The sequence below is a fragment of the Drosophila elegans genome, unplaced genomic scaffold (assembly GCF_018152505.1).
Source record: "Drosophila elegans isolate 14027-0461.03 unplaced genomic scaffold, ASM1815250v1 contig_433, whole genome shotgun sequence".
Classification (NCBI taxonomy): domain Eukaryota; kingdom Metazoa; phylum Arthropoda; class Insecta; order Diptera; family Drosophilidae; genus Drosophila; species Drosophila elegans.
The window spans coordinates 854,893-981,677 of record NW_024545820.1 but is presented as its reverse complement, the minus strand read 5'-3'; the positions used below and the strand labels follow the sequence as shown (position 1 = coordinate 981,677).

The following is a 126,785-nucleotide window of genomic DNA, read 5'->3' as shown; positions in this document are numbered from 1 at the left end:
CCGGGAAAAAATACAATTTGACCTGTTTAAATTGTAAGGGTAAACTGTATTTGGACCTGAACCCGCACTATTTGGAAGAACTTAGGAAATAAATCAGCAATTTCAGAGTCAATAGACGCCCCAGTTGAGTTTAATCGTACTAAGGCGGAGTTATTTGATTGACATTTACAAAGTTATAAAATTGCTTCGGATTATTTAAAAATTCGGTTTTACATAGAATAGCATTGACTATTAAGAACATTAAAACCTGATCGAGCAACCACATATTTCGACAAATCAGATGGCTTTCCCGTCTTTTTGTATTTTTTGTAAGAGTTTATTTTTAAGTCTTTGAAACTCTTGTGTAACCCACGGAGGTCTGTGGATGTCTTGGATGAAGATTGTCAGGAACGCATTTATTAAAAAACGTGTTTAAAACAATTGAATAATTCAGTGGCACTTTCCATATCCATGCAGTTGTGTAAGTTTGTTGTTTGTTTGTATTCGGAAATCAAATAGTTTAGCTTTTAAAAAAAGCATTTCGTTTTAGTTTCACAAACTAAATGGGAATAGGTATCCATCAACAGAGACATGATCCGACAAAGGTGTGCAAACAAATGAGTAAGTAGGAGATGAACAAGATATCTATCAGATTAAAATCTCCCAAAGCAATCAAATGATCCCAGTCAGAAAGTAGAGACTTTATAGCAGACAAATTGTGTTCATAAAAACAGGTTACATAAACAGAAAAGGCATGTAAGAAAACTTTTACACTAAAAAATTATTTTTCATTGGGGTAATCAGTCTGAATTACTCCGATGTAAGACCTGAGTTACCAGCAATAAGCACGCCCCTCCCCTACGAGAAACGCATTCTCCGGATTCAGCGCAGTTTCTCTGTAGACTAGCCTAGGTAAGTTGTTAGAGCGATCTAATAAAAGACGTCTACATTTTCTGAGTTATAATTTCAAACTGTTTTTATTTCAATAAGATTCTTAGCAAGTAACATTGGTTTGATTCGTATTCTATTCTTATCTATGGCCTACGCAGAGACCGCATCTGTTTTGCCCTGAGCGGGAGAGCTATATTTTGACCACCGCACAAGTCCTTTGTGTAGTGTGGGAAGCATTTCAAATGATAATATTTAAAGGCTCAAGTGGCCTGCACTTACAGATTACAAGTGCTAACAACTGTTCCCTTGGATTTTAGGTAACAGATCGTAAGTTATGGCTCTGGCACCATTGACAAGTGATATGCATATTTGAAATCATTATCTTATTTCTAATAACCCACGGAGTGACTTGTTAATCCCTAAACTGAGAAAACATTCTTAAGTGCGATATGGGAGATCACAACTATCCTAATAGCAATTGTAGCTAAAACATTCTGTGACCGCTCACAGGAGGTCATTTTACAAGTGGCTGCTCCGTTCAGCTCATATACTTTTATGTATTCGTGTTCATGTGTGAACTTTCTGCCAAGGACCACCAAGATTAGGAGTGTAGTTTTTATTTTTAATATACATATTAAATACAAAATTTTACAATATGCAAACATTGTATTTATTTAACAATTACGCTTTAAATAATTAAGCATCTTGTAAACGGCCTCCAAAAGTTATGGCTTGCAATTGCCTGTTAATGCTACTCTTACGTATTGCATATATAATTAAAATTACAACGATCAACATACATATAATTAGAGAGGTATGACCAGATATATGATGTACACTTAATCCCTTCAATTCTATATGTGTTTCTTTTAAATTTGCTAATTCTTTTGATAGCCTATCAATTTCTGGACTATGGTTGGTTGAGTGGCTCTCAAATTGGCTCCAAAAAATTTTCGGTATATCCGTGATATCCGTGATATACGCTGATGATAACACATCTTGCCTCTCTGTTTTAATATCATATTGTGCTACTAGTATTTTATCGTCTGTGCGAGCTGTGCAATGCGACCTTAGAGATAAAATGCCTTCCTCTGGCAAATTGACCAATTCCAATTTTAAATGTTCGTATTGAATTCTTTGCCAAGTGCTTTTAGCTTCTAATTCAACCCAATGCGAGTTAGAATCTAATATTCGCTTATATACACAATTAGCTGGTCTACCTGGCTTGAGTGGTCTTAACTCACATGCCAAATCGTTGGCAATACTCCACGGCCAATATCTTTCACAAACTCTTCTTTGAGCCTGCCACTTTTGGCACTTATTCAAAGTGGTTTCCGTCATTAAATGATGTGAGTCAACTTCAAAATTGAACACTAAATATTCTGATTTTAAGTTAGCCGTTAGTAAATGCTCTTCTGACCAAACTGGAACTAGAATTACCCTATATAATTTGGATGGGTGTCTGCTAAATAATGGTATTTTGACATTTATAATCAATTTTTTGCCTACAAACAGACCCCTAGCTGTCAAAACCGTATAAACCTCTTTTAGTTCTGTTCCAGTTCATTTTCCTGGTAAAACTAATTTTTCAGATAGACTTTCCTTGATCTTAGATATTTCTCCTCTTAGCTGACTTGGCTTAAGAATATTAGTGTTAAACCGGCCTTTTTTTTTTTTTTTTTTTTTTTTTTTTTTTTTTTTTTTTTTTTTTTTTTTTTTTTTTTAATTTAATTTTTTTTTTTTTTTTTTTTTATAAAATTTTTTTTTTTTTTTTAAAATTTTTTTATTTTTTTTTTTTTTTTATTTTTTTTTTTTTTTTTTTTTTTTTTTTTTTTATTAATTTTTTTTTTATTTTTTTTTTTTTTTTTTTAAAAAATTTTTCGTTTTAACTTCTTTTAGCCTTTTTTTTTTTGCCTAGTTCATCAAGGCTGTGTCGGTTATCTAATATATTAGTTAAAAGATTGGTTATGATTTTTATATAAAAAAATCAAACTTTCCTTTATTGAGTTGGATTAAGAACTAACTTACTTAGATTAAACAATTGTTTTTATAGCTACGCGTCGCTCCATCGCTGCCGCCGTCTCTGCCGCTGTTGATGTTTCTGCTGACGTTCTTTCATATTATTGGTTGCTGCTCTTGGTCGCCGTCGCCGTTGGCCAAACTTAATTGTAATTGGCCAGTGCATTTTAATTATAGTTTTTGTTGTATGCACTAAGTTGAGTTCGATCAACTTTGGAAATTGGCTATTCTGCATTCCCACGATCGCTGACCAAAAGGTGCAAGCTAAGTTCGTTAGAACTTTATTGAGAGCATTGCTTTGCTGTTAGTTGTGCAATTAATGCTTTCTTCTTCGGTTTGGGAAACTCTATTATTGAGGGCATTGCTTTGCTGTTTGTTGTGCAATCAATGCTTACTCATTTCCTCTGTCTGAGAAATTGTATTATTTTGGGTGTTAACTCTTCCCTCCTTAAACGCGACTGTCCTCGGTCGCAACGTAGTAGAGTACAGGTCCGGAGTGCGTGGGCTTTTCTTGCGTTTCTGGCACAGAAACTGGTGTCCTTTCCGTTGACCTACGTCTTCGTAGGAGTTCCGTGATTGATCCTATTATAAGTAGTAGTAGGATGATGGCGGATCCGTAGCTAACGGAAGATTCTATGGTTGCCTTGCTTCTTAATTTTTCCAGCGCTTTTGTGTTGTTAATGTTGAGTTCCTTGACCATTTGTAGTGAGAGAACTTCCTCTAACTTAGTCTTTTCGCCCAATAGTTGGAATAACGGAGGTTCTGGTTCGACTACGTTGATTTCATTTGACTTGAAGATGGTTTCACCAATTGTTACCGTCGAATTACGATATTGTATTATGAAAGAGCCTTGCAGTTGTAGAAGTTTTTCATCTAGTGAGACTGGTCCATTGAAGTTGTTTAGCAGGATGGTGCCTGGTAGTATTTCTTCGAAATCCGGTATATGTTGATTGTTGATCATCTTACATTCTGGTTCTCGAAGGTTTAATAGAGCGTTTACGCAAGTATCATTGCTTAAGTCTAACAAATTTTCTGAATTACAAATTGTCTTATCATTATAGGATTCACAAGGTTTAATTATTGCCAATAATTGTCTCTTACATTCTAAAAAATTTTTCATATTTTATATCATTGATTATTTGGGCTTTTTTTTATTGCTTTAATTTTTAAAGTTCTACAATTATCTGATTCAATGGTTGGTAAGCTAATAATGTAAATAAGGTCGTTGCCATTTGTGGCTAACTTGATTCGAGCAAATTCCAATAATTCTTCTATGTTAAAAAATAAGTTATTTTCTTTTTTAAAAATTTCTTCCACTATTTTGGTTTCTGTGTTTGTAAGTACAAATGAATTTATTGTATTAGATTTGGCCCATGTAATTGCGTATATTATGTTAATTATTTCTTCTTTTATTAATTGAATTTTATACTTTAAAATATTTGCTTTCTGATTTATGATTTCTTCCGAGCTCTGGGTAATTTTCAATATTGCATTAGTAGCGTTAGTAAGTTGGTTTATTTTTTGATTAATTAATCTGTTAATTACTACTTGTCTATTGTTGTTTTCTAGCTGCTCATTTATCTTGTCTTCTAAGATCTGATAGTCGTGGTGATCTGGCGATCCCGCCAGCCATTTCCATGCAGTACCTATTGCTTCTATTGCCCTTTTTTGTCTTTTTTGAGTTTGGAGTATGCGTAAATCCGTTTGGATTTGTTTTAGTTCATAGGAAAGATATGGGTGTAATGGATGAGATGGGGTGAGTGAATGAAATGATTCTTCTAACTTCGCCAGAGTTTCTTCATAGCTTTGTAGGTTAAAGATGTGGATGATTTTAAATGTTCCGTCTTGTTTAGCCGCTAATCCGGTTTCGAGTGAGATGATTTGTGAATTGGAATAGTCGAGGACTGTAGTTATTCCCAAGCATGTTGGTAAAAATAATCTGAAAAATTATGTTCTTATATTATTTTTATGTATGATTTTTCCGGTTTGTGTTTTAATGGTGGTCGTTCTATTTTCCGCTACTTTCTCGGTTTTGTATCTAGGTGTAAGTTTAGTTCCTAATCTTTTATTTATTTTTACATGTACAGTTTCGCCTGGTTTAAAAAGTTTTGGTAATATTTTTCCTTGATTATGGTATTCGAGGTCGGCTGTTTGTTTATTTTTAATTTTATTTTTTATTTCTTCTCGTTTCTTTTCTATGTCTTCTGTTGAACTAGAGATTGTGCTTCTGAAAAATATGTCTATGGGTCTTTCTTTTGTTACAGAATGTATCGATTTATTATATTCTTGAACTGCTTTAAAGATTAAATCTTCAAATGATATGCTCCCGTTGTCTTTTTTGAGACACCGCATGATTTCAGATAGGGTTGAATGAAACCTTTCTATTTGTCCGTTACTTGTCGATGCGTACGGTGCGGTGGTGTGTAATGATATTTTGAGTTCATCTTCTAACATAAACTTTATTGCTGCTGAGCCAAATGATCGTTCGTTGTCCATTATTATCCATTTCGGCATACCGAAAGCAATTAACATTTCCCTCAACGGATTTTTAATATCTTCAGATGCTCTTGACTCTAAAATTTTTACTTGAACATATTTTGAAAACTTGTCAATTCCCGTTAAGACTCTATGTTTTTCGGTAATATAAATATCTATGTGAACTATTTCTCCTGGGTAATTAGGAATAGGGGTCGGTTGGATTTCTCCTTTTGGGGGGTGTCTATCGTATTTTGATTCTTTACAAGTTTGACAGGCTTGAACTATTGCTTGGATTTTCTTGGTAAGTTGTGGAAAGAAATAATTCTTCAAAATTTGTAATTTGTTCTCTTTTGCATCTCTATGGGCTCGTTTATGTTCGAGGATAATTATTTCGTTTTGTTGGGACTCCGAAGTTACGTCGTCTATTTCGTTTTGAGTAAACCTTACCTTGTATGATTTAAAATAGGTAGGGTAAATGTTTTGAATTTTTCCCATTACCTCTTCGGATGTAATGATTCCGTTTATAAGCTTCGGATCAAGTTTACTAGTTAAAATTGCAATAAGTTTTTCTTCCGTGTAAGATTTTTGTTTAATTATGTGTCTGTGGTATGTTGGGAATGGCATTTCGAAGCTATAGGATTCTGTATCGGCAGTCAGTAATAATAATTGGTTTTTAAATACGTTAATTGGAGCTTCTACTGAAAATATGAGGTTGTGTGACGAGCTTTCGTCGCTATTGGCTGATGCTGAGGAGCTGATTGAATTAATTTCTGCGGGGGCCCGGGACAACGCGTCTGCTACCACATTAGCTACTCCGGGCTTGTACCTGATCTCGTGGTTATACTCGCCAATGAGGTCTCTCCAGCGTTTAAGCTTAGCGTTATGGTTATTTACGCTATTCGAAAAACTCAAGGGTTGGTGATCCGTGTATATTACCACTTTTGAATACCCGTAAAGATAATGTCTTAAACTTTGGAGCGCCCAAACGATCGCGAGCATCTCTCTTTCGTTAGTTGCGTAGTTCTCTTCAGTCTTTGACAGGGTGCGTGAAATGAACGTTATTGGCCTATGATTTTGTTCCAATACTGCGCCTATTGCGTAACTTGAAGCGTCCGTAGTCAATTGAAATTCTTTTCCGAAATCTGGATAGGCAAGGGTAACCTCCCTGGAAACGAGAGTATTTTTAAGTTTCTCGAATGCTGTAATCGCATCTTTGCTCAAGTTGATAGCAGTTCTGCTTGACTTGGTCTTAGATATCCGGCCTTCTTCGCCTCTTAGAAGAATGGTTAGGGGTTTTGCTATTTTGGCGTAATCTTTTATGAACCGCCTATAATAACCTGTCATGCCCAAAAAGGAACGGAGATCTTTTAATGTTTTTGGGACTGGAAATTTTGTAATCGCTTTTATTTTATCTATGTTGGTTTTTACTCCATTTTCTGATATTGTGTACCCCAAGAAGTCTACTTCGTTTTTAAAAAAATGGCATTTCTCTATTTGAACCCTCATATTTGCGTTTTGTAGCGTTGAAAATACTCTTTCCAAGTTTTTGCCGTGCTCCACTTCGTTTTTGCTAAAGACTATAATATCATCAACGTATACATAGCAAATTTTCCCTATGTATTCTCTCAATATGTCGTCTAACGCTCTTTGAAAAATGGAAGGGGAATTTTTCAAACCGAATGGGAGTCTCGTAAATTCATATTTTCCGCCATTTACCGCGAATGCTGTTTTTTCTATGTCTGTATCTTTCAGTGGTATTTGATGAAAACCGCTCTTGAGATCTAATACCGAAAAATATTTGTTGTCCCCGAGCTGCGCAATAATTTCTCCAATTTCGGGTATGGGATACCGATCTGAGATAGTAACTTCATTAAGTTTCCTATAATCAATTACTAATCTGTACTTTTTTTCTTCGGACTGGCCGGACTTTTTCGGAACTACCCAGACTGGTGCATTATATGGTGATCTTGAAGGTCTTATAATACCATCTCTTAGCATCTCAGTTATTTGTTTTTCTACCTCTTGTTTGAGTGATATTGGGTATGGGTAATGTTTTCCGTAAACTGGAGAATCTGATGAAGTTCTGATCTCACCTACTACTTTAGTTGTGTATGCTAACTTTGAATCGGGATCTGCGAAGAGGATTTTGTGGCTTTGTACGAGGAGTTTTATTATTGATTTTTGTGACTCGGTCATATGGCTGACTTGCGGTCCAATTGTATTTACTGCTTGTGTCGCTAATTGATGAATTTTAATTTTGCGTTTATTTCCGAGAATTAATATATCATTTTTTACATCTATTATTGCTCCTAGTCTTTTCATTGTGTCATTGCCCAAGATACCATGAAAGGTTTTCAGGGTGTCTAGTAAAAAGAATTTCATGGGTGTATCCGAAATATTAGCGAGCTTAAGTATTGCGTGTTGTGTTATTTTATTGTTACCACCGACTGAACTAACTGAAAAAGTGTTCTCATTTGGCTTTGGATTTGGTACTAATTGATTTTGAATATAATTTTGATTAGAGCCCGTGTCGATTAAGAATTTTAGAATTTTTCCGTTCCCCGTGGTTACTTTAAAGTAAGGTAGTGAGGAACGATTTATTCTAAAAAATAAAGTTCTGACATATCTATGTATTCTTGTTGTTCGTTATCGCTTTGCCATACATATTCCTCCTGAAGTTCGTTAGAGTTATTTTCTTCTGCCAACTGATAATACTCTTGTTCTGAACTTGATGAAGCTTCATCTGAATTTTGCTGCGCGTTACTTCCTGTCTCTGGTTGAATATGGAACTGTCTTGGCATCTTATTATTATTTGGGGCATTAGCGGTGCTGAGAGGTCTTTTCCCTGCATAATCATTATTTGCTGGTTTGTTCATATAATTTATATGACGTGATCGAACTGACTGATCTACGTCCATAGGTACCGGTTTCGGTTGTGGTCGTGGCGGAGGTTTTGGTATGTTATAGGACGCTACTACACCGGATTGGTTTGTATAAGGTTGACTATAAGATTTGAATTGGTTAGTTTGAGTAATTAGGGGTTTTCCGGATTGGTTTGGGTTATGGTAGAGATGCGGATGGAAATTTTGTTTGACGGCTACCACCCGATATGGTTGTTGAGGTTTAGGTGGTAGCATGGGTGCCCTCCCTAAATACGGAGTTTTTGGTGTCTGGTTATTCCTAGCATTTTGATTCTCTAGCAGACTGCATAAATGTAGAGCGTGTCCTAAGTCATGTGGTTCTTTAATGGCCAGCAATTGTGCCAGGTTTCCATTAAGTCCTCTGACAAAAGTGTCTAAGGCTTTTTCCCTATACATGGCTGTCAGAGATTGTATAGTTTCTTGTGAGGCATCTAAGCTGCCAATTTGGTTCAGAATTAGTGATAATTGTTGATAGACTGCCTGATAATATTCATCTATAGTATTGTTACCTTGGTTAAGAGCATATAGTTGATATTCTAAGGTCTTTAAGTCGCGCTTGTCGGCGAAATGCGCTGTTAGGCATTTTGAAATAGCTGTCCAATCTAAGGGGGTATTATATGATTCTAATACTGCGTCCGCTTGACCAGTAATTTTGTTACGGATTGCTAAAAGAATTCCATAATATTTTGGTGAACCTATTCTGTTTTCATAGATTTTTAACACCCTCTCGACACTTTTCCTCCATGATGAATATTCACTTTTGTTTCCTGAAAAGTCTCTAAGTGTCCGAACAATGTCTGGTAATTTATCTAACTCACTAAGATTGTGCGTTAATTCTCTTTTAATCGTTTGGTCTGTATATTTGGAAAAATCTTTATTTGGATTAAGTATTTCCTTTACTAGTCTACTGAGATTTGTCTCTAAGATTGTTTTTATTTTCTCCTCAATGTCCCTCTCGGTCATGATTCGTGTGTTTATTTGTGTGGAACTGGCTGATGAGGGTCCGGTAAGGTTCGCGAGTCTGTCTGCCAAATCTTGTTCGGTCATTTTGGGTATGGATATATGAGCAGCGAAAAGTTTAATTTAATTTTTTTAATTTTAGTTATTCAGAATTCGGAAGTTGTCTTCTAAGAATTAGGGTGTGCGATTTTTTATTACCTCTGTAATTATTGTGTGGGAATTTTTATTTTCCCTATATTTTGGATTTTTTCTTTTTAACTTACTAAAATATGTCTTCTACACTTTATATTTGGGTAAAACTTTTTCTTCTTTGAATATTTTTCGATTAAATATTTTTTATGTTTTTGTTAATAAATTGCTTAAAACTATTCTTACAGTAGTAACATATCTCGGCGTGCTCTCGTGATGACAGGCTCGGCAGATTCCGTTTTATCCCACTCTGCAACGATCTCTCCTGAGTGTGAGTTTACTAAGGGGCCTTCTCTGTACCTTAATTCACGTTCCCTTCGAACGGATACTAAAGGGATCACGGCGATAAAATTTGGCCTGATTATTCCACCGGGTACAAGTCCTGTTTTTTTTTCAGGAGTGACAATTTGCGGCGTTTTTTAAACGGCACTTTTGCACTTCCGAATCTCGGTATTTTTGGTTTTTTACTTCTCACTGATTAGGCGGAGGTTTGAAACGAAACGTCAGAATTTTTTACTTTCTGAACTTCGCGAGACGCGGAACTTGTTATCCTTTCGCGGTTTTAATCAGGTCCCTGTTCGGGCGCCAGTTAAAAGATTGGTTATGATTTTTATATAAAAAAATCAAACTTTCCTTTATTGAGTTGGATTAAGAACTAACTTACTTAGATTAAACAATTGTTTTTATAGCTACGCGTCGCTCCATCGCTGCCGCCGTCTCTGCCGCTGTTGATGTTTCTGCTGACGTTCTTTCATATTATTGGTTGCTGCTCTTGGTCGCCGTCGCCGTTGGCCAAACTTAATTGTAATTGGCCAGTGCATTTTAATTATAGTTTTTGTTGTATGCACTAAGTTGAGTTCGATCAACTTTGGAAATTGGCTATTCTGCATTCCCACGATCGCTGACCAAAAGGTGCAAGCTAAGTTCGTTAGAACTTTATTGAGAGCACTGCTTTGCTGTTAGTTGTGCAATTAATGCTTTCTTCTTCGGTTTGGGAAACTCTATTATTGAGGGCATTGCTTTGCTGTTTGTTGTGCAATCAATGCTTACTCATTTCCTCTGTCTGAGAAATTGTATTATTTTGGGTGTTAACTTATTTCTCATATTTTACTCCATTTGAATCCTATCATCTTCATCCATTATTCCATAAACTCAAATGGAGCTCGTTTCTTTCTTTGACTGCTAAGAGCCATAAACAATTTATTGTTTTCTTCTAACTCCGTCAGTTGTTTTAATGTATTGTCTAGTACAAGTTTGCACTGATCATCGAAGCTATGAAGCTTCTCACATACCAATTTTGTTTTCTAGAGCACTTCCTTTTCTTATCATTTCACGACTAAATTCCAAGAGGAAGAGATCATTTCTACTTCGCCCATTAGATCCAATTATATTGCTGACGTTTTATTTATCGTTTCCACCTTATACTTAGGTGTATTTTCTAAGGAAGTTGCTGCATTAGACATCTGACAAAATATCATTAATATCAGCATGCTCATTATCAATCCCAACTTGGGTACCCTAGACCCACCCCTAGTTATCCTTTTTGGTTTGACTTCTTCATTATTTTCAGCAGCCTTTAAGTGGACAAATTTTGCTGATCGGTCGAGAAATGCATGCATCCTGCATCTTGACCTTTACTACCCGGACTTTCTCATCCTTACCTTTATGTACTTCTTCAATCTTTCCCAAAGACCATCTCGATGGATAACATCATTCATCCTTTATTAGAACTACTTGTCCCTTTTCTATATTAGGCATATTTTTTTCCATTTATACCTCTGTTGTAGTGTATTTAGGTAGTCCTCTTTCCATTTAATCCAAAAATCTCTTTTCATTTTTTGAATTAATTTCCACCTATCTATTCCCTATTTTTTCATTCATATTTATGGGCTCAATCGCATCCAGCGGCGGTCGTCCTATCAGAAAGTGTCCAGGTGTTAGAACTATTGTCCTCTATATCATTATCTGATAAATATAGGTGGCGTGAATTCAAAACTCCTTCTATTTGGCATAACAATGTCGACATCTCTTCGTATGTCAGACTACCATCACCAATAACCCGTTTTAGATGGTATTTCATAGATTTTACGCCGGCCTCCCAGATAACTCCAAATTGAGGTCCTGCCGGGGGAATAATATGCCACTCAATTCCCTCTTTCCCGAGTTTAGATGCAACCGCGGAATTTTCTTTTATTGCTTTCGCCAACTCTTCGTCCAACTTCCTTGCTGCGCCTACAAAATTTGTTCCATTGTTGTTGTTGTTGTTCTTCCGATAAACCTTTTGAGTGCCGCTAGGCATCAGACGTTAAATCGCTTACTACTTCCAAATGTGTTGCCATGCACACAAATACTGCTATATACCCTTTATACGTTTTCTGACCTCTATTTTTGGAACATCTAATATAATAAAAAAATAATTATATAATAATATAACAAAAATGGATACGACATGGTTACCCAATATTTGGGTAAATTTTCCATTACTTGTTGTGCGGTGATTTGACGATATCTTGCACATTTGATATTTGATTTAATTTTTTCTTTAAAGCATTTCTCAATCCAAAAATCCAATATTTTCATTGAATGTATGTTCTCATTGAATTTATTCCACCATGTAAGGTCTGATTATGAGCATTTTCTATAATTAATGCAGAAATGTGCCCTTTATCGAGAATAATTGGATGTTTTACTTTGAGTTTGGCATTGCAATTTTGCAATCTCCCGCCTACCCTGATAATTTTATCCTGATCAAGAAATGGATGCAGGCTTAGAATTTTTGAAATGATTTTTATTTCTTTATTATTATATAAACTGTGGAGCTCTGCACTAAATTGATATTTCTGCTCCTTTTTTGTTATTATTTGTTCCGCATATTTTACCTCCTTAGCCGTTAAATAAGACGAATAAGTTGAATTTTTGGTTTTAATATTAATAAACCGAACTATGTAGCAAATTATCCTTTTATCTTGTGCATGCATGAATATTTTCCCAATAAATTATGGATAATATCTTCCTCAGAAGTTAAAACTGCATGAACACTTGTTTCTTCTGCTGCAATTGATTTAGTCTGCCAATTTTCTTTTGATTCTTTTAACCAATTTGGCCCATTCCACCGAAGTCCAAAATTTATTAATTCACCAAACCCGTGCAATTCAAAGCAATAACCGAACTCAATTTGCTTTGAATCAATTTGATAATTCCTGATCCCAGCTATTTTCAGAAATCCAAAGTTTTTGCACAAATAGCTTCCCTGTAATGGTTACTGGGGCCAACCATCCTAATGGGTCGTAAATTTTCGATAGTATGGAAAGAACTGTACGCTTTTTTTTTTTAATTCCTAAGTTAACGTTAAATCTAAAATTGTCTTTTTGGGGTTCCCATTGAAGTCCCAATGTTTTGACAAACTTATTTTCTTTAATAGTTATTAACTTGTTATCACCTGTATCCTCTACAACTTTTAATATTTCTGGTTTGTTAGAAATCCATTTCCATAAATTCAGGTTAACTTTATTAAACTCGCTGGAAATCTGCTCTATAATATTAATGGCGTTTTCCACTGAATTGGCTCCTGTCATGAGATCATCCATGTAGAAGTCATTTCTAATTATATTACCAATTTAATTATTTTTACACTTATCTGCTATATCTACCAGAACTCTAGTAGCCAAATATGGAGCAGATGCAGTCCCATAGGTTACTGTTTTAATTTATAGGACTTTATCTAATCTTCAGGAGAATCCCACCCACATTATGCCATTAAGACTTTTGTTGTTAGTAATTAATTTTGTAGTTACGACTTGGTGAGGTAGGTAATATTTTGCCTCCTTGTTCGACTCAACCATTTGTCCAAAATCAATATATTCTTTCATAAATGATTTATAGACATCTCTAAGTTTCTCATTCCGCTGGAATTTATTACTTCAATAGTAGTTGCAACTATTGAGTGAGTACCCTTAGACTTAGTACACCCAGAAGCAATCCATCCGAAATGTGTATTTTGACCTAACAGGTCATTAATTTTTACCTCCAATTATTACATCAACTCGTCCTGGCTTATTAAAGTCCGGCTCAGCCAATGAAAAATTTTTCCATTTAGATTTATCTACATTTATTTCTCTAATAGGAAGAGCTTTCATTAATTTTGGCAATATTATTGCCTCGGTGGTCAATGGCTTTTTCATATGAGGGGATTTTATTATCATTTTTATTTTATATTTGGATATGTATCCTTCAGAAGATATCCCACTAATCTCAGTTTTAGATTTTATTTTTGGCAGCTTTAGAATTTGCGCTGCCTCTTCTGAGCACTATCATGCTTGGGATTCACTATCAATCAGCGCTCTCAAGCTTTCATCGCCATTGGCAGATTTTACTTCGATTCTTGCTGTTGCAAGCAATGCTTGAGTTGCCGTCACACAAGTGTTGACTTTTTCCCTTTTTTGCGTATTTAAGTGCAGCATTGTGTGATGGGTTTTATTACAAAGCCAACACAAATATTCGCTTGTACATTTTTTCCCGTTATGATGTTTTAAACATCTTGTGCATAATTGCACCTTATTTACGATATCCAATCGCTCTGCGGGATTCATCCTTTTAAATTTGTGGCATTGGGTTACGGTGTGTCCCATCATTTTGCAGATTGGGCACCGTTCACTCCAATTTGAAAAACTATTTGGCCTTGGAAAGCTATAATTATTATGAGTACCGGAAGACTTTCTGATAGGCTATTCTTCCTTCGAGCAAGTCGAACACAGCCGCTGCTCCAAAAAATCCATAACAACCGATAATTTCTGAATGTCTTTTGTTTTTTTTTTATGTGACTCTCGTACAGTTGAAGAGTTTGGGTATCAAATTTGTTGAGCACCATATGAGCAAATATCACATCAACTTCGTCGGACAGATTGGCCTTCAGTTTTAGGATGTGTACCGCTTCATTAATGGTGTCGATGAAATTTTTTATCTGCCTGACAGAATCAATATCTGATTTCAGATAATTAAATTTTAAAGAGATATTAAGATCCTCCCTTGTATGTATTAACTCCACATACAATTCTTAAAAGAGGTCCCACTGTTTGGCGTCACCGTCAAATGTGGGCATCTCAATTGTTGGTAGGCTTGGCAAATTTTCTATTTTACCAACCACCTCCAAATTACTTGCAACTTTTCCCTTAATTTGTTCATCGATTTCAGTTGAAATATTTTGAATATCGAATTCCACCTCGCTAAGGGTTAAATCAAATTCTACACTACAAGCCCCAATTTTCTTTTTAATCTCTGAAATGCTTTGTCAGAGGAAATTAATCTTATTTTTTCGTATTCTCAGAGTTCTTTATCATAAGAATGTTTCGTTTAAATATTCTTAATTTGTTGTGCTGTTCGTTGATGTCGTCGCTTCTGTTGTCGTTGCTGTAGGTGCTGCTGTTATCGTGGCCGCTGCTGTATAAGCTGCTGCTTGTAGTTGTAGCTGCTGTCGGTGCTGACCCAGTCGGAAGTTAGAGAACGCATTCCAATAAAAAAAGCTTTTTTCATACATGCTTTGCAAGCGAAAAAGAATGTAACAAGCTATAAAGAAGCATTTTTTATGCATTCTAAAGAGTTTTTGTGAAATCGTCCCTTCTACTACAATGCATAAAAAAGCCTTCTTTTGCAATGTAAAAAAAAAACTGAAACCCGAGCGATGCCGATCGTCCGATATTTTTGAGATCGTGTTTTTCACCGAAAACCTCGCTTACCAAAGAACGCAAAAAGAAGTCTTGTTTTTGAATGGACAAAAAAATGGGAAACAAATGTAATCTATTTTTCTTAATGAACAGCAGCGACGTAAATATATTCACTTTTTATCTTTATAAACAATATCTGAACGCTTTGTTATGTTTGGGGTATATGACTTGTTAAACTTTTCCTAAATCTAATTCTGTAAGAAATATTAATATTTAACTTTATTAATAATAATATTTAATATATTTTATATTGTATTAGAAAATTATTAATTTAAAGCAGTTTTTTATATATTTTAATTTTAGGTAATAATATATACAAGATTACATGATTCCTTTTTAAAGCGTTTTGAATTATTATTTTACATTTGCCGGCGCTATAGTTTCCTCCGCCACTGTATACACAAGGAGTAACCGAACAAAACGGTACTCTAAAAAGCAAACGACAAGAACAAAAGGGAAAAGGCAAGAAAGCGCGCGGCCTTTTTCGTTTCTTTTGCATTTCTCGCCACTTGCATTTTGATTTTCAATTGAAATAGCTGGTGTTTGATTTGATTTGTGATTTGTGAAATTTATATATTCTTTGCGGTTTTAATTTTCAGGTAAGTATAGTGTTGATATAAACAAACTATAAAGGAGTTCCAATACTGTTCATAAAATAACATGAACCAAACACTAGATTAATTAAAACAATATGTGATGTGTACCTGTGCCAAAAAAACATTAAATTTATAAACACTTATTAACAATCTTATATACAGTGTACGGTCAAAACAAATTGTTCCTAAAACTGTGTGTGGCTGTTAATCAAATAACTAAAAATAATTATTTATTTGAGCGTACACTGCAATAAGACTTGAGTTTTATTTAATAATAAATACATATCCATAAATTCTGTTAATTTAATTAATGCGTTTTAAATATTATTTTCGTTTAGTTCCAGAAGAACTAGTTCAAAACAAAAGGTAATTTATATATATTTCATAAATTTAAATTTTGTGTTTTTTGAACTCGTTTCGTTTATTTCTGTGCTCTCTTTTTTCTCTCTTCCTTTTACTTCTACCTAGGGTGGACTTACATATACATAAAAGTTGTGTTTTATTAGGGTGGACCTAAGAACACAAATTAAGTGAACAAAAATTTAAGAAAAATAAACATAAATTTAAATAAATAAACATTACATAAATAAAAAAATTTAATAACTTAATTGAAAAAAATATTATACAAAACAAACATAAATAATATAATTTAAAATGAGGGGAATGTCGCGGTCAAATATTCATCGCTTAACGAAAAAACAAAAGGAAGAGCTTCAGCAATCGGCTGCTAGAGCTCTTACTTTTGATACAGAAAATAATTCTGGAAATGAATGCCTATGTGAACCCGAATCGGATAAAAGTGCATCAAACTATTCTTATGAGTATGATACCTATGAATCTCCGTGAAAAATTATTAGAACGGTACCATAATAATAATGTTACTAGAGTTCATATTGATGCACTTTTAAAAACTTTTGAATTCGGAAAATCAAGATCTTCAATAAGATATTAAGTCCAAGTTTGATAATGGAGCTTAATTATGGCGGTACTAGGGACAGGGAAGGTTTTGCGTCCTACATTCATTTAAATGGAACATTATTCGGTAAGTGTTTTACAAACTTACAATCATATTTTAATAAAATTACATATTTCCTTCTCATTATTATATTTTATATTATATTTTCTCATTATTATATTTTCAGAGTCACAAAGAAAGGACGGTTACCGCTTCACCGACCATATTAAAGACCTTCGACTGGCCTTCTCTAGGGCCAAAAATAAAACTTACAAGGCTAAAAGTTTGGCCAAAAAGATGAGAGAGGACGAAAACGGCCAGGAGTAATACAATAAGTTTTAAAGCATGTTTATATTAAAAAAATTAAATAAATAAAAATTGGAATTGAAAAAAGAAACGGTTCCCAATAGCTTTTTTGGGAAGGATAATATTTGCATTCTTGGGTAAGACAATTAGAAGGCTAGTTTTGGAATCATACTTAATGTGTTCTTGGGGAAGGGATCAATATTCATTCTTTAGATGTGTTACGCAATGCTTGCTTTGGAAGCTATCCGGGAGAGTTCCCGAGGAACGTTTCTATGTTCATTCCAACAGTGCGCTGTAGAATGCTTCCTTCGTAAAGTACAAATGGAAGGGAAACCCGAGCGTTTCCGAAGTTGAAACTACCTTCCAATGGAACGCATTAAGACTCGTTCTTAGATCGGTTCTAAAAGAAGGCTTGCTTTTTGTCCCGTCTCGAACAAAAAGGAAAGGAAGCTTTCAGGGATCTGGAATGCGTTTTTCGCATGCAAAGGAAGCGTAAAAGAACGCATCCTGGAAGCGAGTTTTTTCCGACTGGGGATGCTTGTAGTTGCGGCGGCTGTAGATGCTGTTGCTTGTAGTTGCTGGTGCCGTAGACGTTGTTGTAGACGTTGTTGTAGACGCTGATCTTGGTAGTTGCGCCTCTGTAGATTCTGTAGACACTGCTGATTTAAGTTGCTGGTGCTTTTAATTTTTAGCGAGTTCACCACCAAAAAAAAAAAATTGTTGGGATTTTAATTTGTTGTTTGTTTTTGTTCTTGTGTTAACGATTATTTAATGCACTGTTTTTTTTTTACGTATCGCACACTAAGTTTTCCGTTCACAAAAACCGTATAAGGTGATGTTAAAGGCCTCAAGCACGCCTTACCACGATTAAACAAAATGGGTAATATAACAACCTTTAGCTTTATTTCAAGACTCTAAGGTGCTCTTTATTAAAAACAAAAAGATTCTTTTGTATCTTTTTGCTTGATGTATTATTCTCTGTTCCTTACCACGGGTGGGGGGCAACAAGAGATATTTTATTTTGCTACCTTTAGAATTTAAGGAGCTGGTTTATTACTCTGAGTCTCTTACCACTGGTGGGGGGAAACTGCAGAGTGTCTCGAAGGACCAAAAATGTTAGAGCGATCTAATAAAAGACGTCTACATTTGCTGAGTTATAATTTCAAACTGTTTTTATTTCAATAAGATTCTTAGCAAGTAACATTGGTGTGATTCGTATTCTATTCTTATCTATGGCCTACGCAGAGACCGCATCTGTTTTGTCCTGAGCGGGAGAGGTATATTTTGACCACCGCACAAGACCTTTGTGTAGTGTGGGAAACATTTCAAGTGATAATATTTAGAGGCTCAAGTGCCCTGCACTTACAGATTACAAGTGCTAACAACTGTTCCCTTGGATTTTAGGTAACAGATCGTAAGTTATGGCTCTGGCTCCATTGACAAGTGATATGCATATTTGAAATCATTATCTTATTTCTAATAACCCACGGAGTGACTTGTTAGTCCCTAAACTGAGAAATCATTCTTATGTGCGATAAGGGAGATCACAACTACCCAGCTCATATACTTTTATGTATTCGTGTTCACGTGTGAACATATGTAAGTTCATGTTATTTTTGATAGGCTACAAACCAAGAAGTGTTTAGTTTTTTGGAACAATCGGAGGCCGGATATTATATCTTGGTCTTTTAGGAACGTATTCATTTATTGTTAGTACATCATCAGACCAAAAACTTTTATTATTTAGAACATTAAAAGCTTCTGGGGGAACACATATTTTAAAAGAGGAAATCTTGTTTGGGTATGGGTATTTTTCTTGTGGGTAAGTCGAGAAACAAACATTTGCTTCCTATGACGAACAACAGAAAGTTTCTTTTACCACCACCAAAACCTTGAACACTTCAGAGTACGCAGTACTATTAGGAACAGCTGGCTTTAAAGCTGCCTGTAAAGCTTTTGATCCACCGGGCTACTCTACAACTTCTCCAGTGACAGAGTCTGATGAGCTAGGTGCAGGTAAAGACTCATTGCAAGTATTAATAAAGAAGCACCCGTTTTAATGGACTCGCTTACTTACCACGATGAACCCTTCAGTGAGTTGTTTTAATTCTCAAAAATAAATTCTTAAAACCGTCACGAGACTGCCTCATTAAGCCAATCATCTCAAGTTCCATTTCCCAGCACGACTCACATGACCACTTGAGCTTAGACTGCAGGTCAATGTAATACCTAACTAATGTAATAACAAATCCTGCACATTTTGCATGCAACATTGTATTGCAGAGCCATGAGAAGATAAATATATCTTTTGATGTAGATGAAAGCTGGCAACCTTTCTTGGAAGAGGTAGCAGACATAATTATTAAATATTTGTTTCAATTTATAGTAAGTACAGAAGCGATAATGTAAATTGTTATGAAAAAAAATATAATAATAATACCTCAGTCAATTCGACACTGCGATCAAATGAAAACACAAAAATTATAAACACAAAAACACAACATTAAAAGAAACGTGTGTAAATGCAAAAGAAGGAGAGCGCGAGATAAAATCTTTTCTATCGACTGAGCGTGGCTTGTGAAACACGAACACTGAAACACTTATTGGGCGCATCGCCACGCTTTTTCAGTACAGCATTAGCCACTGTCTGCTACGATTATTTTTAAGGCGGTATTTTCATATCTCACGGCTATAACACAAAACACAAAAACGCAGAACCCGCAATGACGGAGTTCACGACCACAATCATGGTAGTGGGTGGCATCTCAGCGGTAGATGAAAAGCCCGCTCGAAAGCCATTCGGCTTATCAAACCTCAGCATGTGCTGGCCGAAGTCGAAGCCACAGGGCGCTATCAATGAGACCAGACCCAGCCAACAATATAATGCCTCCGCTCGTCAAGCGATCCCAAAGGAGTTTCCAGCATTCGATGGCAGCCCCAAGCTTGGCCATTATTTTACAGCAGTTTCCAAACTAGCACAGCCGGCTACACCAACGCGGAGAACCTCATGCGGCTACAGTCAAGCCTAAGAGGCAGGGCCAGAGGTCTAGTACAACGTAAATTACTATTACCAGCGATGGTTCCCGAAATCAGATAGTGCCTTAAAATATGTTTCGGTCGGCCAGAGCGTGTATTTTATCAATGCTTGACAAAGCATTCCCTCCAAAGGATAAACTGGAACCTCTGATAGAATACGCTCTCTGCGTAAGAAACATATATTCAACGATGGAAGTCTGCGAGCTAGTTCCCCACATGAACAACCCAATCCTTGTGCAGGAAATCGTGAAAAAGCTTCCATCGCAGCTAACATTGCAATGGGCTATGCACCCAAAGGAAACCACAGCGCCAGTGGTAAAGGTTTTCAGAAAATGGATGTACACAATCACCGAAGCAGCTAGTCAACTATCATCCCCACTTTACTTAGAGCGCAGCGAGCGCCTAAATTACCATTCGGCAAGTGCGGAACCACCTCTCGTTACAGGGAAGTGCGTAATATACGACTCGGGAGACCAAAAAATCCAAATCTGTCCAGACTTCTCCGCTATGAACACGGCGGAAAGGTGGGACGTTTCCCGCAACATTCACTTGTGCCCCAACTGCCTCAACAAGCACCGACGCCAGTGCTTGTCAAGAAGGACGAAGAGCAACCTCACCAGGTCGAAAATCCGCGCCAGCAAAGAGCACGCGATCTGGAAAGCGGTCTCGTCCACGCCCATCGACATGCGGAACAAACTAAACTCCATCTCGTACCAATCAAAATAGATTATAAAACTACTCAAATAAATACCTTTGCTTAGACGAAGGATCATTAGTAACGCTGATCTAAGAAAATATTTTTCAGCAGCTCCACTCTGCTTGGTGGACTGACAATACAACTTGTGTCGAAGAAACCTCTAGGACAGCGACGTTACTTGTCTCTAACACGCAGAACGGATCTAAATTTAGACTGAGAAATGTTCGCAGCGTCAAAAGTTTAAATTTTACCGATGCAGTCTACCAACATGGAGGAGCTCGCCATAAAACTCCCTTATCTTAATGGACTACCAATAGCCTCTTATGCCAACGTGCGGCCATCTATAACTGTGATTAAGCCGTGCCACTTAGAATACGGGAGGTATTCGCTGGGCTGGACGTTGCAAATCCCTCCGCGCAAGAGCCCTCCCGCAGAATGATACGTTAATATCCATCAGTGTTGGTCCTACGAAGCCGACACTGCCTTACGACGCTGCACGTACCCGCGCCCTACTCATTATGAACTCGACATCTATATTAAAGAAGGGCAGATTTGAATTCGGACTGCTGTGAATGAGCGAGAACACAGCGCTTCCAGATAGTTACCCGAACGCCTTAGGCGACTAATGCGCCTTCAGCGGAAATTCCTTAGAGAACCAGAACTAAAGATTCAAACTCAAAAAGAGATCGAAAACCTCATTCGGAATAAATATGCACGTAAGCTAAATGCAGCCGAGATATTAGAAGAGCAAGGGGAATGGTATTCACCTTTATCACTACAAACCCGAACAAACCTATTAGGGTTCGTCTAGTTTGGGACGCAGCGGCACAGTCAGAGGGATAATCCCTGAACGATTTCATATACAGCGATCCCGATCTCTTAAACCCATTGGTAGATCTACTGATCTCATTTCGCACCGGGAAGGTTGCGATCTGCGTAGACTTAGCGGAGATGTTACACCAAATTCGAGATGCCCACGGTCAGCGCTTCATTTGGTACGACAACGATGACAAGTTACAACATCCGAGCGTCTACGCGATGGGAGCATCGCACACTTTATACGGGACAGAAACGCTGACAGGTTCCCACAGCAATACCCTGCCGCCACACAAGCAGTGAAGAATTACCATTACGTCGACGACTTCATCTACAGCGGCAACAACGATAAGGAGGTATCAGATCTCGTCACACAAGTTCGTCATATTCACGCCGCCGGAGGGTTCTACATTCGCAGCTGGGCTTAGAACTCGAAGATTGTGCTTATCGAATTAGGCGGGGTTCATAGTCGAAATCACCACAGCCGAGAAGGTCAAGAACGGACGACCTAGCGTTTATCTATAAACTCTCCCGTCTCCGTTTATCTTAGCCATCTAGCAGCCAAAACTAAGGTTGCCCTTAGAATTGCAAGCATCAGTTACTTGTGCGAAATTTAGCCGGCAATACTACTGGACGGATTCCAAACCAGTCCTCAAATGGATGCGAATGGACCCGTGCAAGTTCCAGCAGTACCAAGTAGAAGGTTAAGCTCACAAATGTCAACCAATGAAATTGGGTAAACCCTGCTGACATCGCAACTAAGAGATCAAGTTTCCCTTCCATGCAAAGATGGTTCGATGGCCCGGAGTTCCTTCTTCAGGAGCAGTCACTGTGGCCCACCTGTAACGACCTGGGAGTCCCAACCAACATCGAAGTAAAACAGGTGCTTTTCATTGCTACTTCGCCACTGGACACCATTGTGAACGCGGAATACTTTTCCGACTGGCAAAGGCTCTATCGAGCGAAGGCAAATATTACTTCCATTAAATAACACACCTCATTGTCGATTGGTATCATCGTCAGATGCATCACACCTTGCACGAGGCATGCTTCAATAGGATCCGTGCCATTTATTATGTACCACGCTTACGCTTACCAACGCTTCAGAAATCATAATACCTTCCCAAAGCTCAAATGGCTCAACTTTAAATTGGTAGAGTCGCCGCTTATCAACCTACGTAGGAATCGATTACTTTGGGCCGATTTCCGTAACTGTTGGCAGAAAAAGCGAGAAGCGATGGGGAGAAATTTTCACCTAACTCACAGTTAGAGCAGTGCATCTGAAGATAGCCCACGCCCTCGACACCTCGCCTGCGTTATGTGTATCCGCAACTTCTTCAACCGTCGCGGGTTACCTAGATAAATACTCACGGACAACGGCACCAACTTCAGAGCGACCGGGAAGGTGATCTGCGAGGTGCTTTAAAGGTTAGCTTTAACGAAGTGTAGTGATCGTTCGACACAATAAAATAGAACTTTAGCCCGCCAGCCGCGCCCCACATGGGGAGAGCATGAAAGCGCCTTATACGCCCAGCAATGAAGTTCACTACAGCGACTTTACAAAGCGCGCTTTGGAAGAACGAATACATAATAAACTCAAGGCCCTTACATTTGTACCGCTGGACATCAACGATGACACAGCCATCACACCCAACCATTTGCTGCTGGGATCAGCAAGCGGACATAAGCCCATCTTCGACAACAATCTCTCGGTTCGATGTGCGTGGCAATCGACCCAGCTATACTGGAAACGGTGCCTGATCCGACTTTGCTCGCCGAGGAAAATGGTTCGCCAAACAGCCACCCCTTACGACTGGCATCGTCGTCCTCATAGTGGACGAGAACTTACCACGAAACACATGGCCGAAAGGAATAGTCACCGAAAAAGACTCGCATCGCCCACGCGAATCCAGTACAGCATTATTTTCATATCTAACGGCTATATGTAGCGCCATACAGCCAGCAGTAATATATTCATATAATGAAGTGCTACGTAAAAGTCGAGGACAGGGTGGCGCTGGCCTCAACAGCTTCCTTCGGATGGACTCTGTGAACAGGATATTAGTCTTAGATGGTGGATTAATGATCCTAGCCGAACGTTCCTTGCCGATATTTATACAATATTTATCCGTGTAGCAAAATTAACAAATGCGCCTTTTCTGCCGCAGCAGATGAGGTACATGTGCTTGACAGACCTGGGAAAAATCGATACATTTCGGTGTTGCTGTTAGTGTGCTGTACATAAGCTGTCTTGTTTGTTTACTCTATTTAGGCCTATCAGCTGCTTTTGCATTAGCGAGTGCCTGAGTGTTTATCGGACTAAATAAAAACTATCAGCGCAATAGAAATCGATTTTGATTGAAACGCGTAGAAGAAGGAGATTTGTGAGTCTGGGATCTTAGCGCTCCCTAGGCAGCAATTTGTACACAGGTATTATATAAACGTTCGGATAAATTTCTTATCCATTATTCCATAGCACTTAAACAAATAACAGTAGGAAAAAGTAGCTATAAAAAAGTTTAAGTTGAAAGACACCTGTAAAAATTCCAAGCCGTTCCACTTGGATGGGCCCAGTACGATTGGGCTAACACAGAAGAGGTATGAATAGTCTGTTATTTTGTTAATGGCCTAATCCCACATATGGTCCGTAAGGTTTGCCGTGCCAAATTCCTTGAAGGTGGAACTTACGTTCCTTGAAAGACACCCGTCAAAATTCGAAGCCGTTCCAATTGGATGGGCTCAGTACGATTGGTCTATTACAGAAGAGGTATGAATAGTCCGTTATTTTGTTGATGGCCTTGTCCCATAGATGGTCCTTAATGTTTTGCCGTGCCAAAATTTACCCGGTTATTCCTTAGAGTTGGACTTGTTCCTAACCATACGTTTCTAGCCGATGTTTTTTCGGTGCAACACTAAGGTCTTTGCGCGCATAAATTTTAATTCATATGGCGGCAATCTTTGTTTCCGTAAGCCAGATAACAATTTAACAACTAATCCATAGTATTAAAATAAAAACAGGACCGAAAAAAATTCTTCTAAATGATTTTGATAGAGTGAAATGCCCCCCTTAAAAACTTCTGCACTCTGACTTTTGATGGGTAGTGGATGGTTGAAGGTGGATGGTGAAAGGTGGTCGGTGGCTCTGTGGGAACACCAGTCCACCAACCATCAAATGTCCTAACCGTTTCGCTTCGATAGGCCCTGTGGGACTGGTCTGGAACTGAATCCGTCAATTGGACCTGGGTTTTCAGTATATTAATTACAGTCATGGTGTGCAACGCAGTAAAGGAGACGTTTTTGAACCGTCTGTCCGTCCGTCCTTCTGTTTCACTTTCAGCTTCTCCGCAAACTTGTCTGTCCGTTTTAGAGCTGTTTGAGAAATAAATATTTCCCAAAAGTTATCTTTCCATTTCAGCAAGAACAAAATCACGAACGGATAATAACGGTCCATATTGGACAAGTAAATAATAAAGCTGCCATAGGAATAATCAGAACAATATTTATACAAAATTATTGCTTGGTTGTGCAAATGTTTGCTCCCCGTATGATATTTGATAAAATGTTCAAGTGCTCAAATTTATAAAAATCGGAAATAAAACATATAGGTGCTATTTAAGCAATTTAGTTAATATAAAAAGAATTATTTTTGTGTAGAGCTGCAAGGATGTATAAGCATAGCCTAGCTGAAGTGTTTTTCTTCTTCTCTTAAGTAATGAATGATACGAAGTTGATGCGAATTAGAAGAGAATGTCGTTGATGTGCCTTTTGGTTCATCATACAAATGATGCGCACCCTGTTTGAAAAGACTATTAAACAGAATCTTCAACTGAAGCGCTATCGTTTGTTATCAAAACAAAACATTATTGCTTCGCAGCCCTCGTTTTTGGTATATCGATTAACACAGCTCTAGTCATGGATGCGTCCCACAAATTTCTACCGAAGTTTAATGTAGATTTTCGATTTTTGTAAAGCTTCTGTCTTATTTATTCTTCATTTTATCTTCACAATTTGGGTTACAAAGCGATTGGCCTAGCTAATTATTGGTAAGGCGTTCTAGAAGCTGAAACATGGCTTCCGAATCTGAATTTGAGAAAACCTTGGTAGTAAACATTGGAAATTTTGAGAAGATCCAAAATATTCTAAATGACAAAGAGAAGTACAAGGAGATACTTGAAAACAGCGAGAATTTTAACACTCGTCTGTGCATTGAACGGAGACTTCGCATGCCATTCCTGGACCCCCAGACTGGGGTGGCACAGACACATTGTTCACTCTTTATGAAAAAAAAACAGCGTATGCCTGGATTCCGACATGGCCAAATATACACATATCCATCGTCCCGCTGGCGCAAGCCCAAGCGTCAGTATCTACTTAACCCGAACCAGAGCTACCGAGCATTTCAGTACCGCGAAAATCATCTTCAACACTCCCACCATCAACAGCACCCACATCACCATCACTCTTCTGTCGTTGCTGTAACCCGAGACCTCCATCTTGCGGAGAGCGCAGGTAAGCAAAAACACGAAAAGCATTTAAAACTAGATTTCTCATGGAGTTCCTCCAAAGTTAAAATTACCAACAGCAATCATTTCCCGATTGAAATTGTTAAAACAATTTCAGCACTGAAGTAAATACTTCAAAAATTCTCCACGACAAAGTTGCTATTGGATCCGAAAACACCAACCTTACGATTTTTGTTTAAATCCTTAATTTTAAGAGGTGGGCACGTTTTTTTTCGGAAAAGGCTGCTTTAAATCCTTCGGCAAATGATTTTTTTTAATTAATTAATTCTTAAAAAGTTTTTACCACTTCTTAAAAATGACTTTTTTCGACAAAAATGAAGAAAGCCCATGTTTGCCCACCTCCTAAAATTTAAGAAATAAAAAAAAATCGTTTGCCCACCTCTTAAAAATTATTTTTTTTTAACAAAAATCATCTGCCGACGGCTTTTAACCAGCCTTTTCCGAAAAAAAGGTATAAAATCATATTTTTAAGGGGTAGACAAAATTTTTTTTCCAAAAAATCTATTTTTAATGGGTGGGCAAACGACTTTTGTAAAAAAAATGGGTAAAAAATAATGAAACCTTAAAAGTTTCATATTTTCTAAAGTTTTTACTTTTTCAAAACTACTTAAGTAAAAAAAGAAAATCCAATTTCCAATCATTTGTTAATGAAATCTCAGAAAGCCCAAACATCTGGAACAGTATTAACAAGAAAGAAAGCAAACTTCGGCAAGCCGAAGTTCATATACCCTTGCAGCTATTGCAAGAATTAAACATTTTTGAAAACATTAAAATTATGATTTACTTGCGTATATGTTTAAAAACATTGAAGCTATGATGATTTGCAGCTCAATTATTTGATAGCTATTTTATATATTTTTATTATTTCTATGGGAGCTATACGATACAGACGTCCGATTTTGATAAAATTTAAACCATAATTCTGAAATATTTAACCATTGCTATATGTATAAGAACTAAACAAAAAATTAAAAAACAGAAAAGTTATATTTTTTTTTCATTTATTTTCCGATTGTTCCTATGGGAGCTATATGATATAGTCGTCCGACTTTGATGAAATTCAAACCGTAAATCGGAAATATTTAACCATTATTAAATGTCGAAGAACTAAACAAAAAATTAAAAAACAGCAAAGTTATAATTTTTTTCATTTATTTTTCCTATTGTCCCTATGGGAGCTATATGCTATAGTCGTCCGATTCGGCTCGTTCCGACTTATATACTACCTGCAATAGAAAGACAACTTTTGGGAAAGTTTCATGCAGATAGCTTTAAAACTGAGAGACTAGTTTGCGTATAAACGGACGGACAGACGGACATGGCAAGATCGACTCTACTAGTGATGCTGATCAAGAATATATATACTTTATAGGGTCGGAGATGTCTCCTTCACTGCGTTGCAAACTTCAGACTGAAATTATAATACCCTCTGCAAGGGTATAAAAATTGTATCTTTAAACAAATAAAACTAACTACTATAGCAGTCTCTCCCAACCCATACAGGCATAAGCTTTTTCATGTTCGAAGACTTTTTGAATTAGCTGACTTATTTCTCCTGCAAATAAATCCTAACTATTTCAACCTATTAATAATGCTTGGGTGTCAGGCCAACTACCAGAAAGCTGGAGAGAGATAAACGTGTTACCAATTCCAAAAAAAAATGCAGACTCATAAATTATTGGTAACTATAGGACAATATGTATACCTTTTGCATTTAGAAAACACATCCAAATCTATGTGCATAAATGATTTAATAGACAAAGTGCAAGTCCTAAAAGCAGAAGGATTTCTGGTAGTAGCAGACTGTGTCGATATAGGAGTCTTAAAGACCAAGCTCCAAAATCTTAACTTCAATTAACACCATGTTGCCTGGTTAATTGACTTCCTTCCGAATCGACGAAAACTGCGAAATGTTTCAATATGCAGACGACTTCTTTCTGATTTGCTTCGATGCAACCTTCTTAGGAGCAAGGAATATACTTTTTGAAGAAATAACACAGTTTGAATTAGAGTGTAGCGAGCTAAACTTATCCTTTAATCTAGCTAAGTGCAGCGTTAATTTAATTTGCGCAAACAACTGCTTCAAGTTCTATAAAGAGGATTTCAATCAGAGATGTAGACCAAATCAAATATCTAGGACGAATAGTACGCTAATAATTCTCTAAGCGCACACATCAAAAATGCAATCTTATCAGCAAACAAAAAATGTGCATTTTAAAATTTCTTAGTGGACAGGGCTTCTTCTTTACAAAGCGTTTGCCAGAAGTAGGCTAGAATATGCATGTTCTTAATTTAGCAAAATGTCAAAAACATCTATGGACAAAATAAAAGTACACACAAATTTCAGTCTTAGACGCGTACTCGGCCGGTACCGATTTTATACAGAATTTGTTTTCAAACGGCAAAAGAATTGATAAAAGATTTTACCCACGTGTTGCCAAGGATACACTTGTATTAATACTAGTTGGGCCAAGTCGTATAAACACTTTAAACATATCCTAGATCAAGTTTATACCTGCGATTACCTGTCCATAATAGTAAAATTAGGGTAGACCTTGAATTCTTTAAGGGAACAGCCAAAAAGAAAAGTGATGAATACAGTTATTATCTTAAAAATAATTAAGGAAAAAATGAGATCTCTTAGGAATAGGGATTTTGACATCATATTCACAGACGGATCAGTAACAGATTGCTATTTAAGCGCAGCGTTTTCAGTACATAGCTTAAATTTCACAGCCAGTTTCTATACGAAGAAGATTTTATCGTCTCTATCAGGCGAACTGTTAGCATCATAAACTGATTAATGAGTGGTTACGTTTTTGATAATTTTAATTTAAAAAAATACACGTAGTAAACAATAACATATGTGACAGTTGCACAGTTTGATAACGCATAGAACATCATATTCAGCTGTTCCAAATACAGCTCTGGACTGGAAACCCAGTTGTACCCAAGACTGGAAAAATACCACGACATTTACCATTTCTTCAAATACGAACCAGCAAACTCATACCAAATTACAAATTACTTTAAAAAAATGTAAATAATCATTTGTACAATCGACCGGTAACCAAATAAATAGCTTGGCGATTTCCATGTATGCGAGGACGGCCAAATAAGTCTATGGCACTTATGGCAGCAACAAAAACAAAAAAATAATCAAAAACGAGCTTAGTCTAGTTGTAGTGGTTTAAATTACTCAGGTCTAAGCTAAAAAAAAGGTTTTAAACTGCAAAACTTCATTTACAGTTAAAAACCCTTTTATTACTATGGACAACACTAATGTAGGCTATTATATATAGCCGTAGAAGTGAAAATCTGCTGTGGTGGTCCGATCGTAACGAGTAATACACCAATCGAAAGAAATGAATAAGGATTGCATACCAAGAATTTAGGAAAATTAATTGGTTCCGGAAAAAGGTCGGTGAAAGTGACATACTAAATATTTACATATAAACATACATCATACAAAATATCTGATATCCAATTTTGTTACGCAAAATGAATAAGCATTTGACTAAATAAATAAAGTTTTTAAATGTTATTTTATAGAAAAAATATTCCTAAAGTTCTTGCACGAAATAAGCTGTGACATCGAAATTGTTTTTTTAATGTAAGCCGATATTTATTGGAAATCCGAGTTTTAACGCAGTAAGTGCCTTAAGATATTTAAAAATATAACAAAGCTGCGTTAAAACATGTTTGATATCTCGAATAGTTTATCAGATAAACTTCTTTAAAGTTTAGTTGTACCTCTGCACGAAATAAGCTGCGAGCCACTGTATATACTACCTGCAATAGAAAGACAACTTGTGGGAAAGATTCATGCAGGTAGCTTTAAAACTAAAAATCTTGCTAGATCGATTCTGATGCGTTCCAAACTTTTGACTGAAATTAAGGTTATAAATAAGGGTCGATTTTTGTTTCGTCCTGGATAAGTTGATAAGTGTTTTTATACCCTTGCAGAGGGTATTATAATTTCAGTCAGAAGTTTGCAACGCAGTGAAGGAGACATCTCCGACCCTATAAAGTATATATATTCTTGATCAACATCATTATGCGAGTCGATCTAGCCATGACCGTCTGTCCGTCCGTTTCTACGCAAACTAGTCTCTCAGTTTTAAAGCTATCTGAATGAAACCTTTCCAAAAGTTGTCTTTCTATTGTAGGTAGTATATAAGTCGGAACGAGCCGGATCGGACGACTATATCATATAGCTCCCATAGGAACAATCGCAAAACAAATACAAAAAAAATTATAACTTTGCTGTTTTTTAATTTTTCTATTAGTTCTTCGACATATAGTAATAGTTAACTATTTCAGAATTACGGTTTAAATTTCATCAAAATCGGACAACTATATTATATAGCTCCCATAGGAACAATCGGAAAAAAATATTAAAAAAATTATAACTTTGCTGTTTTTAAATTTTTCTATTAGTTCTTCGACATATAGTAATGGTTAAATATTTCTGAATTACGGTTTAAATTTAATCAAAATCGGACGAGTATATCATATAGCTCCCATAGGAATAATAAAAATATATAAAATAACTATATAATAATTGAGCTGCAAATCATCATAATTTTAATGTTTTAAAAAATATTTAATTTTTGCAATAGCTGCAAGGGTATATGAACTTCCTTTTGCCGAAGTTTGCTTCCTTTCTTGTTTTTAAATAACGCCAAAACAAATGTTAACTTTGTAATAATTATTTTGATATAGCTGATTGGTGTTTTAAAGTAGCTTACAATTGTGGCTGAAAATTCATTCTGCAAAACGCTATACAGCATATGCAAAAATTGTTTTGGCTCTTAAATAGCTGATTGGTATATCAAAATAACTTTCAATTTACATTTGTAGTAGCTAATGCAAGGGACACTTTAATGGTTGTAATGGGAAAAGGTATTTCTTTGAGAATAACTTTAATCAATCTTTTAAGTTCTTTTAACTTTGACAAAAATTGGAAATTGGATCTCAGAGACTGCAAGTACTTTTCACAGCAAGTCAAACTCTAATTGGGGGGTCCTCTGGCTTAGTTCGCGTTTATATAATATAGTGAATTAAAAATTTTGAGTAAAGCAACATTTATAACGTTGATTTATTTTAAGCGGCTTAAATTTCTGGTTCACGTCATTAACATTAGTAGTCAAAGGCAAAAATAAAAATGTGCTAAAATATATATAAAATAAATCTATTAAAGCAATAGATTTTTAGAATTAGGTTAATTTTAAAATGTTCACTCTAAAGCTCAAAAATCGAAACTCTTTTATGACCAAGCTATTCGGCGGTATGTATATATTATTTCTATATCTATCGGCACGCCGAAAGTCAAGCATTTTAAATGTTTTTATTATAATCATAAATTCAAGTCAAACATACTCAGTGACGTCGATTTAAGCAGTCTAATGCCTTGTTTTCCACAACAAATGAAGATTTCTTTCGACTTAATGGCTTGACGCGTTGACAATCAAAATGGAACGACATTCAAAAACTCGCATTAATTTTAGTAACGCCTACGGATTATTGACAAATACCTATATGACTCGTTTTACATCTAATTAAGTCTAAGACTTACAATAATTCTTAAGTACTGTGTTTTAAACAAACCTGTTTGAACAAAGATTAGGTGCCAACTGGAAAGATTTGGAAGAAAAAAAAATGCAAAAATTTGAGACACTCTATAATAAAATATCAAATTTTACAAAAACTGGTTTATCTTGTTCATTCGCAGTAATAAATAAAAGAAAAAAAAGCTTTTCCCTACCATTAACAAATCATTGATCAATAGATTTGACTTCATTTTTGTTCAAATGTCGTATTTTTATACCCGTTACTCGAATATTGTAATCGTTGCAAATTATATAATGGGAAGAAGGAAGCGTTTCCGACCGTTTAAAGTATATACATTCTTGATCAGGATCAAGAACCGAGTCGATCTAGCCATGTCCATCTGTATGAACGTTGAGATCTAGGAAACTATAACAGCTAGAGATTTGGGATTTGAAATGTAGATTCTGGTATTTCTTACGCAGCGCAACACTAATCGCGAAACACTAAACACACTGTGACATGTAAGACCGTTGCTGTCGGTATCGGTAGGCACAAACATTTCTAAACTCAAGCTATTATTTTAGAAGTTCTAGGGTTATGAAGTCATCTGCCATCATAGTTCCCGTGCCGGCCCTTTGCCGCTGCTCTGCCGGTAATCTATGCAGTTCGACAGATGGTGCCACCTAAACTTATATTGCTTTATAGGGGGAAAATTTAGTTTGAAGTTATATATATCGCGACTTGCAACTCATAGGAACATGTCATACTTTTGATTGACGAATTTTACAAACTTTTACGCCTGTAATCCAACAAAGTCGTACCGTTTTTCTAACTTTTGGCTTGTGAAACATCGGATGAGTCAACTGCGTTGCGTTGGGACATTGCCTCTGCTAGAAATATTATAATGCAGCTAAAGAATGAAGCAGTAGCCTTGTGATGTTGGTATTTGTTTTAACCGCTTCACAAAACTAAAAACTAAAAAATAAAATGCCGTCAGTACATAGTTCAAAACAAAAGATTCTTTTCAATCTTCTTCTTTTCAATCTTTTAAGAAAAAAAAAAAACTATTAAATCGAAAAACTTATTTTGTACTACAAAACTTAATGGTTTGTGCTGGCTAAGATGCGAGCCCATCCATTTTTGCATTGAGAGCGGCGCGTCTGTCTGAAATATTGCAGCTATACCTACTTAAAATGTCCTCTGACTCAGTAGAGCAAGCTGGGATGCACAAATAGAAGAGAAAACTCCTTCAAAAATTCTGAAAATGTAATACTATTTTGTATTAATAACACGAAAACTTGTGAACGCAGTAGTTCGAGGCGATTTTAATTGCGAAACTTGTGAAAACTATGTCGAAAGCGCGACGAAAAGGAGTGGCTACGATGACGTTCGATGGATCACTAACTTATGCTACGGTGGCGAGAGACGGGACGAATTCGCAAGAGCGAACAGACGAAAGCTTTATTGGCTCCCGCTCTCGCCCTACAACTAGTGATTTAAATACAAGCGCTGAGTGCGCAAATAAATTCCATCGATCCTTATAAAAAGAAATTGATGTTGTCCCGAAACCAAAAGAATCGATAGTATCAGATTTTTTTTTTGCAGCACAATATATATAAAGCCTATTAATTTTGTTAAAGCGCTTTATGTACAAAAAATTAAGCATGCAAGAAGCTACATATATATGTAGCCGTTAAAATAAAGCTATTCCCTTCTGTTTTTAAAATTGTATAACTCTTCTAATTTTGTGCCGTGACTCTTACAAGTAATCTGACAGGCTATGAGCCCAGATCCATTCGCGAAAAACATGTTTAACCATTTACATTACAGAAGGCGATTACGGGGATAAAAATTGCGACTTGATAAACATAATTAAAAAAACTAAAGATGAGATAAATACAACAAAAACATGGTTGTGTGCAGGTCAACACAACATACACACTTTTCAAGACCAACGACAACATAAGAGTGGTGGCCGTCGTCCAATTTATTGCAACTTGATTTTCTGATTGTTCCTATGGGAGCTATATGATATAGTTGTACTTTTAAAAAAATTTTAGCTCTAAAATTGGGAGGCAGACGGCCGGGTATGACAAGATCACCTCCCAATATGGCTGATCAATAATATATATTTTATAGGGTTGAAAACGCCTCCTTCGTTGCGTTGATAACTTGTGGTTTAAATTATAAAGGGTGCGGTCGAGAGTACGGTGTAAACAACTATCAGCATTTTCACCAGTGACTTAATGTACTACAATAATTATGGCAGAACCAGCGAGCTATTCCTCCAACAATACGTGTCTATAGCATACCTGAAGGGAGATCTAATTGAATAAGTCTAGATTAATCCGATGAAACGATTAAAGCTTCGCAATAAACGTGTCTTGAAGTTAAAAAAATTCTTGTACGGACTCAAACAATCTTGTTGAATGTGGCATCTGAAGCTAGACGAGTTTTTGCAACAAAAAGACTCCACAGCGTGAGCAAGCGAGCCCTGCTTTTATAAAGGCGCAATAATAGATTATGTTGATGAACTTATGATCGGCAATTCAAACCTTGGTAAGTTGAACGAGATAGTGCTGCTTATTTGTAATATATTTTAGATCACCGATAAAGCGAAATAAATCAGCAAAAGAGAGTAATGCCGCTTTTGGAGCTGTACAGTAGGACCGATTGCCCTACTATGTCAAAACCGTTGGACGCAGGATATCAAACCAAATGTAAAAGTTAATTTTGTCAGCTGACAGACAAGACGCAGAATCAATCGACAAAACCCGATACATGGGGTAGATATCATATAGTAGTCAAGAATTCATCTCAGGTGGCAGAACTTTTACATGGGAAAGCAAGAACCGATACTTAGTACATATAAAAATTAACTTGAATTACTGTACCAGATTTTTTAAGTATAAAAGTTAAATTGAATAAATTTGAATGCCTATACCAGGAGCGTAGAAATATTCAAAACATAAAAACCTTATTAATTTGTTCAACTCTAATATGTTTATGAACACATATGTAAGCGGACAAAAAATAAATAATGGCGTAAGTCTTACAAGCTATCAAACAGTCCTGATAACATGTGTTATTTTTATTGCTTATGTCTAATATTTCTAGCGACTGCTGCTACCGATGGCAACTCCATGGGAGCCTCGGGAGACAATGACAGTAAGGACTCACATGCAAACGCCGAGAAGGAATGGTTTCACGAGGAAATGGACACATCTCATTATCATCATGGCGATGATTATGAGGATGATTTTGATTCAGATAACGATTTTGACGAGTCATACACCAGCAGGGGTAAACGCAAAAAAGGTTCAAGACCTCGACGTACAATTGCAAACGTTGAGGGTACTCCAAAACGTGGGCGTAAAGGTGGTGGTAAGTTAAATTCATTAAGCTGGGAAAAGTCTAAGTTGTGCTTTATTTAAATATTAGGCAATCGTCGGAGAAACGCTATTGAAGGAGAAACAGACCGAAAACGTCGTGGTGGTGGAAATACATCTGCAGCTGCCGCCGCAGCTGCTGCAGCCGTTGCACACGCAGCCAGCACTGCAGCAGCAGCAGCTGCCGCCGCCACAGGGCTCTATGCATCTCACTCAAACTCTGCTTCACCCATTCCCACCAATGACGACACTTCGCAGTCAACACAAATAGTGGCAACACCTATAGCTACTTCTTACGAAAAGGTTTCAAACGATGCTGGAACTTCCAATGACTCAATGCCTCTAGCGTCCATGGCTGGAATAAGCATAGGTTTGGTTGCAACACCCAACGCCTCTAACTCCTCGCCGGTGCATGCAACAACAATTCCCATGGCGTTTGCTACGGGAGTTGGTCCGATTAAGGTCAAACCACTCGTTGATCGGGACATAGCTCAACCGTCTCCCTACTGTGACTTTTGTCTGGGCGATCACCAGGAAAACAAAAAAACCAACATGCCCGAGGAGCTTGTGTCGTGCTCGGACTGCGGTCGCTCGGGTCATCCATCGTGTTTGCAGTTCACAGCCAACATGATAATATCAGTTAAACGCTATCGCTGGCAATGCATCGAATGCAAGTACTGCTCCATATGCGGGACCTCTGATAATGACGACCAGTTATTATTTTGCGACGATTGTGACCGCGGATACCATATGTATTGCCTGTCACCACCGCTAGTTACTCCACCAGAGGGTTCTTGGAGCTGCAAGTTATGCATGGAGGAATTCCACAAGAATAATTGATCTTACATTTAAGGTTATAAAATTATTTAATGCACTTATATTCCGAAATATCCACAGGTCTCTTTATCATATATTTGTACATGGTAAAGATTTAATTTTAAACCACTAGCGTATTTGCTGGTTTTAAGAACTCCCAAATTTTGTACATGGAAGTGATTTTATTTCAAACTATCCTTTATTACATTTTCAAAGTAATCTGCCATTTGAACTAATTTATTTGTCCACGTAAACTTTGTATATCAAATTTGTAACAAGATAATTTATTTGAGAGTTAGAATTGTAACATCAAAAATTAAATTTAACGAAAGTATACTTTGTGATAAATCTAAATCCGGCAAGGAAGAACTTTAAATCACTTTTTAACCTTAATAATAAGCCAGCTGATTTTTGTTTTTGAAATACTTCATGATCGGCACACAATTTTAAAAATTAAGTAAAGTTTTTACACGAATTTTTACTACGGCAAAAAAAAACAGTGCTCGCAGGTAACAGTTTATCGTTTTTTGAGGTCTAAAAATAACTTAATTACGGACCGACTGCGCAAGGAGTCAGAGATAACAATCGGTCTGTGCTCAACCAAATTAAAATTAAAAGTCTTTTGCACTTGTAGGCGTTTTTGTCGTCTGCTCTTGCTTGTGAGCGAGATTATACCCTTGCCTTTGTGAATTCAGTGCGTTAAGATTAAATGAAAGGGCATTTTCAGCGCTTTAATAGGGTAAGAAATTTTATAGAGACGACAGTGATGCCACGTAGATTAAAAAAGGCAAAATTTAATTTTCTCAGGGTTTAATTCGAACTTGTACTTAGCTTCGCGGTGCATTTCTGCAGCTGAACTGCTCATTTTTAAGGGCCGGTGCGAACATTGCATTTGCAACCGAGGTACCGAATTACAAGTTTGAACCAAAAACTGATAAGTGGTGTGAAAAAGCTAACTTAACTTCGAAAATGGCTTTAAGCAGAGGATCGTGCAGAGCATATGATGTCTATTAATTTCTTACTATATGGCTGAACTGTTCGCTCTTATTAGCATAGAGTAAGAACTATATAGAGACACCATTTGCTCTGCCGCTCAGTAGAGCGAACATGGTTCTCAGCAGAGACTGGGCAGGGCGCTTGCAGACCAAATGGTGTCTCTACATATTTCCTACTCTATGGCGCTTCAATATATTTTAAGCAAACGTCGGAGTTTTTTAAGTGCAGAAACTTTGAATTCCATTTTAATTGTAAAGCTTAACGCAGAATAAATGATAATTATAAAATATACATATGTATGTGCAATTTTATTTCACATTCTTTCGGTCAACGATAGATCAGAGTTGTCAAAAAGCACAGATTAATAAAAAAAATAAGGACACCATTTTCTCTGCCGGCAGATTTCGAGACGATGACGTGACGCCGGTTTTTATACCCTTGCAGAGGGTATTAAAAGTTTGCAACGCATTGAAGGAGACACTTGATCAGCATCACTAGGATAGTCGATCTAGCCTTGTCCGTTTGTCAGTGCGTCCATCTGCCCGTCCGTTTCTACGCAAACTAGTCTCTCAGTTTTAAAGCTATCTGTATGAAACTTTCCCGAAAGTGTTCTTTCTATTGCAGGCACATAAGTCGAAACGAGCCGGATTGAACGACTATAGCATATAGCTCCCATAGGAACAACCGAAAAAATAAATACAAAAAAATTATAACTGCTGTTTTTTAATTTATTATTTAGTTCTTCGTTAAATATTTTAGAATTAAGGTTTAAATTTTATCAAAATCGGAGGACTATAACATAAAGCTCCCCCGGGAACAATAAAAATAAAAATTTTAAAAAAATGTAATTTCCTTATTTTGTAATTGTTTTAAAAATTATTTTTGGTTTATTAAAAATTTGACGGTTCAGAATTACGCTTTTAATTCTATTAAAATCGGAGAACGACATCGTATAGCTTCACACTCTCTGTCGAGAGAAAAGACTTGACGAAAGAAATTAAACGCAGCCACGCCACCTTTGTACTTCTAGTTTTTGCCGTTGAACAAGTATATAGACACCCCCGTCGTTGTTTAAATACTTCCGTACTCTGACGTTGTACAAGTGACACGCAAGAAATTCAGGCATATAGTGTCTGTCGTCACAGCTGCCATACCGCGTTTGTTCTGGTATACCACTGTATAGGTATAGCAATCTTCTAAGACTTGGGTTAGTTCTGAGCTCGCACTGTGTTTGATCAAATACATGAGCAGGTACAACTTATGACGAACGCGCTTTAAGGGACATCTTATGATGTATAATAAATATTAAGTGGAAAAAATCAGTTCTTAGTTAAGTTCAGAGCTCAAGTGGAAATGCCAGCTGATATTTAGCCTAGACGCAGAACATACTAAAACAGGAAAATACAGGAACGGGGAATAATACTGAAAATACCAAATGCGTGGAAAAAGGAAGGAAGACGAAAAGCGGTCTAACACCGAACAAACATCCAGCCTCTTGGTTTGAAATCGCGAAAAGGGTCAGAGGTATCTTCTAATTCGAGGCATCCAAGTCAAGTGCGCATCAGCTACGCATTCGCTCGCTCCGGCATACGCGAGTTCGGGAGAATGTAAGATCTCTGGGAAGATCAGTGTTCTCAAGGTTAATGTAATCAGGATTATCCCTCATTGGCGAAGGGCGGTGTAGCAGCAGTTATTAATTAGAACCCAAATGGCCAAGATCAACGATTTGCCTAAGATATATTTTACAAAGTTAGAACAGATTGTTTCATTTACTACAAATGTACGCAGAGTAGTCAATTATCTGACGTCATCGAACTGGTAACAACACCTATATAATAAGATTTTGTTGAAAGAACTTATTGCTAAGTTTCCAACCAATTTACAAGTAGAATGGTTACAATGGGTCGACACAACTAAAACCGAAATGCCTTTTATAGAATTTTCTAAATGACTGTGCACCACTGCCAAAGGTATAAATCGACGCATCTCTTAAAATATCAAATCAGAAAGCAACAAAACCAGTGTTTATAGCGACACATCAAAGGACACAACCCGCAATCCAACCAGAAGATTGCAGTACAGGTGAGAAGACAAATATAAATAATTACCTGTTCAAGATTGTCCCCGTGATCCTACATGGACCACTGCGTAAGTTTGAGACTTTTGCCATGTTCGACGAAGGAAGCGTCATAGCCCTAGTTGAATTGCAAGTCGCTGAAAAACTAGTATTGAAAACGCTCATCCTTCAGTGGTATGACAATAAGACGAGTACTGAAATGTCTAAGAGAGTTCGCCTGGAAATTAGTGGCATTGTACTGCTTTCCAGTATGATGTAAAGGGTGTACAGACAATTAAAACTTAGGCCTACCAATACAATCGTTTTCAAAAAATCAACATAGACATCTACAATATTTCCCGATATAAACGCCAGGCCAGTAATTTTAATCGGCTTATATAATCTACATCTAGTACTATCAAAAATTATTATTGAGTTAGATCGGTCTCAGACAGTAGCCATAAGAGAAATATTAGATTGACTCTTATAGTAACTCAAGACTCTTTCATATTGAACTCGTAGAAAAAAATGAGTTCTACAAATTCGCCTAAGAATATTTTGCAGCTGAAGATTATGGCGTTTCTGAACTATTCCTCTAGAGTCTGTGGATAACACTAGAGCAAAGAATATAATGGGCGAAACAACACATTAAATGCAAGATAAATTTAAAATTGGGTTATTATGGAATGAAAATGTTATGCTGGCAGAAAATTTTAGAATGGCAGACAAATGACTGGTAAGTATAGAAAAAAATGCAAAGAAATCAAGAGTTCGCTAAAAAGTATAAACAGGAGATGATAAAATATATTGAAAAGTCTATGCCAAAAGGCTTACGAATTAAGAAATGTCTACTCATAATCAACACGTTTGTTATTTACCACAAAAAACAGTTCACAAACCGGGCAAACTCCGTATTGTATTTGTTGCAGCAGCCAAAATCGTTAAAATTTCTTTTAATTCTTGCTTACCTAAAGGCCCAGATGAGCTTTAGTCACTTGTGTCCGTACAATTTTGGCAGAACAAAATCGGAGTAGCTGCAGACATCCGGGAGATGTTTGTCCAAAATAAATAAATAAAGTTCGTCCAGAAGATCAATCTGTTCAACGTTTTGATTGGAGAAACGGAGACTCTTTAAATTGTCAGCAGTAACACTAAACTTCATATTGTAGTAGATGCCTGCGAATCCGCATTCGCAGATGTAGGATACCTTCGAATATCTTCTGATAAATTAACCGAAATTAAATTCTTTCTATTCCCAGACTAGAACTTCAAGCAACCATTCTTGGTGTTCTTTTCAATACTTTATTAAAAGAAAAACACAAGACGCTCTTCTGGAGCGACTCAAAGATTCATTCGAATTCTCGCAAGCTTAAGCCGTTCGTAGGACATCGCATCTCTGAAATTTTAGCCACTACAAATGCCGTACAGTGGAGATGGATACCGTCCTCCTTTAACACGGCTGACGCTGCCATACAACAATCAACAGATGTTCTGAAACACCTTTCTGGCAGAATTGATGAGGCAACTTTTCTTTCAGTACAAGCGGTCTCCACCTATTCAGTAACCTAAAGATCGTTACTTGTCGGAATTTGTCATACGACCGCCAAAATTCAGTCGTTATCACAAATCAATGTAGTCAAAAGTTCTGGAAACCAATTTTTTTCACCTGCTTGATAACATTATAAACCCCAGAAGTAATCAGAAGCGAAAATGGAACCAATTTTATTGTTGCCAAAAGGGAGTTGAACGACCACAATGACTTATTCGATTTTGACGCTCTGATTAATGAGACATCTCAAAAGAGAATCAAATGCTGGTGGTTGTTGGGAACGTCTTATCGGTATAGTTAAGAAAGTATTAAACAAAACTCTCCGAGACGTCACATAACGCGTTGAAACTCTTCGTTCTGCATTAATTGATGCGGAGAACATTCTGAATTCACGACCACCTACGGAGATTCCTCTCACACATGCGCAAGATAAACAGAATTTGGAAACGTTGGATAACAGAATATTTGCCTCAGCTAAATTTTCGACAGAAGTGGCACACATCCACCAAAACCAATTAACTTGACGACGTAGTTCTTGTTGCAGATCTTGCCTTACCACATATTACATAGAAAAGAGGGCGTATTACTAAACTATATCCAGCGAAGGAAGGACAAGTACGCCAAGTCGATGTAAGAACTATTCGCAGACCGGTATCTAAACTGATCCAGTTACGATTTGATAGTGAATACCAGTGTGCTTCACAAGGAGGGGGATGTAAGATTTTGATAGTTTTTTTGTACTTGATTTGAAATTCGTTAAATATTATAAGAAAGTAGGTGCAGCATATTATCTATTAGAAAATCAAAAAGGCAAAGAAATAGGAACATATCAACCCAGCAGACATAGTGTCCCGAGGATGTGACGTAGAGGAGCTTACAACGTCCATTTGGTTCGGTGGGCCTTCGTTCTTGCTAGACTCAGAAAATAATTGGCCTGTAAATAAACATTTCGAACTGCCGGCTGATGTAATGTCGATGGAGCTACGCAAATCGGCAATAGCTCTCGTAGTCAGCCCAGAGCCAAATTATGTGCTTCAGAAAATAGAGTCTTTTTCGTCGCACCTGAAGCTTCTGAGAGTGTTCGTTTGGGTTTTTCGTTTTATTCAAAGTTTCAGAAAGGTGTCGAAGCCCTTTGAGAAAAGTATTTCGCCAAGAGAACTGGATTTCGCTTTAGATACAATTGTCGAAGTTGTTCAATTTCACGAAATCAGGGACGACATAAGTAAAATTAGGAAAAATAAACCGGTAGCAACGAATATTCAAAAATTAAACCCTTATCTTCAGGAAAATAAATTAGATTGGTGCTCCTCGACATTGCTACGAGTTGACGAACAACGGGTCGGTTATTGAATGCTCCTATCCCGTACGAAGCCAAATTCCCGTTGTTGTCTAAAAGCTCACAATTCGTCAGCTCCTATGTGTCATACCTGCACGTTACGAACTGTCACGCTGGCCCACGAGCTCTCGTAAGTCGTCTGCGCGAAAAAATATGGCTAGTTAATGCTCAAGAAGTCTGCCGACGAACAGTTCGGTCGTTGATTTTTGTGCTGAAGGCAGCACAACATATCGTATCCGTGGTAAGCCACCGTACAAGTCGTACATGGCCTTGTTCGTCTGTTTTGCGTCCAAAGCGGTCCACTTAGAACTAGTGTGTGACCTAACCACTGATGCGTTCTTGTTGGCACTTCAAAGGTTCGTGAGTCGTCGCGGGATTCCGGAGAAGGTGTGGTGCGACAACGCCACCAACTTCGTCGGCGCAGATCGCCACATGAGAGAGTTCCGAGCCCGTCTGGAGGAGCAAGGGGGCGGTATCGAAACATTCGCATCAAAAAAAGGATGCGAGTTTGCGTTCATACCGCCCAGAGCACCGCACTTCGGCGGACTATGGGAGGCAGGTGTGAAGTCTGCAAAGCACTTGTTCCTTCGGACGGTAGGCCAAGACCTCTTGACCGCGGAGGAGCTCGGAACTCTGCTCACTAGCGTGGAGGCCGTGCTCAACTCAAGGCCCCTCGGAGCTCTAAGCAGCGACCCGATCGACGGCGAAGCCTTGACCCCTGGGCATCTGCTCATCGGCGGCCCTCTTCTGGCCCCACCATCACCGGCGCTCCCGGACCAGATCACTCTGACCTGCTTGCGACGATGGCGAGGTGTCTCGTGTCTCAGGCACAGGTTTGGGTGTAGTCCGGGCTACACCCCGCCCTTTATAGGTCTGTTCCTGGTGGATTTAGCTGAAAAAATGTAAGCGCATAATTTTGTGCTAATTTGGTGCTCCTTAAATCCGAAAACATAACTTTCGTACTCAACAGGAAATTTTTTTGTTTAAATTTCAAAAATGCGGGATGCAGATCGACTACGGGCTACATCGCGCACTCTATACTCTGGGGCAGTGTGCTAACTTGGTGCTGCTTAAACCCGAAAATTTAACTTTCGTACTCAACAGGAAATATTTTTTGATTAAAATCCGAAAATGCTGTGTGCATTAAACATAGCATTAAAACTTTAAAAATTGAATCCGTATCCCCAATAATCCTAAACTTTTTCAAAGTTTTTTTTACTACACACAAAAAAATAATCGTAAGGTTAAATTTGATAACGACCGTTAAGTTTGGTATTTGTAAGAGATTTTTATTTTAACCATTGAAAAATGTACATTTGATGTTGGAAAATGGTATTTTTTCAATTCCACGCTCCCTTAAAGATCTCTCAAGTCGAAAAAGAGGGTGTAATGCAAGATGGCGACAAAAGTCCAATAAGTTAGGGGGAGAACGACAGTTACGAAAAGCGAGCTCCCGAATTCGGTCATTCGAAATAGTTGTGATAAGGTGATCGGTGCGTTGTGCAAGTGGAGTGCAGAAAAGAAAAAGTGAATAGTGTTGTTAAGCTAAATAAATAAGTGAAATTAAAATGTAAATATAACTAAGCTAAACAAGTTATTGTATTAGTAACAATTTAACATTTGTGTTGTGCGTGTGAGTGTCATTGCTGGCCGGCAAAAATATGCACAAGTTACTGTATGTTTCGGATATAAAATATGTTAAAGTTGAATTTGTGTTACGATATTCATTTTGCAAACAATAAGTTGACATACTGTATGTGTGTTTGTTATGCTTATGGTCAGCGTAGAAACCAAAATATGTATGTACGCTGTCTGTATATTACAGCTGCACTTATTGAATAAAAAAGTTGCTGTGCATTTCTCTTTGCATCCGGGCTTCAGGCAAAGGCATACATACTAACATATATGTCTGCATAATTACCTGCATATAACTGTAAAATATTTTTTTAGATACAATGGAAGGGGAATTGCCTGACTTATATGATTTGTTGACGGCTTAAAACCTGCCCATGTCTTGCTGCGAGGATTTAGGAGGTAAGTTTTGTGAGGAGTTGAATAACTCCCCACAAGTTAAGAAGCAAGCAGAGTAAGCGCATGCAAGCAGTGGCCTACCAGTTACCAGTTACGCGGCGAATTCGCCCGTAGTAACGGTAGTGCGGAGAGAGAGAATGGTGAACTGAGCACCAGACAAGGCCAAGGAGAGTCCGAGAGGGACAGCGATACAAGAGAGCGGCGAAGGGCCGTGTGCAGAAGGAAGTAACGGGACGGCACCGGACTTTGGACCCTGATATTGGTGCCGGGCGCAGAGGGCGAAAGGTCGAACGGTAAAACCGTGGACTTTGGACCAGGAGGCAAGGAGACGCCGATAACTAGCGGTAAATGGAGGCCTATATAAACCGGCAAAGCGCAGGAAGCTGGATCAGTCGATTCTACAAAGTCAACAAGTAACAGTCATCAAGTGAACAAGTAACCAGTGAAACATCGTGAAGGAGCAAGTAAAGCCGTGCGGAGTCATAAAGGAAACAAGATCGCTACGTCGAGACGTTCGGGACTTAGAGCTAAAGTCTCCGAATTGAGTCACAGGTAGCTGAGATCCTTACGGCATCACACGGCTAAGTCCAGGCGTTTTGTTACAACTTCTGTCGCGATTTGAGCTTGGCATCCCACCCGGCGTGTCCGACAAAGTGAACAAATAGAGTCCTTCGACGAAGAACCGTGGGTTCAGAAGCAAAGTGTCTAGAACTAGCTACCTGCCTACAAGGACTGCATTGGCGAACTCCGGCGTATGCCTGATCGTCCTGCAGGAGCTGTACAAGGTCCTGGTGCGACTAGCCCGGAAGGACGCGCGTTTGCTCAGCTGGTGTCTCGAAAGGCGTATGCCTTGAGAGCACAGCGGTCCGCCGCTAGAGTCCCAGAACGGCAGCTTACCGAATCGCCAACAAGGTGTGGAGCCTGCCTACAAAGACTGCATTGGCGAACTCCGGCGTATGCCTGATCGTCCTGCAGAAACTGTACAAAGTCCTGCTGCGAATAGCCCGGAAGGACGCGCGTTTGTTCAGCTGGTGTCTCGAAAGGCGTATGCCTTGAGAGCACAGCGGTCCACCGCTAGAGTCCCAGAACGGCAGCTTACCGAGTCGCCAACAAGGAGCGGAGCTGGTCGAGATAGCTGGAGGTAGAAGAAGGACAACGGGGACCCCAGGATGACGAAAACGAGCGTCGAGCGAGCAGCCCATACTTCGAATTCTTAAGCCTGCGGCAGAGAGGGTAGGGTGGAAGCGTTCGTCTAGAACCTGGCGTTTGACCCAGGGACTGCGTTGGCGGCTTCCGGCGTACGACTGAACTGAGCCAGTTTCAAGTAGAAACTGAGCCGACGTCCGGTGCGACCGGCCGGGACAGAGCAAGGGACAGGAGGCTGCGGCTGCGAAAGGCGTACGCCTTGAGGGCACAGTGCCTGTTCACCCTAGTCTGGGAACGGTGACGCATCCCTAGTCCCTGTAAACCCGCCGAGCCAAGGGTGGCAGAAGACATCGCAAGCGAAACCGGCGAGGAAGACACCACTTCGCAGCCGGCACGATCCAGCGAGACGTTCAACGTGGGAAGGAGACGACGGCAGGACGTAATTCTACATAACCATTACACCACCCCGGCCGAGGGTCAAGTCGGCGAATAAAAGATCACTGCATACTCCCAATCTTTCTGTGTGTTTTCACGTATATATAAATTTGGTGGGACGAACACTTACATCTTCTGAGCTAGCCGCACGACATTCGTAGCGAGCAGATAATAAAGAAAATCAGTTCGTTACAGGTTTGATGGAAATGGGTACTTTAGAAGGTTTATTGCCAAAATTTAAAAATACATTTTTTAAAGTGTGGTTTTTTTAACTTTCATTTTTTTTCAGACTGGCATTACGTAGAGCACACCAACATTTATAATAGAGCGTGTTGCATTTTCAGTTGAAGCCGTCGGGAAAATACCAAAACAACCGACACGTCAGCAGGTCCCGCTATCGATAAGATTCGGTGGTGACACCGACTATTGATAGCGGGAGAGGATCTAGCTATTTAAATTTAGCCCGGTTCGCTCGTTAAGTGGGTTAAATAGCCTTGAATACGTTCGCTGACCCATATTGAGAGAGCGGGAGGGAAAATGGCGAACGACTTTGGTGTAGGTCAGGGTTTTGCTTTAGTTGCTGCAAGAAGTCGTAGGTGAACGGTCGGGAACTAAATTGAGACGAAAATTAGTGTTTAGATAACTCAAAGTGAGTAGTTATTTATTATTCCTAAACTTGTAAATGACAGTGTTTTTTTTTAAATATTGAAGCCGCCGGGAACCCTATCTAAAGGGCCCCGGAAATTTAGAGGATTCGGGAGGGTCAACACTTACCAGGCGGACCTAACCTGGTCGTGAAGACCACGTCGTCCACCAGCAGCAGCGATCAGCTTCAGAAGCGGCAGCGATTATCGGCATCGGCCGCAGCAGCATCAGCGCAGCAGCACCAGCCGCAGCAGCCCCAGCCGCAGCAGCACCAGCCGCAGCATCATCAGCGCAGCAGCATCAGCGATCTTTCGCGTCAGCCACATACGGAGATTCCCGGCGTGAGTCCGTTCCGGGAACCACCTGGTCATCCCTGGGACCACCGACGCACTGCCTCCGGGTCCTCTGGCGCAGACGCTGTGTGAATTCTCCGGACCACTTGGCTCCGTGCAGACCCGGCTTTCGCCGCTAGCGGTCTCTTCTTCTGGTCGCAGCTTCGACAACGACCAATTTTGAACTCTGGAATGAATTAGTTTTAGTTATTAATTTGTGAAATCAGGCAGTCAAAGAATCGTTTCAAAGCACTCACTGTGAAATCTAATCTGGAATTAGAGGCATTAATTCCGCACTTCAGCCGCGCGTCCAACTACGTTTAAATTGGGTCGCGAAATTTAATGAATTAAGGGATTAATTTAGCATACTTACCATATTAGCATGTCCTTTCTTTTCCCTTGGAGCTCCTCAGGATTAGGTGACCCGGTTGACAAACGCCTCCAATTTGGTGCCGTGTAATTTGCATCAGTGGCGTTTTTGCCCAAACACTTGTAATCTTAAGCGTCCAAAAATGTCCCTTCCATTATCGCTTTGACCACTTCTCATCTAGGCGACGGTCTGAGTTCGGCCTTAAGTGTTGCTAATAAAAAGAGAAGATCATGAGTAGGAATTAAATTTGTATGTATTCTATAATTAATCTTGCCAAAAATAAATGTAAACAAGCTACCAAGATGGTTGTGTGAGTTACCTTGGGCGGGGAGATGAGCCGATCCTAATCCACCAGGAATAGACTCCGGTCTGCTGGAGATGGGGCGTGCCTCCAATACCGTTCTTGGGGCACCCAAGGAAGGGTGGGTGCGTCGCGGCAAGGACATCGAAGCCACCAATTTCGTCCAATTGTCTTAGTTTTTTGATGTAAATATAACTTTGTTTTGTTTTGATTTGTGATAGAGATGGTAAATCGTCAAGTTAGTGACGTGAGACGTCCGATGAGTCGGAATCGATTGTTCGGACTGCAGGGCATAGGGGTACTCCGCCCTGAGACTCCGTGGCTAGCCGGCGCTGCCCTCCGGGAAAGATGCAGTTCCGTAACAAGCGCTACCAATCCATTTATATATAAACAACACGTATATTAGAAAAAAAAACCATTTTAGTTGTAAATAAATGTAAATATTTATATTTTACGTTTTCTACGCAAACTAGTCTCTCAGTTTTAAAGCTATCCGAATGAAACTTTTCCAAAAGTTGTCTTTCTATTGCAGGTAGTATATAAGTCGGAACGAGCCGGATCGGACGACTATATCATATAGCTCCCATAGGAACAATCGCAAAACAAATACAAAAAAAATTATAACTTTGCTGTTTTTTAATTTTTCTATTAGTACTTCGACATATAGTAATAGTTAACTATTTCAGAATTACGGTTTAAATTTCATCAAAATCGGACAACTATATTATATAGCTCCCATAGGAACAATCGGAAAAAAATATTTAAAAAATTATAACTTTGCTGTTTTTAAATTTTTCTATTAGTTCTTCGACATATAGTAATGGTTAAATATTTCTGAATTACGGTTTAAATTTAATCAAAATCGGACGAGTATATCATATAGCTCCCATAGGAATAATAAAAATATATAAAATAACTATATAATAATTGAGCTGCAAATCATCATAATTTTAATGTTTTAAAAAATATTTAATTTTTGCAATAGCTGCAAGGGTATATGAACTTCTTCTTGCCGAAGTTTGCTTCCTTTCTTGTTTTTAAATAACGCCAAAACAAATGTTAACTTTGTAATAATTATTTTGATATAGCTGATTGGTATTTTAAAGTAGCTTACAATTGTGGCTTAAAATTCATTCTGCAAAACGCTATACAGCATATGCAAAAATTGTTTTGGCTCTTAAATAGCTGATTGGTATATCAAAATAACTTTCAATTTACATTTGTAGTAGCTAATGCAAGGGACACTTTAATGGTTGTAATGGGAAAAGGTATTTCTTTGAGAATAACTTTAATCAATCTTTTAAGTTCTTTTAACTTTGACAAAAAGGAATATGTAACTGAAAATTGGATCTCAGAGACTGCAAGTACTTTTCACAGCAAGTCAAACTCTAATTGGGGGTCCTCTGGCTTAGTTCGCGTTTATATAATATAGTGAATTAAAAATTTTGAGTAAAGCAACATTTATAACGTTGATTTATTTTAAGCGGCTTAAATTTCTGGTTCACGTCATTAACATTAGTAGTCAAAGGCAAAAATAAAAATGTGCTAAAATATATATAAAATAAATCTATTAAAGCAATAGATTTTTAGAATTAGGTTAATTTTAAAATGTTCACTCTAAAGCTCAAAAATCGAAACTCTTTTATGACCAAGCTATTCGGCGGTATGTATATATTATTTCTATATCTATCGGCACGGCGAAAGTCAAACATTTTAAATGTTTTTATTATAATCATAAATTCAAGTCAAACATACTCAGTGACGTCGATTTAAGCAGTCTAATGCCTTGTTTTCCACAACAAATGAAGATTTCTTTCGACTTAATGGCTTGACGCGTTGACAATCAAAATGGAACGACATTCAAAAACTCGCATTAATTTTAGTAACGCCTACGGATTATTGACAAATACCTATATGACTCGTTTTACATCTAATTAAGTCTAAGACTTACAATAATTCTTAAGTACTGTGTTTTAAACAAACCTGTTTGAACAAAGATTAGGTGCCAACTGGAAAGATTTGGAAGAAAAAAAAATGCAAAAATTTGAGACACTCTATAATAAAATATCAAATTTTACAAAAACTGGTTTATCTTGTTCATTCGCAGTAATAAATAAAAGAAAAAAAAGCTTTTCCCTACCATTAAAAAATCATTGATCAATAGATTTGACTTCATTTTTGTTCAAATGTCGTATTTTTATACCCGTTACTCGAATATTGTAATCGTTGAAAATTATATAATGGGAAGAAGGAAGCGTTTCCGACCGTTTAAAGTATATACATTCTCGATCAGGATCAAGAACCGAGTCGATCTAGCCATGTCCATCTGTATGAACGTTGAGATCTAGGAAACTATAACAGCTAGAGATTTGGGATTTGAAATGTAGATTCTGGTATTTCTTACACAGCGCAACACTAATCGCGAAACACTAAACACACAGTGACATGTAAGACCGTTGCTGTCGGTATCGGTAGGCACAAACATTTCTAAACTCAAGCTATTATTTTAGAAGTTCTAGGGTTATGAAGTCATCTGCCATCATCGTTCCCGTGCCGGCCCTTTGCCGCTGCTCTGCCGGTAATCGATGCACGCTCTTGGCTTCTAGTGTAAGCTATGCAGTTCGACAGATGGTGCCACCTAAACTTATATTGCTTTATAGGGGGAAAATTTAGTTTGAAGTTATATATATCGCGACTTGCAACTCATAGGAGCATGTCATACTTTTGATTGACGAATATTACAAACTTTTACGCCTGTAATCCAACAAAGTCGTACCGTTTTTCTAACTTTTGGCTTGTGAAACATCGGATGAGTCAACTGCGTTGCGTTAGGACATTGCCTCTGCTAGAAATATTATAATGCAGCTAAAGAATGAAGCAGTAGCCTTGTGATGTTGGTATTCGTTTTAACCGCTTCACAAAACTAAAAACTAAAAAATAAAATGCCGTCAGTACATAGTTCAAAACAAAAGATTCTTTTCAATCTTCTTCTTTTCAATCTTTTAAGAAAAAAAAAAAAACTATTAAATCGAAAAACTTATTTTGTACTACAAAACTTAATGGTTTGTGCTGGCTAAGATGCGAGCCCATCCATTTTTGCATTGAGAGCGGCGCGTCTGTCTGAAATATTGCAGCTATACCTACTTAAAATGTCCTCTGACTCAGTAGAGCAAGCTGGGATGCACAAATAGAAGAGAAAACTCCTTCAAAAATTCTGAAAATGTAATACTATTTTGTATTAATAACACGAAAACTTGTGAACGCAGTAGTTCGAGACGATTTTAATTGCGAAACTTGTGAAAACTATGTCGAAAGCGCGACGAAAAGGAGTGGCTACGATGACGTTCGATGGATCACTAACTTATGCTACGGTGGCGAGAGACGGGACGAATTCGCAAGAGCGAACAGACGAAAGCTTTATTGGCTCCCGCTCTCGCCCTACAACTAGTGATTTAAATACAAGCGCTGAGTGCGCAAATAAATTCCATCGATCGTTATAAAACGAAATTGATGTTGTCCCGAAACCAAAAGAATCGATAGTATCAGATTTTTTTTTTGCAGCACAATATATATAAAGCCTATTAATTTTGTTAAAGCGCTTTATGTACAAAAAATTAAGCATACAAGAAGCTACATATATATGTAGCCGTTAAAATAAAGCTATTCCCTTCTGTTTTTAAAATTGTATAACTCTTCTAATTTTGTGCCGTGACTCTTACAAGTAATCTGACAGGCTATGAGCCCAGATCCATTCGCGAAAAACATGTTTAACCATTTACATTACAGAAGGCGATTACGGGGAAAAAAATTGCGACTTGATAAACATAATTAAAAAAACTAAAGATGAGATAAATACAACAAAAACATGGTTGTGTGCAGGTCAACACAACATACACACTTTTCAAGACCAACGACAACATAAGAGTGGTGGCCGTCGTCCAATTTATTGCAACTTGATTTTCTGATTGTTCCTATGGGAGCTATATGATATAGTTGTACTTTTAAAAAAATTTTAGCTCTAAAATTGGGAGGCAGACGGCCGGGTATGACAAGATCACCTCCCAATATGGCTGATCAATAATATATATTTTATAGGGTTGAAAACGCCTCCTTCGTTGCGTTGATAACTTGTGGTTTAAATTATAAAGGGTGCGGTCGAGAGTACGGTGTAAACAACTATCAGCATTTTCACCAGTGACTTAATGTACTACAATAATTATGGCAGAACCAGCGAGCTATTCCTCCAACAATACGTGTCTATAGCATACCTGAAGGGAGATCTAATTGAATAAGTCTAGATTAATCCGATGAAACGATTAAAGCTTCGCAATAAACGTGTCTTGAAGTTAAAAAAATTCTTGTACGGACTCAAACAATCTTGTTGAATGTGGCATCTGAAGCTAGACGAGTTTTTGCAACAAAAAGACTCCACAGCGTGAGCAAGCGAGCCCTGCTTTTATAAAGGCGCAATAATAGATTATGTTGATGAACTTATGATCGGCAATTCAAACCTTGGTAAGTTGAACGAGATAGTGCGGCTTATTTGTAATATATTTTAGATCACCGATAAAGCGAAATAAATCAGCAAAAGAGAGTAATGCCGCTTTTGGAGCTGTACAGTAGGACCGATTTGAATGCCTATACCAGTAGCGTAGAAATATTCAAAACATAAAAACCTTATTAATTTGTTCAACTCTACTATGTTTATGAACACATATGTAAGCGGACAAAAAATAAATAATGGCGTAAGTCTTACAAGCTATCAAACAGTCCTGATTACATGTGTTATTTTTATTGCTTATATCTAATATTTCTAGCGACTGCTGCTACCGATGGCAACTCCATGGGAGCCTCGGGAGGCAATGACAGTAAGGACTCACATGCAAACGCCGAGAAGGAATGGTTTCACGAGGAAATGGACACATCTCATTATCATCATGGCGATGATTATGAGGATGATTTTGATTCAGATAACGATTTTGACGAGTCATACACCAGCAGGGGTAAACGCAAAAAAGGTTCAAGACCTCGACGTACAATTGCAAACGTTGAGGGTACTCCAAAACGTGGGCGTAAAGGTGGTGGTAAGTTAAATTCATTAAGCTGGGAAAAGTCTAAGTTGTGCTTTATTTAAATATTAGGCAATCGTCGGAGAAACGCTATTGAAGGAGAAACAGACCGAAAACGTCGTGGTGGTGGAAATACATCTGCAGCTGCCGCCGCAGCTGCTGCAGCCGTTGCACACGCAGCCAGCACTGCAGCAGCAGCAGCTGCCGCCGCCACAGGGCTCTATGCATCTCACTCAAACTCTGCTTCACCCATTCCCACCAATGACGACACTTCGCAGTCAACACAAATAGTGGCAACACCTATAGCTACTTCTTACGAAAAGGTTTCAAACGATGCTGGAACTTCCAATGACTCAATGCCTCTAGCGTCCATGGCTGGAATAAGCATAGGTTTGGTTGCAACACCCAACGCCTCTAACTCCTCGCCGGTGCATGCAACAACAATTCCCATGGCGTTTGCTACGGGAGTTGGTCCGATTAAGGTCAAACCACTCGTTGATCGGGACATAGCTCAACCGTCTCCCTACTGTGACTTTTGTCTGGGCGATCACCAGGAAAACAAAAAAACCAACATGCCCGAGGAGCTTGTGTCGTGCTCGGACTGCGGTCACTCGGGTCATCCATCGTGTTTGCAGTTCACAGCCAACATGATAATATCAGTTAAACGCTATCGCTGGCAATGCATCGAATGCAAGTACTGCTCCATATGCGGGACCTCTGATAATGACGACCAGTTATTATTTTGCGACGATTGTGACCGCGGATACCATATGTATTGCCTGTCACCACCGCTAGTTACTCCACCAGAGGGTTCTTGGAGCTGCAAGTTATGCATGGAGGAATTCCACAAGAATAATTGATCTTACATTTAAGGTTATAAAATTATTTAATGCACTTATATTCCGAAATATCCACAGGTCTCTTTATCATATATTTTTACATGGTAAAGATTTAATTTTAAACCACTAGCGTATTTGCTGGTTTTAAGAACTCCCAAATTTTGTACATGGAAGTGATTTTATTTCAAACTATCCTTTATTACATTTTCAAAGTAATCTGCCATTTGAACTAATTTATTTGTCCACGTAAACTTTGTATATCAAATTTGTAACAAGATAATTTATTTGAGAGTTAGAATTGTAACATCAAAAATTAAATTTAACGAAAGTATACTTTGTGATAAATCTAAATCCGGCAAGGAAGAACTTTAAATCACTTTTTAACCTTAATAATAAGCCAGCTGATTTTTGTTTTTGAAATACTTCATGATCGGCACACAATTTTAAAAATTAAGTAAAGTTTTTACACGAATTTTTTACTACGGCAAAAAAAAACAGTGCTCGCAGGTAACAGTTTATCGTTTTTTGAGGTCTAAAAATAACTTAATTACGGACCGACTGCGCAAAGAGTCAGAGATAACAATCGGTCTGTGCTCAACCAAATTAAAATTAAAAGTCTTTTGCACTTGTAGGCGTTTTTGTCGTCTGCTCTTGCTTGTGAGCGAGATTTTACCCTTGCCTTTGTGAATTCAGTGCGTTAAGATTAAATGAAAGGGCATTTTCAGCGCTTTAATAGGGTAAGAAATTTTATAGAGACGACAGTGATGCCACGTAGATTAAAAAAGGCAAAATTTAATTTTCTCAGGGTTTAATTCGAACTTGTACTTAGCTTCGCGGTGCATTTCTGCAGCTGAACTGCTCATTTTTAAGGGCCGGTGCGAGCAGTGCAGTTGCAACCGAGGTACCGAATTACAAGTTTGAACCAAAAACTGATAAGTGGTGTGAAAAAGCTAACTTAACTTCGAAAATGGCTTTAAGCAGAGGATCGTGCAGAGCATATGATGTCTATTAATTTCTTACTATATGGCTGAACTGTTCGCTCTTATTAGCATAGAGTAAAAACTATATAGAGACACCATTTGCTCTGCCGCTCAGTAGAGCGAACATGGTTCTCAGCAGAGACTGGGCAGGGGCGCTTGCAGACCAAATGGTGTCTCTACATATTTCCTACTCTATGGCGCTTCAATATATTTTAAGCAAACGTCGGAGTTTTTTAAGTGCAGAAACTTTGAATTCCATTTTAATTGTAAAGCTTAACGCAGAATAAATGATAATTATAAAATATACATATGTATGTGCAATTTTATTTCACATTCTTTCGGTCAACGATAGATCAGAGTTGTCAAAAAGCACAGATTAATAAAAAAAATAAGGACACCATTTTCTCTGCCGGCAGATTTCGAGACGATGACGTGACGCCGGTTTTTATACCCTTGCAGAGGGTATTAAAAGTTTGCAACGCATTGAAGGAGACACTTGATCAGCATCACTAGGATAGTCGATCTAGCCTTGTCCGTTTGTCAGTGCGTCCATCTGCCCGTCCGTTTCTACGCAAACTAGTCTCTCAGTTTTAAAGCTATCTGTATGAAACTTTCCCGAAAGTGTTCTTTCTATTGCAGGCACATAAGTCGAAACGAGCCGGATTGAACGACTATAGCATATAGCTCCCATAGGAACAACCGGAAAAATAAATACAAAAAAATTATAACTGCTGTTTTTTAATTTATTATTTAGTTCTTCGTTAAATATTTTAGAATTAAGGTTTAAATTTTATCAAAATCGGAGGACTATAATATAAAGCTCCCACGGGAACAATAAAAATTTAAAAAAAAATTCATTTCCTTATTTTGTAATTGTTTTAAAAATTATTTTTGGTTTATTAAAAATTTGACGGTTCAGAATTACGCTTTTAATTCTATTAAAATCGGATAACGACATCGTATAGCTTCACACTCTCTGTCGAGAGAAAAGACTTGACGAAAGAAATTAAACGCAGCCACGCCACCTTTGTACTTCTAGTTTTTGCCGTTGAACAAGTATATAGACACCGCCGTCGTTGTTTAAATACTTCCGTACTCTGACGTTGTACAAGTGACACGCAAGAAATTCAGGCATATAGTGTCTGTCGTCACAGCTGCCATACCGCGTTTGTTCTGGTATACCACTGTATAGGTATAGCAATCTTCTAAGACTTGGGTTAGTTCTGAGCTCGCACTGTGTTTGATCAAATACATGAGCAGGTACAACTTATGACGAACGCGCTTTAAGGGACATCTTATGATGTATAATAAATATTAAGTGGAAAAAATCAGTTCTTAGTTAAGTTCAGAGCTCAAGTGGAAATGCCAGCTGATATTTAGCCTAGACGCAGAACATACTAAAACAGGAAAATACAGGAACGGGGAATAATACTGAAAATACCAAATGCGTGGAAAAAGGAAGGAAGACGAAAAGCGGTCTAACACCGAACAAACATCCAGCCTCTTGGTTTGAAATCGCGAAAAGGGTCAGAGGTATCTTCTAATTCGAGGCATCCAAGTCAAGTGCGCATCAGCTACGCATTCGCTCGCTCCGGCATACGCGAGTTCGGGAGAATGTAAGATCTCTGGGAAGATCAGTGTTCTCAAGGTTAATGTAATCAGGATTATCCCTCATTGGCGAAGGGCGGTGTAGCAGCAGTTATTAATTAGAACCCAAATGGCCAAGATCAACGATTTGCCTAAGATATATTTTACAAAGTTAGAACAGATTGTTTCATTTACTACAAATGTACGCAGAGTAGTCAATTATCTGACGTCATCGAACTGGTAACAACACCTATATAATAAGATTTTGTTGAAAGAACTTATTGCTAAGTTTCCAACCAATTTACAAGTAGAATGGTTACAATGGGTCGACACAACTAAAACCGAAATGCCTTTTATAGAATTTTCTAAATGACTGTGCACCACTGCCAAAGGTATAAATCGACGCATCTCTTAAAATATCAAATCAGAAAGCAACAAAACCAGTGTTTATAGCGACACATCAAAGGACACAACCCGCAATCCAACCAGAAGATTGCAGTACAGGTGAGAAGACAAATATAAATAATTACCTGTTCAAGATTGTCCCCGTGATCCTACATGGACCACTGCGTAAGTTTGAGACTTTTGCCATGTTCGACGAAGGAAGCGTCATAGCCCTAGTTGAATTGCAAGTCGCTGAAAAACTAGTATTGAAAACGCTCATCCTTCAGTGGTATGACAATAAGACGAGTACTGAAATGTCTAAGAGAGTTCGCCTGGAAATTAGTGGCATTGTACTGCTTTCCAGTATGATGTAAAGGGTGTACAGACAATTAAAACTTAGGCCTACCAATACAATCGTTTTCAAAAAATCAACATAGACATCTACAATATTTCCCGATATAAACGCCAGGCCAGTAATTTTAATCGGCTTATATAATCTACATCTAGTACTATCAAAAATTATTATTGAGTTAGATCGGTCTCAGACAGTAGCCATAAGAGAAATATTAGATTGACTCTTATAGTAACTCAATACTCTTTCATAATGAGTTCTACAAATTCGCCTAAGAATATTTTGCAGCTGAAGATTATGGCGTTTCTGAACTATTCCTCTAGAGTCTGTGGATAACACTAGAGCAAAGAATATAATGGGCGAAACAACACATTAAATGCAAGATAAATTTAAAATTGGGTTATTATGGAATGAAAATGTTATGCTGGCAGAAAATTTTAGAATGGCAGACAAATGACTGGTAAGTATAGAAAAAAATGCAAAGAAATCAAGAGTTCGCTAAAAAGTATAAACAGGAGATGATAAAATATATTGAAAAGTCTATGCCAAAAGGCTTACGAATTAAGAAATGTCTACTCATAATCAACACGTTTGTTATTTACCACAAAAAACAGTTCACAAACCGGGCAAACTCCGTATTGTATTTGTTGCAGCAGCCAAAATCGTTAAAATTTCTTTTAATTCTTGCTTAGTCACTTGTGTCCGTACAATTTTGGCAGAACAAAATCGGAGTAGCTGCAGACATCCGGGAGATGTTTGTCCAAATAAATAAATAAAGTTCGTCCAGAAGATCAATCTGTTCAACGTTTTGATTGGAGAAACGGAGACTCTTTAAATTGTCAGCAGTAACACTAAACTTCATATTGTAGTAGATGCCTGCGAATCCGCATTCGCAGATGTAGGATACCTTCGAATATCTTCTGATAAATTAACCGAAATTAAATTCTTTCTATTCCCAGACTAGAACTTCAAGCAGCCATTCTTGGTGTTCTTTTCAATACTTTATTAAAAGAAAAACACAAGACGCTCTTCTGGAGCGACTCAAAGATTCATTCGAATTCTCGCAAGCTTAAGCCGTTCGTAGGACATCGCATCTCTGAAATTTTAGCCACTACAAATGCCGTACAGTGGAGATGGATACCGTCCTCCTTTAACACGGCTGACGCTGCCATACAACAATCAACAGATGTTCTGAAACACCTTTCTGGCAGAATTGATGAGGCAACTTTTCTTTCAGTACAACCGTTCTCCACCTATTCAGTAACCTAAAGATCGTTACTTGTCGGAATTTGTCATACGACCGCCAAAATTCAGTCGTTATCACAAATCAATGTAGTCAAAAGTTCTGGAAACCAATTTTTTTCACCTGCTTGATAACATTATAAACCCCAGAAGTAATCAGAAGCGAAAATGGAACCAATTTTATTGTTGCCAAAAGGGAGTTGAACGACCACAATGACTTATTCGATTTTGACGCTCTGATTAATGAGACATCTCAAAAGAGAATCAAATGCTGGTGGTTGTTGGGAACGTCTTATCGGTATAGTTAAGAAAGTATTAAACAAAACTCTCCGAGACGTCACATAACGCGTTGAAACTCTTCGTTCTGCATTAATTGATGCGGAGAACATTCTGAATTCACGACCACCTACGGAGATTCCTCTCACACATGCGCAAGATGAACAGAATTTGGAAACGTTGGATAACAGAATATTTGCCTCAGCTAAATTTTCGACAGAAGTGGCACACATCCACCAAAACCAATTAACTTGACGACGTAGTTCTTGTTGCAGATCTTGCCTTACCACATATTACATAGAAAAGAGGGCGTATTACTAAACTATATCCAGCGAAGGAAGGACAAGTACGCCAAGTCGATGTAAGAACTATTCGCAGACCGGTATCTAAACTGATCCAGTTACGATTTGATAGTGAATACCAGTGTGCTTCACAAGGAGGGGGATGTAAGATTTTGATAGTTTTTTTGTTCTTGATTTGAAATTCGTTAAATATTATAAGAAAGTAGGTGCAGCATATTATCTATTAGAAAATCAAAAAGGCAAAGAAATAGGAACATATCAACCCAGCAGACATAGTGTCCCGAGGATGTGACGTAGAGGAGCTTACAACGTCCATTTGGTTCGGTGGGCCTTCGTTCTTGCTAGACTCAGAAAATAATTGGCCTGTAAATAAACATTTCGAACTGCCGGCTGATGTAATGTCGATGGAGCTACGCAAATCGGCAATAGCTCTCGTAGTCAGCCCAGAGCCAAATTATGTGCTTCAGAAAATAGAGTCCTTTTCGTCGCACCTGAAGCTTCTGAGAGTGTTCGTTTGGGTTTTTCGTTTTATTCAAAGTTTCAGAAAGGTGTCGAAGCCCTTTGAGAAAAGTATTTCGCCAAGAGAACTGGATTTCGCTTTAGATACAATTGTCGAAGTTGTTCAATTTCACGAAATCAGGGACGACATAAGTAAAATTAGGAAAAATAAACCGGTAGCAACGAATATTCAAAAATTAAACCCTTATCTTCAGGAAAATAAATTAGATTGGTGCTCCTCGACATTGCTACGAGTTGACGAACAACGGGTCGGTTATTGAATGCTCCTATCCCGTACGAAGCCAAGTTCCCGTTGCTGTCTAAAAGCTCACAATTCGTCAGCTCCTATGTGTCATACCTGCACGTTACGAACTGTCACGCTGGCCCACGAGCTCTCGTAAGTCGTCTGCGCGAAAAAATATGGCTAGTTAATGCTCAAGAAGTCTGCCGACGAACAGTTCGGTCGTGCATGCGTTGCTTTCGCTACAAGCCGTAACTCTTGACGCAAATTATGGGTAACTTGCCAGCAGATAGACTTCGAGCTCTCCGCCCGTTCAATATTTGTGGCGTTGATTTTTGTGCTGAAGGCAGCACAACATATCGTATCCGTGGTAAGCCACCGTACAAGTCGTACATGGCCTTGTTCGTCTGTTTTGCGTCCAAAGCGGTCCACTTAGAACTAGTGTGTGACCTAACCACTGATGCGTTCTTGTTGGCACTTCAAAGGTTCGTGAGTCGTCGCGGGATTCCGGAGAAGGTGTGGTGCGACAACGCCACCAACTTCGTCGGCGCAGATCGCCACATGAGAGAGTTCCGAGCCCGTCTGGAGGAGCAAGGGGGCGGTATCGAAACATTCGCATCAAAAAAAGGATGCGAGTTTGCGTTCATACCGCCCAGAGCACCGCACTTCGGCGGACTATGGGAGGCAGGTGTGAAGTCTGCAAAGTACTTGTTCCTTCGGACGGTAGGCCAAGACCTCTTGACCGCGGAGGAGCTCGGAACTCTGCTCACTAGCGTGGAGGCCGTGCTCAACTCAAGGCCCCTCGGAGCTCTAAGCAGCGACCCGATCGACGGCGAAGCCTTGACCCCTGGGCATCTGCTCATCGGCGGCCCTCTTCTGGCCCCACCATCAGCGGCGCTCCCGGACCAGATCAGTCTGACCTGCTTGCGACGATGGCGAGGTGTCTCGTGTCTCAGGCACCGGTTTGGGTGTAGTCCGGGCTACACCCCGCCCTTTATAGGTCTGTTCCTGGTGGGTTTAGCTGAAAAAATGTAAGCGCATAATTTTGTGCTAATTTGGTGCTTCTTAAATCCGAAAACATAACTTTCGTACTCAACAGGAAATTTTTTTGTTTAAATTTCGAAAATGCGGGATGCAGCTCGACTACGGGCTACATCGCGCACTCTATACTCTGGGGCAGTGTGCTAACTTGGTGCTGCTTAAACCCAAAAATTTAACTTTCGTACTCAACAGGAAATATTTTTTGATTAAAATCCGAAAATGCTGTGTGCATTAAACATAGCATTAAAACTTTAAAAATTGAATCCGTATCCCCAATAATCCGAAACTTTTTCGAAGTTTTTTTTACTACACACAAAAAAATAATCGTAAGGTTAAATTTGATAACGACTGTTAAGTTTGGTATTTGTAAGAGATTTTTATTTTAACCATTGAAAAATGTACATTTGATGTTGGAAAATGGTATTTTTTCAATTCCACGCTCCCTTAAAGATCTCTCAAGTCGAAAAAGAGAGTGTAATGCAAGATGGCGACAAAAGTCCAATAAGTTAGGGGGAGAACGACAGTTACGAAAAGCGAGCTCCCGAATTCGGTCATTCGAAATAGTTGTGATAAGGTGATCGGTGCGTTGTGCAAGTGGAGTGCAGAAAAGAAAAAGTGAATAGTGTTGTTAAGCTAAATAAATAAGTGAAATTAAAATGTAAATATAACTAAGCTAAACAAGTTATTGTATTAGTAACAATTTAACATTTGTGTTGTGCGTGTGAGTGTCATTGCTGGCCGGCAAAAATATGCACAAGTTACTGTATGTTTCGGATATAAAATATGTTAAAGTTGAATTTGTGTTACAATATTCATTTTGCAAACAATAAGTTGACATACTGTATATGTGTTTGTTATGCTTATGGTCAGCGTAGAAACCAAAATATGTATGTACGCTGTCTGTATATTACAGCTGCACTTATTGAATAAAAAAAGTTGCTGTGCATTTCTCTTTGCATCCGGGCTTCAGGCAAAGGCATACATACTAACATATATGTCTGCATAATTACCTGCATATAACTGTAAAATATTTTTTTAGATACAATGGAAGGGGAATCGCCTGACTTATATGATTTGTTGACGGCTTAAAACCTGCCCATGTCTTGCTGCGAGGATTTAGGAGGTAAGTTTTGTGAGGAGTTGAATAACTCCCCACAAGTTAAGAAGCAAGCAGAGTAAGCGCATGCAAGCAGTGGCCTACCAGTTACCAGTTACGCGGCGAATTCGCCCGTAGTAACGGTAGTGCGGAGAGAGAGAATGGTGAACTGAGCACCAGACAAAGCCAAGGAGAGTCCGAGAGGGACAGCGATACAAGAGAGCGGCGAAGGGCCGTGTGCAGAAGGAAGTAACGGGACGGCACCGGACTTTGGACCCTGATATTGGTGCCGGGCGCAGAGGGCGAAAGGTCGAACGGTAAAACCGTGGACTTTGGACCAGGAGGCAAGGAGACGCCGATAACTAGCGGTAAATGGAGGCCTATATAAACCGGCCGAGCGCAGGAAGCTGGATCAGTCGATTCTACAAAGTCAACAAGTAACAGTCATCAAGTGAACAAGTAACCAGTGAAACATCGTGAAGGAGCAAGTAAAGCCGTGCGGAGTCATAAAGGAAACAAGATCGCTACGTCGAGACGTTCGGGACTTAGAGCTAAAGTCTCCGAATTGAGACACAGGTAGCTGAGGTCCTTACGGCATCACACGGCTAAGTCCAGGCGTTTTGTTACAACTTCTGTCGCGATTTGAGCTTGGCATCCCACCCGGCGTGTCCGACAAAGTGAACAAATAGAGTCCTTCGACGAAGAACCGTGGGTTCAGAAGCAAAGTGTCTAGAACTAGCTACCTGCCTACAAGGACTGCATTAGCGAACTCCGGCGTATGCCTGATCGTCCTGCAGGAGCTGTACAAGGTCCTGGTGCGACTAGCCCGGAAGGACGCGCGTTTGCTCAGCTGGTGTCTCGAAAGGCGTATGCCTTGAGAGCACAGCGGTCCACCGCTAGAGTCCCAGAACGGCAGCTTACCGAGTCGCCAACAAGGAGCGGAGCTGGTCGAGATAGCTGGAGGTAGAAGAAGGACAACGGGGACCCCAGGATGACGAAAACGAGCGTCGAGCGAGCAGCCCATACTTCGAATTCTTAAGCCTGCGGCAGAGAGGGTAGGGTGGAAGCGTTCGTCTAGAACCTGGCGTTTGACCCAGGGACTGCGTTGGCGGCTTCCGGCGTACGACTGAACTGAGCCAGTTTCAAGTAGAAACTGAGCCGACGTCCGGTGCGACCGGCCGGGACAGAGCAAGGGACAGGAGGCTGCGGCTGCGAAAGGCGTACGCCTTGAGGGCACAGTGCCTGTTCACCCTAGTCTGGGAACGGTGACGCATCCCTAGTCCCTGTAAACCCGCCGAGCCAAGGGTGGCAGAAGACATCGCAAGCGAAACCGGCGAGGAAGACACCACTTCGCAGCCGGCACGATCCAGCGAGGCGTTCAACGTGGGAAGGAGACGACGGCAGGACGTAATTCTACATAACCATTACACCACCCCGGCCGAGGGTCAAGTCGGCGAATAAAAGATCACTGCATACTCCCAATCTTTCTGTGTGTTTTCACGTATATATAAATTTGGTGGGACGAACACTTACATCTTCTGAGCTAGCCGCACGACATTCGTAGCGAGCAGATAATAAAGAAAATCAGTTCGTTACAGGTTTGATGGAAATGGGTACTTTAGAAGGTTTATTGCCAAAATTTAAAAATACATTTTTTAAAGTGTGGTTTTTTTAACTTTCATCTTTTTTTTCAGACTGGCATTACGTAGAGCACACTAACATTACTAATAGAGCGTGTTGCATTTTCAGTTGAAGCCGTCGGGAAAATACCAAAACAACCGACACGTCAGCAGGTCCCGCTATCGATAAGATTCGGTGGTGACACCGACTATTGATAGCGGGAGAGGATCTAGCTATTTAAATTTAGCCCGGTTTGCTCGTTAACTGGGTTAGATGGCCTTGAATACGTTCGCTGACCCATCTTGAGAGAGCGGGAGGGAAAATGGCGAACGACTTTGGTGTAGGTCAGGGTTTTGCTTCAGTTGCTGCAAGAAGTCGTAGGAGAACGGTCGGGAACTAAATTGAGATGAAAATTAGTGTTTAGATAACTCAAAGTGAGTAGTTATTTATTATTCCTAAACTTGTAAATGACAGTGTTTTTTTTAAATATTGAAACCGCCGGGGACCCTATCTAAAGGGCCCCGGAAATTTAGAGGATTCGGGAGGGTCAACACTTACCAGGCGGACCTAACCTGGTCGTGAAGACCACGTCGTCCACCAGCAGCAGCGATCAGCTTCAGAAGCGGCAGCGATTAGCGGCATCGGCCGCAGCAGCATCAGCGCAGCAGCACCAGCCGCAGCAGCCCCAGCCGCAGCAGCACCAGCCGCAGCATCATCAGCGCAGCAGCATCAGCGATCTTTCGCGTCAGCCACATACGGAGATTCCCGGCGTGAGTCCGTTCCGGGAACCACCTGGTCATCCCTGGGACCACCGACGCACTGCCTCCGGGTCCTCTGGCGCAGACGCTGTGTGAATTCTCCGGACCACTTGGCTCCGTGCAGACCCGGCTTTCGCCGCTAGCGGTCTCTTCTTCTGGTCGCAGCTTCGACAACGACCAATTTTGAACTCTGGAATGAATTAGTTTTAGTTATTAATTTGTGAAATCAGGCAGTCAAAGAATCGTTTCAAAGCACTCACTGTGAAATCTAATCTGCAATCAGAGGCATTAATTTCGCACTTCAGCCGCGCGTCCAACTACGTTTAAATTGGGTCGCGAAATTTAATGAATTAAGGGATTAATTTAGCATACTTACCATATTACCATATTACCTTTCTTTTCCCTTGGAACTCCTCAGGATTAGGTGACCCGGTTGGCAAACGCCTCCAATTTGGTGCCGTGTAATTTGCATCAGTGGCGTTGTAATCTTAAGCGTCCAAAAATGTCCCTTCCATTATCGCTTTGACCACTTCTCATCTAGGCGACGGTCTGAGTTCGGCCTTCAGTGTTGCTAATAAAAAGAGAAGATCATGAGTAGGAATTAAATTTGTATGTATTCTATAATTAATCTTGCCAAAAATAAATGTAAACAAGCTACCAAGATGGTTGTGTGAGTTACCTTGGGCGGGGAGATGAGCCGATCCTGATCCACCAGGAATAGACTCCGGTCTGCTGGAGATGGGGCGTGCCTCCAATACCGTTCTTGGGGCACCCAAGGAAGGGTGGGTGCGTCGCGGCAAGGACATCGAAGCCACCAATTTCGTCCAATTGTCTTAGTTTTTTGATGTAAATATAACTTTGTTTTGTTTTGATTTGTGATAGAGATGGTAAATCGTCAAGTTAGTGACGTGAGACGTCCGATGAGTCGGAATCGATTTTTCGGACTGCAGGGCATAGGGGGTACTCCGCCCTCAGACTCCGTGGCTAGCCGGCGCTGCCCTCCGGGAAAGATGCAGTTCCGTAACAAGCGCTACCAATCCATTTATATATAAACAACACGAATATTAGAAAAAAAAAACCATTTTAGTTGTAAATAAATGTAAATATTTATATTTTACATTACTAATAAAACAAATGTACACACTTTATAAGCTCGTTTCTGATTTTACATTTATTTTAAGTAAAATATTGTTACGGAACTGCATCTTTCCCGGAGGGCAGCGCCGGCTAGCCACGGAGTCCCAGGGCGGAGTACCCCCTATGCCCTGCAGTCCGAACAATCGATTCCGACTCATCGGACGTCTCACGTCGATTTACCATCTCTACCACAAATCAAAACAAAACAAAGTTATATGTACATCAAGCAAACTAAGACAATTCGACGAAATTGGTGGCTTCGATGTCCTTGCCACGACGCACCCACCCAACCTTGGGTGCCCCAAGAAAGATGTGGGAGGCACACCCCATCTCCGGCAGACCGGAGTCTATTCCTGGTGGATTAGGATCGGCTCATCTCCCCGCCCAAGGTAATTCACACAACCATCTCGGTAGCTTGTTCACATTTAATTCTTGGCAAGATTAATAAGTAAATACATTCATTATTGATTCCTACTGATAATCTATTCTCTTCGTTAGAAACTCTTAAGGCCGATCCCAGACCGTCGCCCAGATGAGAAGCAACAACCGAAAGGGAAATTTTTAGACGCTTAAAGTTCCAAGTGTCAGGCAAAGTCGCCGCACGGCACTAAATTGGAGGCGTTTGCCAACCGGGTCGCCTAATCCTGAGGAGCTCCAAGGGAAAAGAAGGGACGTGCTGATAACGTAAGTACGCTAAACAAATCCCACAAGTTATTAAATTTCGCGACCCAATTTAGATGTAGTTGGACGCGCGCGCTCTAATTTTAGATTAGATTTCACAGTAAGTACTTGACAATCTTGACTGCATGATATCACAAAACAATAACCAAAACTTATTTATTGCAGAGTTCAACGTCGGATGTGGTTGAAACTGCAGCCCGAATGGAAAAACGCTAGCGGCGAAAACCAGCGCGAGTCCGCACGGAGCCAGTTGGTCCGGAGGATAGTGCAGCGTGGCCGGAGGCAGTGCGTCGGTGGACTTGGAGATGACCACGTGGCCAGCGCGGGCATTCGTTCCCGGAACGGACTCACCGAGGGAATCTCCGTATCTGGCCGTCTTGGAGGCAGTCGCTGTAGTTGCTGGCGCTTGAGGCTGCTGCTGCTGCTACTGATCGCTGCTGCTGCGGCTGATGCTGCTGCGGCTGATGCTGCTGCGGCCAATGCTGCTGCGGCTGATGTTGCTGCTGCTGATGCTGCTGCGGCCAATGCTGCTGAGGCCAATGCTGTTGCGGCTAATGCTGCGGCGACTGGGGCTGCTGCGGCTGGTGCTGCTGCGCTGATGCTGCTGCGGCCGATGCCGCTAATCGCTGCCGCTTCTGAAGCTGATCGCTGCTGCTGGTGGACGACGTGGTCTTCACGACCAGGTTAGGTCCGTCTGGTAAGTGTTGACCCTCCCGAATCCTCTAAATTTCCGGGGCCCTTTAGAACACTGTCATTTACAAGTTTAGGAATAATAAATAACTACTCACTTTGAGTTATCTAAACACTAATTTTCGTCTCAATTTAGTTCCCGACCGTTCTCCTACGACTTCTTGCAGCAACTGAAGCAAAACCCTGACCTACACCAAAGTCGTTCGCCATTTTCCCTCCCGCTCTCTCAAGATGGGTCAGCGAACGTATTCAAGGCCATCTAACCCAGTTAACGAGCAAACCGGGCTAAATTTAAATAGCTAGATCCTCTCCCGCTATCAATAGTCGGTGTCACCACCAAATCTTATCGATAGCGGGACCTGCTGACGTATCGGTTCGTTTCAGTATTTTCCAGACGGCTTCGACTGAAAATGCAACACCACCCTGGATTCCGAGAGACGCTAACACAGAGTTTTAGACAAGCGCAGGAATACTTGGGAGCATTTGGATTTGGACTATTCGGATTCAGCCGGCCTCGATACCAAGATGCAGTTCCAACGGTGTCCAACGCGGGGCCCACGCTTTACGGGAAGTAGACACATGCCGATTCTGAGCTCGTGTACTTTGTTATTCCTCTTTCCAGATCACAACCTAATGTCCTTGGCATGGTACACTCCGATCGGTCGTCCTTGAAGATCTTCAAGCTCGTACGCATTATTGCCGACTGTCCTGACCACCCGAGCTTTTAGGAACTTCCGAGCAAACTTTGCATTGAAGGCCCTTTTGAAATCGCTAGGGGCAAAGTTGCGGCGATACACTTCCTGACCGGGCTTCAAAGGAAAGTACGAGCCCTTTTGTCGTACCGCAGGCGACTCCGATCGTATGCATCTTCGAGGTTCTTCTGCACCTTGTCATGGATCACTTGGAGTTTATCAGCTTTTCTCATCCCAGACATTTCGTGATCACACAGCGACTTCAACTTCCTTGCCAACTTGTAGCTGGCTCCGTTCAGGAACATGTGTCGTCCGAATACGGTGAAGAACGGAGCTTCTCCAGTTGCTGAATGGACCGCGTTGCGGAGGGCCACCTCAATCTCCGGAAGATACGCGTCCCATTCTCGATGGTCTTCTTCTAAGTAGCTTCGGATCGCCGCCAACACGCTTTGGTTTACCCTTTCCGCTGCGTTGCTTTGCGGAGAGTGGACTGGCGTTTTGATGTGCGTGATGCCAAAGCTTTCCATCGCCTCCTCGAAGATCTTGACGTAAACTGGCGGCCGTTGTCCGAATGCACAATTTCTGGAACCCCAAACTTGTAGAAAACCTCGAGAATGAGGAACTACACTACATTGGAGGCCGATGCCTCTTGCATGACCTTCAGAAATGTGTATTTGGAGAAGTGATCCACCACAATGAAGATGTAGGCCTGTCCCTTCTTCGACCTCGGATACTTCCCCAGGAAATCGATGTACAGTTTCTGGAATGGCTGCTCAGTCTGGACTCTCTCACCGATACCAACATGCATCTGGAAATTCGGGGATTTCGTCTCCTTGCACACTTCACACCTGCGTATGAACTCCCGGACTTGCAGTGCCATGCCAGGCCAGTAAAACTGCCGCCGTAGGTTTTCCAGAGTTTTTCCCATTCCGCCATGAGCTGCCGTTGGATCCGAATGTGCACGCTCAATTATGCTGTGGGTCAGACTCTGGGGAATCCACGACTTCCATTCGAAGCCTTCCACCTCGTCATCCAGATTTGCCGAAAAGACTCTCTTGAAGATAAGACCATCCACTATCCTCAAGTCAGGTAGGTTGGCCAAGTTTTTTTCCACCTCTTGTAACAACTCCGTGTACTCTTCTCCAGCAAACTCAGTGGTCTCGAAGCCGAGCAACTCTGACGGGTCCACCGTTAGCTCTTCAACACAACGCGAAAGGGTATCTGCCACAACGTTCTCGCTTCCTTTCCTGTGTTCGATGTTGAAGTCATATCCCTGGAGTTGCAATGACCACCGAGCCAGCCGACCCGAAAGATCTTTCATGGACATGAGCCACTTCAAGCTGGCATGATCGGTGATGCACGTGAACGGCATTCCTTCCACATACGGCCGGAACTTTCGAATGGCCAGCAGGGCTTCGAGGCATTCTTTTTCAGTGACGGTGTAATGGACTTGGTGACGATTCATCTTGGCCGAGAAGAACGCTATTGGTTGTTCCTGGCCGTCTTCATCCCGCTGGAACAACACTGCACCGACTCCAATCTGGGATGTATCGCACTGGATGAAAAAGTGCCGCTTGAAGTCCGCATGTACCAGCACTGGCGCAGAAGTTAGGGCCATCTTCAGGGACTCTACTGCCAGCTGTGCTTCTGGACTCAAGGAAAACTTCTTATTTCCCGTCTTCTTCAAGGATTCCGTGAGCGGGGCAGCCAAAGTTGCGAAGTTCTTTATGAACCGACGGTACCAACCAGCGGTCCCAAGAATGGCTCTCACTTCCTTCATGGTCCTTGGCTCAGGCATCCGCCTAATAGCTGCTACACGCCCTGGATCCATCCGCAGACGTCCTCCACCCACTATGAAGCCGAGGTAGGTCAAAGACTTGAAGCAAAACTTCGACTTGCTCAGCCCAATGGTTAACCCTGCTTCCTTCAGGCATTCAGCGACTCGGCGAAGATACTTCAAGTGCGTTCTTATGTCAGGCGCTAGTATTAGCAGATCATCCAAGTAGACGAACACATTCGAGCGGATTTCAGCGGGAATTACTCGGTCCATGAGTCTCACCAGCCTCTGTGATGCGTTGCAGAGTCCGAAAGGCATCACACGGAACTGGTAAAGAGGCCGACCAGGAACCGTAAAGGCTGTGTATTCCTTGCTGCTCGTGTCCAACTCAATCTGCCAAAAAGCGAAATTAAAATCCACGCTGGAGATGTAGTATGTTTGGTCAATTCTGGACAGGATGCCGTCTATGCTGGGCAACGGGTAAGCATCTTTGATGGTCACATCATTAAGCTTACGTGCGTCTAAGCAGAACCGGTGTTTTCCAGATCTTGATACTACGGTGGTGCGGTTACTCCAGGGGCTTTTGCTCTCCTCGATGACTCCGAGCGCTAACATTTTGTCGACCTCGTCCTCGACCACCTTCTGCTTCGCGGGAGACATCGGATAGGGTCGATCCTTGAACACTTTGGCCCCGTCCATCAGCTCAATAGTGTGCTTCTCCAGACTGGTGGTACCTAAGCCATCCCTCTCGAAAGTCAAGAACTGCTGCTTGATCTCCTCCAGCTCTTGTTCCTCGGCCTTGGAAAGCGTCCAGGACTCGGGATCGGGTTTCTCCTCATCGTCATCCTCGACCTCCGCGTAGTGTTCCATCTCCCTGGCGTGTAATTCTTCGGCCTTCTTCACGCCTTCCGAATCGATGTGGCCTATAATCGCTGGGGCCAGTCCGAATGCTTGCCAAAAATCCACTCCAAAATAAGCTGGCTGCTCCAGGTAAGGACACAAGTAGAAGAGAATGTGCTCTGTCCGTCCTCGGTATTCCACCGGTAACTTGACCCGTCCTATAATTGACCGATCCTCTCCAGAGGCCGTACGGACTGCGGATAAGTACTTCTGGACGGGCACATCCAAGGCCTCGACCAGCTCTCTGCCACCTTTTCCAAGCAGACTCACACTCGCTCTAGTGTCCAACAACCCCGTCAGTTGCTTGGTCAGAACTCGGACTGCGGCGAACGGTCTGGGATCTCGCGATAAACTGCGCCTCACGGCGGCCACTGCTTCGCGTCGGCAGTTCCGACGTTTGCGAAATCGGTCCCTGGCCTTTTGCACCTTGCGAGACACCATACGCATCCCGCCTAACTGGTGCTCTGAGAAGATCCTGTTCCTGGTCTCTAGATACCGCCGCATCCTCTCCGCATAAGGAAAGTATCGTAATGCAAACCTATTAATATTTTTAGAAGGTAAACATTTATCTAACCCTACCAGCTCTTCTTCTCTGCGGAACTCCTGTCTGGACGCAACCTCTCCGCCCTCGGATCGCCCAGCCGACCGTTTTCCGCACAATCCGGACATTTGGGAGACACGGTGTCGGGCTTCCCACATCGGTAGCAGAACAGTCTCCGTTCTGTTGCTGCGCAGTCACGGAACCCGTGATCCACGGCTCCGCAATTCCAGCAGCCGGCTCGGAACGGATTTTTAGGCTTCGCCCGCACTTCGTCCACCTCTTGCCACGGAGGATCCTCACCAGGATCTGGGCCAATCGCCTCGCTAACCTTGGCCTTCTCCGCCAGAGGATACCGCATCGGCTGCGTGTACGTGGTCCGTCCACGTCGTCCAAAACTGCGCTCCACCTCGCAGCACTCTTCCCGCAGTTCATCCACCGTGAGCACATCCATCGCGTAGACAAACCTTGCGATGCTCTCCCTCAAGCCCTTTTTAATAATCTTCACCAGCTGCCGCTCTGACAGTGGCCTTTTCAGTCGAGCCGCCAACTGCTGCATCGCATGGATATAATCGCCAACTCCTTCTCCGGGCTGCTGCTCCCTCTGCAGAAGTTGGTGCATCCGATCGTGCTCCGTCTGATGGCATCGGAACCTATCCATCAGCGAGGCTCGAAGCTGGGACCACCTGTCCACCCTGCAGTGAATCACGTGCACCCATTACCACTCCCGAGCCCGCCCAGTGAGCAGCAGGTGGAAGTTTCGGAGCACCTCTTGCCACGGGCAATGCCAATGCCGCTGCAGGAACTCCAACCGGAAGAGAAAATCTTCCACCGAGTTTCGCTCATCCTCCCCGTCGAAGGATACGCCCCACCGCTCAATTCGCCATTGCTGGTTGGCGGCTGCCGGCCCCACATTGGCATACAGACGCGGCTCCTCCCGGAACTCTGAGGCCCTGCGGTCCTCAATGCACCAGCTCCGGGCCGGGCCATCGTCTCGGCGCGACCTGAAATGATCCGGAGGATACCCGGGACTGCTACTTTCCAACTCCTGGAAATCCAGCGGCCTCCTCGTCGGTTTGGGTGGCACCCTCGGCGGAGGTAGCCTGGAACCGTCCCTGCCGGCGACCTGTGTGCTCTTCGGCACCGCACCTTGCGGGGCTTGACCAGGGATTCCCGCGTTGATCCTTGAATCCGGACGCCTTCGCTCTCCAGGGGAAGCTGAGGCCGCTGAGCAGCAGACCTTAACACCTCGTTCATCAGCTTCATCATCTCCAGGAAGCCACTTCGGATCTCGTCCCTCAGTGCCTGATTGATCCCGCCTTCTTGGACCTTCCGATGGGTCTCCGCCGCCTGTGCCAAAGCCACATTAACGGCCGACCTTGCCGCGGAATCCACGAAGGGATCGTGGAGTCTTGCGTCCTTATCGTCCAGCTGCAATAACTCATCCGCCGCGGAACCAATTCCCTCGAGGATCTGCTGCTGCCTTAGGCCCTGCTGCAGCTCTGTGTCCTGTGGTCCTTTTTGCTCTTGTTGCAGTCCCTGGCGCAAACGGGCAAGCGGAGTCCTGGGCAACCCTTCCGATATGCGCGGCAAGCCAGCCTCGGTAGCGCCCTCCACATCCGTGGACCACATCTTTTCGTCGTCCTCGCCTGGAAAACCTTTTCGACCGAAGCAGGTGATCATGCTTGCTGCCTTGTCGCTTTGACATCCTGAATTTTGATAACCCCTAACACGACTTCTGAAACCCCGAATTCAACGTGGCCACCAAAAGCCCAAATTATGTATAAATAAATAAATTATACTGAATGCTAGTAAATAATAATAAACATGAAATAAACACCACTAAAAAATATGCACCTAAATAATACGAATACTTATATTACCAGGCCAATAAATAATAATAATAAATAAATAGAAACAATAAACCATGAATAGATAAGAAATAAATAAGAAAACATATTAAAGACCCACAAATACCTAAGGCTAAACAAATTCACACCAAATATTAGCTCTTATCAAAAAACAAGTCCCTCGACTAAATTTATTTTTTTTTCCAGCCTCAATAAGGGGAGATGGAGCCGATCCCCAGCCGGTAGACTCCGCGCCAGTCGTCTTGCGTCTACAATTTCGTCCGAATTCTCACTAAACAAACCGCTCGTCAACTGGACTAACTTTCAGCTGTGCTGAAAGTCGCCAGTTAAGGACTTCAGCTGTTTGCAGGATCGCATAGGATTTCCTTTTGGACTTTGCGTTTTTCATTCAAGACGCGGTGGCCGAGCAGCGCGTGACGACGTCACGGTTCACGACCACACATTTAAGTTTTAAACCGATATGATATGAAAACGCAAATACCCAGAAAACCCAAGGATCTGCACAAAAGAAACAACTACACTGTAACCCCATAAGAAGACATTCATTAAAATTACGTTAACAAAAAAATATGTCCCTAATACCTATATCACAGTTTTATCACCGTTTTTGGTTTAACCTTTCGTGCTTATTGCACGGACGACCTGGGATGCGAATCCTTCGATTTCCTTCGAAGAGGATGTCACCGCCAATTCACAGCTAATCCCTGTGAACTGTGCCTCGGGAGCAATTGTCCTACTTCTAGTGGACACGCCTCCCTTTCTTATTACAAAATTTAAACAACTTTTCTCCACCAGTCCGCATCCCGGTGCAATTGCATGTGTGTCATGGAAGCCACCGTTCGTGGGCTGGCTGGAGATAATAACTATGCGAGACGCCGTCGACTCGGCTATCACATATTTTATTTGTTAAATTGGGCGCCATATTGTTACGGAACTGCATCTTTCCCGGAGGGCAGCGCCGGCTAGCCACGGAGTCCCAGGGCGGAGTACCCCCTATGCCCTGCAGTCCGAACAATCGATTCCGACTCATCGGACGTCTCACGTCGATTTACCATCTCTACCACAAATCAAAACAAAACAAAGTTATATGTACATCAAGCAAACTAAGACAATTCGACGAAATTGGTGGCTTCGATGTCCTTGCCACGACGCACCCACCCAACCTTGGGTGCCCCAAGAAAGATGTGGGAGGCACACCCCATCTCCGGCAGACCGGAGTCTATTCCTGGTGGATTAGGATCGGCTCATCTCCCCGCCCAAGGTAATTCACACAACCATCTCGGTAGCTTGTTCACATTTAATTCTTGGCAAGATTAATAAGTAAATACATTCATTATTGATTCCTACTGATAATCTATTCTCTTCGTTAGAAACTCTTAAGTCCGATCCCAGACCGTCGCCCAGATGAGAAGCAACAACCGAAAGGGACATTTTTAGACGCTTAAAGTTCCAAGTGTCAGGCAAAGTCGCCGCACGGCACTAAATTGGAGGCGTTTGCCAACCGGGTCGCCTAATCCTGAGGAGCTCCAAGGGAAAAGAAGGGACGTGCTGATAACGTAAGTACGCTAAACAAATTCCACAAGTTATTAAATTTCGCGACCCAATTTAGATGTAGTTGGACGCGCGCGCTCTAATTTTAGATTAGATTTCACAGTAAGTACTTGACAATCTTGACTGCATGATATCACAAAACAATAACCAAAACTTATTTATTGCAGAGTTCAACGTCGGATGTGGTTGAAACTGCAGCCCGAATGGAAAAACGCTAGCGGCGAAAACCAGCGCGAGTCCGCACGGAGCCAGTTGGTCCGGAGGATAGTGCAGCGTGGCCGGAGGCAGTGCGTCGGTGGACTTGGAGATGACCACGTGGCCAGCGCGGGCATTCGTTCCCGGAACGGACTCACCGAGGGAATCTCCGTATCTGGCCGTCTTGGAGGCAGTCGCTGTAGCTGCTGGCGCTTGAGGCTGCTGCTGCTGCTACTGATCGCTGCTGCTGCGGCTGATGCTGCTGCGGCTGATGCTGCTGCGGCTGATGTTACTGCTGCTGATGCTGCTGCGGCCAATGCTGCTGAGGCCAATGCTGTTGCGGCTAATGCTGCGGCGGCTGGTGGACGACGACCAGGTTAGGTCCGCCTGGTAAGTGTTCACTTCCCAAATCTTTTAAATTTCCGGGGCCCTTTAGTTAGGGTCCCCGGCGGCTTCAATATGAAAAAAAAACACTGTAATTTACAAGTTCCGGACTAATAAATAACCACTCACTTTGAGTTATTCAAACACTAATCACGAACTTAAATTTTGGGTTTTTTTCCGACCGTTCTCCTACTACTTCTTACAACAACTAAAGCAAAACCCTGACCTACACCAAAGTCGCTCGCCATTTTCCCTCCCGCTCTCTCAAGATGGGTCAGCGAACGTATTCAAGGCCATCTAACCCAGTTAACGAGCAAACCGGGCTAAATTTAAATAGCTAGATCCTCTCCCGCTATCAATAGTCGGTGTCACCACCAAATCTTATCGATAGCGGGACCTGCTGACGTATCGGTTCGTTTCAGTATTTTCCAGACGGCTTCGACTGAAAATGCAACAATATCAATTCGTTTTTTTATCAAATATGCATTAATATTGCTTCGATATTAAAATATGCAATTTACAAAAGCATCGATTCTACATTCAAAAAAATGTTAAATATATTGATACTGTTTTTGTGTAAAATTAATATTGTCGAAATGTATATTTTTACATTTCGATGATATCAAACACATACATCATGCATTACTCATAAAACTTCATCTGAATGAGTGTTATATCTCAAATTTTTTTTCCGTATACCGAAACGCATGACAGTATTTTTGTATTGGTTTTAATGACAAGTTCTAAAAAAAAAAATTTTAATATCAGCATGAAGTTGTTTACATTTAAATTACGTTTTATGTATACTTACTTTCTAAGCAATCCATTTGTTCCAGAAGCTTCTGGATGCTTGTTGCGAGTTCTGACTTTTCCATTCTGTAAAAAAGTTTTTTTTCCGGTCATGCAAAAAAATACCAGTACATTTTGAATTGGGGCTTTTCGTACTTAAACGCCTGGGTAGCGATGCAACATAGGTCAAGAAAGGTCAACTGGAAGAGCTTTGACACGATAAAAGTATTTTCTCTCGATGTAATGCATTTGTTAGACTTAGGAGCTTGCAAGAAAATGTTAAACCTAATGATTAAGAAAAAAACATTAGATTTTAAGTTAACTAATTACAATTTCAAAAAGGTTTAGCAGCCTAAAGAATTTTGTGACTGCTGAATTTGGAAGACAACCAGTTTCCCAGGTGGAAAGCAATCGAGATTAGGCAATTCATATTATATACAGGTAGAATTGTTAAAAAAATAACAGGCGAATTCAGAATGATATTAGCTTAAAAATATTGTTCAAATTTAAAAGAGGACCGTGAATTGGTAGATTATTTTGTTAAAATAGTTACATCTATATATCCTAGAGAAGCTCTGACTTATAATGTTCACAATATGCTTCATATTGTCGATTGTCTTAAAAACAATTTAAATAAATATAAATTTAAAAACTTTTTGCAGAAAGTAAAAAAAAATGTTAAGAACCCTGTCAAGATTCTAGAACAATCACACAATAAATTTTCAATACCCCTGCCTATTAAAAAACAATCAAAATTGGGACCCAAATTCAATATGCAAGTTAACCTACCCGTGAAACCGGGCCGCTTATGGAATTAATAAACAATTTTTTCAAAATTCAATTTGAACAATCTTTGCCTATGCCTTTGCATTTGCCTTTGTCTTTGCCCATGCCTTTGGCTTTGGGGTCCGCTCTTGGTTTCCCTACCATGATAAACAAACAAATCTTAAAGTAAACATAAGTTTCCACTCGAAGCCCAATCAATTGAGTTCTAAGTTCAAACTGTTGCGATCCAAGCCCAAACAAATTGCATCGGTCAGCATATTTAAATTTCACAAAAGGATGCCATGATTTCATCCTAAGCTTATATTCTAAACAAAAGGAAAAGTTCTAGAAGCTCAAAGAAAAGCTTCTGGCCAAGGTTCGTTGGATAAGATTTTAAAATTAAGCCGGCAGTCCATCTTTGATCAAGAAACAGTTCGGAAGTAAGAAATTCGAATGTGAAAAATAAAGTGTATTGTACTTTTGAAATAAAATAAAAACGTTTAACACCAAGTTACAAAAAATAAAAAAATATATTTTTTAATACTATTACTAGTGATAAACTTAATTTGCATGTCGAAATAGTTAAATATTTTTTTTACAAATTTTATGTTATCACAAATGCTAAATAATGATTGTTCAAACTAGTAATTTCTTCGAGAGTCCACAGGAAAGTTCCTCAATTGGTATATATGTACATATATAATCAATTTATTGATGAAATAGAACAACACCCAATAATAGAAATTGAGTTCAAATACTTTTACATGCCATATAATGACTCTGCCGTTTTAGTCCCTTTAATTGAATCCGATACATACTGATCAAGCCAAAAAAAATGGCCGAAAAACAATAACAACAAATTAAATGTGGAGGGCGCATGCGTCCCAGGCAGAAGTAAGAGTCATTAACGATATAGTACTCAATATTTTGATGAATTGCCGCCACCCAACTAGTACTTGAGTACTATTGATCACACAATACACCGAATAAGGAAGGAATACACCGATAAGGAAGAAAATAACATTTAAAACTACACTAATAGCCTGATTCCATTGCCGCACTAGTGGAATTCTTAAATGTGCCTGATTCCATTGGCGCATTAGCATTTAGCTAATGCTACTCCGACATGTGAGTGGCACGAACAGCTGATCTGGGTTTGTTTACTTTTGAATTGTCGCAAATCAAATGGAAATCAATTAAAAATCATGAATATGAGCAAGTTTACGGATATCTTTAGTGCTCAGCAGGTCATCCATAATGCTATCGAGGCGTTTGCCAGCTTGGGCGACAAGAAAGGAAAGCTGATTTTTTTTTTTTACGTGTTTGCAATGGAGACCACCACAGTTTCAATCATAGACAAGGATCCCCGTATAAGTGGGAGTTATTTCCTGCCAGAGATCCAGCAGTAATGCATTGTGGTACTGCGAGCAGAATATGCAGCGTGCGCTCTTGTTTTCAGTCATTTTTATACAAAATATATTTTATATTCAAAAGTAATCAAAAATTGGGCCAACCTTGCATATAGAAAATAGCTTTTGTAGTGGTGGGACGAACAAAATATCGTTAAGCATCGCTATTTTCAGGATTTTTTTTCTAAAAAACGTTCGAATGGTCACAATCACATTTAATTATCGCATTTATTTTAAATGATGCATTAGACTAAATGCTCTTTAATGCTCCAATGGAATCAGGATAATAAACACGGATTTTATTTTGACAACAGCAGCTAGCAGTTTATATGATTACAACATGCTCTGAACTAATATAAAGTGATTTAAACTTATAGCTTGATTCCATTGCCGCATTAGTAGCCTTCTTAAATGTTCCTTATTATTAATCGGTTTCCATTGGCGCACTAATAGCGTATTTCCACAAAGATCCTTCCACCTTCCCGTGGAAGGGATGGTCCATATGTTTTTTTCCTTCCAAAAACAGCTGTAGCTCATCAAAACATCATCATCAATGATGGTTGACCTGTTGACTTTGTTTACGTTTTGACGAGCCACAGTTGTTCAGATCAGCTGAAATCGGAAGGTGGATGTGCTCTGTGGAAATCGAAGTTTCACATTTGTCGAATATTCCAACGGATGGACTGTGTGGAAAGAGGGCATAAATCGCATTTAGCGAAATGGATGGATCTCTGGGGAAATACTCTATAACGCACGTTTATTTACACGATAATCCATCAACAGAGATCCAGCCACCTTCCACCATCCGTTAAAGGGATGGTCCATAAGGTTTTGCCGTTCCAAAAACTTTCCAGTTAGTACGCGTTAAAATTTGACGAACTTTAACGGACTAAATTTATGCGATTGTTAGCCGATGTTTTTGCGGTGTAGTCCTGTTCCAACGAAGTCCATCCCTGAAAAACCACTGAGATTTTTGAAAAAAGTGAAACTCCGATTTCCTCAGAAGATATTCACCTTCCACCATCCGATTTCAGCTGATATGAGCAGCTGTGGCTCATGAGAACATAAACAAAGAAGGTTGACCTGTTGACCTTGTTTACGTTTTGACGAGCCTTAGCTCGTCCATAAAGCTATCAAGGCATTTGCCATCTTGGCGACAAGAAAGGGAAGCTGATGGGGTTATTTGACGGGTTTGCAAAGGAGAGCACCACAGTTTTTAAAAAAGAGCAAGGATGCCCGTATATGTGGGAGTATTTTCCTGCCAGAGATGCAGCAGTAATGCATTGTGCCTGCGATTATTTTAAATGCGGCATTTAGCCTTATGGGATTCCCTGTGGAAAAAAATGCGCATTAGGCTTAATGCGTTTTAATACGCCAATGGAATCAGGCTATTACACTTTTTTTCACTCACCTCTTGACAAACATTTAATTTAAAATTAAAAAGTTCACTCAATTTCACTGATAATATAAACGGTATGGCCTCAGCTCAAGTGCCTGATAATACCAAAACTATGTCAAATACGGTAGCACACCGCCTGCGATTGCAAAAAGGCAGCCTGCGAATTCGGATGATTTAAACAATAATCTCCCTGCCCCTTTAGCTGAAGATATGATGATTTGCAGCCTAATTCTTTGATAGTTCCTATGGCAGCTATATGACATCGTTTTCGAGTTTAATAACATTGAAAGCGTAATTCTGAACTGTCAAATTATCACTAAGTCAACAAGAATTTTTGAAAAACATTAAAAAATAGAAAAGTTACATTAAAAAAATGTTTTATTTGTAGTTTTCATGGGAGCTATGTATATGATATGGTCGTCCGATTTTGATGAAATTTAAACTGTTATTCTGAAATATTTAACCATTACTTTATGTCGAAGAATTAAAAAAAAATCAAAAACAGGAAAGTTTCCGATTTTGTCCGATTTTGATACTATACTATTACTATATGTCAAAGAACCAAAAAAAAAAAAACTAAAAACAGCAAAGTTATGATTTTTTTTATATATTTTTCCGATTGTTTCTATGGGAGCTATATGATATAGTCGTCCGATTTTGATGAAATTTAAACCGTAATTCTAAATTATTTATCGATTACTAAACTAAAAAAAAGTTAAGAAACAGCAAAGTTATAATTTTTTTTTCCGATTGTTCCTATGGGAGCTATATGCTATAGTCGTCCGATCCGGCTCTTTTTGACTTATGTAGTACCTGCAATAGAAAGACAACTTTTGGGAAAGTGTCATGCAGATAGCTTTAAAACTGAAAGACTAGTTTGCGTAGAAACGAACGGACAGACGGAAGACTCTCGTAGTGATGCTGATCAAGAATATATATATATAGAGTCGTCCGTCTGTCCGTTCGTTTCTACGCAAATATATATATATACTTTATATAAACATAAAAGCAAAAAAATGTTCTTTCAAAATAGTTTGATAGATTGCAAGCAACTCTGCATATGCCACTGTGACTTTTGATGGTCGATGGAAGGACGATGGTGACTCTGTGGGAACACCATCCATCAAAAATCCCAGCCGTTTCGCTTGGGATGGGCTCAGTAAAGAAGTCCGTGCAAGCGATGCCTTAGTCACGCATGAATGAATTGTTGTACATCCTTGCGTTTACTTCGGCGTCTAAAAAAAAAATACTCGCGACTGTGTGCTGGGACTAGACATAAAATACGTCTCACGTTTAGTTTTCCGTTTCGCTCCACAACATTTGTGCGGCAACGTTCCAATCTACTGTTCCATTTTCGTCGCCAATTCACTGGCGCTATTTAAGCAAATTATAGATTTTTTAATGCTCTTAAAAATACTATTTTGATCAAACGGTTACATTTTGGGCGTGTTACTCCATTTCACATTTATATTAATAAGCCACTGGAAAATGTCTAACAAAAGTAAAATGGGAGCATTTAATTACTGCACGCAAGTGGCCCTCTGCATATCCGTGTTATCCGTAGTTTTCTTTGTAATCGCGTTTTCAACACCGTATTGGTTGGTTACAGACGGACGTTCACAAGATCCAAGGTTTACCAACCTCGGCCTATGGGAAGTTTGTTTTAACAACTTCCAGGACATACACAGATTTTTTGACAATCGCTTCAACGGTTGCATGTGGGTTTTTGAAGAGGAATATTACATCATACACGATTTTCTTCTGCCAGGTTTTTACATATCTGTACAACTTTTTGCAACACTTTGCTTTGTTATGTGCCTGGTTGCCCTGCTACTCACTGTAGCTTTTCTTCGCACTTCTCGCGATGATGATCGATACATTGTGCTGTTGCTGATGATTGGTTCCTGCCAGGTTGTGGGTTCAGTGTTTGGATTTATAGCCGTGGTCATTTTCGGAGCTAAGGGAGACTCTCGCGATTGGATGCCTGGTTGGCAAAACAACGATATGGGTTGGTCATTTGCGTTGGGCGTGGTTGGAGCTGTGCTGTTATTGCCGCCTGGTGTGCTTTACATGGTAGAAGCAAGGCGGGAAAGATATAAGCGTCTAAACGAAATCGGAAATCGGGAGGTCAGTGAATTTGGAGACGACTATTATCAGAACCAGCCACACCTCGTCGCTATGCCCAATGCATCAACCCAATTCCAAAATGTGTTTGCATCTGAGCCTAGTCGTCCACGACGTCCACAGCAAAGTGGTACACCAATCGAACCAGTACAAGGAAGAATTCAAACCGATATATAGCATTCAAAAAATATAAAAAATTGATTCTTAAATCAATTGGCTTTCCGTCCGCTTCAAATATTTTAAGCTATTTTTCTAAGATCCTTAATCAATAAATTGTCAACAAATATATGCTAAATAAAATCTTTTTTGTATTTGCATTTTAAGATTGTGTGTACAGTATGTTTATTCTGTATGTATTCAGAATGTTTATTCCCCGGTTGACAGATTAAATACTGAGAACGAACGCTTATTTCAATAGGCCGGTGCATATTTACTCTTAGGGATAAAAACAACACTTTTCCTTCAATAGATTTTACAAATTTTTGCACATAATAAGGTAGGTATTCAACTTTAATTTAAGGTTTTTGTTTTACAAAAATATTGAGAAATAACGAAATAATGCTGACATGATTCCGGTCAAATGAGTGGCTATAATCAAAAAATTAAAAAAAAAATATTTTTTTTTTTTGGTGATAATTTTTAACCAGTCCAAAAATGTGTATGTAATTTTACGTAGAACCCATTTAAGATGATTGGGTGTTAGTTTGAAACCGTTCGGTCAACTTGTAGTCAAGTTATGTTAGCAATTTTCAAAAATGTTTCAAGATAACCGGCAGTGTTGCCAGATGAAAAACCAACTTTCACCCTTACTAATCTCGTAGAACTCCGGTTGCCCCTAAAAAATCCAGTTTTCCCCTTAAGGGGATGTCCATATGTTACGCTACCTCCTCCCCCCATGGTTATCAAAAGTAATCATTCAAGGAAAGCACCCCACCCCACTACGACAAGACCGATCGGTTTACAAGTGTTGGCTTCAGCCAAGTTACGGTAAAAGCTTGATATGTTCATTTAAGGCAAAGGAGTAAGCATAAGGCTTAGGCTTTATATGATCAGGACTTCAAATATAGAAATGTTCAGTTTTTGAAACAGTCTCTAAAGTCTAAGGCCGATTATTTTTTATTTGTCTGTCGGGAACAAATTCTTTATTAGTTCATCATCATGCCTAAAATTTGTATTCAGAACAATAAAAGCTTCTGGATGGACAGATAATTAAAGGGGGTATTCTGGTCATGAAATTAGAAAAAAAATCAATATTCGAATTATTTTCGAAGACACAGCCAATTCTGTGACGTGGAGTCAGAACCAATAGTCCGAACCAATCTTTAATTTCGTTTTTCTCAAAAGTGTTTTTTTTGAGTTGGTTGACATGATTTTTCATGTTCTACTGCACCGATACCTTTGAAATTGGGTATATAAATTAATAGGATAATGAGGTCACGCGAATAAGCGAATTTCCGTCGGTAAACGGCGGCTTCTCTTGTCTTCTCGGGTGGTCCCTCGCAATTGAAGATAACTCGATGCGGTGGACGACGGGTCCACTGCTGGCTGCTGGCCGGCTGGCCGAAGAGTTCCCAAAGATGAATTAGGAAGTTTATGTTATGTTCTTTACCTGCTGCTTCTCTAATGGGTAGTGCTTGCCGGTTATGTACGGGCTTCCGGCCAGATGCTGTGTCAGCAATTTGGCCGGAGCAAGCTGTCGGACGATCGGACAATGCCGTCGCCCTCGGCCGACCCTATCTGGGCAATCACCTCCCTAAGTTGGGCCGTGGATATCCTGGCTTGGGCTACTCACCGATAAGTGAGGCCGACGCAGATCAACGCGCACTATCTGGTGTGAGCGATAGACATTGATGTCCTCCACGAATTTTTTAATATGCTCCAGGTTACGCTCACTCAAGCGGTGAAGGTATGGAAGGCTAAGTATGTCGTGTTCTAAGATGATGTTCCGGGGGGCGAGCTAGCTTCTCCTGGTGCCCTCTTCTGGGCCGTGTCGTGATTGACGTATCGGGTCTCGTTAACCGTGGCACTCTCAAAGAAGGTGATGAGGTAAGTTAAGTGGACGTAAGTGCCATTTTCCACACTCACACGAGCCGGGCGATCGTTTATGATGATGATTCCATCATCCACTTAGGTGACGGGATGTAAATCGCTGTGTTGGATATCGCAGTGCGCAATACCTCCAGCGTGGAGTTCCTGCGCGCATGATCTTCCCAGCGCCAGTTGGCAAAATATGGCTCCAGGTGACACGGAGCAGTTTTTGACTGTGAGGATCTCTCCGTTGCAATCCGTGGCAATATCAGCGGAATGGATGTGGACCTGTAATTTCGGTTTTATTGTAGTGTTTTATAAAATTTGGTTAGCCCAGCATCAAAACATATAAGATAAGAGTAATTAAGCGAGCTCCTCAAGCAGCAACTCCTTGCATGTGAAAGACAGAAGCGTGCTTCCTCCAGAGTTATCCTCCATTAAGTTTTTGTCTGGAGAGGGCATCCGCGACGAGATTCTCTTTGCCGGGCTTATAAAATATTTTAGCGCCGGACTCGTCGATGTGAGCATTCCACCGATTGATTTTCGCATTCGGTGATCAGTATAGATGTTATATATTTTACTGCATATAAGTAATGGCGTAACTTGGCTAGTGCCCAAAATGTGGCTAACAGCTCCCGCTCGTTAGTAGCGTTATTAACCTCTCGGTCATTTAGGGTTCTCGAGATCATGGTAAAGGGTCTTCCCTCTTGGGATAGTACCGGGCCAATGCCAAATGCCGAGGCATCCGTCGTTAGATCGAATGCCTCTTTGTAATAGGGGTATCTGAGGATCACATCCTCTGAAGCCAGAATGTTACGCTGCTCACTAAATTGCACCTGGATATTTTTAGATTTGTGCCTACTGACACTTCCATGCTGCCCTTTTAGAATAACGGAGACGGGCCTAGCCATTGATGCAAAATCTGTAACAAAGCATAGGTAATAGCTGGCCAGGCCAAGGAACGATCTAACCTCGAATATATTTTTGGGCTCGGGAAATTTTTGAATGGCCTCGATGTAGCCAGACTTCAAATCGAGCGTTGTGAAGTACTTGGGTATCCCTAGTATCATAGACATACTTGGCATGGGATAGCGATCAGGTATTGTCCTCTCGTTCAATTTGCAAAAGTTCAATACCAGCCACATTTTCCGGTTGCCCGCTTCGTTTTTATAAAGGCATCTCTAGCTAGAGGCGATGCGTCCAAGCAATCAATGTTGGTAAATTTGACATCGGGGCACTATTTAAATTCTAACTTTTCTACTTCGGAGCCCCATTTGAGGTGGCCGGAAGCTAGACAAAGTGATGTTCCTGTTCCTATGGCCAAGGGATCGTGGCGGCTGAGCTGCTAATAGAAAGAATTTTAGAAATATGCAAAAAAATACAACGACACAAAAGGGCTGCATTAAATGTCCAATTTGATTAGTTTCCCAGCGGCGCACTTGTTCTTAAGCCGAGACACTTAATATTTGTATTTTATTTATGGTCGTAATGTATGAGATATTCAGAACTGAGAAATCTATTTGGTTGATATATTTTTATTTTTAGCAATTAAAAATCCAAACAACACAAAGAATCAAATATAATAATAGCACATGAAATTCCACAATTTTCATCCTCAAACAAATAATGAGTATGTTAATAATTATTTTGTTTTTTTTTTGGTTTTTAAAAAATGAACACGAAATTATGGAAGCGGAGCTGCAGAAAATATTCTGGCAGTGATTTATTTGGTTTATTTATTCGAAGTTAAACACATGCAGATGCCAGGGAGTATAAGGACTGAGGTGCTCACTCACATGGTTCCACGATTTAACTGGTATTTTTTTTTTGGAGCTTCTAGACCAAACCTAAACCCCCCTAAAAAGGGGATATCTTTCGAGTGTATGATAATTTATTTGCTTCTACTGTAATGTTTGAAGTATGGTATTTTTATTGTTTTAATTTCATAACAGATGTGGGATTATATAAAAAAATTGTCTTTTCCTATTGGTAACAACTGAAAATTTCTTCTTACAATCAACAACACACTGAATTTGTTACTCTTTCTCTTTCTTTTCTCTGACTTCACTACTTGTGAGCGTGCGTTTTTTTGATTGTGGAAAATGCACTTTCATAAGGCAGTTTTGAGCATCCCACACTATGGGGCCAACGACTACATTCGTTGGTTTGAAACTTTAGAATTTTATTGCGCAAGTTAAGGGCTTCCAAAATACCCAAAAACAAATGTCGTGAAAAGTTAATTCGGGCGATCTTGCGCGTGCAAATCGAAAAAAACGTCGCCTTCATAATGTCTGCTGTATTGCTCCATTGCTCCGTCCTGTTGGAGCTACATGCAAGTCCTCCAGTCTTAATTCGCCCAATTGCTACAGAAAAATCTCGGTAAACATGGCTCTATAATGCTCACAGTGCACTGTTGTCGCTAAAGTTGTGTAATGGCTTTGGTGCGACAAAAGCAATTTTGTTTAGGAACGAAAAATTTTGAAAAATCGTTGATACGGATGGAGATTATTCCGCGTTCTTGGGTAGTACATCGATCAATGGGTTGTTCACTTGTATTCTACATTTGTTCAGTCCCAAAATGTTTATGTTCTTTATTTATTTAATTATTTCTATATTTCTTTATTTCTTTATTTCTTTATTTCTTTATTTCTTTATTTCTTTATTTCTTTATTTCTTTATTTCTTTATTTCTTTATTTCTTTATTTCTTTATTTCTTTATTTCTTTATTTCTTTATTTCTTTATTTCTTTATTTCTTTATTTCTTTATTTCTTTATTTCTTTATTTCTTTATTTCTTTATTTCTTTATTTCTTTATTTCTTTATTTCTTTATTTCTTTATTTCTTTATTTCTTTATTTCTTTATTTCTTTTTTATTTCTTTATTTCTTTATTTCTTTATTTCTTTATTTCTTTATTTCTTTATTTCTTTATTTCTTTATTTCTTTATTTCTTTATTTCTTTATTTCTTTATTTCTTTATTTCTTTATTTCTTTATTTCTTTATTTCTTTATTTCTTTATTTCTTTATTTCTTTATTTCTTTATTTCTTTATTTCTTTATTTCTTTATTTCTTTATTTCTTTATTTCTTTATTTCTTTATTTCTTTATTTCTTTATTTCTTTATTTCTTTATTTCTTTATTTCTTTATTTCTTTATTTCTTTATTTCTTTATTTCTTTATTTCTTTATTTCTTTATTTCTTTATTTCTTTATTTCTTTATTTCTTTATTTCTTTATTTCTTTATTTCTTTATTTCTTTATTTCTTTATTTCTTTATTTCTTTATTTCTTTATTTCTTTATTTCTTTATTTCTTTATTTCTTTATTTCTTTATTTCTTTATTTCTTTATTTCTTTATTTCTTTATTTCTTTATTTCTTTATTTCTTTATTTCTTTATTTCTTTATTTCTTTATTTCTTTATTTCTTTATTTCTTTATTTCTTTATTTCTTTATTTCTTTATTTCTTTATTTCTTTATTTCTTTATTTCTTTATTTCTTTATTTCTTTATTTCTTTATTTCTTTATTTCTTTATTTCTTTATTTCTTTATTTCTTTATTTCTTTATTTCTTTATTTCTTTATTTCTTTTTATTTCTTTATTTCTTTATTTCTTTATTTCTTTATTTCTTTATTTCTTTATTTCTTTATTTCTTTATTTCTTTATTTCTTTATTTCTTTATTTCTTTATTTCTTTATTTCTTTATTTCTTTATTTCTTTATTTCTTTATTTCTTTATTTCTTTATTTCTTTATTTCTTTATTTCTTTATTTCTTTATTTCTTTATTTCTTTATTTCTTTATTTCTTTATTTCTTTATTTCTTTATTTCTTTATTTCTTTATTTCTTTATTTCTTTATTTCTTTATTTCTTTATTTCTTTATTTCTTTATTTCTTTATTTCTTTATTTCTTTATTTCTTTATTTCTTTATTTCTTTATTTCTTTATTTCTTTATTTCTTTATTTCTTTATTTCTTTATTTCTTTATTTCTTTATTTCTTTATTTCTTTATTTCTTTATTTCTTTATTTCTTTATTTCTTTATTTCTTTATTTCTTTATTTCTTTATTTCTTTATTTCTTTATTTCTTTATTTCTTTATTTCTTTATTTCTTTATTTCTTTATTTCTTTATTTCTTTATTTCTTTATTTCTTTATTTCTTTATTTCTTTATTTCTTTATTTCTTTATTTCTTTATTTCTTTATTTCTTTATTTCTTTATTTCTTTATTTCTTTATTTCTTTATTTCTTTATTTTCTTTATTTCTTTATTTCTTTATTTCTTTATTTCTTTATTTCTTTATTTCTTTATTTCTTTATTTCTTTATTTCTTTATTTCTTTATTTCTTTATTTCTTTATTTCTTTATTTCTTTATTTCTTTATTTCTTTATTTTCTTTATTTCTTTATTTCTTTATTTCTTTATTTCTTTATTTCTTTATTTCTTTATTTCTTTATTTCTTTATTTCTTTATTTCTTTATTTCTTTATTTCTTTATTTCTTTATTTCTTTATTTCTTTATTTCTTTATTTCTTTATTTCTTTATTTCTTTATTTCTTTATTTCTTTATTTCTTTATTTCTTTATTTCTTTATTTCTTTATTTCTTTATTTCTTTATTTCTTTATTTCTTTATTTCTTTATTTCTTTATTTCTTTATTTCTTTATTTCTTTATTTCTTTATTTCTTTATTTCTTTATTTCTTTATTTCTTTATTTCTTTATTTCTTTATTTCTTTATTTCTTTATTTCTTTATTTCTTTATTTCTTTATTTCTTTATTTCTTTATTTCTTTATTTCTTTATTTCTTTATTTCTTTATTTCTTTATTTCTTTATTTCTTTATTTCTTTATTTCTTTATTTCTTTATTTCTTTATTTCTTTTATTTCTTTATTTCTTTATTTCTTTATTTCTTTATTTCTTTATTTCTTTATTTCTTTATTTCTTTATTTCTTTATTTCTTTATTTCTTTATTTCTTTATTTCTTTATTTCTTTATTTCTTTATTTCTTTATTTCTTTATTTCTTTATTTCTTTATTTCTTTATTTCTTTATTTCTTTATTTCTTTATTTCTTTATTTCTTTATTTCTTTATTTCTTTATTTCTTTATTTCTTTATTTCTTTATTTCTTTATTTCTTTATTTCTTTATTTCTTTATTTCTTTATTTCTTTATTTCTTTATTTCTTTATTTCTTTATTTCTTTATTTCTTTATTTCTTTATTTCTTTATTTCTTTATTTCTTTATTTCTTTATTTCTTTATTTCTTTATTTCTTTATTTCTTTATTTCTTTATTTCTTTATTTCTTTATTTCTTTATTTCTTTATTTCTTTATTTCTTTATTTCTTTATTTCTTTATTTCTTTATTTCTTTATTTCTTTATTTCTTTATTTCTTTATTTCTTTATTTCTTTATTTCTTTATTTCTTTATTTCTTTATTTCTTTATTTCTTTATTTCTTTATTTCTTTATTTCTTTATTTCTTTATTTCTTTATTTCTTTATTTCTTTATTTCTTTATTTCTTTATTTCTTTATTTCTTTATTTCTTTATTTCTTTATTTCTTTATTTCTTTATTTCTTTATTTCTTTATTTCTTTATTTCTTTATTTCTTTATTTCTTTATTTCTTTATTTCTTTATTTCTTTATTTCTTTATTTCTTTATTTCTTTATTTCTTTATTTCTTTATTTCTTTATTTCTTTATTTCTTTATTTCTTTATTTCTTTATTTCTTTATTTCTTTATTTCTTTATTTCTTTATTTCTTTTTATTTCTTTATTTCTTTATTTCTTTATTTCTTTATTTCTTTATTTCTTTATTTCTTTATTTCTTTATTTCTTTCTTTTTATTTCTTTATTTCTTTATTTCTTTATTTCTTTATTTCTTTATTTCTTTATTTCTTTATTTCTTTATTTCTTTATTTCTTTATTTCTTTATTTCTTTATTTCTTTATTTCTTTATTTCTTTATTTCTTTATTTCTTTATTTCTTTATTTCTTTATTTCTTTATTTCTTTATTTCTTTATTTCTTTATTTCTTTATTTCTTTATTTCTTTATTTCTTTATTTCTTTATTTCTTTATTTCTTTATTTCTTTATTTCTTTATTTCTTTATTTCTTTATTTCTTTATTTCTTTATTTCTTTATTTCTTTATTTCTTTATTTCTTTATTTCTTTATTTCTTTATTTCTTTATTTCTTTATTTCTTTATTTCTTTATTTCTTTATTTCTTTATTTCTTTATTTCTTTATTTCTTTATTTCTTTATTTCTTTATTTCTTTATTTCTTTATTTCTTTATTTCTTTATTTCTTTATTTCTTTATTTCTTTATTTCTTTATTTCTTTATTTCTTTATTTCTTTATTTCTTTATTTCTTTATTTCTTTATTTCTTTATTTCTTTATTTCTTTATTTCTTTATTTCTTTATTTCTTTATTTCTTTATTTCTTTATTTCTTTATTTCTTTATTTCTTTATTTCTTTATTTCTTTATTTCTTTATTTCTTTATTTCTTTATTTCTTTATTTCTTTATTTCTTTATTTCTTTATTTCTTTATTTCTTTATTTCTTTATTTCTTTATTTCTTTATTTCTTTATTTCTTTATTTCTTTATTTCTTTATTTCTTTATTTCTTTATTTCTTTATTTCTTTATTTCTTTATTTCTTTATTTCTTTATTTCTTTATTTCTTTTATTTCTTTATTTCTTTATTTCTTTATTTCTTTATTTCTTTATTTCTTTATTTCTTTATTTCTTTATTTCTTTATTTCTTTATTTCTTTATTTCTTTATTTCTTTATTTCTTTATTTCTTTATTTCTTTATTTCTTTATTTCTTTATTTCTTTATTTCTTTATTTCTTTATTTCTTTATTTCTTTATTTCTTTATTTCTTTATTTCTTTATTTCTTTATTTCTTTATTTCTTTATTTCTTTATTTCTTTATTTCTTTATTTCTTTATTTCTTTATTTCTTTATTTCTTTATTTCTTTATTTCTTTATTTCTTTATTTCTTTATTTCTTTATTTCTTTATTTCTTTATTTCTTTATTTCTTTATTTCTTTATTTCTTATTCTTTATTTCTTTATTTCTTTATTTCTTTATTTCTTTATTTCTTTATTTCTTTATTTCTTTATTTCTTTATTTCTTTATTTCTTTATTTCTTTATTTCTTTATTTCTTTATTTCTTTATTTCTTTATTTCTTTATTTCTTTATTTCTTTATTTCTTTATTTCTTTATTTCTTTATTTCTTTATTTCTTTATTTCTTTATTTCTTTATTTCTTTATTTCTTTATTTCTTTATTTCTTTATTTCTTTATTTCTTTATTTCTTTATTTCTTTATTTCTTTATTTCTTTATTTCTTTATTTCTTTATTTCTTTATTTCTTTATTTCTTTATTTCTTTATTTCTTTTATTTCTTTATTTCTTTATTTCTTTATTTCTTTATTTCTTTATTTCTTTATTTCTTTATTTCTTTATTTCTTTATTTCTTTATTTCTTTATTTCTTTATTTCTTTATTTCTTTATTTCTTTATTTCTTTATTTCTTTATTTCTTTATTTCTTTATTTCTTTATTTCTTTATTTCTTTATTTCTTTATTTCTTTATTTCTTTATTTCTTTATTTCTTTATTTCTTTATTTCTTTATTTCTTTATTTCTTTATTTCTTTATTTCTTTATTTCTTTATTTCTTTATTTCTTTATTTCTTTATTTCTTTATTTCTTTGTTATTTCTTTATTTCTTTATTTCTTTATTTCTTTATTTCTTTATTTCTTTATTTCTTTATTTCTTTATTTCTTTATTTCTTTATTTCTTTATTTCTTTATTTCTTTATTTCTTTATTTCTTTATTTCTTTATTTCTTTATTTCTTTATTTCTTTATTTCTTTATTTCTTTATTTCTTTATTTCTTTATTTCTTTATTTCTTTATTTCTTTATTTCTTTATTTCTTTATTTCTTTATTTCTTTATTTCTTTATTTCTTTATTTCTTTATTTCTTTATTTCTTTATTTCTTTATTTCTTTATTTCTTTATTTCTTTATTTCTTTATTTCTTTATTTCTTTATTTCTTTATTTCTTTATTTCTTTATTTCTTTATTTCTTTATTTCTTTATTTCTTTTATTTCTTTATTTCTTTATTTCTTTATTTCTTTATTTCTTTATTTCTTTATTTCTTTATTTCTTTATTTCTTTATTTCTTTATTTCTTTATTTCTTTATTTCTTTATTTCTTTATTTCTTTATTTCTTTATTTCTTTATTTCTTTATTTCTTTATTTCTTTATTTCTTTATTTCTTTATTTCTTTATTTCTTTATTTCTTTATTTCTTTATTTCTTTATTTCTTTATTTCTTTATTTCTTTATTTCTTTATTTCTTTATTTCTTTATTTCTTTATTTCTTTATTTCTTTATTTCTTTATTTCTTTATTTTTATTTCTTTATTTCTTTATTTCTTTATTTCTTTATTTCTTTATTTCTTTATTTCTTTATTTCTTTATTTCTTTATTTCTTTATTTCTTTATTTCTTTATTTCTTTATTTCTTTATTTCTTTATTTCTTTATTTCTTTATTTCTTTATTTCTTTATTTCTTTATTTCTTTGTTTTTTTTATTTCTTTATTTCTTTATTTCTTTATTTCTTTATTTCTTTATTTCTTTATTTCTTTATTTCTTTATTTCTTTATTTCTTTATTTCTTTATTTCTTTATTTCTTTATTTCTTTATTTCTTTATTTCTTTATTTCTTTATTTCTTTATTTCTTTATTTCTTTATTTCTTTATTTCTTTATTTCTTTATTTCTTTATTTCTTTATTTCTTTATTTCTTTATTTCTTTATTTCTTTATTTCTTTATTTCTTTATTTCTTTATTTCTTTATTTCTTTATTTCTTTATTTCTTTATTTCTTTATTTCTTTATTTCTTTATTTCTTTATTTCTTTATTTCTTTATTTCTTTATTTCTTTATTTCTTTATTTCTTTATTTCTTTATTTCTTTATTTCTTTATTTCTTTATTTCTTTATTTCTTTATTTCTTTATTTCTTTATTTCTTTATTTCTTTATTTCTTTATTTCTTTATTTCTTTATTTCTTTATTTCTTTATTTCTTTATTTCTTTATTTCTTTATTTCTTTATTTCTTTATTTCTTTATTTCTTTATTTCTTTATTTCTTTATTTCTTTATTTCTTTATTTCTTTATTTCTTTATTTCTTTATTTCTTTATTTCTTTATTTCTTTATTTCTTTATTTCTTTATTTCTTTATTTCTTTATTTCTTTATTTCTTTATTTCTTTATTTCTTTATTTCTTTATTTCTTTATTTCTTTATTTCTTTATTTCTTTATTTCTTTATTTCTTTATTTCTTTATTTCTTTATTTCTTTATTTCTTTATTTCTTTATTTCTTTATTTCTTTATTTCTTTATTTCTTTATTTCTTTATTTCTTTATTTCTTTATTTCTTTATTTCTTTATTTCTTTATTTCTTTATTTCTTTTATTTCTTTATTTCTTTATTTCTTTATTTCTTTATTTCTTTATTTCTTTATTTCTTTATTTCTTTATTTCTTTATTTCTTTATTTCTTTATTTCTTTATTTCTTTATTTCTTTATTTCTTTATTTCTTTATTTCTTTATTTCTTTATTTCTTTATTTCTTTATTTCTTTATTTCTTTATTTCTTTATTTCTTTATTTCTTTATTTCTTTATTTCTTTATTTCTTTATTTCTTTATTTCTTTATTTCTTTATTTCTTTATTTCTTTATTTCTTTATTTCTTTATTTCTTTATTTCTTTATTTCTTTATTTCTTTATTTCTTTATTTCTTTATTTCTTTATTTCTTTATTTCTTTATTTCTTTATTTCTTTATTTCTTTATTTCTTTATTTCTTTATTTCTTTATTTCTTTATTTCTTTATTTCTTTTATTTCTTTATTTCTTTATTTCTTTGTTTCTTTGTTTCTTTATTTCTTTATTTCTTTATTTCTTTATTTCTTTATTTCTTTATTTCTTTATTTCTTTATTTCTTTATTTCTTTATTTCTTTATTTCTTTATTTCTTTATTTCTTTATTTCTTTATTTCTTTATTTCTTTATTTCTTTATTTCTTTATTTCTTTATTTCTTTATTTCTTTATTTCTTTATTTCTTTATTTCTTTATTTCTTTATTTCTTTATTTCTTTATTTCTTTATTTCTTTATTTCTTTATTTCTTTATTTCTTTATTTCTTTATTTCTTTATTTCTTTATTTCTTTATTTCTTTATTTCTTTATTTCTTTATTTCTTTATTTCTTTATTTCTTTATTTCTTTATTTCTTTATTTCTTTATTTCTTTTTATTTCTTTATTTCTTTATTTTCTTTATTTCTTTATTTCTTTATTTCTTTATTTCTTTATTTCTTTATTTCTTTATTTCTTTATTTCTTTATTTCTTTATTTCTTTATTTCTTTATTTCTTTATTTCTTTATTTCTTTATTTCTTTATTTCTTTATTTCTTTATTTCTTTATTTCTTTATTTCTTTATTTCTTTATTTCTTTATTTCTTTATTTCTTTATTTCTTTATTTCTTTATTTCTTTATTTCTTTATTTCTTTATTTCTTTATTTCTTTATTTCTTTATTTCTTTATTTCTTTATTTCTTTATTTCTTTATTTCTTTATTTCTTTATTTCTTTATTTCTTTATTTCTTTATTTCTTTATTTCTTTATTTCTTTATTTCTTTATTTCTTTATTTCTTTATTTCTTTATTTCTTTATTTCTTTATTTCTTTATTTCTTTATTTCTTTATTTCTTTATTTCTTTATTTCTTTATTTCTTTATTTCTTTATTTCTTTATTTCTTTATTTCTTTATTTCTTTATTTCTTTATTTCTTTATTTCTTTATTTCTTTATTTCTTTATTTCTTTATTTCTTTATTTCTTTATTTCTTTATTTCTTTATTTCTTTATTTCTTTATTTCTTTATTTCTTTATTTCTTTATTTCTTTATTTCTTTATTTCTTTATTTCTTTATTTCTTTATTTCTTTATTTCTTTATTTCTTTATTTCTTTATTTCTTTATTTCTTTATTTCTTTATTTCTTTATTTCTTTATTTCTTTATTTCTTTATTTCTTTATTTCTTTATTTCTTTATTTCTTTATTTCTTTATTTCTTTATTTCTTTATTTCTTTATTTCTTTATTTCTTTATTTCTTTATTTCTTTATTTCTTTATTTCTTTATTTCTTTATTTCTTTATTTCTTTATTTCTTTATTTCTTTTCTTTATTTCTTTATTTCTTTATTTCTTTATTTCTTTATTTCTTTATTTCTTTATTTCTTTATTTCTTTATTTCTTTATTTCTTTATTTCTTTATTTCTTTATTTCTTTATTTTCTTTATTTCTTTATTTCTTTATTTCTTTATTTCTTTATTTCTTTATTTCTTTATTTCTTTATTTCTTTATTTCTTTATTTCTTTATTTCTTTATTTCTTTGTTTCTTTATTTCTTTATTTCTTTATTTCTTTATTTCTTTATTTCTTTATTTCTTTATTTCTTTATTTCTTTATTTCTTTATTTCTTTATTTCTTTATTTCTTTATTTCTTTATTTCTTTATTTCTTTATTTTTTTTCTTTATTTCTTTATTTCTTTATTTCTTTATTTCTTTATTTCTTTATTTCTTTATTTCTTTATTTCTTTATTTCTTTATTTCTTTATTTCTTTATTTCTTTATTTCTTTATTTCTTTATTTCTTTATTTCTTTATTTCTTTATTTCTTTATTTCTTTATTTCTTTATTTCTTTATTTCTTTATTTCTTTATTTCTTTATTTCTTTATTTCTTTATTTCTTTATTTCTTTATTTCTTTATTTCTTTATTTCTTTATTTCTTTTATTTCTTTGTTTTTTTTATTTCTTTATTTCTTTATTTCTTTATTTCTTTATTTCTTTATTTCTTTATTTCTTTATTTTCTTTATTTCTTTATTTCTTTATTTCTTTATTTCTTTATTTCTTTATTTCTTTATTTCTTTATTTCTTTATTTCTTTATTTCTTTATTTCTTTATTTCTTTATTTCTTTATTTCTTTATTTCTTTATTTCTTTATTTCTTTATTTCTTTATTTCTTTATTTCTTTATTTCTTTATTTCTTTATTTCTTTATTTCTTTATTTCTTTATTTCTTTATTTCTTTATTTCTTTATTTCTTTATTTCTTTATTTCTTTATTTCTTTATTTCTTTATTTCTTTATTTCTTTATTTCTTTATTTCTTTATTTCTTTATTTCTTTATTTCTTTATTTCTTTATTTCTTTATTTCTTTATTTCTTTATTTCTTTATTTCTTTATTTCTTTATTTCTTTATTTCTTTATTTCTTTATTTCTTTATTTCTTTATTTCTTTATTTCTTTATTTCTTTATTTCTTTATTTCTTTATTTCTTTATTTCTTTATTTCTTTATTTCTTTATTTCTTTATTTCTTTATTTCTTTATTTCTTTATTTCTTTATTTCTTTATTTCTTTATTTCTTTATTTCTTTGTTTCTTTGTTTCTTTATTTCTTTATTTCTTTATTTCTTTATTTCTTTATTTCTTTATTTCTTTATTTCTTTATTTCTTTATTTCTTTATTTCTTTATTTCTTTATTTCTTTATTTCTTTATTTCTTTATTTCTTTATTTCTTTATTTCTTTATTTCTTTATTTCTTTATTTCTTTATTTCTTTATTTCTTTATTTCTTTATTTCTTTATTTCTTTATTTCTTTATTTCTTTATTTCTTTATTTCTTTATTTCTTTATTTCTTTTTATTTCTTTATTTTTGTTCTTTATTTCTTTATTTCTTTATTTCTTTATTTCTTTATTTCTTTATTTCTTTATTTCTTTATTTCTTTATTTCTTTATTTCTTTATTTCTTTATTTCTTTATTTCTTTATTTCTTTATTTCTTTATTTCTTTATTTCTTTATTTCTTTATTTCTTTATTTCTTTATTTCTTTATTTCTTTATTTCTTTATTTCTTTATTTCTTTATTTCTTTATTTCTTTATTTCTTTATTTCTTTATTTCTTTATTTCTTTATTTCTTTATTTCTTTATTTCTTTATTTCTTTATTTCTTTATTTCTTTATTTCTTTATTTCTTTATTTCTTTATTTCTTTATTTCTTTATTTCTTTATTTCTTTATTTCTTTATTTCTTTATTTCTTTATTTCTTTATTTCTTTATTTCTTTATTTCTTTATTTCTTTATTTCTTTATTTCTTTATTTCTTTATTTCTTTATTTCTTTATTTCTTTATTTCTTTATTTCTTTATTTCTTTATTTCTTTATTTCTTTATTTCTTTATTTCTTTATTTCTTTATTTCTTTATTTCTTTATTTCTTTATTTCTTTATTTCTTTATTTCTTTATTTCTTTATTTCTTTATTTTCTTTATTTCTTTATTTCTTTATTTCTTTATTTCTTTATTTCTTTATTTCTTTATTTCTTTGTTCTTTATTTCTTTATTTCTTTATTTCTTTATTTCTTTATTTCTTTGTTTCTTTATTTCTTTATTTCTTTATTTCTTTATTTCTTTATTTCTTTATTTCTTTATTTCTTTATTTCTTTATTTCTTTATTTCTTTATTTCTTTATTTCTTTATTTCTTTATTTCTTTATTTCTTTATTTCTTTATTTCTTTATTTCTTTATTTCTTTATTTCTTTATTTCTTTATTTCTTTATTTCTTTATTTCTTTATTTCTTTATTTCTTTATTTCTTTATTTCTTTATTTCTTTATTTCTTTATTTCTTTATTTCTTTATTTCTTTATTTCTTTATTTCTTTATTTCTTTATTTCTTTATTTCTTTATTTCTTTATTTCTTTATTTCTTTTATTTCTTTATTTCTTTATTTCTTTATTTCTTTATTTCTTTATTTCTTTATTTCTTTATTTCTTTATTTCTTTATTTCTTTATTTCTTTATTTCTTTATTTCTTTATTTCTTTATTTCTTTATTTCTTTATTTCTTTATTTCTTTATTTCTTTATTTCTTTATTTCTTTATTTCTTTATTTCTTTATTTCTTTATTTCTTTATTTCTTTATTTCTTTATTTCTTTATTTCTTTATTTCTTTATTTCTTTATTTCTTTATTTCTTTATTTCTTTATTTCTTTATTTCTTTATTTCTTTATTTCTTTATTTCTTTATTTCTTTATTTCTTTATTTCTTTATTTCTTTATTTCTTTATTTCTTTATTTCTTTATTTCTTTATTTCTTTATTTCTTTGTTTCTTTATTTCTTTATTTCTTTATTTCTTTATTTCTTTATTTCTTTATTTCTTTATTTCTTTATTTCTTTATTTCTTTATTTCTTTATTTCTTTATTTCTTTATTTCTTTATTTCTTTATTTCTTTATTTCTTTATTTCTTTATTTCTTTATTTCTTTATTTCTTTGATTTCTTTATTTCTTTATTTCTTTATTTCTTTATTTCTTTATTTCTTTATTTCTTTATTTCTTTATTTCTTTATTTCTTTATTTCTTTATTTCTTTATTTCTTTATTTCTTTATTTCTTTGTTTCTTTATTTCTTTGTTTCTTTATTTCTTTATTTCTTTATTTCTTTATTTCTTTATTTCTTTATTTCTTTATTTCTTTATTTCTTTATTTCTTTATTTCCTTTATTTCTTTATTTCTTTGTTTCTTTGTTCTTTATTTCTTTATTTCTTTATTTCTTTATTTCTTTATTTCTTTATTTCTTTATTTCTTTATTTCTTTATTTCTTTATTTCTTTATTTCTTTATTTCTTTATTTCTTTATTTCTTTATTTCTTTATTTCTTTATTTCTTTATTTCTTTATTTCTTTATTTCTTTATTTCTTTATTTCTTTATTTCTTTATTTCTTTATTTCTTTATTTCTTTATTTCTTTATTTCTTTATTTCTTTATTTCTTTGTTTCTTTATTTCTTTATTTCTTTATTTCTTTATTTCTTTATTTCTTTATTTCTTTATTTCTTTATTTCTTTATTTCTTTATTTCTTTATTTCTTTATTTCTTTATTTCTTTATTTCTTTATTTCTTTATTTCTTTATTTCTTTATTTCTTTATTTCTTTATTTCTTTATTTCTTTATTTCTTTATTTCTTTATTTCTTTATTTCTTTATTTCTTTATTTCTTTATTTCTTTATTTCTTTATTTCTTTATTTCTTTATTTCTTTATTTCTTAATTTCTTTATTTCTTTATTTCTTTATTTCTTTATTTCTTTATTTCTTTATTTCTTTATTTCTTTATTTCTTTATTTCTTTATTTTCTTTATTTCTTTATTTCTTTATTTCTTTATTTCTTTATTTCTTTATTTCTTTATTTCTTTATTTCTTTATTTCTTTATTTCTTTATTTCTTTATTTCTTTTTTTTCTTTATTTCTTTATTTCTTTATTTCTTTATTTCTTTATTTCTTTATTTCTTTATTTCTTTATTTCTTTATTTCTTTATTTCTTTGTTTCTTTATTTCTTTATTTCTTTATTTCTTTATTTCTTTATTTCTTTATTTCTTTATTTCTTTATTTCTTTATTTCTTTATTTCTTTATTTCTTTATTTCTTTATTTCTTTATTTCTTTATTTCTTTATTTCTTTATTTCTTTATTTCTTTATTTCTTTATTTCTTTATTTCTTTATTTCTTTATTTCTTTATTTCTTTATTTCTTTATTTCTTTGTTTCTTTATTTCTTTATTTCTTTATTTCTTTATTTCTTTATTTCTTTATTTCTTTATTTCTTTATTTCTTTATTTCTTTATTTCTTTATTTCTTTATTTCTTTATTTCTTTATTTCTTTATTTCTTTATTTCTTTATTTCTTTATTTCTTTATTTCTTTATTTCTTTATTTCTTTATTTCTTTATTTCTTTATTTCTTTATTTCTTTATTTCTTTATTTCTTTATTTCTTTATTTCTTTATTTCTTTATTTCTTTATTTCTTTATTTCTTTATTTCTTTATTTCTTTATTTCTTTATTTCTTTATTTCTTTATTTCTTTATTTCTTTATTTCTTTATTTCTTTATTTCTTTGTTTCTTTATTTCTTTATTTCTTTATTTCTTTATTTCTTTATTTCTTTATTTCTTTATTTCTTTATTTCTTTATTTCTTTATTTCTTTATTTCTTTATTTCTTTATTTCTTTATTTCTTTATTTCTTTATTTCTTTATTTCTTTATTTCTTTATTTCTTTATTTCTTTATTTCTTTATTTCTTTATTTCTTTATTTCTTTATTTCTTTATTTCTTTATTTCTTTATTTCTTTATTTCTTTATTTCTTTATTTCTTTATTTCTTTATTTCTTTATTTCTTTATTTCTTTATTTCTTTATTTCTTTATTTCTTTATTTCTTTATTTCTTTATTTCTTTATTTCTTTATTTCTTTATTTCTTTATTTCTTTATTTCTTTTATTTCTTTATTTCTTTATTTCTTTATTTCTTTATTTCTTTATTTCTTTATTTCTTTATTTCTTTATTTCTTTGATTTCTTTATTTCTTTATTTCTTTATTTCTTTATTTCTTTATTTCTTTATTTCTTTATTTCTTTATTTCTTTATTTCTTTATTTCTTTATTTCTTTATTTCTTTATTTCTTTATTTCTTTATTTCTTTATTTCTTTATTTCTTTGTTCTTTATTTCTTTATTTCTTTTTTTCTTTATTTCTTTATTTCTTTATTTCTTTATTTCTTTATTTCTTTATTTCTTTATTTCTTTATTTCTTTATTTCTTTTATTTCTTTATTTTATTTCTTTATTTCTTTATTTCTTTATTTCTTTATTTCTTTATTTCTTTATTTCTTTATTTCTTTATTTCTTTATTTCTTTATTTCTTTATTTCTTTATTTCTTTATTTCTTTATTTCTTTATTTCTTTATTTCTTTATTTCTTTATTTCTTTATTTCTTTATTTCTTTATTTCTTTATTTCTTTATTTTTCTTTATTTCTTTATTTCTTTATTTCTTTATTTCTTTATTTCTTTATTTCTTTATTTCTTTATTTCTTTATTTCTTTATTTCTTTATTTCTTTATTTCTTTATTTCTTTATTTCTTTATTTCTTTATTTCTTTATTTCTTTATTTCTTTGTTCTTTATTTCTTTATTTCTTTATTTCTTTGTTTCTTTGTTTCTTTATTTCTTTATTTCTTTATTTCTTTATTTCTTTATTTCTTTATTTCTTTATTTCTTTATTTCTTTAATTCTTTATTTCTTTATTTCTTTATTTCTTTATTTCTTTATTTCTTTATTTCTTTATTTCTTTATTTCTTTATTTCTTTATTTCTTTATTTCTTTATTTCTTTATTTCTTTATTTCTTTATTTCTTTATTTCTTTATTTCTTTATTTCTTTATTTCTTTATTTCTTTATTTCTTTATTTCTTTATTTCTTTATTTCTTTATTTCTTTATTTCTTTATTTCTTTATTTCTTTGTTTCTTTGTTTCTTTATTTCTTTATTTCTTTATTTCTTTATTTCTTTATTTCTTTATTTCTTTATTTCTTTATTTCTTTATTTCTTTGTTTCTTTATTTCTTTATTTCTTTATTTCTTTATTTCTTTATTTCTTTATTTCTTTATTTCTTTATTTCTTTATTTCTTTATTTCTTTATTTCTTTATTTCTTTATTTCTTTATTTCTTTATTTCTTTATTTCTTTATTTCTTTATTTCTTTATTTCTTTGTTTCTTTATTTCTTTATTTCTTTATTTCTTTATTTCTTTATTTCTTTATTTCTTTATTTCTTTATTTCTTTATTTCTTTATTTCTTTATTTCTTTATTTCTTTATTTCTTTATTTCTTTATTTCTTTATTTCTTTATTTCTTTATTTTCTTTATTTCTTTATTTCTTTATTTCTTTATTTCTTTATTTCTTTATTTTTCTTTATTTCTTTATTTCTTTATTTCTTTATTTCTTTATTTCTTTATTTCTTTATTTCTTTTATTTCTTTATTTCTTTATTTCTTTATTTCTTTATTTCTTTATTTCTTTATTTCTTTATTTCTTTATTTCTTTATTTCTTTATTTCTTTATTTCTTTATTCCTTTATTTCTTTATTTCTTTGTTTCTTTATTTCCTTTATTTCTTTGTTCTTTATTTCTTTATTTCTTTATTTCTTTATTTCTTTATTTCTTTATTTCTTTATTTCTTTATTCTTTATTTCTTTATTTTTATTTCTTTATTTCTTTATTTCTTTTTATTTCTTTATTTCTTTATTTCTTTATTTCTTTATTTCTTTATTTCTTTATTTCTTTATTTCTTTATTTCTTTATTTCTTTATTTCTTTATTTCTTTATTTCTTTATTTCTTTATTTCTTTATTTCTTTATTTCTTTATTTCTTTATTTCTTTATTTCTTTATTTCTTTATTTCTTTATTTCTTTATTTCCTTATTTCTTTATTTCTTTATTTCTTTATTTCTTTATTTCTTTATTTCTTTATTTCTTTTTTTCTTTATTTCTTTATTTCTTTATTTCTTTATTTCTTTATTTCTTTATTTCTTTATTTCTTTATTTCTTTATTTCTTTATTTCTTTATTTCTTTATTTCTTTATTTCTTTATTTCTTTATTTCTTTATTTCTTTATTTCTTTATTTCTTTATTTCTTTATTTCTTTATTTCTTTATTTCTTTATTTCTTTATTTCTTTATTTCTTTATTTCTTTATTTCTTTATTTCTTTATTTCTTTATTTCTTTATTTCTTTATTTCTTTATTTCTTTATTTCTTTATTTCTTTGATTTCTTTATTTCTTTATTTCTTTATTTCTTTATTTCTTTATTTCTTTATTTCTTTATTTCTTTATTTCTTTATATTTCTTTATTTCTTTATTTCTTTATTTCTTTATTTCTTTATTTCTTTATTTCTTTATTTCTTTATTTCTTTATTTCTTTATTTCTTTATTTCTTTATTTCTTTATTCCTTTATTTCTTTATTTCTTTATTTCTTTATTTCTTTATTTCTTTATTTCTTTATTTCTTTATTTCTTTATTTCTTTATTTCTTTATTTCTTTATTTCTTTATTTCTTTATTTCTTTATTTCTTTATTTCTTTATTTCTTTATTTCTTTATTTCTTTATTTCTTTATTTCTTTATTTCTTTATTTCTTTATTTCTTTATTTCTTTATTTCTTTATTTCTTTATTTCTTTATTTCTTTATTTCTTTATTTCTTTATTTCTTTATTTCTTTATTTCTTTATTTCTTTATTTCTTTATTTTCTTTATTTCTTTATTTCTTTATTTCTTTATTTCTTTATTTCTTTTCTTTATTTCTTTATTTCTTTATTTCTTTATTTCTTTATTTCTTTATTTCTTTATTTCTTTATTTCTTTATTTCTTTATTTCTTTATTTCTTTATTTCTTTGTTTCTTTGTTTCTTTATTTCTTTATTTCTTTATTTCTTTATTTCTTTATTTCTTTATTTCTTTATTTCTTTATTTCTTTATTTCTTTATTTCTTTATTTCTTTATTTCTTTATTTCTTTATTTCTTTATTTCTTTATTTCTTTATTTCTTTATTTCTTTATTTCTTTATTTCTTTATTTCTTTATTTCTTTATTTCTTTATTTCTTTATTTCTTTATTTCTTTATTTCTTTATTTCTTTTATTTCTTTATTTCTTTATTTCTTTATTTCTTTATTTCTTTATTTCTTTATTTCTTTATTTCTTTATTTCTTTATTTCTTTATTTCTTTATTTCTTTATTTCTTTATTTCTTTATTTCTTTATTTCTTTATTTCTTTATTTCTTTATTTCTTTATTTCTTTATTTCTTTATTTCTTTATTTCTTTATTTCTTTATTTCTTTATTTCTTTATTTCTTTATTTCTTTATTTCTTTATTTCTTTATTTCTTTATTTCTTTATTTCTTTATTTCTTTATTTCTTTATTTCTTTATTTCTTTATTTCTTTTATTTCTTTATTTCTTTATTTCTTTATTTCTTTATTTCTTTATTTCTTTATTTCTTTATTTCTTTATTTCTTTATTTCTTTATTTCTTTATTTCTTTATTTCTTTATTTCTTTATTTCTTTATTTCTTTATTTCTTTATTTCTTTATTTCTTTATTTCTTTATTTCTTTATTTCTTTATTTTCTTTATTTCTTTATTTCTTTATTTCTTTATTTCTTTATTTCTTTATTTCTTTATTTCTTTTTATTTCTTTATTTCTTTATTTCTTTTTATTTCTTTGTTTCTTTATTTCTTTATTTCTTTATTTCTTTATTTCTTTATTTCTTTATTTCTTTATTTCTTTATTTCTTTATTTCTTTATTTCTTTATTTCTTTATTTCTTTATTTCTTTATTTCTTTATTTCTTTATTTCTTTATTTCTTTATTTCTTTATTTCTTTATTTCTTTATTTCTTTATTTCTTTATTTCTTTATTTCTTTATTTCTTTATTTCTTTATTTCTTTATTTCTTTATTTCTTTATTTCTTTATTTCTTTATTTCTTTATTTCTTTATTTCTTTTTATTTCTTTATTTCTTTATTTCTTTATTTCTTTATTTCTTTATTTCTTTATTTCTTTATTTCTTTATTTCTTTATTTCTTTATTTCTTTATTTCTTTATTTCTTTATTTCTTTATTTCTTTGTTTTCTTTATTTCTTTGTTTCTTTATTTCTTTATTTCTTTATTTCTTTATTTCTTTATTTCTTTATTTCTTTATTTCTTTATTTCTTTATTTCTTTATTTCTTTATTTCTTTATTTCTTTATTTCTTTGTTTCTTTATTTCTTTATTTCTTTATTTCTTTATTTCTTTATTTCTTTATTTCTTTATTTCTTTATTTCTTTATTTCTTTATTTCTTTATTTCTTTATTTCTTTATTTCTTTATTTCTTTTATTTCTTTATTTCTTTATTTCTTTATTTCTTTATTTCTTTATTTCTTTATTTCTTTATTTCTTTATTTCTTTATTTCTTTATTTCTTTATTTCTTTATTTCTTTATTTCTTTATTTCTTTATTTCTTTATTTCTTTATTTCTTTATTTCTTTATTTCTTTATTTCTTTATTTCTTTATTTCTTTATTTCTTTATTTCTTTATTTCTTTATTTCTTTATTTCTTTATTTCTTTATTTCTTTATTTCTTTATTTCTTTATTTCTTTATTTCTTTATTTCTTTATTTCTTTATTTCTTTATTTCTTTATTTCTTTATTTCTTTATTTCTTTATTTCTTTATTTCTTTATTTCTTTATTTCTTTATTTCTTTATTTCTTTATTTTCTTTATTTCTTTATTTCTTTATTTCTTTATTTCTTTATTTCTTTATTTCTTTATTTTCTTTATTTCTTTATTTCTTTTATTTCTTTATTTCTTTATTTCTTTATTTCTTTATTTCTTTATTTCTTTATTTCTTTATTTCTTTATTTCTTTATTTCTTTATTTCTTTGTTTCTTTATTTCTTTGTTTCTTTATTTCTTTATTTCTTTATTTCTTTATTTCTTTGTTTCTTTATTTCTTTATTTCTTTATTTCTTTATTTCTTTATTTCTTTATTTCTTTATTTCTTTATTTCTTTATTTCTTTATTTCTTTATTTCTTTATTTCTTTATTTCTTTATTTCTTTATTTCTTTATTTCTTTATTTCTTTATTTCTTTATTTCTTTATTTCTTTATTTCTTTATTTCTTTATTTCTTTATTTCTTTATTTCTTTATTTCTTTATTTCTTTATTTCTTTATTTCTTTATTTCTTTATTTCTTTATTTCTTTATTTCTTTATTTCTTTATTTCTTTATTTCTTTATTTCTTTATTTCTTTGTTTCTTTATTTCTTTATTTCTTTATTTCTTTATTTCTTTATTTCTTTATTTCTTTATTTCTTTATTTCTTTATTTCTTTATTTCTTTATTTCTTTATTTCTTTATTTCTTTATTTCTTTATTTCTTTATTTCTTTATTTTCTTTTGTTTCTTTATTTCTTTATTTCTTTATTTCTTTATTTCTTTATTTCTTTGTTTCTTTATTTCTTTATTTCTTTATTTCTTTCATTTCTTTATTTCTTTATTTCTTTATTTCTTTATTTCTTTATTTCTTTATTTCTTTATTTCTTTATTTCTTTATTTCTTTATTTCTTTTATTTCTTTATTTCTTTATTTCTTTATTTCTTTATTTCTTTATTTCTTTATTTCTTTATTTCTTTATTTCTTTATTTCTTTATTTCTTTATTTCTTTATTTCTTTATTTCTTTATTTCTTTGTTTCTTTATTTCTTTGTTTCTTTATTTCTTTATTTCTTTATTTCTTTATTTCTTTGTTTCTTTATTTCTTTATTTCTTTATTTCTTTATTTCTTTATTTCTTTATTTCTTTATTTCTTTATTTCTTTATTTCTTTATTTCTTTATTTCTTTATTTCTTTATTTCTTTATTTCTTTATTTCTTTATTTCTTTATTTCTTTATTTCTTTATTTCTTTATTTCTTTATTTCTTTATTTCTTTATTTCTTTATTTCTTTGTTCTTTGTTTCTTTATTTCTTTATTTCTTTATTTCTTTATTTCTTTATTTCTTTATTTCTTTATTTCTTTATTTCTTTATTTCTTTATTTCTTTATTTCTTTATTTCTTTATTTCTTTATTTCTTTTATTTCTTTATTTCTTTATTTCTTTGTTTCTTTATTTCTTTATTTCTTTATTTCTTTATTTCTTTATTTCTTTATTTCTTTATTTCTTTATTTCTTTATTTCTTTATTTCTTTGTTTCTTTATTTCTTTGTTTCTTTATTTCTTTATTTCTTTATTTCTTTATTTCTTTATTTCTTTATTTCTTTATTTCTTTATTTTCTTTATTTCTTTATTTCTTTATTTCTTTATTTCTTTATTTCTTTATTTCTTTATTTCTTTATTTCTTTATTTCTTTGATTTCTTTATTTCTTTATTTCTTTATTTCTTTATTTCTTTATTTCTTTATTTCTTTATTTCTTTATTTCTTTATTTCTTTATTTCTTTATTTCTTTATTTCTTTATTTCTTTATTTCTTTATTTCTTTATTTCTTTATTTCTTTATTTCTTTATTTCTTTATTTCTTTATTTCTTTATTTCTTTGTTTCTTTATTTCTTTATTTCTTTATTTCTTTATTTCTTTATTTCTTTATTTCTTTATTTTCTTTATTTCTTTATTTCTTTATTTCTTTATTTCTTTATTTCTTTATTTTTATTTCTTTATTTCTTTATTTCTTTATTTCTTTATTTCTTTATTTCTTTATTTCTTTATTTCTTTATTTCTTTTTTCTTTGTTTCTTTATTTCTTTATTTCTTTATTTTTATTTCTTTATTTCTTTATTTCTTTATTTCTTTATTTCTTTATTTCTTTATTTCTTTATTTCTTTATTTCTTTATTTCTTTATTTCTTTATTTCTTTGTTTCTTTATTTCTTTATTTCTTTATTTCTTTATTTCTTTATTTCTTTATTTCTTTATTTCTTTATTTCTTTATTTCTTTATTTCTTTATTTCTATTTTATTTCTTTATTTCTTTATTTCTTTATTTCTTTATTTCTTTATTTCTTTATTTCTTTATTTCTTTATTTCTTTATTTCTTTATTTCTTTATTTCTTTATTTCTTTATTTCTTTATTTCTTTATTTCTTTATTTCTTTATTTCTTTATTTCTTTATTTCTTTATTTCTTTATTTCTTTATTTCTTTATTTCTTTATTTCTTTGTTTTCTTTATTTCTTTATTTCTTTATTTCTTTATTTCTTTATTTCTTTGTTTCTTTATTTCTTTATTTCTTTATTTCTTTATTTCTTTATTTCTTTATTTCTTTATTTCTTTATTTCTTTATTTCTTTATTTCTTTATTTCTTTATTTCTTTGTTTCTTTATTTCTTTGTTTCTTTATTTCTTTATTTCTTTGTTTCTTTATTTCTTTATTTCTTTATTTCTTTATTTCTTTATTTCTTTGTTTCTTTATTTCTTTATTTCTTTATTTCTTTATTTCTTTATTTCTTTGTTTCTTTATTTCTTTATTTCTTTATTTCTTTATTTCTTTATTTCTTTATTTCTTTATTTCTTTATTTCTTTGTTTCTTTATTTCTTTATTTCTTTATTTCTTTATTTCTTTATTTCTTTATTTCTTTATTTCTTTATTTCTTTATTTCTTTATTTCTTTATTTCTTTATTTCTTTATTTCTTTATTTCTTTATTTCTTTATTTCTTTATTTCTTTGTTTCTTTATTTCTTTATTTCTTTATTTCTTTATTTCTTTATTTCTTTATTTCTTTATTTCTTTATTTCTTTATTTCTTTATTTCTTTATTTCTTTATTTCTTTATTTCTTTATTTCTTTATTTCTTTATTTCTTTATTTCTTTATTTCTTTATTTCTTTATTTCTTTATTTCTTTATTTCTTTATTTCTTTATTTCTTTATTTCTTTATTTCTTTATTTCTTTATTTCTTTATTTCTTTATTTCTTTATTTCTTTATTTCTTTATTTCTTTATTTCTTTATTTCTTTATTTCTTTATTTCTTTATTTCTTTATTTCTTTTATTTCTTTATTTCTTTATTTCTTTATTTCTTTATTTCTTTATTTCTTTATTTCTTTATTTCTTTATTTCTTTATTTCTTTATTTCTTTATTTCTTTATTTCTTTATTTCTTTATTTCTTTATTTCTTTATTTCTTTATTTCTTTATTTCTTTATTTCTTTATTTCTTTATTTCTTTATTTCTTTATTTCTTTATTTCTTTTTATTTCTTTATTTCTTTATTTCTTTATTTCTTTATTTCTTTATTTCTTTATTTCTTTATTTCTTTGTTTCTTTATTTCTTTGTTTCTTTATTTCTTTATTTCTTTATTTCTTTATTTCTTTATTTCTTTATTTCTTTATTTCTTTATTTCTTTATTTCTTTATTTCTTTATTTCTTTATTTCTTTATTTCTTTATTTCTTTATTTCTTTATTTCTTTATTTCTTTATTTCTTTATTTCTTTATTTCTTTATTTCTTTATTTCTTTATTTCTTTATTTCTTTATTTCTTTATTTCTTTATTTCTTTATTTCTTTATTTCTTTATTTCTTTATTTCTTTATTTCTTTATTTCTTTATTTCTTTATTTCTTTATTTCTTTATTTCTTTATTTCTTTATTTCTTTATTTCTTTATTTCTTTATTTCTTTATTTCTTTATTTCTTTATTTCTTTGTTTCTTTATTTCTTTATTTTCTTTATTTCTTTATTTCTTTATTTCTTTATTTCTTTATTTCTTTATTTCTTTATTTCTTTATTTCTTTATTTCTTTGATTTCTTTATTTCTTTATTTCTTTATTTCTTTATTTCTTTGTTTCTTTGTTTCTTTATTTCTTTATTTCTTTATTTCTTTATTTCTTTATTTCTTTATTTCTTTATTTCTTTATTTCTTTATTTCTTTATTTCTTTATTTCTTTATTTCTTTATTTCTTTATTTCTTTATTTCTTTATTTCTTTATTTCTTTATTTCTTTATTTCTTTATTTCTTTATTTCTTTATTTCTTTGATTTCTTTATTTCTTTATTTCTTTATTTCTTTATTCTTGTTCTTTGTTTCTTTATTTCTTTATTTCTTTATTTCTTTATTTCCTTTATTTCTTTATTTCTTTATTTCTTTATTTCTTTATTTCTTTGTTTCTTTATTTCTTTATTTCTTTATTTCTTTATTTTCTTTATTTCTTTGTTTCTTTATTTCTTTATTTCTTTATTTCTTTGATTTCTTTATTTCTTTATTTCTTTTCTATTTCTTTATTTCTTTATTTCTTTATTTCTTTATTTCTTTATTTCTTTATTTTTATTTCTTTTATTTCTTTATTTCTTTATTTCTTTATTTCTTTATTTCTTTATTTCTTTATTTCTTTATTTTCTTTATTTCTTTATTTCTTTATTTCTTTATTTCTTTGTTTCTTTATTTCTTTATTTCTTTATTTCTTTATTTCTTTGTTTCTTTATTTCTTTATTTCTTTATTTCTTTATTTCTTTATTTCTTTATTTCTTTATTTCTTTATTTCTTTATTTCTTTATTTCTTTATTTCTTTATTTCTTTATTTCTTTATTTCTTTATTTCTTTATTTCTTTATTTCTTTATTTCTTTATTTCTTTATTTCTTTATTTCTTTATTTCTTTGTTTCTTTATTTCTTTATTTCATTTATTTCTTTATTTCTTTATTTCTTTATTTCTTTATTTCTTTATTTCTTTATTTCTTTATTTCTTTATTTCTTTATTTCTTTATTTCTTTATTTCTTTATTTCTTTATTTCTTTATTTCTTTATTTCTTTGTTTCTTTATTTCTTTATTTCTTTATTTCTTTATTTCTTTATTTCTTTATTTCTTTATTTCTTTTATTTCTTTATTTCTTTATTTCTTTGTTTCTTTATTTCTTTATTTCTTTATTTCTTTATTTCTTTATTTCTTTATTTCTTTATTTCTTTATTTCTTTATTTTCTTTATTTCTTTATTTCTTTATTTCTTTATTTCTTTATTTCTTTATTTCTTTATTTCTTTATTTCTTTATTTCTTTATTTCTTTATTTCTTTATTTCTTTATTTCTTTATTTCTTTATTTCTTTATTTCTTTATTTCTTTATTTCTTTATTTCTTTATTTCTTTATTTCTTTATTTCTTTATTTTTATTTCTTTATTTCTTTATTTCTTTTTTTTCTTTATTTTTATTTCTTTGTTTCTTTATTTCTTTATTTCTTTATTTCTTTATTTCTTTATTTCTTTATTTCTTTATTTCTTTGTTTCTTTTATTTCTTTATTTCTTTATTTCTTTATTTCTCCCCCCTTTGTTTCTTTCTTTATTTCTTTATTTCTTTATTTCTTTATTTCTTTATTTCTTTATTTTCTTTATTTCTTTATTTCTTTATTTCTTTATTTCTTTATTTCTTTATTTTCTTTATTTCTTTATTTCTTTATTTCTTTATTTCTTTATTTCTTTATTTCTTTATTTCTTTATTTCTTTATTTCTTTATTTCTTTATTTCTTTATTTCTTTATTTCTTTATTTCTTTATTTCTTTATTTCTTTATTTCTTTATTTCTTTATTTCTTTATTTCTTTATTTCTTTATTTCTTTATTTCTTTATTTCTTTATTTCTTTATTTCTTTATTTCTTTATTTCTTTATTTCTTTATTTCTTTATTTCTTTATTTCTTTATTTCTTTATTTCTTTATTTCTTTATTTCTTTATTTCTTTATTTCTTTATTTCTTTATTTCTTTATTTCTTTATTTCTTTATTTCTTTCATTTCTTTATTTCTTTATTTCTTTATTTCTTTATTTCTTTATTTCTTTATTTCTTTATTTTTATTTCTTTATTTCTTTATTTCTTTATTTCTTTATTTCTTTATTTCTTTATTTCTTTATTTCTTTATTTTCTTTATTTCTTTATTTCTTTATTTCTTTATTTCTTTATTTCTTTATTTCTTTATTTCTTTATTTCTTTATTTCTTTATTTCTTTATTTCTTTATTTCTTTATTTCTTTATTTCTTTATTTCTTTATTTCTTTATTTCTTTATTTCTTTATTTCTTTATTTCTTTATTTCTTTATTTCTTTGTTTCTTTATTTCTTTGTTTCTTTATTTCTTTATTTCTTTATTTCTTTATTTCTTTATTTCTTTCATTTCTTTATTTCTTTATTTCTTTATTTCTTTATTTCTTTATTTCTTTATTTCTTTTATTTCTTTATTTCTTTATTTCTTTATTTCTTTATTTCTTTATTTCTTTATTTCTTTATTTCTTTATTTCTTTATTTCTTTATTTCTTTATTTCTTTATTTCTTTGTTTCTTTATTTCTTTATTTCTTTATTTCTTTATTTCTTTATTTCTTTATTTCTTTATTTCTTTATTTCTTTGTTTCTTTATTTCTTTATTTCTTTGTTTCTTTATTTCTTTGTTTCTTTGTTTCTTTATTTCTTTGTTTCTTTATTTCTTTATTTCTTTATTTCTTTATTTCTTTGTTTCTTTATTTCTTTGTTTCTTTATTTCTTTATTTCTTTGTTTCTTTATTTCTTTATTTCTTTATTTCTTTATTTCTTTATTTCTTTATTTCTTTATTTCTTTATTTCTTTGTTTCTTTGTTTCTTTATTTTCTTTATTTCTTTATTTCTTTATTTCTTTATTTCTTTATTTCTTTATTCTTTATTTCTTTATTTCTTTATTTCTTTATTTCTTTGTTTCTTTATTTCTTTGTTTCTTTATTTCTTTGTTTCTTTATTTCTTTATTTCTTTATTTCTTTATTTCTTTGTTTCTTTATTTCTTTATTTCTTTATTTCTTTATTTCTTTGTTTCTTTGTTTCTTTATTTCTTTTTTTCTTTATTTCTTTGTTTCTTTATTTCTTTGTTTCTTTATTTCTTTATTTCTTTATTTCTTTATTTCTTTATTTCTTTATTTCTTTATTTCTTTATTTCTTTATTTCTTTATTTCTTTATTTCTTTATTTCTTTATTTCTTTATTTCTTTATTTCTTTATTTCTTTATTTCTTTATTTCTTTATTTCTTTATTTCTTTATTTCTTTATTTCTTTATTTCTTTATTTCTTTATTTCTTTATTTTCTTTATTTCTTTATTTCTTTATTTCTTTATTTCTTTATTTCTTTATTTCTTTATTTCTTTATTTCTTTATTTCTTTATTTCTTTATTTCTTTATTTCTTTATTTCTTTTTTTCTTTATTTCTTTATTTTCTTTATTTCTTTATTTCTTTATTTCTTTATTTCTTTATTTCTTTATTTCTTTATTTCTTTATTTCTTTATTTCTTTATTTCTTTATTTCTTTATTTCTTTATTTCTTTATTTCTTTATTTCTTTATTTCTTTATTTCTTTATTTCTTTATTTCTTTATTTCTTTATTTCTTTGTTTCTTTATTTCTTTATTTCTTTATTTCTTTGTTCTTTATTTCTTTATTTCTTTATTTCTTTATTTCTTTGTTTCTTTGTTTCTTTATTTCTTTATTTCTTTATTTCTTTATTTCTTTATTTCTTTATTTCTTTATTTCTTTATTTCTTTATTTCTTTATTTCTTTGTTTCTTTATTTCTTTATTTCTTTATTTCTTTATTTCTTTATTTCTTTATTTCTTTATTTCTTTATTTCTTTATTTCTTTATTTCTTTATTTCTTTATTTCTTTATTTCTTTATTTCTTTATTTCTTTATTTCTTTTTCTTTATTTCTTTATTTCTTTATTTTCTTTGTTTTTCTTTATTTCTTTATTTCTTTATTTCTTTATTTCTTTATTTCTTTATTTCTTTATTTCTTTATTTCTTTATTTCTTTATTTCTTTATTTCTTTATTTCTTTATTTCTTTATTTCTTTATTTCTTTATTTCTTTATTTCTTTATTTCTTTATTTCTTTATTTCTTTATTTCTTTATTTCTTTATTTCTTTATTTCTTTATTTCTTTATTTCTTTATTTCTTTATTTCTTTATTTCTTTATTTCTTTATTTCTTTATTTCTTTATTTCTTTATTTCTTTATTTCTTTGTTTCTTTGTTTCTTTATTTCTTTATTTCTTTATTTCTTTATTTCTTTATTTCTTTATTTCTTTATTTCTTTATTTCTTTATTTCTTTATTTCTTTATTTCTTTATTTCTTTATTTCTTTATTTCTTTATTTCTTTATTTCTTTATTTCTTTATTTCTTTATTTCTTTATTTCTTTATTTCTTTATTTCTTTGTTTCTTTATTTCTTTATTTCTTTATTTCTTTATTTCTTTGTTTCTTTATTTCTTTATTTCTTTATTTCTTTATTTCTTTATTTCTTTATTTCTTTATTTCTTTATTTCTTTATTTCTTTGTTTCTTTATTTCTTTATTTCTTTATTTCTTTATTTCTTTATTTCTTTATTTCTTTATTTCTTTGTTTCTTTATTTCTTTGTTTCTTTATTTCTTTATTTCTTTGTTTCTTTATTTCTTTATTTCTTTATTTCTTTATTTCTTTATTTCTTTATTTCTTTATTTCTTTATTTCTTTGTTTCTTTATTTCTTTATTTCTTTGTTCTTTATTTCTTTATTTCTTTTTTCTTTATTTCTTTATTTCTTTATTTCTTTATTTCTTTGTTTCTTTATTTCTTTATTTTCTTTATTTCTTTATTTCTTTATTTCTTTATTTCTTTATTTCTTTATTTCTTTATTTCTTTATTTCTTTGTTTCTTTATTTCTTTATTTCTTTATTTCTTTTCTTTATTTCTTTATTTCTTTATTTCTTTATTTCTTTATTTCTTTATTTCTTTAATTCTTTATTTCTTTATTTCTTTATTTCTTTATTTCTTTATTTCTTTATTTCTTTGTTTCTTTATTTCTTTATTTCTTTATTTCTTTATTTCTTTATTTCTTTATTTCTTTATTTCTTTATTTCTTTATTTCTTTATTTCTTTATTTCTTTATTTCTTTATTTCTTTATTTCTTTATTTCTTTATTTCTTTATTTCTTTATTTCTTTATTTCTTTATTTCTTTATTTCTTTATTTCTTTATTTCTTTATTTCTTTATTTCTTTCTTTATTTCTTTATTTCTTTGATTTCTTTATTTCTTTATTTCTTTATTTCTTTGTTTCTTTATTTCTTTATTTCTTTATTTCTTTATTTCTTTATTTCTTTATTTCTTTATTTCTTTATTTCTTTATTTCTTTATTTCTTTATTTCTTTATTTCTTTATTTCTTTATTTCTTTTGTTTCTTTGTTTCTTTGTTTCTTTATTTCTTTATTTCTTTATTTCTATTTCTTTATTTCTTTATTTCTTTATTTCTTTATTTCTTTATTTCTTTATTTCTTTATTTCTTTATTTCTTTATTTCTTTTTTTTCTTTATTTCTCTTATTTCTTTATTTCTTTATTTCTTTATTTCTTTATTTCTTTATTTCTTTATTTCTTTATTTCTTTATTTCTTTATTTTTTATTTATTTCTTTATTTCTTTATTTCTTTATTTCTTTATTTCTTTATTTCTTTATTTCTTTATTTCTTTATTTCTTTATTTCTTTATTTCTTTATTTCTTTATTTCTTTATTTCTTTGTTTCTTTATTTCTTTATTTCTTTATTTCTTTATTTCTTTATTTCTTTGTTTCTTTTATTTCTTTATTTCTTTTCTTTGTTTCTTTATTTCTTTGTTTCTTTATTTCTTTATTCCTTTATTTCTTTATTTCTTTATTTCTTTATTTCTTTGTTTCTTTGTTTCTTTATTTCTTTATTTCTTTATTCTTTGTTTCTTTATTTCTTTATTTCTTTGTTTCTTTATTTCTTTATTTCTTTAGTTTCTTTATTTCTTTATTTCTTTATTTCTTTATTTCTTTCATTTCTTTATTTCTTTGTTTCTTTATTTCTTTATTTCTTTATTTCTTTATTTCTTTATTTCTTTATTTCTTTGTTTCTTTATTTCTTTATTTCTTTATTTCTTTATTTCTTTATTTCTTTATTTCTTTGTTTCTTTATTTCTTTATTTCTTTATTTCTTTATTTCTTTATTTCTTTATTTCTTTATTTCTTTATTTCTTTATTTCTTTATTTCTTTATTTCTTTATTTCTTTATTTCTTTATTTCTTTATTTCTTTATTTCTTTATTTCTTTCATTTCTTTATTTCTTTATTTCTTTATTTCTTTTATTTCTTTATTTCTTTATTTCTTTATTTCTTTATTTCTTTATTTCTTTATTTCTTTATTTCTTTATTTCTTTATTTCTTTATTTCTTTATTTCTTTATTTCTTTATTTCTTTATTTCTTTATTTCTTTATTTTTATTTCTTTGTTTCTTTATTTCTTTATTTCTTTGTTTCTTTATTTCTTTGTTCCTTTGTTTCTTTATTTCTTTATTTCTTTATTTCTTTATTTCTTTATTTCTTTATTTCTTTATTTCTTTATTTCTTTATTTCTTTATTTCTTTATTTCTTTATTTCTTTATTTCTTTATTTCTTTATTTCTTTATTTCTTTATTTCCTTTATTTCTTTGTTTCTTTATTTCTTTATTTCTTTATTTCTTTTTTTCTTTATTTCTTTATTTCTTTATTTCTTTATTTCTTTATTTTTATTTCTTTATTTCTTTATTTCTTTATTTCTTTATTTCTTTATTTCTTTGTTTCTTTATTTCTTTATTTCTTTGTTCTTTATTTCTTTATTTCTTTATTTCTTTATTTCTTTGTTTCTTTGTTCCTTTATTTCTTTATTTCTTTATTTCTTTGTTTCTTGATTTCTTTATTTCTTTATTTCTTTGTTTTCTTTATTTCTTTATTTCTTTATTTCTTTATTTCTTTATTTCTTTATTTCTTTATTTCTTTATTTCTTTATTTCTTTATTTTCTTTGTTTCTTTATTTCTTTATTTCTTTATTTCTTTATTTCTTTATTTCTTTATTTCCTTTATTTCTTTATTTCTTTATTTCTTTATTTCTTTATTTCTTTATTCTTTATTTCTTTATTTCTTTATTTCTTTGTTTCTTTATTTCTTTTATTTCTTTATTTGTTTATTTGCTTTATTTCTTTATTTCTTTGTTTCTTTATTTCTTTATTTCCTTTATTTCTTTATTTCTTTATTTCTTTATTTTTTATTTCTTTATTTTTTGTTTCTTTATTTCTTTATTTCTTTATTTCTTTATTTCTTTATTTCTTTATTTCTTTATTTCTTTATTTCTTTATTTCTTTATTTCTTTATTTCTTTGTTTCTTTATTTCTTTGTTTCTTTGTTTCTTTATTTCTTTATTTCTTTGTTTTCTTTATTTCTTTATTTCTTTATTTCTTTATTTCTTTGTTTCTTCGTTTTTTTTTATTTCTTTATTTCTTTATTTCTTTATTTCTTTATTTCTTTGTTTCTTTATTTCTTTATTTCTTTGTTTCTTTTATTTCTTTATTTCCTTTGTTTGCTTTATTTCTTTATTTCTTTATTTCTTTATTTCTTTATTTCTTTATTTCTTTATTTCTTTATTCTTTATTTCTTTATTTCTTTATTTCTTTGTTTCTTTATTTCTTTATTTCTTTATTTCTTTATTCCTTTATTTCTTTATTTCTTTATTTCTTTGTTTCTTTATTTCTTTATTTCTTTATTTCTTTGTTTCTTTATTTCTTTATTTCTTTGTTTCTTTATTTCTTTTTTTCTTTATTTCTTTGTTTCTTATTTCTTTATTTCTTTATTTCTTTATTTCTTTATTTCTTTGTTTCTTTATTTCTTTATTTCTTTGTTTCTTTTTTTTTCTTTATTTCTTTATTTCTTTATTTCTTTATTTCTTTGTTCTTTATTTCTTTATTTCTTTGTTCTTTATTTCTTTATTTCTTTATTTCTTTGTTTCTTTGTTGTTTCTTTATTTCCTTTTATTTCTTTATTTCTTTATTTCTTTATTTCTTTATTTCTTTATTTCTTTATTTCTTTATTTCTTTATTTCTTTATTTTTTTTCTTTCTTTATTTCTTTGTTCTTTTTTATTTCTTTATTTCTTTATTTCTTTATTTCTTTATTTCTTTATTTCTTTATTTCTTTATTTCTTTATTTCTTTGTTTCTTTATTTCTTTATTTCTTTATTTCTTTATTTCTTTATTTCTTTATTTCTTTATTTCTTTATTTCTTTATTTCTTTATTTCTTTATTTCTTTATTTCTTTATTTCTTTATTTCTTTATTTCTTTATTTCTTTATTTCCTTTATTTCTTTATTTCTTTATTTCTTTATTTTCTTTATTTCTTTATTTCTTTGTTTCTTTGTTTCTTTATTTCTTTATTTCTTTATTTCTTTATTTCTTTATTTCTTTATTTCTTTGTTCTTTATTTCTTTATTTCTTTATTTCTTTATTTCTTTATTTCTTTATTTCTTTATTTCTTTATTTCTTTATTTCTTTATTTCTTTATTTCTTTATTTCTTTATTTCTTTATTTCTTTATTTCTTTATTCTTCTTTATTTCTTTATTTCTTTGTTTCTTTATTTCTTTATTTCTTTATTTCTTTATTTCTTTGTTTCTTTGTTTCTTTATTTCTTTATTTCTTTATTTCTTTATTTCTTTATTTCTTTATTTCTTTATTCCTTTATTTCTTTATTTCTTTATTTCTTTATTTCTTTTTATTTCTTTATTTCTTTATTTCTTTATTTCTTTATTTCTTTTATTTCTTTATTTCTTTATTTCTTTATTTCTTTATTTCTTTATTTCTTTATTTCTTTTATTTCTTTATTTCTTTTATTTCTTTATTTCTTTATTTCTTTATTTCTTTATTTCTTTATTTCTTTATTTCTTTATTTCTTTATTTCTTTATTTCTTTATTTCTTTATTTCTTTATTTCTTTATTTCTTTATTTCTTTGTTTCTTTATTTCTTTATTTCTTTCATTTCTTTATTTCTTTATTTCTTTATTTCTTTATTTCTTTATTTCTTTATTTCTTTATTTCTTTGTTTTTATTTCTTTATTTCTTTATTTCTTTATTTCTTTATTTCTTTATTTCTTTATTTCTTTATTTCTTTATTTCTTTGTTTCTTTATTTCTTTGTTTCTTTATTTCTTTATTTCTTTATTTCTTTATTTCTTTATTTCTTTGTTTCTTTGTTTCTTTATTTCTTTATTTCTTTATTTCTTTATTTCTTTATTTCTTTATTTCTTTATTTCTTTATTTTACTTTATTTCTTTATTTCTTTATTTTTTTTATTTCTTTATTTCTTTATTTCTTTATTTCTTTATTTCTTTATTTCTTTATTTCTTTATTTCTTTATTCTTTATTTCTTTTTATTTCTTTATTTCTTTATTTCTTTATTTCTTTATTTCTTTATTTCTTTATTTCTTTATTTCTTTATTTCTTTGTTTCTTTATTTTATTTTTCTTTATTTCTTTATTTCTTTATTTCTTTATTTCTTTATTTCTTTATTTCTTTATTTCTTTATTTCTTTATTTCTTTATTTCTTTATTTCTTTATTTCTTTATTTCTTTATTTCTTTATTTCTTTATTTCTTTATTTCTTTATTTCTTTATTTCTTTATTTCTTTTATTTCTTTATTTCTTTATTTCTTTATTTCTTTATTTCTTTATTTTTATTTTCTTTATTTCTTTATTTCTTTATTTCTTTATTTCTTTATTTCTTTATTTCTTTATTTCTTTATTTCTTTGTTTCTTTATTTCTTTATTTCTTTATTTCTTTGTTTTCTTTATTTCTTAATTTCTTTATTCCTTTATTTCTTTGTTTCTTTGTTTCTTTGTTTCTTTATTTCTTTGTTTCTTTATTTCTTTATTTCTTTCATTTCTTTATTTCTTTGTTTCTTTATTTCTTTATTTCTTTATTTCTTTATTTCTTTATTTCTTTATTTCTTTATTTCTTTATTTCTTTATTTCTTTATTTCTTTATTTCTTTATTTCTTTATTTCTTTATTTCTTTGTTTCTTTATTTCTTTATTTCTTTATTTCTTTTTTTTCTTTATTTCTTTATTTCTTTATTTCTTTATTTCTTTGTTTCTTTATTTCTTTATTTCTTTATTTCTTTATTTCTTTGTTTCTTTATTTCTTTATTTCTTTATTTCTTTATTTCTTTATTTCTTTATTTCTTTATTTCTTTATTTCTTTATTTCTTTATTTCTTTATTTCTTTATTTCTTTATTTCTTTATTTCTTTATTTCTTTATTTCTTTATTTCTTTATTTCTTTATTTCTTTGTTTCTTTATTTCTTTATTTCTTTTTTTCTTTATTTCTTTATTTCTTTATTTCTTTATTTCTTTATTTCTTTGTTTCTTTGTTTCTTTGTTTCTTTATTTCTTTATTTCTTTATTTCTTTATTTTTTTATTTCTTTATTTCTTTGTTCTTTGTTTCTTTATTTCTTTATTTCTTTATTTCTTTATTTCTTTATTTCTTTATTTCTTTATTTCTTTATTTCTTTATTTCTTTATTTCTTTATTTCTTTATTTCTTTATTTTTTATTTTTTATTTCTTTATTTCTTTATTTCTTTATTTCTTTATTTCTTTGTTTCTTTATTTCTTTATTTTCTTTATTTCTTTTATTTTTATTTCTTTATTTCTTTATTTCTTTATTTCTTTATTTCTTTATTTCTTTATTTCTTTATTTCTTTATTTCTTTATTTCTTTATTTCTTTATTTCTTTATTTCTTTATTTCTTTTCTTTATTTCTTTATTTCTTTGTTTCTTTATTTCTTTATTTCTTTATTTCTTTATTTCTTTATTTCTTTGTTTCTTTATTTCTTTATTTCTTTATTTCTTTATTTCTTTATTTCTTTATTTCTTTATTTCTTTATTTCTTTATTTCTTTTATTTCTTTATTTCTTTATTTCTTTATTTCTTTATTTCTTTGTTCTTTATTTCTTTATTTCTTTTTATTTCTTTATTTCTTTTATTTCTTTATTTCTTTATTTCTTTATTTCTTTATTTCTTTATTTCTTTATTTCTTTATTTCTTTATTTCTTTATTTCTTTATTTCTTTATTTCTTTATTTCTTTATTTCTTTAATTTCTTTATTTCTTTATTTCTTTATTTCTTTGTTTCTTTATTTCTTTATTTCTTTATTTCTTTATTTCTTTATTTCTTTATTTCTTTATTTCTTTGTTTCTTTTTTTCTTTATTTCTTTATTTCTTTATTTTCTTTGTTTCTTTGTTTCTTTATTTCTTTGTTTCTTTATTTCTTTATTTCTTTATTTCTTTATTTCTTTATTTCTTTATTTCTTTATTTCTTTATTTCTTTATTTCTTTATTTCTTTGTTCTTTATTTCTTTATTTCTTTATTTCTTTATTTCTTTGTTCCTTTATTTCTTTATTTCTTTATTTCTTTATTTCTTTATTTCTTTATTTCTTTATTTCTTTATTTCTTTATTTCTTTATTTCTTTATTTCTTTATTTCTTTATTTCTTTATTTTCTTTATTTCTTTATTTCTTTATTTCTTTGTTTCTTTATTTCTTTATTTCTTTATTTCTTTATTTCTTTATTTCTTTATTTTCTTTATTTCTTTATTTCTTTATTTCTTTGTTTCTTTATTTCTTTATTTCTTTATTTCTTTATTTCTTTGTTTCTTTGTTTCTTTATTTCTTTATTTTCTTTATTTCTTTGTTCTTTATTTCTTTGTTTCCTTTATTTCTTTATTTTCTTTATTTCTTTATTTCTTTGTTTCTTTATTTCTTTATTTCTTTATTTCTTTATTTCTTTGTTTCTCCCTTTTTCTTTGTTTCTTTATTCTTTATTTCTTTATTTCTTTTGTTTCTTTATTTCTTTATTTCTCTTTATTTCTTTATTTCTTTATTTCTTTATTTCTTTATTTCTTTATTTCTTTATTTCCTTTATTTCCTTTATTTCTTTATTTCTTTGTTTCTTTATTTCTTTATTTCTTTATTTCTTTATTTCTTTCGTTCTTTATTTCTTTATTTCTTTATTTCTTTATTTCTTTATTTCTTTATTTCTTTGTTTCTTTATTTCTTTATTTCTTTATTTCTTTATTTCTTTATTTCTTTATTTCTTTATTTCTTTATTTCTTTATTTCTTTATTTCTTTATTTCTTTATTTCTTTGGCCTTTATTTCTTTATTTCTTTGTTTCTTTATTTCTTTATTTCTTTATTTCTTTGTTTCTTTATTTCTTTATTTCTTTTTTTCTTTATTTCTTTATTTCTTTATTTCTTTATTTCTTTATTTCTTTATTTCTTTATTTCTTTATTTCTTTATTTCTTTATTTCTTTGTTTCTTTATTTCTTTATTTCTTTATTTCTTTATTTCTTTATTTCTTTATTTCTTTATTTCTTTATTTCTTTATTTCTTTATTTCTTTATTTCTTTATTTCTTTATTTCTTTATTTCTTTGTTTCTTTGTTTCTTTATTCCTTTATTTCTTTGTTTCTTTGTTTCTTTATTTCTTTATTTTATTTCTTTATTTCTTTATTTCTTTATTTCTTTATTTCTTTATTTCTTTATTTCTTTATTTCTTTATTTCTTTATTTCTTTATTTCTTTATTTCTTTATTTCTTTATTTCTTTATTTTCTTTATTTCTTTATTCTTTGTTCTTCTTTTATTTCTTTTAGTTTCTTTATTTCTTTCATTTCTTTATTTCTTTATTTCTTTATTTCTTTATTTCTTTATTTCTTTATTTCTTTATTTCTTTATTTCTTTATTTCTTTATTTCTTTGTTTCTTTATTTCTTTATTTCTTTATTTCTTTATTTCTTTATTTCTTTATTTCTTTATTTCTTTATTTCTTTATTTCTTTATTTCTTTATTTCTTTGTTTCCTTTATTTCTTTATTTCTTTATTTCTTTATTTCTTTATTTCTTTATTTCTTTATTTCTTTATTTCTTTTTATTTTCTTTATTTCTTTATTTCTTTATTTCTTTATTTCTTTATTTCTTTATTTCTTTATTTCTTTATTTCTTTATTTCTTTATTTCTTTATTTCTTTGTTTCTTTATTTCTTTGTTTCTTTATTTCTTTATTTCTTTGTTTCTTTATTTCTTTGTTTCTTTATTTCTTTATTTCTTTATTTCTTTTTTCTTTATTTCTTTATTTCTTTATTTCTTTATTTCTTTATTTCTTTATTTCTTTATTTCTTTATTTCTTTATTTCTTTATTTCTTTATTTCTTTATTTCTTTATTTCTTTATTTCTTTATTTCTTTATTTCTTTATTTCTTTATTTCTTTATTTCTTTGTTTCTTTATTTCTTTTATTTCTTTATTTCTTTATTTCTTTATTCTTTATTTCTTTATTTCTTTGTTTCTTTATTTCTTTATTTCTTTATTTCTTTATTTCTTTATTTCTTTGTTTCTTTATTTCTTTATTTGCTTTATTTCTTTGTTTCTTTGTTTCTTTATTTCTTTTATTTCTTTGTTTCTTTGTTTCTTTATTTCTTTATTTCTTTTATTTCTTTATTTCTTTATTTCTTTATTTCTTTATTTCTTTGTTTCTTTATTCTTTATTTCTTTATTTCTTTATTTCTTTATTTTCTTTATTTCTTTATTTCTTTATTTCTTTATTTCTTTATTTCTTTTATTTCTTTATTTCTTTATTTCTTTCTATTTCTTTATTTCTTTATTTCTTTATTTCTTTGTTTCTTTATTTTTTTGTTCTTTCTTTATTTCTTTATTTCTTTATTTCTTTATTTCTTTATTTCTTTATTTCTTTATTTCTTTATTTCTTTATTTCTTTATTTCTTTATTTCTTTATTTCTTTATTTCTTTATTTCTTTATTTCTTTATTTCTTTATTTCTTTATTTCTTTATTTCTTTATTTCTTTATTTCTTTATTTCTTTATTTCTTTATTTCTTTATTTCTTTGTTTCTTTATTTCTTTATTTCTTTATTTCTTTATTTCTTTATTTCTTTATTTCTTTATTTCTTTATTTCTTTATTTCTTTATTTCTTTTTTTCTTTTATTTCTTTATTTCTTTATTTCTTTATTTCTTTGTTTCTTTATTTCTTTATTCTTTATTTCTTTGTTCTTTATTTCTTTATTTCTTTATTTCTTTGTTTCTTTATTTCTTTGTTTCTTTATTCCTTTGTTTCTTTATTTCTTTGTTTCTTTGTTTCTTTATTTCTTTATTTCTTTATTTCTTTGTTTCTTTATTTCTTTATTTCTTTATTTCTTTATTTCTTTATTTCTTTATTTCTTTGTTCTTTATTTCTTTATTTCTTTATTTCTTTATTTCTTTATTCTTTATTTCTTTATTTCTTTATTTCTTTATTTCTTTATTTCTTTATTTCTTTATTTCTTTATTTCTTTATTTCTTTATTTCTTTATTTCTTTATTTCTTTATTTCTTTATTTCTTTATTTCTTTATTTCTTTATTTCTTTATTCCTTTATTTCTTTATTTCTTTATTTCTTTATTTCTTTATTTCTTTATTTCTTTATTTCTTTATTTCTTTATTTCTTTGTTTCTTTATTTCCTTTATTTCTTTATTTCTTTATTTCTTTATTTCTTTATTTCTTTATTTCTTTATTTCTTTATTTCTTTATTTCTTTATTTCTTTATTTCTTTATTTCTTTATTTCTTTATTTCTTTATTTCTTTATTTCTTTATTTCTTTATTTCTTTATTTCTTTTTTTTCTTTATTTCTTTATTTCTTCATTTCTTTATTTCTTTATTTCTTTATTTCTTTATTTCTTTATTTCTTTATTTCTTTATTTCTTTATTTCTTTATTTCTTTATTTCTTTATTTCTTTATTTCTTTATTTCTTTATTTCTTTATTTCTTTATTTCTTTATTTCTTTATTTCTTTATTTCTTTGTTTCTTTATTTCTTTATTTCTTTATTTCTTTATTTCTTTATTTCTTTATTTCTTTATTTCTTTATTTCTTTATTTCTTTATTTCTTTATTTCTTTATTTCTTTATTTCTTTATTTCTTTGTTTCTTTATTCTTTATTTCTTTGTTTCTTTATTTCTTTATTTCTTTATTTCTTTATTTCTTTATTTTTATTTCTTTGATTTCTTTATTTCTTTGTTCTTTATTTCTTTATTTCTTTGTTTCTTTGTTTCTTTATTTCTTTATTTCTTTATTTCTTTATTTCTTTATTTCTTTATTTCTTTATTTCTTTATTTCTTTATTTCTTTTTTATTTCTTTGTTTCTTTATTTCTTTGTTTCTTTATTTCTTTATTTCTTTATTTCTTTATTTCTTTATTTCTTTGTTTCTTTATTTCTTTATTTCTTTATTTCTTTGATTTCTTTATTTCTTTATTTCTTTATTTCTTTATTTCTTTATTTCTTTATTTCTTTATTTCTTTATTTCTTTATTTCTTTATTTCTTTATTTCTTTATTTCTTTATTTCTTTATTTCTTTATTTCTTTATTTCTTTATTTCTTTATTTCTTTATTTCTTTATTTCTTTATTTCTTTATTTCTTTATTTCTTTATTTCTTTATTTCTTTATTTCTTTATTTCTTTATTTCTTTATTTCTTTATTTCTTTATTTCTTTATTTCTTTATTTCTTTATTTCTTTATTTCTTTATTTCTTTATTTCTTTATTTCTTTATTTCTTTATTTCTTTATTTCTTTATTTCTTTATTTCTTTATTTCTTTATTTTCTTTTATTTCTTTATTTCTTTATTTCTTTATTTTTCTTTCTTATTTCTTTATTTCTTTTATTTCTTTATTTCTTTATTTCTTTATTTCTTTATTTCTTTATTTCTTTATTTCTTTATTTCTTTATTTCTTTATTTCTTTATTTCTTTATTTCTTTATTTCTTTTATTTCTTTATTTCTTTATTTCTTTATTTCTTTATTTCTTTGTTTCTTTATTTCTTTATTTCTTTATTTCTTTATTTCTTTATTTCTTTATTTCTTTATTTTCTTTTCTGTTTCTTTATTTCTTTATTTCTTTATTTCTTTATTTCTTTATTTCTTTATTTCTTTATTTCTTTGTTTCTTTGTTTCTTTATTCTTTATTTCTTTATTTCTTTATTTCTTTATTTCTTTGTTTCTTTATTTCTTTATTTCTTTATTTCTTTATTTCTTTATTTCTTTATTTCTTTATTTCTTTATTTCTTTATTTCTTTGTTTCTTTATTTCTTTATTTCTTTGTTTCTTTATTTCTTTGTTTCTTTATTTCTTTATTTCTTTATTTCTTTATTTCTCTTATTTCTTTATTTCTTTATTTCTTTGATTTCTTTTATTTCTTTATTTCTTTATTTCTTTATTTCTTTATTTCTTTATTTCTTTGATTTCTTTATTTCTTTATTTCTTTATTTCTTTATTTCTTTATTTCTTTATTTCTTTGTTCTTTATTTCTTTATTTCTTTATTTCTTTATTTCTTTGTTTCTTTATTTCTTTATTTCTTTATTTCTTTATTTCTTTATTTCTTTATTTCTTTATTTCTTTCTTTTTCTTTATTTCTTTATTTCTTTATTTCTTTTATTTCTTTATTTCTTTATTTTTATTTATTTCTTTATTTCTTTATTTCTTTATTTCTTTATTTCTTTATTTCTTTATTTCTTTATTTCTTTATTTCTTTATTTCTTTATTTCTTTATTTCTTTGTTTCTTTATTTCTTTTATTTCTTTATTTCTTTATTTCTTTATTTCTTTATTTCTTTATTTCTTTATTTCTTTATTTCTTTATTTCTTTATTTTCTTTATTTCTTTATTTCTTTATTTCTTTATTTCTTTATTTCTTTATTTCTTTATTTCTTTATTTCTTTGTTTCTTTATTTCTTTATTTCTTTATTTCTTTATTTCTTTATTTCTTTATTTCTTTATTTCTTTATTTCTTTATTTCTTTATTTCTTTATTTCTTTATTTCTTTATTTCTTTATTTCTTTATTTCTTTATTTCTTTATTTCTTTATTTCTTTATTTCTTTATTTCTTTATTTCTTTATTTCTTTATTTCTTTATTTCTTTATTTCTTTATTTCTTTATTTCTTTATTTCTTTATTTCTTTATTTCTTTATTTCTTTATTTCTTTATTTCTTTATTTCTTTATTTCTTTATTTCTTTATTTCTTTATTTCTTTATTTCTTTATTTCTTTATTTCTTTATTTCTTTATTTCTTTATTTCTTTGTTTCTTTATTTCTTTATTTCTTTATTTCTTTATTTCTTTATTTCTTTATTTCTTTTATTTCTTTATTTCTTTTTTCTTTATTTCTTGTATTTCTTTATTTCTTTATTTCTTTATTTCTTTTCTTTATTTCTTTATTTCTTTATTTCTTTATTTCTTTATTTCTTTATTTCTTTATTTCTTTATTTCTTTATTTCTTTATTTCTTTATTTCTTTATTTCTTTATTTCTTTATTTCTTTATTTCTTTATTTCTTTATTTCTTTATTTCTTTATTTCTTTATTTCTTTATTTCTTTATTTCTTTATTTCTTTATTTCTTTGTTTCTTTATTTCTTTATTTCTTTATTTCTTTATTTCTTTATTTCTTTATTTCTTTATTTCTTTATTTCTTTATTTCTTTATTTTCTTTATTTCTTTATTTCTTTATTTCTTTATTTCTTTATTTCTTTATTTCTTTATTTCTTTATTTCTTTATTTCTTTATTTCTTTATTTCTTTATTTCTTTATTTCTTTATTTCTTTATTTCTTTATTTCTTTATTTCTTTATTTCTTTATTTCTTTTTTATTTCTTTTGTTTCTTTATTTCTTTATTTCTTTATTTCTTTATTTCTTTATTTCTTTATTTCTTTATTTCTTTATTTCTTTATTTCTTTATTTCTTTATTTCTTTAATTTCTTTATTTCTTTATTTCTTTATTTCTTTATTTCTTTATTTCTTTATTTCTTTATTTCTTTATTTCTTTATTTCTTTATTTCTTTGTTTCATTTGTTTCTTATTTCTTTTATTTCTTTATTTCTTTATTTCTTTATTTCTTTATTTCTTTATTTCTTTATTTCTTTATTTCTTTATTTCTTTATTTCTTTATTTCTTTATTTCTTTATTTCTTTATTTCTTTATTTCTTTATTTCTTTATTTCTTTATTTCTTTATTTCTTTATTTCTTTGTTCCTTTATTTCTTTATTTCTTTATTTCTTTATTTCTTTATTTCTTTATTTCTTTATTTCTTTATTTCTTTATTTCTTTATTTCTTTGTTTCTTTGTTTCTTTATTTCTTTATTTCTTTATTTCTTTTTTTCTTTATTTCTTTTTATTTCTTTATTTCTTTGTTTCTTTATTCCTTTATTTCTTTATTTCTTTATTTCTTTATTTCTTTATTTCTTTATTTCTTTATTTCTTTATTTCTTTATTTCTTTATTTCTTTATTTCTTTATTTCTTTATTTCTTTATTTCTTTATTTCTTTATTTCTTTATTTCTTTTTATTTCTTTATTTCTTTATTTCTTTATTTCTTTATTTCTTTATTTCTTTATTTCTTTATTTCTTTATTTCTTTATTTCTTTATTTCTTTATTTCTTTATTTCTTTATTTCTTTATTTCTTTATTTCTTTATTTCTTTATTTCTTTATTTCTTTATTTCTTTTGTTTCTTTTATTTCTTTATTTCTTTATTTCTTTATTTCTTTATTTCTTTATTTCTTTATTTCTTTATTTCTTTATTTCTTTATTTCTTTATTTCTTTATTTCTTTATTTCTTTATTTCTTTATTTCTTTATTTCTTTATTTCTTTATTTCTTTATTTCTTTATTTCTTTATTTCTTTATTTCTTTATTTCTTTATTTCTTTATTTCTTTATTTCTTTATTTCTTTATTTCTTTATTTCTTTATTTCTTTATTTCTTTATTTCTTTTATTTCTTTTATTTCTTTATTTCTTTATTTCTTTATTTCTTTATTTCTTTATTTCTTTATTTCTTTATTTCTTTATTTCTTTATTTCTTTATTTCTTTATTTCTTTATTTCTTTATTTCTTTATTTCTTTATTTCTTTATTTCTTTATTTCTTTGTTTCTTTATTTCTTTTATTTCTTTATTTCTTTTTCTATTTCTTTATTTCTTTATTTCTTTATTTCTTTATTTCTTTATTTCCTTTATTTCTTTATTTCTTTATTTCTTTATTTCTTTATTTCTTTATTTCTTTATTTCTTTATTTCCTTTATTTCTTTATTTCTTTATTTCTTTATTTCTTTATTTCTTTATTTCTTTATTTCTTTATTTCTTTATTTCTTTGTTTCTTTATTTCTTGTTTCTTTATTTCTTTATTTCTTTATTTCTTTATTTCTTTGTTTCCTTTATTTCTTTATTTCTTTTTATTTCTTTATTTCTTTATTTCTTTATTTCTTTATTTCTTTATTTCTTTATTTCTTTATTTCTTTATTTCTTTATTTCTTTATTTCTTTATTTCTTT

General features: G+C 31.2%; 4 protein-coding genes and 3 long non-coding RNA genes across 10 annotated transcripts; 6 read left to right on the top strand and 1 right to left on the bottom strand.

Moving 5' to 3' along the window:
* Positions 1 to 25,448: 25,448 nt before the first annotated feature.
* LOC108137885 (zinc finger protein DPF3) lies at positions 25,449 to 37,131 on the top strand. The gene is made up of 3 exons (XM_041708912.1): positions 25,449 to 26,072; positions 34,757 to 35,023; positions 35,081 to 37,131. The coding sequence occupies exons 1-3, from the start codon at positions 25,631 to 25,633 to the stop codon at positions 35,866 to 35,868; spliced, it is 1,497 nt and encodes a 498-aa protein (XP_041564846.1). The 5' UTR covers positions 25,449 to 25,630; the 3' UTR covers positions 35,869 to 37,131.
* Positions 37,132 to 45,582: 8,451 nt separating this feature from the next.
* On the bottom strand, positions 45,583 to 47,341 carry LOC121467498. Of its 4 annotated transcripts, none has more exons than XR_005977549.1 (4): positions 47,060 to 47,341; positions 46,628 to 46,951; positions 46,168 to 46,557; positions 45,583 to 46,004 (listed from the first exon to the last, which is right to left on the bottom strand). It is a non-coding gene; the product is annotated as an uncharacterized LOC121467498 (long non-coding RNA). The 4 variants fall into 4 exon arrangements; XR_005977550.1 differs by having other exon boundaries at positions 45,583 to 46,557; positions 46,628 to 46,684; positions 46,744 to 46,951; positions 47,060 to 47,336; XR_005977551.1 differs by having other exon boundaries at positions 45,583 to 46,557; positions 46,628 to 46,640; positions 46,744 to 46,951; positions 47,060 to 47,327.
* Positions 47,342 to 50,863: 3,522 nt separating this feature from the next.
* LOC121466748 lies at positions 50,864 to 54,235 on the top strand. The gene is made up of 3 exons (XM_041708924.1): positions 50,864 to 51,556; positions 51,859 to 52,125; positions 52,183 to 54,235. Exons 1-3 carry the CDS (start codon positions 51,535 to 51,537, stop codon positions 52,968 to 52,970), a joined length of 1,077 nt encoding a protein of 358 aa, XP_041564858.1. The 5' UTR covers positions 50,864 to 51,534; the 3' UTR covers positions 52,971 to 54,235.
* Positions 54,236 to 64,643: 10,408 nt separating this feature from the next.
* LOC121467504 lies at positions 64,644 to 65,532 on the top strand. The gene is made up of 3 exons (XR_005977560.1): positions 64,644 to 64,852; positions 64,962 to 65,244; positions 65,310 to 65,532. It is a non-coding gene; the product is annotated as an uncharacterized LOC121467504 (long non-coding RNA).
* Positions 65,533 to 67,550: 2,018 nt separating this feature from the next.
* Positions 67,551 to 68,798, top strand: LOC121467505. The gene is made up of 3 exons (XM_041708925.1): positions 67,551 to 67,615; positions 67,693 to 68,390; positions 68,457 to 68,798. The coding sequence occupies exons 2-3, from the start codon at positions 68,086 to 68,088 to the stop codon at positions 68,530 to 68,532; spliced, it is 381 nt and encodes a 126-aa protein (XP_041564859.1). The 5' UTR covers positions 67,551 to 67,615; positions 67,693 to 68,085; the 3' UTR covers positions 68,533 to 68,798.
* Positions 68,799 to 72,491: 3,693 nt separating this feature from the next.
* LOC121467503 lies at positions 72,492 to 73,629 on the top strand. The gene is made up of 3 exons (XR_005977559.1): positions 72,492 to 72,873; positions 72,983 to 73,265; positions 73,331 to 73,629. It is a non-coding gene; the product is annotated as an uncharacterized LOC121467503 (long non-coding RNA).
* A 5,904-nt stretch (positions 73,630 to 79,533) lies between these two features.
* LOC108146887 lies at positions 79,534 to 80,551 on the top strand. The gene has a single exon (XM_017273124.2). The coding sequence runs from the start codon at positions 79,593 to 79,595 to the stop codon at positions 80,403 to 80,405; it is 813 nt and encodes a 270-aa protein (XP_017128613.1). The 5' UTR covers positions 79,534 to 79,592; the 3' UTR covers positions 80,406 to 80,551.
* Positions 80,552 to 126,785: the final 46,234 nt, after the last annotated feature.

Bases quoted from the DNA above. Each gene is read 5' to 3' on its own strand.
- LOC108137885 (XM_041708912.1), top strand. From the start codon at position 25,631: ATGGCTTCCGAATCTGAATTTGAGAAAACCTTGGTAGTAAACATTGGA. The intron at 26,073-34,756 runs GTAAGCAAAAAC...TAATATTTCTAG, and splicing joins CCATCTTGCGGAGAGCGCAG to CGACTGCTGCTACCGATGGC. The intron at 35,024-35,080 runs GTAAGTTAAATT...TTTAAATATTAG, and splicing joins ACGTGGGCGTAAAGGTGGTG to GCAATCGTCGGAGAAACGCT.
- LOC121466748 (XM_041708924.1), top strand. From the start codon at position 51,535: ATGATCGGCAATTCAAACCTTG. The intron at 51,557-51,858 runs GTAAGTTGAACG...TAATATTTCTAG, and splicing joins GATCGGCAATTCAAACCTTG to CGACTGCTGCTACCGATGGC. The intron at 52,126-52,182 runs GTAAGTTAAATT...TTTAAATATTAG, and splicing joins ACGTGGGCGTAAAGGTGGTG to GCAATCGTCGGAGAAACGCT.
- LOC121467505 (XM_041708925.1), top strand. From the start codon at position 68,086: ATGAAAAAGTGCCGCTTGAAGTCCGCATGTACCAGCACTGGCGCAGAA. The intron at 68,391-68,456 runs GTAGGTCAAAGA...TGCTTCCTTCAG, and splicing joins CCACCCACTATGAAGCCGAG to GCATTCAGCGACTCGGCGAA.
- LOC108146887 (XM_017273124.2), top strand. From the start codon at position 79,593: ATGTCTAACAAAAGTAAAATGGGAGCATTTAATTACTGCACGCAAGTG.